This window comes from Muscardinus avellanarius, assembly GCF_963383645.1.
Source record: "Muscardinus avellanarius genome assembly, chromosome: 4".
Taxonomy (NCBI): domain Eukaryota; kingdom Metazoa; phylum Chordata; class Mammalia; order Rodentia; family Gliridae; genus Muscardinus; species Muscardinus avellanarius.
The window spans coordinates 66,599,288-66,743,466 of NC_137789.1; the positions used below are offsets into that span (position 1 = coordinate 66,599,288).

Genomic DNA, 144,179 nt, shown 5'->3' on the forward strand with positions numbered 1-144,179 from the left:
AGAGGATACCAGAAGAAAGGCAATGGGTGAATACAGCAAAGAAGTAGCCATATGCAACTCAAGTATAGAAAACCCACCAGAAACCAACCCTGCTGGCATCTTAATTTGGACTTCAGTCTCCATAACTGTGAAAAAATAAATTTTGGTTCTTTAATCCAATGAGTCTTTGGTATTCTGCCATGGCAACCAGAGTAGTTAATATACTATACTTTCTATTTAAAAAATTATTAATTTAAAAATCTGGAGGGGAGCCAGACATGGTGACTGAAAGGCTGAGGCCAGAATATCACAAATTTGAGGCCAGCCGGGGCAACATAGCAAGACCAAGCCTCAAAATAAAAATTTAAAAAGGGCTGGGGATGTAGCTCAGTGATAGAGTGCTACTGGTTTAATCCCCTGTACCGTAGGACTATTTTTTAAAATGAAGGTAAAAATGCTACTCAAACACACACACACAAAGCACAAAACTGGCTCACACCAGTAATCCTACTGCTTGAGAAGCTGAGACAGGAGGACTACTGCAGGTTAGCAACCAGCCTCAGCAACGTAGGGACGCCCTTCAGGACTCAGTGAGATCCTGTTTCAAAATAAAAAATAAAATAGAGCCAGTGGTATAGCTCAGAGGCAGAAATGTCCCCGTGGTTCATTGGGGATTTAGGTGAATTACCTCTAATGAGTCCAGTCTATCTGCCTCCAATGCTTGGTTCATAATAACAGTATACTATACTGTCTATGAAGGAAGAATAGAAAATATGAATTTTCTATTCTTCACTATGACACTTGGGCACAGCAGTCTACAGAACTGAGACAGACTTAAACTATGGTGTATTATTATTGGTGAAGGAATTTGGTCAGAATTGTAAAAGATATGATACTATACCTGTCCCTCTTTCCTTATTTTATTTGAAGTACTAGGGATTAAACCCCAGGATGCTTTTCCACTGAACTACATCCTCATCCCTTTTTATTGTTTCCTATTATAAGACAGAATCTTTCTACATTTCTACCAACTGGCCTCAAATGTTGGGTCCTCCTGCCTCAGCCTCTCAGATCCCTGGGATTACAGGTATGTGCCATTGCACCTGGGGGTGATGCTATACTTTTCTAAACAAAAAATTTTTACTTGTTTTTCAAACTCTTAGCAAAACTAGATCTACATGTTCAGAATAGTAAAACTTGACTAGTATGCAACAGGTGAGTTAAAATTTTACATAAATTGATTTCAAATGTAAACAACTTCTTTACAAAGCATAGGCTATTACAAGAACATGTAAGCAGTCTGCATGTGCATTCCCTCACTTTTCTATCCATAAACAGAACTTCTTTTATCCAGCATTAGTAAGTAAAACACTAGCAGTTTCACATCAAGTTGTACAAAACAGAATCATTTCTAAGAAACAGAAATTACATTATTGGCAGAACATTAAACTCAGTAGGTTGATATGGCAGTACCCATCAATATTCCAATTTACTGAGGCAGATCATAACTCCAACAGGAAGGAAATCTATACAACAAGCTAATAAATGTAGCAGCTTTCTAAAGACTGCCCACAGCTCTTTCGATAACCAAATATTTTTATAACCTGTATTAAGTATAGTTTATTTCTATCTCTATGGTTGATAACTATTCAAATACCACCTTAGGGGGGAAAAAACTATCACCTACAAAGTTAGGCTTCTAGGAGACTTATACTTACTGACTTAATAGGATAATTTCAATCCAATTTTATTCAAGTTCAGTCCAGCTATATGGCTACCTGGCTGCCAGCCAAAATACATAACCTTTGCCCTTGTACATGATCTCTCTGCATTAAAGCAGATAGTAGAAGAAATAAAAACTAGAAAAATTTCACTTATAGACCAAACAACACATAAAATATAGACTTACTTGTCAGGTATAAACAGCCTTCTTTAATTAAAAGTCACTTCTGGAAGATCTTGTGAATCGTTTTCTTCTTCTTCACTGAAAACAAGTATAATTAAAGAGCTCATAACCTTTATGCTTATACTAAAATGAAATGGAATACTAAAATGAAACTGAAATCTCCTGTTAGTCACATGTGGCATTTTCAATCTACTGATAAGAGTCAGAATCATTGTGAATACAGTATACCTCTTTATAACTATCTCATAGAGGGGAAGAAATATCATGGTTCCTTTTATAGGTTTACCAGATTCTTTCATTGATTTTGTTATTTACATATTAATATTATTTGCCTCATAGCATATCCAAGTGGATAAGAAACCATGCTTGTAAAGGAAAGAACGATTCTTAAATTTGAAATGCTATGATAAAGAGTTTACAAAGTATAATTAACTTAACCCTACCTACTTTTTTTTAATCCTATATATCTTTCAAAACCTGTGCCCAAAGAACACATAATTACTGGTCTCTATTCCTATGTTAATTTTCTGTCACTATAGCAAATACCTGAGATATATGACCTATAAAAAGAAAAGGGTTATTTTGGCTCATAGTTTTGGAGCTCCTGTTTCATGATTAGGTATACCCATTGCTTTTAGGTCACTTTTGTGGGAACAGAACATGACAAGGAGCATGCAGCAGAACAAAAACACTCATCTCATGGATGTAAAATGAAAGCAAGGAAGAGAGCAGGGTCTCACAAGGCCCTTCAAGGGCATGTTCCAAATGAATGAGGGCCTCCCTCTAGGCCCCACCTCCTTAAGGTTCACCACCTGCTAATAGTGCCACAGGCTAGCCACCAAGCCTTTACACATGGGCCTCTCAGGGACATTCCAGATCCAAACTATAACAATTACCAAAATAAACATGATTCTTCTCTTTCTAGGCCTTTGGTCAAGGCTTTTACTATATGAAATAACCACCATCTGATAAAGTCCTATCAATCCATTAATAATCAACTCAAAATACATCACCTTTAAGCTTTTGCAGGTCTTCCTAATAAATATGATTCTGTCCTCCTTGCAATCTCACTTTAGCTATATTACTAGGATTTATCCACATACATAAGTTCATGTATGTCTCCATGATTACGACCCTCCAGAAAGGAAAGACTATGTATTTTATTCATTTTAACACTCCCATGTTTACAATACTTTGCACACTATAGGCAGGTAATAAATGATTGCAAACATAACTGAACAAAATGTAAAATCTTTGGTCTTGTTTCTTAGAGAAGAACTTAAAACTTCCAAGTCACAATGTTAAACATACCCACAAAGATTCAATTCTGTAGTCTAGATCTCTCTTCTGAGTTAAATACATATATCCAACTGTCTATAGATTTCTTCATCTAGACACCTACAATCACCTTAACTTCAATTTGTCTAAACGGGGAGGCTGAGACAGGAGGATCGCACAGGTTCAAAACCAGCCTCAGCTACTTAAGCTCTCAGCAACTTAGTGAGACCCTGTTTCTAAATAAAGTATAAAATAGGTCTGGGAGTGTAGCCCGGAAGTAGAAAAGCCCCTGGGTTCCACCCCCAGTACCACAAAAGAAAAGAAAAATCTTCACTACCTATCCTGTTTGTGCTGTTCTACTACTGTCTCTTTGAATGACCCTATGCAAGTCACTTGAGTTTTAAGTTATTTATTGGGCTCATTTCTTAATCTGCCAAATAAGGAGCTTGAAAATGGATTAAATGAAGTCAAGGCAAAAGGCACAATATTTCAGTGTGTGTGTGTGTGTGTGTGTGTGTGTGTGTATGCCAGAGATTGAACCCAGGGGCATTCTACCTCCAACCCTGTTTTTTATTCTTTATTTTGAAACAGGATCTCACTAAGTTGTGGAGGACCTAAGTAGCTGAGGCTGTCCACGAACTGTGATCCTCCTGTCTCAGTCTCCCAAAAGTACTAGCAGTACAAGAGTGTGCCACCATGCCTGGCTATATTCCAATTTTTAAAAGAAGGGACAGAGAGGAGAAGTTACCCACAGGTTCAGAAAGGGCATTAATGTCCAAAAATTATTATTCCAAGACAGGTTTAGTGTCATACACCTATAAACCCAGCACCTTGGGGGGGGGGCTGAGACAGGAATATCACAGGTTCAAGGCTTAACCTTAGCAACTCCGTGAGACCCTGTTTCAAAATAAAAAATAAAAAGGGCTGGGAGTATAGCTCAGGGGACAAATGCCAGGAAAGGGGGGAGGGGAAGGGGGAAAGGAATTCCATCCTCTTCAGGTTTCACTGACTTTTCAACAGAATTCTTAAAGAGGGAGGATAGAGTAGCTTCCTGACTTAATAGCCATTAAATAAACATAGGCTATAAAGTATTGGAGGGATGAAAACTATTGACAAGATGTGTGTGTGTGTGTGTGTGTGTGTGTGTGTGTGTGTGTGTGTCACACTAGGGATTAAACCTAGAGGCATTCTACTTCTGAGCTATACCCTCCAGCTCTAGTTTACTTTTTTTTTTTTTTTTTTTGGAAATAGGGTCTCACTAGGTTGATGAGAGTCCTACTACTTGCTGAAACTGTCCTTGAACCTGAGATCCTCCTGTCTTAGCCTCCCAAGTACTGAGATTACAAGCATGTGCCACCATGCCCGGCTGACTTGACAAGATTTTGATGGTTATTCTAAGCATTTTTTGAAGGCATATTGTTTGCTTATCAATTTCACATAAGATGATATATAATTTACCACAAAATCAGCGCCTTTCATAGCCAGAAAACAACATCACCAGAGAAACAAAAAAATCACCAGGCTCCAGAGAGAAAGCGGACTGAGAACAGAGCTCAGAGCCACAGAGGAGATACACCAGCCTCACACCGAGAACGCGGCAGCAGCACCATACTGCCGGCGGCAGCGGCGAATTCACCAGACGGCTACAGCAAGCTGAGGTGAGCCGCTGCGGAACAGCCAGGCGGGATCTTTCGGCGAAGGGAGCATCTAAAGCTCCCAGTGGCTGAGCTCAGCACACGCTGCAGGGACTCAGAGTGGAACTCAAAACCAGAGAAGAAAAAATACACCAGTCTCACGGCCGAGGGCGTGGCAGCGGCGCCATATTGCCACCGGCGGCAGCAGCAGTGAATTCACCAAGTCCAGTACAGCTACATCTGCGTACTCAAGAACAGTGAGTCAAACTGCGGGACACAGAGGAGAAATCCCAGTACTGCAATCCCAGGGACTTGACCCAGTGGGGGAGTGGTGGTGGCAGAGATATCACACCATAGGAGAACGTGCAACCTGGCACCCCCCACAGTCTAAAGCAGCCTCTATCGACTCCCTGGGTCGGAGACTCTGTGATACAACCCAGTAAAGGAGTAGTGGGGTCAGAGATACTACAGACTCGAGATCCAGAGCACCTTAACTGAAGTCATAGTGACCCAAGGGAAGAACCCAGAGAAGGCACAAACTTCCGAAATCATGGGAAAGAGGAATAACACTGGAGCAATGAATGCCCACAACCCCACAACATCAGAACCCGATAAAACAGAAAATCAGAGATTTCTAGAAGATCAAATCAGGAAAATAACTGTAGATATAATAGAGGTGCTTCGAAAAGAATTCAGGGAGAGCCAAAAAGAGATAAAGGATGCAATTAATGAAGTCAAGGCCTCAATTCAAAGCATGAACAACCGATTAGACCACATGGAGAACAGAATCTCGCTCTTGGAAGATGATCATTCCAAAAATGAACGCATAGTTTCTAATCTAGAAAAAAATATCCGACAGCAAGAATCTGACATTGAAGAAATATGGGCCCATTTTAAGAGAGCTAACCTAAGAATAATTGGAATAGAGGAGGGAAAAGAAAGTGAAACCAAAGGGATCAACAATCTCTTCAAGGAAGTAATAGCAGAAAATTTTCCAAATATAGAGCAAGAGGTTGATACACAGATCCAGGAAACTTATAGAACTCCCTTTAGACAGGATCCGAGAAGAGGATCCCCACGCCATATAATTGTCAAAATGACCAATGTGGAAGCCAAGCAGAGAATCTTAAAGGCAACAAAAACAAAGGGCCAAGTGACATTCAGAGGCAAACCAATTAGAATCACTCCAGACTTCCCAAACCAAGTCATGAGAGCCAGAAGGGCTTGGAGTAACATATTCCAAACTCTGAAAGAAAACAACTTCCAGCCAAAAATTTCCTATCCAGCAAAACTTTCTATCAAATTAGATGGAGAAATAAGAAGCTTCCATGACAAACAGAAACTGAAGGAATTTATGTCTTCAAAACCAGCGCTAGAGAAAATACTCAAAGAGATTAACTACAAAGAAGAAATAGGTAACACACACCAGAACCAGAGAAACAAGATTTTCCATCCAACAGACAACTAAGATTGGTTATCTGTGGAGATTCATTTTTTATGTTAGTCTTTTACCTATCTCTAAATTGTATTGTTTGCCTTTATTGTTGTTAATTCTTAGGATTTCTAGTTGGAATATTAATATACCTTCAGATATAGCATTTGGAAATATTTTATCCCATTCTATTAGTAACTTTTAACTCTGTTTACACTGTCTTTGGATATACAATATTTTTTTTATTTTTTAGGGAGTTTGTATACTCTTCTGTTGCCTGTGCCATTGAAATCATATCCAAGAAATCACTGCCAATTTCAATGTTGTGAGGTTTTATGACCCAGATTTTCTTCTAAAAGTTTATAGTCTTAAGATTTATATTTAGGTCTTTTATCTATTTTGAGTTAATATTTGTATATGGGATTAGGTAAGGGTCCAATTTTATTCTTTTCCATGTAAGTATTATTTTTCAACAATATTTAGTTAAAAGATTATTATTTCCACCACCAAATGTTCGTGGAAACCTTGTCAAAAATAACTTAACAATATAGGGAAGAATTTAGCTCTAGGCTTTTATTTAACTCCAATGGTTTATATATCTGCCTTTAGAACAGTACTACACTGTTTCAATTATTATAGCTTTATATGGCTTGAAATCAGAAAATATATATCTTCTAGCTTTGTTCTTTTTCAAGATCATTTTGGGTATTTAGAGTCCATATTCCATATTAGGATCAATTTTTTTCTGAAAAATAAATATATAAATATATGATAGTTTCACCTAAAAAAAATAGAAAAAAATATTCTCTGGTAAGAAAGAAAGCAAAAAGAAATATTGAAATGTTTTCATGTAATTTTAATTTTTCAACATTATTTAGTTAAAAGATTATTATTTCCTCCACCAAATGTTCGTGGAAACCTTGTCAAATATAACTTGACAATATATGGAAGAATTTAGCTCTAGGCTTTTATTTAGCTCCAAGAGTTTATATATCTGCCTTTAGAACAGTACTACACTGTTTCAATTATTGTAGCTTTATATGGTTTGAAATCAGAAAATATACATCTCCTAACTTTGTTCTTTTTCGAGATCGTTTTGGGTATCTAGAATCCATATTCCATATTAGAATAGATTTTTTTCTGAAAAATGAATATATAAATATATGATAGTTTCACCTAAAAAAAAAGAAAAAAATATTCTCTGGTAAGAAAGAAAGCAAGAAGAAATATTGAAATGTTATCTTTATGTTATCAAAAGCTTGGTATCAGACAAATGACACTGTTATGTGAGATTATCATTATTAATTTTGGATAAATTGCTATAATACTAGATGTTAACCACTAAGCCAAGCATGGGAAGGAGGGATGGGTAGGGAATGGGGTGGGAATCGGGTGGGGGCTGACTGGGCGATGTGTGCATGTATGTCTACAAAAGTTTTCTTTGTATCCCACTATGATGTATGAATACAGTGCATCAATAAAAAATTTTAAAAAAGAATATAGGAGATACAAACAAGGGCATCAACTTTATCTAAGAATTTTTACCTCTAATGTAATATCCTGATGAAAATAAAACCATATCAGTAATAAAAAAAATAAAATAAAGTCTTAAATTTTAGAAGCATTCAACATGTCAATTACTTATTTCTAAGAGTAGACTGGGATAGTGGGTATGTTCTACATCTCTTTTGTGGTAGTAATTATATACAATTTCCCTAACTTGGTAAAACTGATCACAGAATCCATGGTTTTTCTTTTAGATAATTTATAATTCAATTTTTTAAAAAAGGAAGCAGTAGTTAGTACTAAGGTAGTTGGCACCCAATCAATCAGAGAAGACCTCTTTACAGAGAAACCAAATCCCTTGCAAAACTCCTACACAGACCAACCCATTTGCCTGGGACAGCAGTAACACAGGGAGGGAGAAGAAAGCTTAACCTCCACGGATGGGGATAAGTGTTGGTGCAAGCAGGTAGGAACAAAGCCCTAAGCACAATGTGGGGGTTCACGTACCTCTGTCACCTAGGCAAGGTTCCCAAACTCCGTTTTTCATTTGTAAAATGGAGACAAAAATAGTACTCACTTCTTCAAGTTGTCTTAAGGATTAAATGAGACGTTTGTAAAAGGCACTTGGCATGGCAGTAAGTGCTAACTAGGCAGTAGTTAATAATGTTATAAAAGATAAATAGGTTGTGGTGGTGGCCCAAGCCTATAATCCCAGCTACTCTTGAGGCTGAGAGAGGAGGATCACAAGAAGGCTAGCTTTGGAAACTCAGTGAGACCCTGCTTCATGACGCATGCTTGTAATCTCAGCATTTGGGAGGCTGAGACAGGAGTTTCCTGGTTCTCAGCCAACCTCAGTTACTTAGTGATGCCCTTTGCAACACAGTGAGACCCTGTTTCAAAATAAAGAATAAAAAATAGCCGGGCGTGGTGGCGCACGCTTGTAATCCCCGCGCTTGGGAGGCGAGACAGGAGGATCGCGCTGGTTCAGAGCCAGCCTCGCTGGCTTAAGAGACCCTGTTTCCAAATAAAAAATATAAAATAGGTCTGGGAGTGTAGCCCGGAGATAGAAGGGTTTCCAGGAACCCCAGTACCGCCAAAAAAAAAAAAAAAAAAAAAAAATAGGGCAGGGGGTGTAGCTCGGGGGTCGAATGACCCTGGGTTCCATCCTCAGTACCGCAATAAATAAGTATAAATAAGTATGTAGCTCAGTGGCATAACACCCTAGGTTCAACCCCTAGGGTTGCAAAATAATAATAATAATAATAATAATAATAATAATAATAATAATTGTTTTTTTAAAAAGATAAAGTGAGCCGGGCGTGGTGGTGCACGCTTGTAATCCCAGCATTCGGGAGGCTGAGACAGAAGGATCCAGGTTCGCGGACAGCCTCAGCTACTTATGCCCTTTGCAACTCAGTGAGAGCCTGTTTCAAAATAAAGAAAAAAACAGGGCTGGGGGTGTAGCTCGGAGGTAGAATGCCCCTGGGTTTCATCCCAGTACTAAAAAATGAGAGAGAGAGAGAGAGAGAGAGAGAGAGAGAGAGGGAGGGAGGGAGGGAGGGAGGGAGGGAGGAGAGAGAGAGAGAGAGAGAGAGAGAGAGAGAGAGAGAGAGAGAAATGGAAAGAAACTGGCTCCTCAGATGCACGCTCCCCACCTAATCCTGACTGACAATCCTTCCTGGGATTCAGAACTCAATTTCCCCAAAATTGCCTTTGCCCCATCACACGACTTCACCTTATGTCTCTCATTACTTGGATACACTCGCCTGCTTGAGCACAAAGTCCCGGGGACAAGAGGCTGTCGACCCAACCCGCACCCCGCCCAGCTCAGGCCACCTCGGGCCACTGGCTCCTCCCCGCCGCGGTCCCGGCCGCCCGCCCTCTGGCCCCGCCCACAGCTCGGCGTCGTCGCGTGGCTCGGCCCCGCCCATCCCGGTCGTCAAGCCCCGCCCACATATCGGCGTTGTCGCGTGGCTCGGCCCCGCCCCTGGCCCCGCCCCTGCCCTCTGCCTTTCCCCTGGCTCCGGCCCTGGTGCTGTCACGTGATCGGCGTCATGCCCAGCCGTTCTGCTAGTTGGTTCCTCGCTCGCATCGCCTTAAACACGACAAGCCAGAAGGCGTCTGGACCCGGGATGGCTGTCACGCTGCAGCGCATCGAGCGGCTGTCCAGCCGGGTAGTACGTGTGTTGGGCTGTAACCCGGGCCCCATGACCCTGCAAGGCACCAATACCTACCTGGTGGGGACCGGCTCCAGGTAAGCGTCCGGCGTCCCGCTCCCCGGCCGTGGACACTCGCCGCGGGCCCGCGGAGCTCGCCCGGCCCGGAGGCCGAGGCCGGGGCGTCCTGCCGCGCCCAGCAGCCCCACTTCGGGCCGCGATGGACCCCTGAGCTCTGCGGAATCACGACCACCCCTCCAACCCAGGGAGAAGCAGTGAGAGAGGAAACAAGCAAACACTGTCTGCTTTTGAAGTCCGACTTGATTTGCTTGGTGTTGAATGCCAGGGTGACCATGTTCAGTTGTGCTCGCCTGGAATTAAGAGACCAAAAAGCGTTTACAGTACTTGGTTCTCCCAACTTTAGTGTTTTGCTGGAGCCATTTCCCTAACTTGGCAGTAGAGGGCAGGATTTCTTGCTTCCAATTTACTAGAGTCTATAAAACCCTCTCTCGGGTGAGGAGGCGCTGACAGTAATTAATTTTGGTTTTGTTATAGTTATGTGACAAGTATAGCTCACTGAGTTTGCCTTTTAAGTATCTACTAATGCCGTTTTGTAAAATATATATATATATAATCTTTATAAGCAGAAGAATAGGAAGAATAATTGGAATTATGTTAAACCAGGTAGGTAAAAGGCTATGGCCAGAGTAAACAAGGTAGGTTAGGTAGATTTAAGACCTTTAAGCTGCCTCCAGCATCCAGAAAAAGAATTAAGCAGAGAAAACACTAGATCTCTATGGTGTCAAGCCTGTTTTAGCTGAGCCTACCTTAGCTCGTAAGCCCACCGGCATTTTTCTTTTCAGTGTCTTTTTTTTTTTCCTTTTTTTTTTTTTTTTGTACTAAAGATTGAACCCAGGGGCAGTCTACCACAAAATACACCCCTAGCCATACTTTTTTAAATTATTATTTCGAATCAGAGTCTCACTAAGTTGCTGAGGCTGCCTTTAAACTTGCAATCCTCCTGTCTTGTCCTCCCAACACCAAGCTTAGTGTGTCATCTTAAAATAGTTCTGATGTCAGTACCTAAGATGAAAATTGCATATAGTCAAAATTGTCCTAGAAAGTCTTATAGGAGAACAACATTTTGGAGATTAATGCAGAGGCTCAGTAAGTTCAACAAAACTTACTTTTCTTCCAGCATTAAAACACATAGCTAGTTCTGTTTGAAAGCCAGATGAAGAAACTGACCATTGGTGTATGAAACATATATATTATGTCTAAACACTGGAATCACACATAGCAAAGTGCTTATGCTAAAAGAGACTTAAAAAGACCTGAAACTGCAGGATGCAGTGACACACAACTGTAATCCCATCTACTCCGAATGCCGAGGAAGGAGAATTTCAAGTTTGAGACAAGCCTTCATAAGCTTGAGAAACTGTCTCCAAATTAAAAGTTCAGAAGGGGCTGATGGTGTAGCTCAGTGGTAGAGCTTGCCTAGCATGAGCAAGGACCGGGGTTTAAGCCTCAGTACTAGAAAAAAGAAAAACAACTAAAATTTATGGAAGAAAGATTCATGGTGTTTCATCTTATGCTACTTAATGTTTATTACATAAATCCATGAGTAAAATGGTCAGTGGAATCACACAGACTATGTTATGTATATAGTTGAACTAGAAAAGATTAATGTGCAGATGATGCTACTCTGAAGTATAAAGTGACTAGAAATGGGCCCAAGTCATATGTTTCAAGATTGGCATCCACCTGTTCCACTTCACAAAAATAGTTCTACATTACAGGTGGCCTCTGTATCACTGAACCCAGTGACATTTTGCTCTTCCTCCCATGTTTGAACTTCTCTTTCAATACCATTGACAACTCCCTCCTTAATTTGCCAACACCACATCCAGGTTACTCTTACGTCCCTAGATGCTCTTTCTCATTTTTCTTCATCTTTATCAAATCTTTAATTGAATTCCTCAAAATGCAATCCTAATCTCTCTTTTCTTTTTATACTATATTCTATAGGCAATCTTTTCTAATGCCTTGGCTTTACCTATTATCTGTTTATTTTTTTACTTATTTATTTATTTTGGTGGTACTGGGGTTCCTGGAAACCCTTCTACCTCCGGGCTACACTCCCAGACCTATTTTTATATTTTTATTTGGAAACAGGGTCTCTTAAGCCACTGCAGCTGGCTTTGAATCTGCGTAATCCTGTCTCTGCCTCCCAAGTGCGGGGATTACAAGCATGCACCACCATGCCTGGCTTATCTATTTATTTTTAACTCACAAATTTGTGGCTTCAATTTAGGCAAAAGCCAAACTTGATCTTCAAACTCAGCTGACTTTTTTTTTTAATCTCTACTTCCTTGACTCACAGCTACCTGAAACAAACAAACAAACAAACAAAAAAATACTCATGATCTTTCCTACTGAACCAGGCTCTCCTACAGTCATCCCTGTCCTGGTTAACAGAACCATCCCCATATTTGTTCAAGGGAAATGCGTAAGCACTCTCCCTGACATTTCCTTGCTTCACACTGCACATCCAAGCCATTATGAAAAACTCTTCAGGTCCACTGTAATAGGCCCCTGTAATCACCTCTTAACTGGCTTCTCTGCACATATACTTTTGTCCCTCTTTATGTCATTCTCCAATTTGTAGCCAGAGTTGTGTTTTATTGTATTTAGTGCCATGGATTGAACCCAGGAGTATTCTACCCCTGAACTACACCCCCAGCCATTTTTATTTTTGCTTTGGAAATAGGGTCTTGCTAGGTTGCCCAGGGTCTAAGTTGCTGAGACTACTCTAGAACCTGCTATCCTCCTGTCTCAGCCACAACCACTGGGATCACGGTGGTATTTTAAAGATGAAAATTGAAGCCCAGCATGGTGGAACATGCTTGTAATCCCAGTACTTGGGAGACTGAGACAGGAGGATCGCAGGTTCATGGCCAGCCTCAGCTACTTAGTGAAGCCCTCTGCAACTTAGTGAAACCCTGTTTCAAAATAAAGAATAAAAAACAGCTGGAGTTGTAGTTTGAAGGTAGAATGTCTCTGGGTTCAATCTCCAATATTGGGGAAAAAAAACAAAAATTGAAAAACTGTATGTATTCTTGCTCCTACCTCATCAGGCTTATCTCAGACTCTCCTTGCAGCCATGCAACCCTAAGGTGCCTCAGCAGAGCTGTATCATTTCTGCCTCAGGGCTTCTGTGCATGCTTTCTTCTCAGTCTCCCACTCATCCCTCCCTTTTCTATCTAGCTAACCTCACTCATCTTTTAGGGCTCATTTGAAATATTTTCTCATGGAGCCCTTCCTCATTCTCTCAGAGTATGTTAGGTCAATGCAATATACTATCTTAGCACTTGTTACTTTTCATCGCCTTTAACCCAACAATAATAAAATGATTTTTTGGTATGTAAGTTTACTACTTCCATGCCCCATTAGAACAAGTTCAATGAAGATACATTAATTCTATGAAGATATATTAATTACTACATCTCCAGCAGCTGGCACATAGCCTTGTTTAGTACAGTTAGTACAATAAATATTCGCTAAATGAATAAGCATTTTTTCATTTTCTCTTAATTTTCACTAGTTTGATTCTAGGACCACTGGATAACTGCAGTTTTAGCTAGTCCTCCTTCATTCTGATCCTCCCATGGATGCCAAATGAATTTCACTAAAGCACTAATAGACTTACTGTGATACTTAGTATGTAGGCTTAGTATGAGCTTTTTAAATTAACAAATTATTGCTCCATTTCCCAGAGTTTTTCCACACTTGAATCTCTTACAATTTCTCTGATAGCTGCAATGTTACCCTTTCTTGTCAAAATTGTACATGCCTTAAGGGTAGATATCATGTCTTATGATTGAAGAGGCAATCCAGCATATTAAAACTCCAGATTCTGGTTACTTAGATCAGAATCCTAGCTCCATTTACTAGCTGTGTGACTTTGAACAAGACAGTCTTCCTAAGCTCAGCATTACCTCTATGAGGATTATAAGTACCTACAAATACCTTCATGAGGTATTAGGAGGATTCAGTGAAACCTAAAAACATCATAAACACAACAAATTCTAGCATGTGGAAAGCATACAATGTTAGCTTTTATTTTTGTCACTACTCTTAGTATCAAGACACTACATTCATAATAGATGCTTAAAAAGTAGCTAATGCTTTTGTAAGAGTGACAGCTAATTGACAATGACCAGTTAATAGCTATCATAATATTGAAATACAATACCTATAAAGAAGTCAGTTCTGTTAACTTTCCACCAATTGAAGAATTTTTTCCCTCCATTTATGTATTGTGTCTATGTGCCAGGCATTGAGCTCTAGGGAATAGATCTGTCACAGACCTGTACAGGTTTTTTTATACTCTCCAGCCCTTTATCAGTATAACTTGCATTTGCAAAATGAACTCCTGACATAGGCATATCATCTGGACCGTGAACAAAGTCATCAACTGGCCCACATAAAGATGATCCTGTCTAATCATCTGCAATAACTATTCACAGGCATTACAGATAAAATAACTATTTGTTGAGGAGGAAAACAAAACTTTGTTTTCTAGTCTAGAACTGCAGTTTTATTTATGCCAAATAAATGAATCCAGGTGCTTGCCTAAGCAGTCCCCTTCAGCCAGAGAGGCAATAAGTGTCCTGAATGACAAAGTCATTGCACCTTGATTCTGAATATCAGTGCTTCCCTCTTGTTGACTGTAAGACTAGAGCAAATCACATAGCCTTTCCAGAGACCAGTTTCTTTTTTATAAAATAAGACAATAAAATAATACCTACCTAGAGTGGCTCTGAGGATCAAAATATAATACATATAAAAGTTCCAGACAGTTTTAGTTGCTATATCAATTATTATTTGTGTGACATTCTCAGTCTTTAGATTTTATATCATCCAGATATTGCTTCTGCATGCTAAATAGCAGGTTGCATTTATCCTAGGACTTGCAAAAGTCCTTTTATCCTAAATTTAAGTATCCTTCCTTTGCCAATTCCAATTTTGTTAGACCAAGATAGGACTGTTTGGATACCTAAAAAGGAGGCCTGGGAACCCTGTGTCATGTTGGAGGCCTGTAGTCATTTAGCTTTGACCTGCAAACAGGCAGCACAGCATTTAGAAAATATGTTTTCTTTGTTACTAGATTTTAATAAATCTGTAGCTCAGCTCTGTTCATTTTGTCAGCTTTTCAGCATAATATAATCTGGTCTTCAAGTCAAAATAGAGAAATTTAAATTCAGTTTTAGATTGCCAGAAATTTCAAAACAGAGTTTCTTGGGAGAAAGAAAAGATAGTGATTTTATTTATTTATTTATTTATTTATTTATTTATTTTGGTGGTACTGGGGATGGAACCCTTCTACCTCCGGGCTACACTCCCAGACCTATTTTATATTTTATTTGGAAACAGGGTCTCTTAAACCAGCGAGGCTGGCTTCGAACCTGCGAAGATCCTCCTGTCTCCGTCTCCCAAGCGCGGGATTTACAAGCGTGCACCACCACGCCCAGCAAAATTTTTTAAAAAAATAATAGTAAGGGGCCTTTGTGGTTTGAAAGAAATTGAGAAGTCTTGATATGAAACATAGTAGGTTCTTCTCAAGGGCCAGGAGACCCCAAGATAAAAAGTGATACTAGTCAGTGAGCAGTGAGAACTTGGGATAAATAGATACCAAATAACCCCAAATGCATAGAGGCAGCCCAAATCTAGGATTATGGACCTAGGGAGTATTATGTAGACATATCATAGTATTATATAGCTTTGTATATCTTTTGTGTGTGTGTGTGTGTGTGTGTGTGTGTGTGTGTGTGTGTGTGTAGTACTGAGGATGGAACCCAGGGACATTCTACCTCCAGACTACGCCCCAGCCCTTTTTTTTTTTTTTTTTTGGCTAGTCTGGAGATGGAACCCAGGGGCATTCAACCTTCAAGCTACACCCCCTGCCCTATTTTTTTATTCTTTATTTTGAAACAGGGTCTCACTAAGTTACGGAGAGCCTCACCGAATGCTGTGATTATAAGCGTGCGTCACCACGCCCAGCGACCCTATTTTTTATTCTTTATTTTGAAACAGGGTCTCGCTGAGTTGCAGAGGGCCTCACCAAGTAGCTGAGGCTCTCCGCAAACTGTGATCCTCCTGTCTCAGTGTAATACCAAATGTTGGTATTTCAAGTGTGCGCCACCATGCCTGGCTTGTATATCTTTAATTTAGTATAGCGAAAGGTTCACAGGGTCAAACATTGCACAATGTGTTGTAGATTTGCAAATAAATAAAAAATGGCTTGAATCAAATAGTCTAAGATTTCTGCCCTCGTATGGCTCACATTTTTTGAGTGGTAAAGCTTATGAAGATGGAAATAAACATGTAAATATATGCCATGCAATAATAACTGTCATAGGCCAGGCGTGGTGGCACACGCTTATAATCCCAGCACTTGGGAGGCCAAAACAGGAGGATCACACAGGTTCAAAGCCAGCTTCGGCTACATAGTGAGGCTCTCAGCAACTTAACCTTATTATAAAATAGGTCTGGGAGTATAGTCCGGAGGTAGAAAAGCCCCTGGGTTCCACCCCCAGTACCACAATAATAAAGAGGAAGAGGAGGAGGAGGAGGAGGAGGAGGAGGAGGAGGAGGAGGAGGAGGAGGAGGAGGAGGAGGAGGAGGAAAGAAGACAAACTGCCATAGAAAAAAAGCAAGGGAAGATAGCAAGGAAAGCCATCAAAGTTCACTGTGACCCAGATCAAACTTAGCCTCAGATTTGTTTCCTCCAGTGTCTTTATTAATGGCTCACCAGGCATTCCACGCAGAAACCACAGAATGATCCATTCTTTCCTTTCCGTTACCACATCTAGCTATGAAAAAGAAGCAGCAGCTGGTGTGGTGGCACACATCTGTAATCCCAGTACTTGGGAGGCTGAGACAGGAGGATCACAGGTCAACATCCAGCCTCTGCAACTTCATGAGGCTCTCAGCAACTTGGAGAAACCCTGTTTTCAATTTTTTAAAAATGGGTTGCAGATGTAGCTTGGAGGTAGAATGTTCCTGGGTTCAATTTGGATGGATGGATGGATGGATGGATGGATGGATGGACGGACGGACGGAGGGACGGAAGGATGGATGAAAATGAATAAATTGCCTCTTGATTGTGCCTTTCAAATGTTCTTAAACCATCTCCTCCTTACATTTTCACTCACTTGGGCCAGTGTGACCATCCTATCACCTGTCTCCAGGACAGACAGTTCACCGTCCTTCTGAAGTTGGTCCACTATACCACAGAACTTAGGGTATAAATAGAGGCCAGATGGCCATAAAGCCACTGCCTCCTCCTGCAATGAGAAACTTTTTAAAATTTATTTTAATCAGCGCATAAAAACATAAATATTGCGCATACTGAGGACACATCATGTAATGTTTTGCTACATGTATGTACTGCATTCTGTTTAAATCAGATTAAACATACTGTCTCCTCAAACATTCATCATTTTTATTATGAAAACTTTCAAAATCCTTTCTTCTAGTTGTGTTTGTGTGTGTGTGTGTGTGTGTGTGTCGGTGTGTGTGTGTGTGTCGGTGTGTGTGTGTGTCGATGTGTGTGTGTGTGTGTGTGTGTGTGTGTGTGTGTGTGTGTGTGTATTGAGCCCAAGGGCATTGTACCACCAAGCTACATGCCCAGCCAGCCCTATTTTTTTTTTTTAATTCTGAAACACATTCTCCCTAGGTTGATGAGAGTCTCACTACTTGCCGAGGCGTCCTCAAACCTGTGATCCTCCTGTCTCAGCCTCCCAAGTACTGGGATTATAGATATGCACCACCATGCCCAGCTTCTTCTAGCTTTTTAAGTATACAGTACATTATTATTATCAATACATTATTGTTGTCATTCCACCCGTGCAGGAGCACACCAGGACTTCTTGGCCCTATCTAACCAACTTTGTATAAGGCCAGTTTCTTTTTATTGGCTGTAGGTATGACGAACCTTACTCTTCCAATGTAAGCTCACCATACAGTTCCTATCTATCTATGCCCTATTTTAGTGCTCTGTAAAATGCTTTCTGTTATCTGTTACTTTCATTTTATGTTTTTGGTCAGACACAGCTTCTGCCTTCCCAGCAAGGTTGTTCATCTTACTGTCTAAGAAATCAGGGCATGGCACACAGTAGGTAATCTGTAAGCAATTACTAATGAAGTAATGAATGACTCATACTTTTCATCAAGACTAATCTTTTCTCAAAGAGCCTAAATTAGTATGGTGTTACTGTGAAACAGCATGAATTAAGAAATTCACAAATTGGTTCGTGAGAAAAATGTCACCCTCATTTTTTGTTGGGTAAAACATGAAAATGTCACTTCATAAAATAGGAATGAAAATGAAATATAAACAAGGCTCACAACTACAAAGTAAATGTGTATATATATTATAATATAAATAAGTGTGTATATATAATCTACATAATTAATGAGATTATCTAATGAAATAAAACAGCTTAGACTCTACCCCATTCTTTCCTCAACTCTTTTTTATGTGTAAGGGTACAAATGTAAAATTTCAGTGTTAGGTTAAGTATCTAGTGCACATGAGCAGGTTTCTTTAGGGACGCAGGTGAATCACTTTCCTATCTCTGATGCATCTGAGGAATCTGTAAAAGCTCTGGAAGGCAAAGTAGATAAGAGCACGTATTCTGGCATCAGAATACCTGGGTTTGAAAACTAAATCTCTCATTTATTGTGGATTAAGACTGGGCTAGTTACTTCTGAATATAATAATGAGCCAGGCACAGTGGTACACTCCTATAATCCCAGTACTTGGGAGGCTGAGTTAGGAAGGTCACAGGTTTGCAACCAGCCTGAGCAACTTAGCAAGTCCCTCAGCAACTTAATAAGATCCTGTTTCAAAATAAAAAAAATATAGGGATGGAGGTAGAATGCCCCTGTATTCAATACTCAGTACCACAAAAATAATAACAATATAATAATAATAAATACCTGCCTTAAAAAGTCATTAGAAGGAACAGTGCCAAAAAGTGTTTATTTTAATTATTATGTATTATGTGTTCAAGATTACTGCTGTTATTCCTAGTTCAGACTTCCATTTTTCTATAGTTTGTTTCAGAAAACTTTCTTACAGTGAGATTACTGCAGTTAAACTCAAGTACATACAGCTGTTTTCAGAGCATGTTGGAAGTAAAACAATGTATCTAGCTTCTTAAGTTTATATTAGTTATTTGTGTGATAAATATGCTAATATTTGTATTTTAATTGTGTGATTATCTTCCACTTAATTTTTAGGAGAATCCTCATTGACACGGGAGAACCATCAATTCCAGAATATATCAACTGTTTAAAGCAAGCTCTAGCTTCATTTAAGACAGTAATCCAGGAAATCATAGTGACTCATTGGCATCAGGATCATTCTGGAGGCATAGTTGATATTTGTAAAAACATCAATAATGGTAAACAGAAAACACTTAAGCTCTTTGAATAAAGCTATGTTTGCAAACTAATCTATAATTAATCTGTAAACCATATGCTAAATATCTTTCCTTTAAATGTTACTTTTTTTTCTTTGTAGTACTGGCGGGGATTGAGCCCAAGGGCATTCTACCTCTAAGCTATTCTCTCAACTCTAATTTTTTTGTTTTATTTTGAAACAGGGTCTCACTAAATTGCAGAGAACCTCCCTAAATTGCTCAGGCTGGCCACGAACCTGTGATCCTCTTTCTTCTTTTCTTTTTTTTTTTGCGGGTCTGGGGATGGAACCCAGGGGCATTTGATCTCTGTGCTACACTCCCTGCCCTATTTTTTATTCTTTATTTTGAAACAGGGTCTCACTGAGTTGCAGAGGCCTCACTAAGTAGCTGAGGCTGTTTGTGAACCTCAAGCCTCCAGTCTCAGCCTCCCAAATGCAGGATTACAAGCATGTGCCACCACACTCAGCAATATGATCCTCTTTATGTCAGCTTTCCAAGTATTTCAGGCGTGTGCCACCACACCTAGCTCCAGTAGAGAATAGGAGTGACTAGAAAAAATCACAAAAGGCTTTTATATAGACCTAGAGGGGCCCAAGAGAATAAAAAGCTCTTTCCCTGAGATAGATGAAATAATTCTCCAGAGATAAGCTGCTATAATCAGTCCTTACTTCTGTTATCTTATTGTATCATATGCTGTCATTCCCAGGTGTTCACCGTATTAACTTGATCTCTTTAAAGGCTGAATCATTTAAAGTGTGATTTAATGTATTTATATGTTTTATCACTAGACACTACCTATTGTATTAAAAAACTCCCTCGAAATCCTCACAAAGAAGAGATTATAGGACATGGAGAGCTACAGTATGTTTACCTGAAAGATGGAGATGTGATTAAGACTGAGGGGGCCACTCTAAGGTAAGAGTTCCATGTCCCGTATTTAGGAAACGTGAGGATCTATGTATGTGTTATGGGGGGCAGCATATTTAGGCTTACTGGTTTGCATGTTTGAAAAATGCCTCAGGAAACATACAGAAATCACTGGATAACAAACATCAAGTGCTATGGGGAGGAAAAAAATGCTCGCTTAAGAAACTAGAACAGGAAGCCGGGCGTGGTGGCGCACGCTTGTAATCCCCGCGCTTGGGAGGCTGAGACAGGAGGATCGCACAGGTTCGAAGCCAGTCTCAGATACTTAGTGAGGCTCTCAGCAACTTAGTGAGACCCTGTTTCCAAATAAAATAGAAAATAGGTCTGGGAGTATAGCCCGGAGGTAGAAAGCCTCTGGGTTCCACCCCAATACCACCAAAAAAAAAAAAAAAAAAGAAACCAGAACAGGGATATGGGAGGGAATGGGGTGGAAATTGGGGAAGGACTACATGAGTAATGTATGCATGTATGCCTCTACTATCTTGCACTCTATTAAAATGTATGACTGCATTGCAGCAATAAAAAATTAAAATAAAAACAGAACAGGAAGGCTTTTTTCATTCTGTATACCCTTTTTAATTGAATGCTACTATTTTTCTTTATATAAATAAAATTCAAATTTATAAATTAGCATTTCCTCCTAAGGAGGTTTAGGGATCTGCCTATACTTCAGTTTAGGGCTCTCCTAAAAAATTGACCATACTCACAATAAATACATTTTAGGCCATACCATAATCCTTTATGACCTGTTTGAGGGATTCAGAAGGGTATTTCAAACTAAGTAATTTTAAAACTGAACTAATTATGGTTCTTCTCATTCTCCAAAATTTGTATTGGCTCTCTGATCTCGGAACATCTACTTTGCTCTGCACTTAGGACTTTACGCCTTCTAAAATAGACACTTGAGAAATACATTTAGCCCTTTACCATTCTCCCTCTGCCACCCACCCATCACATCTAATCAAGCCAGTTTTTTTCTCAAAAATATTTGTCAAGCTGGGCATGTTGACACATGCCTTTGTAATCCCAGTACTTGGGAGGCTGAGACAAGAATTGCAGGTTCAAGGCCAGCCTCAGCAACTTAGCAAGGCCCTCAGCAACTTATGTCCTTTTCCAGAATAAAAAATACGATAGGGTAGAGGTGTAGCCCAGAGGTAGAATTCCCTAGGTTCTATCCCCAGTAACATATATATAGCACATGAAATATATATTTTTGTCAGTCATATATATATCATATACTATATGATATATATTTGTCAGGTATGACAGGTATTTGTCATATATATATATACATACACACACATATATGTTTTATATATATGCTATCCCTTTTTCCTGTCTACCTCTAATACTTCGTGCTCACTCTTCCTGTCTCTAGGATCTCGCCTTTACAGTCCTTCCCTTGTACAGTCTGTCACTTGATGACTTGATGACAGTCTTGATGACTGACTGCCTCCCAAGATAATGTTTATTCTCCTTGCTCTGCCTCAGTATGGACCCAAACCCCGTTTCTGGTCTTTCCTCCCACTACTCCTCTCGCAAACACAGTTAGGAATATGCAAATGCTCCTGTGCATATGATGTTTGATCTTACCTCTCTTTATATCTTTTTTCTTTTCTGGGCACTTCCCTTTTCCCAATACTTGTCTCCCTGGTAAGTCTTTATTCTTCTTTGGAGCCCAGTTCACATGTTAACTTACTTTGAGAATACTTTTTAGGCAGAATTAACAGTTCAGTTTTTTACATAACCTTTATTATTTGATTGTAGCACTTATTAAATTGTATTATAGTTTGTGGGGGGGTAGGTATCTCCTTAAAAGGTAATCAGCTTCTAAGCTGTCAATAATAGTTAATGCCAGTTACCATAGCAAACCAACCCGGAAATGTACAATGGCTCTAACACAAAATAAGTTTATTTCTCAGTCATATAAAGTCCAAATAAGGTTCCTATGAACAAGTGGCCCTCAAGAAGTTTATCAGGGAAATGACGCAGGTTCTGTCCATCTTGTGATGCCACCCTCCTCCGCACTTGACTTCTAAGGCTGCCATGCGCACTTCAGTCAGTCCAGCACATGAGAGAGCATGGAGGCACACTGCAGGGCAGATTATCATGGACCTCACCTTCTGTTGCATTGGCTGCAAATTCAGTCTGTGGAACCCCTAACTGCTGGGAAGGTGGCAAATTTAGTTTAACTTCATGCCCAGGAAAAAGAAGAGATGGGCGTAGTGATTAGTTAGCCATTTCATTCTCTGGCTGGCTCTGGCAGATTCTAGGTTCCTCTTCATATCCTCAGTTCCTAGCACCTAGAAGGCACTGAATTTTTAGCCTACATATAATAAATATCTATGAAGAGGCAAATATATTGACAGGTGAATAAGAAAAAGAAACTGAAGTAATGAGTAGCCCTATCCTCCTTCAAACCAGTACCCCCTTTTTTCTATTATGCCAGGAATTTATAAAACCATTGGCATAAAGTATTCAGCAATGAATTTTTGTGTAATTTTCTTAAAATTCTCTTACAATTTTCAAATTTTCTTGAAATTCAAAAATATGGTTGTATCTCATATAATTTCCTCATGAAGGAAAATGAACATTGCATTGCTGCTTCTTGAAAAAGTGTTCTTGACAGTACTGAATTTCCTCCATACCATACCACCTATTCTAGTTTAGGCTTGGGGTTTAGGTTTGGGGTATCCCCCAAAGTGTCGTGTGTTGAAAGCCTGGTCCCCAGTGCACCAAAGAGGCAGGGCATGGCTGTAGAAGGTGAGTCACTGGGGCATGGCCTTGAGAACTGCTTCTCTCCCTGGACACTGCTGTCTCTCTGTTCCTAGCACCATGAGTTGAACAGCTGTCTGCCAGGCCCTGCCAACATGGTATGTTTATGCTTTGAGGTGGGCTGACTATAGACTGAAACTCTTAAAACCGAGAGCCCAAATAAACCTTTCTTCCTCTGAGGGTGTGTGTGTGTTCGTTCTACACCCCCTCCCCAGCCCTTTTTTTGTGTGTGGTACTGGAGATAGAACCCAGGGACTTTCTACCCCACCGTGCTACACTCTCAGACCTATTTTATATTTTATTTGGAAACAGGGTCTCACTAAGTTGCTGAGAGCCTCACTAAGTAGCTGAGGCTAGCTTCGAACTTGTGTAATGCTCCTGTCTCAGCCTCCCAAGTGCTGGAATTATAAGCTGTGCCACCATGCTCAGCCATCCTTTTTTTTTTTTTTTAAATCATTAAGTTACTGACATTGGCCTCAAAACTGCAACAATCTCTTGTGTTAGCCCTCAAGCACTGGGATTGCAGGTGTTCATTACCACTTCTAACCCTCTAAGTTGTTCCTGCCAGGTATTTTGGCCATAGTAATGAAAAAAGCTGATTGAAATACCAGCCGTAGGCAGAGTTAATGACAGTGAAAGGTAATGACAGCAAGTGATTCATTGATTCTTCAGTCTCAAAGATTTGGGAATCACATTACTGGTGTATCATACTTGTCATATAATTAGGGATATTTGATCTATACCTAATCTTACAGATTAAGACTATTCATCCCTTGCAAATTCACAACCAAAAAAAGTGAGCAGGTCTAAATTTTTAACTCATTTAAAGTATAATATGCAAACAGTATGGTGGCGCACACCTGCAATCCTAGCACTTGGGAGGCTGAGACAGGAGGATCAGAGGTTCAAGATCAGCCTCAGCAACTTAGTAAGACTCTGTTTCCAAATAAAAAATAAAATAGGGCTGAGAGTGTACCCCATAGGTAGAAGGCCCCTGGGTTCCACCCCCAGTACCACAAAAAGAAAAAAGTATAATATATAAACAGAAAAGTGCACATCCCATCAGTGAGCAGCCGGACAAGTTGTCACAGACTGAACCAGCAATATACACAACCCTCAACTGAAGAGAAGGTCCAGCTGTCAGCCCCAAGAGCCCACCATGCCAGCTCCCATCACCACCTCCCCCAAGTCAAATAGTGCCTTGGATTTATGGAGTAAGTTGATAACAAGGATCTCAATATTAGCTGAATTCAGTTTAATATTTATTTTGCTGCATTCAGTTAGGACAAATTTAATATGAAAATTTATTTTAAGATTGAAGGGGAGGTCGGGTGTGATGGCACCCGCTCGTAATCCCAGCATTCGGGAGGCAGAGACTGGAGACCGGAGAATCACCCTTCGCAGGCAGCCTCAGCTACTTAGAAAGGCCCTTGGAACTCAGTGAGACCCTGTTTCAAAAATAAAAAAGACTAAAAAACAGGACTGGGGGTGTAGCTCAGAGGTACAATGTCCCCTGGGTTCCATGCCCTATACCACACCAAAAAAAAAAAAAAAAAAAGATTGAAGGGAAACTAATAAAATAAAAAATTAAAAGTAGACACACACACACAAAAAAAAGTAGACATTCGTTAAAAATGACTATTGGTAAATCTTAAAATATGATTTCTAGCCGGGCGTGGTGGCGCATGCTTGTAATCCCTGCGCTTAAGAGGCAGGGACTGGAGGATCACACAGGTTCGAAGCCAGCCTCAGCTACTTAGTGAGGCTCTCAGCAACTTAGTGAGATGCTGTTTCCAAATAATAAATATAAAAGTAGGTCTGGAAGTATAGCCCTGAGGTAGAAAGCCTCTGGGTTCCACCCCCAGTACCACCAAAAAAAAAAAAAGGTAGAAAGCTATTAAGGTCTTTTGGTAGGAACTTGATTCTGGACATCACCCTCAAGGGTTTTCTAGACAACTTCTTTTAAAAAAAAAAAAAACTCAATATGATAGCTTTTTTTGACTGTCCTGAATTATCTGAAAGCAACATCTTTATAAAGTCTACTTTGTACAAGGAAGACCACAGCTGCCTTTCCTCTCATTTTAGCAGAGCACCTCTGATGCCATTTCCTCTTCTTCCCCTGCCCCAGTGAGTTGAATTTTAACACAGCTTTATGTAAATTGAAGCATTAGGTGACTAGAGAATTGGAATTTCCAGTCTAGTATAAGTTATCTTAATAACTTCATGATAAGTAAAATAAAAAATTATGCGAGTAAATTAAAAAATAATGTGAGTACGGCGGAGTGTGAAAAACACGAGAGAGGTCCGGTACACATGACATGTAAAGTTTTAATGGCACGGCTCTCCCGGGGATCAGGGCGAGGCACTGTGGGACCCGCGCGCCTGTCCGAAGCTTGAGGACGCGGGCTCTCCTTTTCAAGGTATGCATCTTGCGAGATGGGGGTTTACTCGCGAGAACGCCCAGTTCTCGCGGGGGTTTCAGCCCCTCCCTTGCCCTGCAGAGGTCATGTGACACAAAGTCACAGGAGTGCAGGACCCAATTTATCATCCCGGCCTTTTGATTGTAGGGATTAAGGATGACGATTGGACCCTCTAGCTTCTTCCTGCTGTCAAGGGGCGTTGTCAGGGGCCCCAGGCCGGGAGGAGTCGGGAATCCAGTCCCCCAGAAGGGGGTGCAGGTGGGTGCATAGCTGCAGTGCGAATTGGAGGTTACCCTGGACAGCTTAGTGATGTGCACTTGAGGAGGCTTGAACAGGCAAGGGCTATTAAAGAAAAAAACAAATCATGAGATTGAGCAGGCGACCAAAAAGGAGACTGGCTTACTCAGGATGTGGAGAGCTACGCTGAGCTGGCAAAGAGGATGGAGGTTGAGGGATCCAGGAGCCGTCAGTCTTCAGCCAGGCTGAGTAGGGCCAGCAGTGGGGCCTGGTCTGGAAAGGTGCTCCCCCTATGTTGAGGCACCTGGGGCTCATCCTTTTCCAAGGGCACTGTTCCAGTGGCCCTCCTGGCCACACGCCGGGCACAGTCTGATTGGTGGGCGTGGCTTTGCCCCACTTCAGGCAGGCTCCTGGAGGTAGTTGTCGTTGCAGTCCTCCACACCTAGGTGGCACTCCAGAGGGCTGAGCCGCCACCGCCAGCAGAAGGGCAACTACCAGGGATCTGTTTTTTGGCAAAGTCGGAGTGTACGCTCCATCTCCGCCTGTTTCTCTCTGGAATTAAAACTTTAGATGCCATGTTAAGGTTCTGGCAGCTGCGACGGACCTACACTCACACACAAAGAGCGCGTCCCGGGGCGGGTGTCCGGCGAGAATGGCAACGCAGACTCCCCATGGGCAGAGGGTGTTGCCCCAGCCCCAGCCTGGCCCCTGTGTTTCCCGCAGCACCTAGGGCGTGCCCAAGTGAGCCGGAAAGGGAGCCAGAAGCCGAGCGCATTTAGGACCGTGCAAGTGGCCGGGCAGCTGCCCAACAAAATTGCAGTCTGGTGAGGCCAAGATGGTGACTGTGACGTCACCAGGCAACAACTGCGCGCCATCACAAAATGGCAGCTGGCGGGAAAATAAATGGAAGCTGATGGGGGAGAGCATTTGGAGGGATACCAGACCACTTATAAAAGTTCCTAACTATTCCTGGGCCACCACAACCCATTTCCCAACTCGTATCAAGGCAGACAGGCTCTCAGGGCATCTGCTAGTATAAAGGTTCGACTTCCCGTAATTGGTTCGTGGGCGGAAACGAAGAACAGGAAATGGGCGTCCCCAGTTTCCCTGCTCAATCGTTCGGAAACGGAGGTTAAGAGATAGAGAACGTCTTCATCCCTTCTCCAAACCAGAGGATGACCTGGTCATCCGGAGGGTGGTCCCAGTGGACCGGGGGACAATGGGTCACCAAGCGCTTGGATTTTGGCATCCCAGTGGACCGGAAGACCCAAGTCCGGAACCCACTAACCAAGGGAAGGAGGCAGTTTACCGGAGTGAAGCGTTGCCGGCCAGCGCTGGCTGCGACAGAAGCGCTGAGAAGCTGCTGGGGGCGCGGTGGAGCTGGGGCGCGTGGATGCCGGTGGCTGGTATGGACGGCACTGGCGGCTGGCGCAGGTGGGATCAAATGGTGGCACGCAGGCAGCGTGGCTTGCCGGGTTTGCGGCGTGGAGACAAAATGGCTTCCAGGCGCACGGCAGACGCTGAGGCTGGGCCCCGAGGAGCACCGCCAGTGAGCCTGGCTTGGGCGGGCGGAATGGAGCAGCCACAGCGAGTAGAGCTACTCCTGGTGCGGGTGACTGCGGCAGACGCCGAGGCCGGCTGTGCACCGCCCAATGAGCCTGGCTCGGGGCGGGCGGGGCAAACCGGCCAGAGGTCCCAGCGGTGACCGGAGTGCCGAGCTGGAACGGTGGTTTTAGGAGGTCCAAGCAGCAGGCAGAGGTCCTGGCCCGCGCAGGCAGTCGGCGGGCAGAGCAGGTGCCAGCATCACCCAAGGAGCCTGGCTCGGGGAGGGTGGAACTGGCAGCCTGGCAGCCGGCGGAGCCTGCACGCCCCGGTGGTGGTGGCCGCGGCCGTGGTAGCAGTGGAAGATGGCCGCCGGCACTCCGGAAGAGAGCACGTGGGTAGGAAAAGATGGCCACCGGCTCTCAGCAGAGCGCAGGGCCGGAAAGATGGCTGCAGACTCTCAGCAGACCGTGGGATCAGAAAGATGGTCACCGGCTCTCAGCAGAGCTCGGGGCCGGAAAGATGGCCACCGGCTCTCAGCAGAGCGCAGGGTCGAAAAGAAGGCCTCGAGCTCTCAGCAGAGCTCGGGGCTGGAAAGATGGCCGCGGACTCTCAGCAGAGCCCGGGGTGGGAAGAAGGCCGCCGGCTCTCCCGGAGAGCGCGGGGCTGGGGAAGAAGGCTTACGTCCAGGCAGGCATGGGGCGGCAGCGGCGGCAGCGGTGGGAGCAACGCCTGCAAGTGGAGCACTGGTGTCGGACCTTGCAGTCGAGCTGCTGGCAGGTCGGAGAGTCCGGGGCTCAAAAAGAGAGTAAAAAGAAAAAGAAAAAAAGAAAAAAAAAGAAAAAAAGGAGGAGGGACCCAAGAGTTCTCCCGGGTTTCGGCACCAAATGATAAGTAAAATAAAAAATTATGCGAGTAAAATAAAAAATAATGTGAGTATGGCGGAGTGTGAAAAACACAAGAGAGGTCCAGTACACATGGCATGTAAAGTTTTAATGGCACGGCTCTCCCGGGGATCAGGGCGAGGCACCATGTGGCCCGCGCGCCTGTCGGACGCGGGCTCTCCTTTTCAAGGTATGCATCTCGCGAGATGGGGGTTTACTCATGGGAACGCCCAATTCTCGCGGGGGTTTCAGCCCCTCCCTTGCCCTGCAGAGGTCATGTGACACAAAGTCACAGGAGTGCAGGACCCAACTTATCACTTCAGCCTAGCAAGTAGCAATGAAAAACCATTACGGAATTCAGTTGTGGCGGAGGAGTGGGGATAATAAAAGGGATGTTGCACACATGTTAACAGATAAGACAGTTTGCAGACTGCAAAAGACTGCTCTTCAAATGAGTTTTAGTTTGGTTTGATTTTGGTACTGGGGGTTGAACTCATGGCCATTCTGCCTCCAAGCTACACCCCCAGCCCATTTTGTTGTTGTTTTTCTGACCAAGTCTCATTGCATGGCTGAAGCTGTCCTTGAACTTGAACTTGGAATCTTCCTGTCTCAGCCTCTCAAGTACTGGGATTACTGTGCCACCACACCCAGCTTCCAAATGAGTTTGAGGATTTTTTTGTTTTTTGGTGGTACTGGGGGTAGAACCCAGAGGCTTTCTACCTCTGAGTTACACTCCTAGACTTATTTTTCATACTTTATTTGGAGACACAGGGTCTCACTAAGTAGCTGAGGCTGGCTTCGAACCTACGTGATCCTCCTGTCTCAGCCTCTCAAGTGCTGGGATTACAAGCGTGCATCACCACTCTCTGTCCCAAATGAGTTTTTATAGATTAAAAAAAAAAAAAGATTGGAGTTCTCTTTGTTAGTATAGTCTATGTGTTCAAATACTGTCCATAATAAATGATACACACCCACACACAGGCTGGAAAAATACCTCTTGGGATTATTTTCACATAACATTGAATATTTTTATTAACAGGTTACTTCAGGCTTGATCAGACAAATTTCTTTACACAGCTTTGTAATACCTCAACATTGAAGCAACTATCATAGAGTAATTGTAATTGTTTGCACTTGGAAACCATAAAAGCATAATAGTTCTTTTTTTGGAGGGGGGTGGTATTGGGAATGGAACCCAGGGGCCTTCTACCTCCGGGCTACACTCCCAGATCTATTTTATACTTTTTTATTTTTGGAAAAAGGGTCTCTTAAGCCAGCATGGCTGGCTTCGAACCTGCACACTCCTCCTGTCTCTGCCTCCCAAGCGCAGGGATTACAAACATGCACCACCATACCCAGATATTTTCTATTTTATTTGGAAACAAGGTCTCTTAAGCCAGCTAAGGCTGGCTTCGAAAACCTGCGTGATCCTCCTGTAAGCGCAGGGATTACAAGCATGCACTACCATGCCCGGCTAAAAACATAATAGTTCTTAATATCAGGCATTAGACTTTCAAAAATAATTGCTTCCAATTACACTAATATTTTATGTTCTTATACTTAATCTATATAAGGTTTTAGCAGATTTTTAAGACTTCACATTTTAATATTTAATATTTAAAATTTTGTTAATTTTTATAAATTTCTAATATTAAAAATTTGAGTGTTGAGAAGCATCTTGAAAATCTACCTGTATTCAAGTAATCCTTCTTTTAATATATTTTCAGTATCTCCATCAATGCTGTTTTACACTTCTCTTGTGTGTGGGCGGGGGGGGGGGGCTACTGGGGATTGAACTCAAAGGCATTCTACCTGTGAGCTACACTCCCAGCCTGATTTTCTTATTTGAAAACAGGGTCTTGCTAGGTTGATTTACTCCTTGCTGAGGCTATCCTCAAACCTGCGATCCTCCTGTGTCACCCTCCCAAGTACGGGGATGACAGACATTTGCCACTACACCTCTTCAAATATTAAATCTTCAGTCTTTTCTTATAATGGAACTGGGACACCTGTTAAATTGATCAGTGCAAGGAGGAAATCTGAAGATCTTCCTACCTCAGCTTACCAAGTAGCTAAGATTACAGGCATATACCACCATGCTAGCAAAAAATTCTGTTCTTAAATAACAGAAGTAATATTTCTGAACAATGGAAATTATTGCTGATTCTGTCCTTCTTGAAGTACTTACTTTTCTGTTTTCCAAATTTGTTAGAACCTGCACTTATTACTTGTAAAATAAGAAAAAAAGGTGAGAAAAGTATTAAATTTGCACTTCAGAGTTAGAAATATGATTTAAAGGAGAAAATTATCTGATGATAATTTTCATTGGCCATAAGAAAAAAATGATATCCATCATGTATTTATGTCTTGCCTAAAGATGATAGAATAATTTAAAGATGACAGAAAATAATTCTCAATGTTTCTTCTAAGCTTAAGAGGTCATACTTGTTATTATTTTATTATTTCTTATTTCTTTTTTCAACCAGAGTAATATACACACCTGGCCACACTGATGATCATATGGCTCTACTTTTAGAAGAGGAAAATGCCCTCTTTTCTGGGGATTGTATCCTAGGAGAAGGAACAACTGTATTTGAAGACCTCTATGATTATATGAAGTCTCTAAAAGAGTTATTGAAAATCAAAGCTGATATTATATATCCAGGTGGGTAAATTTTTAATATCACATACCATCTTGTCAAATAATGAGGAAGGTTTATTTTGGCCTTATAATTCAGCCTTGAAGAAATACATGTAAACTACTTCTTTAAATTGCATACTTATATATTACTGAACCATATAATTTAAAGAGAAAACCAAGAGTCATATTGATAACTTTTTATAAAGATGTAAGAGTTGTTTTTCAACATCTATACAGCTGTTGATAAAAACTGTTGAAGGAAAATAAATTTACATGAAAACAGGAAAAAAATTTTATTCCATAATTAACTGTCATTTATTTTGTTAACTTGATTTCTATTATGAACCACATTTTAGTCATGCAACCTTGAGTAACATTTAACCTCTGAACTTTATTTAGTTTCTTTATTTTTAAGGGAACATAAGAGGTTTATTTATAGAAGTAGGGGTACAATTTAAAAGAAGACCTTGATAAAAGGGTTACATTCCAGAGAAAGATCTGGAACGGTCCACTTCTCAGAGTGGAAAACAGCCTTAACTTCAGTTTCTTAACTCACAATATTGAAATATCAATAGTTTTCATAGCAACTGTAAAATAGTATATTTATTTCCATTCTCCAGGAAAATAAACTTACTGGTATCTCCGATGTCACTTCACTACTCTACAATAGAAATCTCTCCTCCATCCTAAAAGCCAAAGAGAGACAAAACCCAACAAGAATTCCCAAGAAGGATAAAGGGTCTGGGTTACTTTGTTTTCAAAGTCCATCAAATTTGCTCCTAACCTAACAGCTGCAGAAGAATCTGTCAGCACAGTGTCTTCAGCATGCTTACATTCTCCCTCTAATTTCTACTGCTGAGGGAATAGGAAACATACAGTGGAGCCAGGCATGGTGGTGCAGGTCTATAATACTGGTACTTGGGAGCCTGAAATAGGATCACAGATCCAAGGCCAGCCTTAGCAACACAGTAATGCTCTCAGCAACTTAGTGAGACCCTGTTTCAAAAACAAAAACTAGAAAGGGCTGAGGGTGTAGCTTGGAGGTAGAATACCTGACTTCATTCTCAATAACCACACACACACACACACACACACACACACACACACACACACAGCAGATTATGAAAAGAAAAGATTCTGATAGCTTTCTCCACCCCACCCCACCCCGGGACTAAGGATTGAACCCAGGGATTTTTTCCTCTGAGCTACACTCCAGGCCTGATTTTTTATTCTTTATTTTGAAACAAGATCTCACTAAGGTACAGAGGGCCTCGACTAAGTAGTCAAGGCTGGCTGCAAACCTGTGATGCTCCTTTCTCAGCCTCCCAAGTACTGAGATTACAAGTGTGTGCCACCACACCCAGCTTCTGATAGCTATTTTTTAAGAGATGAGAATAAACGTATGATATATTCAAGCTAGATCTGTAAGAGGCTGCTTACAAAAGTTCTTAGTGTTTGCTTTAGTAAACCCAGTGAACTGTCTTATTTAGCATAGCAGTTATTTATGTGTAAATTGTGTTTTGTAGCCATAGCTACATAACTCAAACCTTGCTACCCCTCAGGGCCTCTGCAGAGCCTTTTACAGCTGTTCTGCTCACAAAAACTCAGAGAAGTAGGTGTATGCAGAGGCTTCCTCACAGCCACACAACTAATAACCAGTAGTCTCCATCCAGCTGGAGCCCCATGATCTTTACATGAGAGCAGATTAGACTGATCCTGGATAATTCATTCTCAAATATATAAAACATCCCCCTTTCAGACTTATATAGTAATTGTATTATCTTAAATCAGAAGTAAATTTCAGCATGATATAATTTGGGTTATCAAATTTTCTGGTACTAGCCTAGATACAGGTCCTTCTGGGTCTTAGGAATTTTTAGATCTTGTTTACTTACATGAAGCCACTTTTCCAGCCTTCCTTTTCAGTTTTTTATAAGTAAGCTCACCAAAGTGGTTAAGAATACAGAGTGGTTAAAAACTGCCAAGTCAGAATCCCAGCTCCACCCTCTCTCAGCTGGGTAACTGAGCAGGTTACCTGCCCTCCCTCCCTGTGCCTCAGTGTCTGGTGTAAAAAGGGACAATAGTAAGCCTACCTCATGAGATCCTTATTGGAATAGCATATATCAAGCATGTGGAGCTGTGCCTGGCACATAGTGAGCACTCCAAAGACACTACCTATTTTTATTATTGTGATTGCTGTTTTTGCTGCTATATTTTGCTATTAAAACCTGTTGCAGCAGGGCATGGTGGCACATGCTTGTAATCCCCGCGCTTGGGAGGTGGAGGCAGGAGGATCATGCAGATTCGAAGCCAACCTTGCTGGTTTAAGAAACCCTGTTTTCAAATAAAATATAAAAATAGGTCTGAGAGTGTAGCCCGGAGGTAAAAGGGTTCCATCCCCAGGACCAAAAACCTGTTGCATTTTTAATTTACACAGTAGCATTTCATATAAATTTTATATAATTATCTTAGTATATTAGTTTTTAAATTTCTTATACCTGTATAGCTTTCAAAATAATGTATATTTATGTATTGAGTATGATTTTCCAATGCATCAGATGAATTATGTTTAAATAGAGTAAATTAACTTTAATCATATATAACTTTAATATTTTTTATCTGGCTGAAGTAATTTGTATGATTATTTTAATTCAGGACATGGCCCAGTAATCCATAATGCTGAAGATAAAATTCTACAATATATTTCTCACAGAAATATCCGAGAAGAACAAATTCTTTCATTAATTCGTGAGAATTTTGAAAAATCATTTACAGTAATGGAGCTTGTAAAAATTATTTACAAGGTAATTTTTATTTATCTTATTAGTACATAGCTACAAATTTATTAGAATAAATAACTTTTTAAACTATATAGGCCTGGAGGTAGCTTAGTGGTAGAACCCTCGCCTCACATATGTGAGGGTTCAATCCCCAGCACAGCAATAGATAAAAATAAAAATAAAAAGCACGATAAATATATATATAGAGAGAGAGTAAACTTTCCATATACCACATTAGAACAAGTCTATTAGTTTTAGAGTTAATACTACTTCTAAAACATTGAAGTTAAATAAAAGAAAACTGGTCATGGAGAACATAAATAGCTCTCCAAGTCATGATTAAACCTTCGGTACTTTACTGAGCAGAGAAAACTGCTATGAACAGTTCTATAGTGACATATATTATTCTAGGCATTTTGATCATCAGTGCCCTAGTCTGCATCAAAGGTAACCTTGAAAGGTAACCAGGGGCCAATTAAAATCAGTAATGCCCCATAGGCTTATATCACCAAGAAATAGTTAAATCATACTCAGAGTGCATCTTTTTAAAAGAGGAATGAGCTGGGCACAGTGGTGTATACCTGTAATCCCAGCAGCTACTCAGAAGGCTGAGATAGGAAGATTGAAAGATCAAGGCTAGCCAGTACAACTTAGTGAGATCCTGTCTCAAAATAAAAAATAAAAAGAGCTGAGAATATAGTTCATTGGTAGAGTACCCCAGGGTTCAATCCCCAGTACCACATACACAAAAGGAAAATTAAAATAAATGAAAAAGGTGAATGAATGATGAAAACATCTAAAGATAAAGAATATTATCGTCTGGATCTGGGGTGTAGCTCACTGTAAAGCATTTGCCTAGCATGCTCAAGACCCTGGGTTCCATCCCCACCTCTGAAAAAAGTCATTGGGTGTGGTGGTACACGCTTGTAATCCCAGCATTCGGGAGGCTGAAACCGGAGGATCACAGTTCGCGGACGGCCTCAGCTACTTAGTGAGGCCCTCTGCAACTCAGTGAGACCCGGTTTCAAAATAAAGAATAAAAAATAGGGCAGGGGCTGTAGCTCGGAGGTAAAATGTCCCTGGGTTCCATCCCCAGACCCGCAAAAAAAAAAAAAAAAAAAAAGACTAAGGTAAGGCCGGGCATGGTGGTAGTTCGAAGCCGGCCTCACTGGCTTAAGAGACCCTGTTTCTAAATGAAAATAAAATAAAAAATGTAAAAATAGATCTGGGAGTGTAGCTCAGAGGTAGAAGGGTTTCCAGGAACCCTAGTACCACCAAAAAAGAAAAAAAAAATGGAATAGACTAAGGTAAATATTTGAATTGTGTAAATCAGTTCATTTCCTCATAACTAAAGATGGCCTTTAGACTATACATTAGTGCACTGAGGTTTTTGTTTTTTCTAACCTTAATACAGAGAGCAAAACTCTGTAATGAACCCTCGCAGATGAGTCATCAAGTAAGTGCCCAGGCCCATACAGATGCTGCCTCTGCATTCCGAAGTGTGTTCACCATGCAAGGATGGGGAACACCTAATGTAGATAGGATGGCTTTAGGTGTTCTAGAGTTATTTATTTATTCACCATTTACTGAGGGGTTTTTTTTGTGTGCATCATACTGAAGTTGGTGGGAAGATACAAAGATGACTCCAGATCCTTGCCTTCAAGGGATTCATAGTTCAGTGAAGATGGGCATGTTTAACATACATACTTGTAATACTATCAAATACATGACTTCTATCATACTCATGTCCATGTATCAAGCACTTCACTGCATGCTAGTTACTATCCTAAATGGTTTAATATAGATGGAGCATCTCTAATAAAAAATGCTCCAAAATATGAAATGTTTTGAGTGCTGACACTCATAAGATTTAAGATTTTAGAGCATTTTGAATCCTCAAATCTCGTGAGGTTTTTTCTACAGCAGACTGCCTTCAAATCCTATACTCATTTTGTCACAGCACAAAAAGAGAAATCACTTCTACCTAGTGAAGATGCAGAGGATTGAGGCTTGTCAGGAAAGTCTTCAGAAATGTATTTGCTGAACTGAATCTTGAAGAAGAAGCAAACATTTTCTAGGCCAGAGTAGAGGAGAAAGGAAGTAACTGTAGGCAGAGGGAAGGTTGAGTTCAAACACTGGAAGTTATTAAAAGTATTGCATGTTTGAAAATCCACACATTACTGGAGCAGATTGTATAGGTAGATGGACAGGAAGAGAGCCACAGAAAGTAAGGAAGGAAAAGTGGGCGTGATAAGATCACAGAAAGCCTTCATTGCCATCTGAAATATTTGGGCTTTAGCCACTAATCTGGGAATGATCACTTAAGGCTCTTAGGGAACTCATATAAAGAAATCTAAAAAATCTCACAGGTGAATATATAGTATACAGCACTGGAGCTTATGGGAGAGTTAGAAGTTGGAAGTGAAGATATGGGAATCATCAATGCCCACTATTGCTATGGTGAGTTGGTAAGTCAAAAAAAAGAGAGAGAACCAATGATACAACTCATTGTTAAGCATCAGTGTTATTTTGTTTTTGTAGTACTTGAAATTGAATCCAAGTCCATTCTACTTTTGAGCTACACCCTCAGCCCTATTTTTTTTTTTTTTTTTACTCTATTTTGAAACAGGTTCTCACAAAGTTGCAGAGAGCCTCACTAAGTAGATGAGGCTGACCACAAACCTGCGATCCTCCTATCTCATCCTCCCAAGTACTGGGAATCACAAGCATGCACCAGAAGCCCAGCTAGCATCAATGTTTAAGAGTTGTCTAAGGAAGAATGTGCAGGTAGGATAAAAAAGGGGGCGAGAAAAACAAGGAGAGAGATCTTCGAAAAGGGGGAAACTAGCCAGTTGATTCCAGGTACAATTGAGACTGAAAGGAATCCATTGCATTTTGACTAGAGGTAATTTGATAATCTTGGCAAAATAATTTTAGGGAGTTGATAAACAGGCAGCAAATTTAGACAAAAAACTTGGCCTCTGAGCTGTTATCCTTATTATTTAAAGAAAAAAGAAATATTTGCTTTGTTTTTCACTCAGATAACAATTGTCATTACATTATTTTAGCAAAAGTAAAGGAAGATTGTCATAAGATATAAAAATATTATCCTGTAACCTAATAAACCATAAGGCCAACTGTCTAAAAACTAAGAATAATTTTTACATTTACTTATTTTCTCATTCATTAAATGTTAATGAGTTCCTACTGTGTGCCATTATGCTAAACACTGGGGATTCAGTAGTGAACAAAATAGATGCTGCTACTATTATAGCACTGTGTCTACTTTATCTATAGGAATATATGGGAAATACAAATATATAGGAATAAATTATAAATCTCCTAAAGCAAGACATTTACAAAGTGAAAACTTTTGTTATATTTTGTCTTCCTTTAGCAAGTTCAAACACTTATATTTAAAAAAAAACAAAAAGAATTTCTTTTGCCCTTGTTCTTTTAGAATGTTCCTGAGCATTTACATAAAATGGCTGCACGTAATACCTTGCTTCATTTGAAAAAACTAGAAAAAGAAGGAAAAATATGTAAGTATACTTCCAAATTTTGTTTTTTTACTACCAGCATTTAAAATATTTTTACAGATGTACTACTTTCTTCTTAGAAAAACCCATTAGGGTTTTCCCTATGTTAAGGTTGAGAGACAGGCACTAGGGAGGTTAGCAGTACAAGACCACAATAGGGCCACAAATCAGAGACAAATGCTCCCACAGAAATTAGAATCTCTAATAGTGTTCCAGTCTGTACCCACTCAACGGAGTACTTCTGGAGGGTAGTTTCTTTTATTTCAAGACACCAAGACCATGAGATTTTTTTTTCTTTTTCTTTTTCTTTTTTTTTTTTTTTTTTTTTTTTTGGTGGTACTGGGGTTCCTGGAAACCCTTCTACTTCCAGGCTACACTCCCAGACATATTTTTATACATTTTTATTTGGAAACAGGGTCTCTTAAGTCAGTGCGGCTGACTTCGAACCTGCGCAATCCTCCTGTCTCCCCCTCCCGAGCTCAGGGATTACAAGCGTGCACCACCATGCCCGGAAACCATGAGAATTTTATACATGGAAGACTTGGGAATAGGCAAAGGTTTTAAGCAGTAGTAAAGGTACTAAAGGTGTTAAAGTAATAACTTATTTAGTAGTGTTAGGTTAATTTGCCAAATGAATCATCTTAATAGAAGTTTAACCATAAAATCAAGAAGTTCTTTAAAACTTAAATTTGATGTAGAAGCCTAAGCAATATGTCTACATGTGCAAAAATATATATATATATGACAATGAAATTATTTTAAGAATGAGTGCTTTTGCTAGCCACAAGATAACTTAAAATCCAGTGGATTTATTTACCTATTATTAAATTCTTAACTTTGATTTTCTTTTAACAGTTAGCAACACGGATCCTGAGAAGAAATGGAGAGCTTCACTTTAGTTTCAGACTAATGACAGCTTTGTTTTGTTTTACTTTTAGAGGATGATATGTTTTCTTAAAGATGGGTTGTTTAGAGAAAATATAAAATATAAAAACATTTCTTTAAGATGTACCATGTAAATCTGAACATATCCTGTCAGTAAAATGTAGAACTTTGAAAAAAAAATCCTAGATACTCTTCAAAAAAAATGTTATATTTGTTCTAAAATATAGAAGTTAAACTATACACCTGCAGAATAGTTTACTTACCTAAACTTAGCCTTAAAACACTTGGTCTTATAACATTTTACCAAAATTCAGAAGCTAATATTCTGTCAATTTTCTATGGACTAAGTAAAATTATTAATTTAAAAATAATAAAATTGAGCTGGGTATTGTTGTACACACTTGTAATCCCAGTACTTGGGTGGCTGAGACAGAGGATCATGAAGGTTCAAAGCCAGCCTCAGCTACTTAGTGAGCCTCTCAGCAACTTAGTGAGACCCTGTTTCCAAATAAAATATTTTTTAAAAAGGTCAGAAGTATAACCCAGAGATAGAAGGCCTCTGGGTTCCATCCCCAGTACCACAATAAATAAATAAATAAATAAATAAATAAATAAATAAATAAATAAATAATAGCCAAGCGTGATGGCACACACTTGTAATTCCAGAATTTGGGAGGCTGAGACAGGAAGATCGTGGTTCGCGGACAGCCTCAGCTACTTATTGAGGCCCTTTGCAACCCAATGAGACCCTGTTTCAAAATAAAGAATAAAAAGCCAGGCGTGGTGGCACACACTTGTAATCCCAACACTTGGGAGGCTGAGAAAGGAGGATCGCACAGGTTCGAGGCCAGCCTCTGCTACTTAGTGAGGCCCTCCACAACTTAGTGAGACCCTGTTTCCAAATAAATTATAAAATAGGGCTGGAGTATAGCCTGGAGGTAGAATGCCCCTGGGTTCCATCCCCAGCACTGAAAAAATTAATAATAATAATAATAATAATAATAATAATAATATTGTGTAACTTAAACAAGATATTACTCTTGGAGATTAGTTATATTACTAGTGATCGGTAATACTGTTTTCTCTACTTCAGTGAAGAGCACAGATTACAATGTATTCTTTCCTTTTCATCAATGTTTGTCTATATGCGTAAATAACAGCTTTTTTTCATGTTTCTATCAGTTATATTATAAGTAAGAATTGGTTCTATAGCTCTATATCATGTATTTTCTTGTAGTGATGCCCCACAAAGGATTCATATAAATCAATCTGGGGTAATTGAAAAATAATAAATTTCTGATTAAAAGTATTATGTAATGAATATTTTTGTAATCTATTAATGCAAATAACATTAATTTTCAAGGTATAGGTATTAGTACAGAAAGTCATCAACTTACATATGAATTATATATCAAAAAGGTTTATTTATAAATTAGAGGATTATAAGATTCTTTTTTAATATAAGTAGTGTTCTTAAGTAGTGGTTACATTCAAAGGGTAGCTCACCAGAGCTTACTTAATCTTATAAGATTGCCAGACTTCAGTAAGCTCAGAATTCTAATCCTTTGTTTACTCTTCCCTAAAGAGAAGACCTCAGTTTTTTGTTTTATTTTGTAAACATACTCACCTCCTTTTGCCTCTTTTTCCAAGATCTCTAGCATTTTCATACCATTCTAATATTCACATTTTCATGCCATGGAAACATCTTATATAACTGTTTCTCTATTACAAAATAAATTCACTGAGCTGGGCATGGTGGCACACACTTGTAATTCCAGCATTTGGGAGGCTGAGACAGGAGGATCGCAGTTGTGGACAGTCTCAGCTACTTTTTGAGGCCCTTTGCAACTCAGTGAAACCCTGTTTCAAAATAAAGAATAAAAAATAGGGCTGTGATCCAGGCATGGTGGCTCACACTTGTAATCCCAGCATTTGGGAGGCTAAGACTGGAGGATCGCGGTTCGCGGACAGCCTCAGCTACTTAGTGAGGCCCTCTGCAACTCAGTGAGACCTGATTTCAAAATAAGGAATAAAAAATAGGGCAGGGGTTATAGCTCGGAGGTTGAATGCCTCTGGGTTCCATCCCCAGACCTGCAAAAAAAAAAAAAAAAATAGGGCTGTGGGTGTAGCTCGGAGGTAGAATGCCCTGGGTTCCATCCCCAGTGCCACAAAATAAATAAATAAACAAACTCGACGAAAAACAACCCAGTTCATAAATGGGCAAAGAACTTGAGTAGACATTTCTCCAAAGAAGGTATGCAGATGGCCAATAATCACATGAAAAGTTGTTTAGCATCACCAATCATTACAGAAATGCAAATCAAAACCACATAATGCTTCGTGCCCATTAGGTGGCTATTCTTTTTTTTTTTTTAAGTAGATGAAAAAGAACAAACATGGTGGAGAGTACACGGAAAAATTGGAACCCTTGTGTGCTAAGGTGGGACTGTAAAATGATGTCACGACTGTGGAAAACACTGTGGTGCTTCCTCAGAATTACTGCAGGATCTGCCAAGTCAACTTCTGAGTATATACCCAAAAAATTTCAAGAAAAAGGACTTGAACAGATCTGTACACTCATGTTCACAGCAGCATATCACAGTAGCCAAAATGTAGAAGCAATGCACGTGTCCATGGCCAGATGAAGGGATAAGTAAAATGCGATGTATACATACGATGGAATATTATTATTCCACCCTCAAAAGGAAAGAATGCTGCATCATGAGTGGACCTGAAGAACACTGTGCTCAGTTAAATAAGCCAGTCAGAAAAGGACAAATACTGTACTATTCCACTTATATGAGGTACCTATAAAATCAGATTCATAAAAGCAGAACACGATGATGGATACAGAAACCAGGGAAGAGGAAAGTGGGGCGTTACTGCTGAGCAAGTAAATTTCAGTTCAGGGAAATGAAAACTTCTGGAGACAGATGGTTGTGGTGACTGCAGAACAATGTGAATGTACTTAACACCACCAAATGGCGCCTTAAAATGGTTAAAATGATAAGTAATTTTTAAGTGCTCTACTACCACCACTAAAATTTTTTTAAAATATTGTCTACACAGCAACAAAATTTAGACAAGAAATCTGATTTTATGAGTATGTGATGATTGGTTTTACCTCTTTATTTGCCCTTCCATTCTTTCCTATCTATTTTAATAATCCCAGTAACATTCTTTTTGTGGTGCTAGGGATAGCTATACCCCTATCCCTATCTTATTTTTTATTTGGAAACAGGGTCTCGCTAAGCAGCTGAGAGCCTTGCTAAGTTGCTGAGGCTGGCTTTGAACGTGCAATCCTCCTGTCTCAGCCTCCCAAATACTGGGATTATAGGCATGTGCCACCATGCCCAGTTTCAGTAGTCATTCTTTATTTGCCTCCCTCCCTCATCTCATATCCAGATCCTCACTTGCCTGCTCCAAAATCCATCACTACCTATACCTCCACCAGTACTCCTAGTCTAGGCCATCATGCTCTGGCTGAACTCATGCGATCACTAACTCTGGGCTCTCTACTTCCATTCTCAGAGGAGGTTGGAGGACTGACATAAAATCCAGGAAATCATTGTGCTTTTACAGTACCATGGCACACTTCAGACAGTGCACACTGCAAGTGGACCTTTTCAAAGAGTGATGAGGATGAAAAGCAACTAAGTTTATTAGCTATTGAGAATCTAGCAGCAGAGCTAGAGCTAAATTGTTTTTGCTGGGAACTGGGCAAGACTCTGGGAAGACAATGGTGAATAAAACAGCAATTGTGCTCTCAACAGAATCTCATATTCTAGTTGTAGAAGCATGCAACTACATTGTGTAACTGCCATTGTGTTTATTCGTAGTAAAGGAAAATATCTAACATGGCTGTGTTATAAAAGGGTACTTAGAGAAGCCTAGCCTTAGTCTGAAAGCCATAGTTAAGTAGTAGCCAAAGTTAGGAGTATTTGTTTGGAAGATGGAAGTTCCAGTTGGAAGGAATTGTATGTATGCATATACACAGATATGGCAGAGCATCCTCTAGTTGGGGAACTAGTTTCTATGACCAGAACATATAGTGTTGGTGTTTGAAGTCATAGAAATAAACAAGAGTCTCATGGGAACACAGACATCACACAGGAGTCGATGTATTGCCATCCATTCGTGCTTCACACAGTCTGGCTGGAGTATATTTGTCCCCACCTATCCATAGGGGATACATTCCAAGGCCCCCAGTGAAAGCCTGAAACTGTAGATAGAATCAAATCCTATCAGTACCACCAAAAAAAAAAAAGAATAAAATCCTATCTACATGATGTTTTTCCTATATATACATACCGTAATAAAGTCTGATTTCCAAATTTGGCACAGCAAGAGATTGGATCAGTGGGCATTCCTACAGCCATAATCTAAAGACCTGACTACGTAGCTTCGAGGAAGGAAGACTGATTTTCTTATTATTTTCAGCCCATGTGAGGCTGGGGACCAAGGATCTTAGGGAATGGCAGCTGGAGGCGGACAGAGGGAAAGCACATGGGTCATGCTCCTCACTTTATAGAGGCCAGAAGCAAAAGAGAGAGCATCATGAGGAACCATATGTATTATCCCTAAGGCACAACCCAAGGACTACCATTATCAGGCTACAGGTTACAATGGGTTTATCCACTGCTGGGATTACAACCCTCAAGACTCAATTACATCAACTCCAAACAATAAATGAGCTCTTTATGGGACATTTTATATCTAACTATAACAGATTAACAAAAATATCTAATAATACAATGGAACAACTATACCAGTGGTCTGTATTAAAGTTATATGAAGCCAGGCATGATGATGCTTGCCTGGTACTTGGGAGACTGAGACAGAAGGATCACAGGTTCAAGGAGAGTGAGAACCTGATTCAAAATAACAAGGGCTAGGAGTGTAGCATGGAGGTAGAATGTCCCTGGATTCAAGCACCAGTACCCAAAAATAAATAAAATAGGCTGGGTGTGGTGGTTCACACTTGTAATCCCAGTATTTTGGGAGGCTGAGACAGGAGGACACAGGTTCGCACTAGGCTCAGCAACTTAGGCCCTCCACAACTTGGACCCTGTTTCAAAAAGATAAAGTAGGGTTGGGGGTCTATCTCAGAGGTAGAATAGCCCTGGGCTCAATCTCCAGCACCCGTATATAAAAGTTATATGACTGTGCTTGCTAAATATCATACTTTCGCCTTTTTATTTAAAGGAAACTCTTTACAGCCTCTCTTTAGCATATCCAAATTGCCATTGTCACTGCTCTTGTGTTTTGTGACTATTATTAAGTAAAATAAATATACTATAGATAGGAATTTGAAGTACTCAGGAACACCAGGGGAGATACCTAGGTTGCAATTAGATTATGGAAGTGGGACAAAATAGGTAGGATATAGTCTGTTGCAGGTGACATAACCTTCACCTAGCTTAAGCAAAAGGAGAAGTGGGTTGATGCCTGTAACCAGCCTGGGGAGGATGCGCAGAGCCAGGCTTGTGGACAAGAACCTCTCTCTTCCATTTCTTTTTTGTAGGTAAGAGACCTGAGTCTACTGACCTCATCACATGGTGAGGGGATGACTCTGGGCAGCTCTGTGTGCATATCTTAACCACTCCATAGCAACCAGGAAATGCTGGTTCTTCTAGCCACAGTATGAAACAGTCCTAGGGGAAGTACTTTCGATCCTGGCTCACCACCCATTCCATTGGCCCATCCCAGTGACCAAGGAAACAGGAAGTGCTATAGTTGGCCAGTTTGGTCTCATGCCTTCCTCTTGGTCTCATGCCTACTGCTGTGGCTCAAGTGGATGAGATTTGTTCCCAAGAGAAGAGTGTCATGGGAAGATTCTGGGCCAATAGTGTTTCCTTACTGAATGGCTTTCCCTTCTTTCCAGTGTACGGGAAATATATAATAAATGAGAGGTCTCTGCAGTAGCTCACAGAATGGCTGGGTCAAGTATGTGCAAACTTAATGTTATCTGTGTGTTTCTTGAGACTCTTAGTAGTTTTATTTATGAATACTTTCATCTCTCCAGATTGTCATTTCAAGAATGTGGCTGGAGCCAGGCATAGTGGCTCACACCTGTAATCCCAGTACTTTGGAGGTGGAGACAGGAGATTCACAGGTTCAAGAACAGCCTTAACAACTTAGCAAGACTCTTATTTCAAAATAAACAGTAAAATAGGTCTAGGGGTATAGCTGAGGTAGGATGCCCCTGGGTTCAATCCCCAGTAAATGAAAAAAGAGGGAGGGAAGAAGGGAAAGAAAGAGGGATAAAGGGAGGGGAGAGGAAGGAAAAGAGAAGTGAGAAAAAAGTAGCTGGGAACAGGGGAGCTAGAATCCTGGAGAAAATGAGAAAAGATTGAAGTACAAAAGTTCTTAATTCCACCGATGTCATATATCACTGTCCCCTCCCTTATAAGTCTCTGTGCTTATCAAAGCAACAGATCAGGAAGAGACGTGTTTCTAATTTCTAGGCAATGTTGGAACAGAAACACCCCGTTATTAGCCCCCCCCCATTCTGTTTTTAGGAAAAGCTACTTTGTTTTGGTAAGGCAAAATTTTCACTATTTGAAATATTGACTGAAAGTCTTGGTTCCAGCTACAAAAGGTACTGAGCCTTTTGAAACAAATTTGGAATGAAGTAGAGAGTGGGGAGCCACATATAGAAGTGTGTTAGCTTGCACATGCATGAAGTATCTTTGGGAAAACACCAAAAACATTTTTTTTAACCAACAACGATAGCTGAGCATGGTGGCGCACGCTTGTAATCCCAGCATTTCAAAGGCTGAGACTGGAGAATCGTGGTTTGTGGCCAGCCTCAGCTACTACTTAGGTTTACAACTCAGTGAGACTCTGTTTCAAAATAAAGAATAAAAAAATAAGGCTGGGGGTGTAGCTTGGAGGTAGAATGCCCCTGTTTTCTATCCCCAGTACCAAAAAAAATTAAACTAAATAAAAATAAAACCAACAACATTATATCCCAGCAGGAAAACTTATGCATGACTAAAGGACAAGGGATAGGACTGGAAGCTTTGCATTGCCCCTTATTAGCTTCCAAATTTTGATTCTTTGAATGCATTATCTTTTCAAAATATAAATAATATAGCATTTTAAATTAAAAGGCCCAATCCTGTTTCACAAAATCTAATGAGGTCGTCTCCCAAAACAGTGAGGAAGTACAAAATCAGCAGGAAAATGGCAGCCTGAGCAGCCACCGCAGGCCACTGAGGAGCTCACAAAAGAGGTCTAAATTGGAGAGGAAGATTGGGAATTGCTTTTAGGCCTGCAACAAGACAGGACGTCTTGGTGGGAGCACATGACAGAGAAACGGCTTGCCTCGTGGCAGCTAAGAGACAAAAAGAGAAGGGAAAGGCCTGGGGTCCCAGCATCCCCTTCAGGTGCATGTTCCTGTGACCTAACTTCTTCCCACCAGTCCCTGCTTCTCAAAGCCTCCACTGCCTCCCAAGAGGCTGGGCACAATGCCTTTATAACAGGGGGATGCCTCAGATTCCAACTATAGCAACCAGCAAAGGCAAAATACAAGCAGAGACTGTAGAGATTCTAACCAAGTTTTGGACAGCAGCTAGAATTAGAGCAATGATAAAACCATAGCCTGACATTCCTGCAAGAGGGAAGAGAGTCAATCTATCCTACAAATGCCTGGGAAGTTTAGGACTAGGAGATAACAGACACTGCAGATGATTCTGTGCTAAAAATATGTGCAACATACCCCAGTGTCCGCTCCCCAGTGCTACATAGCTAGACAACCATCACTTTCAGCCAAACAAACAAATGGCCAACGTTTATTCTTAGAGGTAAAGACGAGGGAAAATATGCAGAAATTATGTGGAAGCATAAAATGAGCTTTAAAGCAAAGCAACAATGCAGAATTTTTAAATTATTAGTATTTGTGTGTGTGTGTAGTACTGGGGGTGGAACCCAGGGGCTTATCTACCTCTGGGCTATACTCCCAGACCTATTTTATATTTTTTATTTGGCAACAGGATCTCACTAAGTTGCTGAGAGCCTCACTAAGTAGCTGAGCCTGGCTTCAAACCTGTGTGATGCTCCTGTCTCAGCCTCCCAAGCACTGGGATTAAAAGTGTGAGCCACCACGCCCGGCTAATTATTAGTATCTTTAATAAGGTAAGGAAAGGCATTATAATTCATAAAACATATACACTAAAAAAAAAACATGCAAAAGCTTTGGGAAGCAAAAATATAGACCCAAAATGAAAAGAAATTTGGAAAACAGAGTTGAGAAAGTTTTCAAAAAATAGAACAGGAACAACAACACAAAACATAGAAAATAAAAGAGGAGGAAACCAGGAAATACAACATCAAAGTAATAGAAGTTTCAAAATACACCAGAAAATAGGTGGAAATTTTCAAAGTATAAGAAAATTTCCTAGAACAGGAAGACAATAAAACGTGAAAGGATCTAAGCAGTGCCTAACAAGGTAAGAAGATAAAATAATCCATACCAAGCCATAGCATTCCAAAATTTTAAGACATTGAGAATAAAGAGAAGCTTTTTCTGAGTTGTGGGTATAGTGGTAGAATTATGAGTTTGTAATCGTTTAAAAGGGAACATGAATCAAAATGGCACTTTTACTTTTTTCACTTTAATAGTGGGTGTGATCATATATATTCTTCAAAATTCTAAGGAAATTATTTGCATATGAGAACTTTATAGCCAATCAATTAGTCTTGTATGAAGAGAAGACTCAAAAGGTCGATCTGCCATGCACTTCTCGTTAGACAATCGCTGGACAATGTGCTCCAGAAAAATAAGAAAAAGAACACAAAATAGTAATTACAACACAGAAAAATGTCAAAAGGAAGTCCTAAGACAAAGGAGTGTGTGTTAGCTTTCCATCTGTGACAAAATACCTGAGATAATCAACTTAGAAGAAGAGATTTATTTTGGCTCATGGTTTTGAAGGTTTCAGTTCATGGTTGCTTCTGCACTTATGGCCAGCTGACACATCATGGTGGAAATGCATGATAAGAAAACCTGGCTACCTCCTGGTGGCAGGGAAGCAGAGAGAGAGACAGAGAGACAGAGAGAGAGAGAGAGGAGAAAAGGGCCCAGTGTCACAATATCCCCTTCCAGGGGTTAGTAAGACCAGCAGCTTAGTAAGACCCTGCTTCAAAGTTTTAAAAATAGAAGGGCTGAGGATATAGCTCAGAGGTAGAATGACCTGAGTTTAATCCTCAGTACCATATAAAAAATTTTTTTCTCTTATTGAGACCCGAATTGAAATTAGGATTTCATCACTAGCCAATGAAGAAGAAAAAGGACTCCGCCACTAGCTCTCAAACTTTTTCCTCTGAGTTTGATTAGGTTACCCACTAAAAAACCTGCAAGAATGCTGACACTTACTCAGTAGATTCCCTTACTCGTTTTTGTATTTTAAAGAAGTTCAGAATAACTGATGACCACTCCTTTGAAGAAGAAAAAAAAATTTCTTCTGTATTTATAAATGAAACCCTATTTGAAAAAAATATGTGTTGCTACAAATCAGATATTTCCAAATATAACTTGGATTGCAGCAATTCAGTGTGCACGTGTATGACCATATATGATGCAGTTTGATACCTAAGTGCTTTTAGTAAAGTGCATCTCTACCAAAAGACTAGTGTGTCCACTTTTCATTGCTGCAACAAATACCTGAGACAATCACCTTAGAAGGGGAAAGGGTTATTTTGGGCCACCATTGTGGAGGCTTCAGCCCAGGGTCAGTTGGACTGGTTGCTTTGGGCCAATCGTGAAGCAGCTCTTCACAGCCTGGAGCACAGGCAGAGCAGAACCAGTCACTCCACGGCCAGGAGCAAAAGACAGGAAAAGGAAAAGGTCCCACAATTACCTTAAAAAGCATGCCCTCAGTGAGCAAAACCTTCCCACTGGACCTCACCTCCCAGTAGGGCCAAGTAGGAAACCAAGCATTTAACTCATGGGCTTTGGGGCCATTCTGGATCCAACCTATGACAACTTGCCAATTAGTTGTCCCATGTCTTTTCCCATGATTCTAAAAGATTTTAATCCACTGAGTATCAATTTCTTTCTTCTTAGGGTGAGACTAAAATCTATACTAGTAGCAAATGAAACAACTTCTTCTCTTAATAGTTTCCCAAGAGCCAAGTGTGGTGGTGCACACATGTAATCCCAGTACTTGGGAGGAGGATCTTACAGGTTCATGGCCAGCCTCAGCTACTTAGTGAGGCCCTCCACAACTTAGTGAGACTCTGTTTCAAAATAAAGAACAAAAAAATAGGGCTGGGGGTGTAGCTCAAAGGTAGAATGCCTCTGGGTTCAATGCTCAGCACCACAAAAAAAAAAAAAAAAAAAAAAGTTTCCCAAAAGTTGAAGAAAACTTTTCACTAGAAGGAGCTCTGTAGTAGTTTTTTATAAGAGAAGTCTTCCATGTGAACAGGAAGTCATTTGTGAAGGGAGATTTATCCTGTTTTGCTCCTATGCTTCAGTTTCAAAACTGGTGAAAATGTCTATTAGATATGATATATCTCAAAATTTGATATCTAAGCTAGAAATGTTAAGGAATATTGTTAACTATCTGTTCTCTCATTGAAAAAAAAAATGTAAATGTGGTCCTGGACCACTTGGATCATTACCAACCAGGGTGTTAAAAATGTAAATTTCTGGGGCCGCCCCAGATTTCTTAAAAGGACAAAGGAATATAATTATTTCATTTTACCTAGATGATTCTTTTCTTACAGCAGCATAATTATTATGTAGTATTAGATTATTTTTTTTATTTTATCAAGGCTCAATGTGAGACATAGACATATAAAATCTATACCTGGTCTTTTTACTTTCGTTTCTTAATGTGATTGGGGCATCTTCTATTTTATTATGCCATATAATTCAATGTCTGAAGAACAAAATCAGATATTAAATGTAGAGAGTTTTTTTCCCCTCCTGTGACATGGTATGCTTTCTTTATTATACAAGTATTTGTCAAATTAGACTAATTATCAGAATCACCTAGGGAACTCTTAAAACTACCAGAGTCCCAACTGCAAGACCTTTCCATTCATTAGTCTCCAGATGAACATCTGATGTGCTAACTGATAACCATGTTACAGAAACTTTGTATGAGAAAATATCTATTTAATTCACCATGTTCAATTTTGTCTTGGCTTCCTGGGAGTTAGTCCTATAGCATTCTTTCTTGGAAATGTGTTCTTTAATACAATTATTCTCTCTTCTCCCATTTCATTACTTAGCTCATTTAATATGATTTAAATAAATTTTAGCTTTAGAGGAAATAACTCGTAATAACACTGTCCTTTGGACAAGCACATTCCTTCCAATAATGTTTGAGCCTAAAATAAATCAGTGCTTAGGATTATAGAGTGAAAGAATTCTGTGGGCTTTAAAAAGTTTCACCATTCAGGCTTATGGAGATTTTGTGGGAAACTATTATTTGCAAAGCACCCTGAAAATAATTCCAATTAAAATGCCATATACATGATTAAGCTCCTGAGGCCCCTTCAGCCTGTTTGATATTGGCACCCCAGACTAAATGCTTTGATCTTCTTTCCTTCCTTTATCACCTCAAAGAACTAATCCACTGGGCGTAATTCCAGTATTTCAGAGGCTGAGATAGGAGGATCAGGTGTGGGGTCAGCCTCAGCAACTTAGACCCTGTTTCAAAATAAAAAAAATAAATAAAATAGGGCTGCAGGTGTAGCTCAGAGGCAGAATGCCCCTGAATTCAATCCTTTCTCTCTCTCTCTCTCTCTCTCTCTCTCTCTCTCTCTCTCTCTCTCTCACACACACACACACACACACACACACACACACACACACACACACACAAAGAACTAATCCATTTTAGTGGTGTTAATCATTACTACCATACCAATTAATTACCAAATGTGTGCTTGAGCTTGAATCTTTCACCAGAGCCCCTGACTGCAGGGACGCTTCATTTGGCTGTCTCCCAAAGTCAGGCAGAATGTGAAGAAACACAATACATCTAAAGCTGACCCCTTTGGCTTACTCCACCGCGGCACACTCCTGACTACCTGCCTCTCCACTCACCATTTGGGTGATAGCACCACCATTCTCCCATATCCTGAGCTGAATTAGTTCTCAGTCACTCATGTTTCTTAACTGGGCAATATTTGCTGTAATTTGAGGATATAATTAGAAGGCAGTTTGACAACCCAAGAAAGTGCTGGTGGGTATAAGTGATATGCAGAAGCAGTGACAAATTGCCTACAAAATGAAAATGTTTTGCTTCACAGCAACAAAACTTATTTGTCTTAGCCTTGAAGATCTTTCTCTTATCTTCCCCAGTTTAATGTCCATTTCCTAATTAATATAAACTACAACTATCCTAATCTCTAGTTGAGGTTTTGCCTTCTATGGTTTCAAATGCCCAAGGCCCACCACAGTTTGAAAATACTAAATGAAGAATTCTAGAAATAAACAACTTATAAGTTGTTGTTTGTTGTTTGTTTGTTTGTTTGTTGTTTTGTTTTGTTTTTTGCAGGCCTGGGGGTGGAACCCAGGGGCATTCAACCTCCAAGCTACACTCCCTGCCCTATTTTTTATTCTCTATTTTGAAACCGGATCTCACTGAGTTGCAGAGGGCCTCACTAAGTAGCTGAGGCTGTCCACAAACCACGATCCTCTGGTCTCAGCCTCCCGAATGCTGGGATTACAAGCATGCGCCACCACGCACGGCTACCAACAACTTATAAGTTTTAAATGTCATGCTATTCTGAGTTGCATGATTGATCTTGTACCATTTTCCACCATCCCAACCAGACTGTGATTCATCTTTGTCCAGTGTTTCCATGCTGTATATGCTACCCACTCATTAATCAGATAGCAGTCTCAGTTATGAGATTAACAACACTTGTGTTCAAATAACCCTCATTTTACTTTCTACTGACTCCAATATGTATGAGTAGTGCTACTAAAATATATGCATGTGCCTAAGAAAAGCAAAAAAGTACAATGGTCAATTAGGAAAATGAAACTTATGCTAGTTTTGCTGTACTTACCTCAAACTGCAAAAACTACAGCTGTCATGTGTGATAATTGCTTAGTTAAAAAGACACTAAATTATAGCAATTGGTACCATCCATAGTTTCAGGCATCCCCTGGGTTTTTTTTTTTAACACATTTTCCAAGGATAAATGATGTTACTGTAATAGATTTCCCCATATACAACCTATCCTGTTTCTGTTCATCATGGTGGTGGTAATAACAGTTTAGAAACAATATTTGTTGCAGGCATTGTGGCCCACACTTGTAATCTCACTACAAGTGAGATTCTGCGAGGCTGTGACAGAGGAATTGCAGATTCAAAGCCAGTCTCAACAACTTAATGAAACTGTCAGCAACTTACTGAGACCCTGTTTCCAAATAAAATAAAATAGGTTTGGGGGTATAGCCCAGAGGAAAATGGCTGACAGGTTCCATCCCCAGTACCACACACCACACACACACACACAAAAAAATAGTATTTGTCCAATCAATTCCTCATTTGTACAAAAGTAGTAATAGTACCTACCGTAATGAGTTATTGCCAGTATTAAATGAATAGTTTGTCATGTTTAGCACATGGGGTTGGAACCCAGCAAGTATTAGTTGCTTACATTTTGTTGTTGCTGTTAACAGTACATTTGTATTTTTCCTTAAGATTATTTCATTTTGACTTAAAACCAGTAAGTGCTACAACATACCCTATTTACTCTTTACTCAAATCTTACCATAACTTTAGAAGATAAAATTCACATTCTTCATCCTTAGAAGTAAAACTTAATATGGTAGCTGTCAAATCTTAAATGAATGATGTCAATGGACCTCCATTTCCTTATTTGAAATAGGGATAACATGGCCAGGTGTGGTGGCACACACTTGTAATCCCAATACTTGGAAGACTGAGACAGGAGATTTACAGGTGTGAGGACAGCTTCCACAAGTAGTGAGACCTGTTTCAAAACAAAAATAAAGTAGGGCTGCAGGTGTAACTCAGAGAAAGAATGCCACCAGGTTCAATCCCCAGTAACACACACACACACACACACGGTAACATTATGTGACTGGGTCAATTACTGTGATCTGTCCTAGACACATGCTTTTCCTTGTGGGTAAAGCGAGTACGTTAACAAAGTATAGGAAGAGATGTTGGGAAAAGAAGAACATGAACCACCCCAGGTGTCCCAGAGAACATGATAAAAAGATCTGGAGGTAGAGGGACAGTGATGCTTGCATCGGAAGAGATAGACCCAATGTAACATGAACATGCATGAACATAATGTATGAAATAATGTATATTTGAGGGAATGACCAAGGGCTATTGAGATGTATAGTAGGGTGGATTTCAGTTGTCACAAATAGAGAAATGGTCTTAGTTTGAAATTGTTTTCCTTTCAAGAGAACCCTAGTTCTCATGAAAATGGTGGTAGGTACTTGTTTCCTGGGAAGGTTGGAATGTACTGGAGACAGTGGCAGCTTTAAAGGATGTTTCATAAGGTAACTGAGCACTTACATCTGCCAGTGAGGCTGCCCAGATCACTTTCACCTGAGAACTAAACATGGCAAGCATCATTCTGTCCAAAATATTTTCCTAAACTGCATCTAAAATTAGAAGAACTTGTGCCTCTGGGAATTTGTGGCTGGTTTAACTGAGTATACCTCTTGTAGCCATCAAAAAACTGAATATGGCTCAGTGCCTAGTAGAACCAAGGTCTTGGGAGGATGGCCAAGGGTTCTTTAGAGCTCTTTCCTTGTTTGCATCAGCCTGTGTGCTCTAAGACAAAGCTTACAGCACAGATGAAATCAAATAAAATATATACACTTCTTTGCAATTTTATTATACATAATTAATTTTAACCTCATGCCAACCTAGAACATAATATCCCTATTTAAAATGAAGAAACAAGGTTAGAAAAATAACTTGCTTAAGGTTTGACAACTACTAGATTAGATTTTAGCTTCCAGGATAAAGAATGTGAATTTTATCTTATAAAGTTATGATAAAATCTTACTAAAGAGTAAATATGGTATGTTGTAGCACTTAATGAGTATAAGTCAAAGCAAAATACTCATAAGGGAATATATGAATGTGCTGTTAATAACAACAACAAAATACAAGCAAGTAAGATTTGTCAGGTGCCAACTCCCGCACTAAACACTACACACTACTCATTTAATTCTAACAACTCATTGGGTGAGGTGCTGCCATTCTTTTTCTAAAGATGAGGAATTGGCTGTACAAGCATTATTATTATCACTACTATGATAAATGGAAACAGGAACAGGCTACATACAGGGAAATCAATTTGTAGTAGCTTATTTTAGTTGGGAAATGAGCACTAGGCAAGGAAAGAAAAGCGGGAGAGATTAGTCCATTTTCTATTGCCAGTAACACAATTGGACAGACTGGGAGAGTCACAGAGCAAGAGGCTTGTTTGGGCTCACAGTTCTGGAGGTGCTGGTCTGGGGTGGCATCTGGTGATGGCCTTCTTGCTGGCAGAGTGACAAGGCAGTGCAGCTCATTGCCTGGCAAGACACAGAGACAAGGAGCATCTGTGCAATTCCCTCTTAATTCCTATAAAGCTTCCAGGAATTCGTCTTGGGGCTCCACCCTGATCATTTTATCTAATCCTAATCACCTCCTACACCTGTAAAGGCCACAGCTCTACGCACCATATCCAGCTTGTCTCCACCTTCTGAATACTTCATATGAAGATTAAATGTCAGTCCATGAACAACTGGAGGACCTTTATTTATTTATTTATTTTGCAATTCTGGGGATGGAACCCAGGGGTATTTTATCTCCGAGCTACACCCCCTGCCCTATTTTTTATTCTTTATTTTGAAACCGGGTCTCACTGAGTTGCCGAGGGCCTCACTAAGTAGCTGAGGCTGTCTGCAAACCGCGATCCAACGGTCTCAGCCTCCCAAATGCTGGGATTAAAGCATGCGCCACCACGCCTTGCTGGGGGACCTTTAAACTATTTCCAAGCCTCAAAAGGAATAAATCCTCAAGGCTAAGACAAATAATATATTCTGTTACTGTGAAGCAAGACACTTCCATGTCTTAAGCAACTTGTCACTCCTTCTGCGCATCACTCATACCCACCAGCACTTTCCTGAGTCCTCAAACTGCCTTCTTGTTATATCCTCAAATTACAACTAATATAGCCCAGTTAAGTAGTTTGGACTTACAAGAAACACGAGTGACTGAGAACTAATTCAGCTCAGGATATGGGAGAATGGTGGTGCTATCACCCAAATGGTGAGTGGAGAGGCAGGTAGCCAGCCAGGAGTGTGCAGCGGTGGAGTAAGCTGAAGGGGTCAGCTTTAGATGTATTGTGTTTCTTCACATTCTGCCTGACTTTGGGAGACAGCCAAATGAAGCGTCCCTGCAGTCAGGGGCTCTGGTGAAAGATTCAAGCTCAAGCACACATTTGGTAATTAATTGGTATGGTAGTAATGGTTAACACCACTAAAATGGATTAGTTCTTTGATGTGGTGAATAAAAGGAAAAAAGAAAAAATGAATTTAGTCTGGGGGTGCCAATATCCAACAGGCCGAAGGGGCCTCAGGAGCTTAATCATGTATATGGCATGGCATTTTAATTGGAATTATTTTCAGGGTGCTTTGCAAACAATAGTTTCCCACAAACTCTCCATAAGCCTGAATGGTGAAACTTTGTAAAGCCCATAGAATTCTTTCATTCTATAATCCTAAGCACTGATTTATTTTAGGCTCAAACATTATTGGAAGGAATGTGCTTGTCCAAAGGACAGTGTTATTACAAGTTATTTCCTCTGAAGCTGAAATTTATTTAAATCATATTAAATGAGTTAAGTAATAAAATGGGAGAAGAAAGAGAGAATAATTGCATTAAAGAACTGAATTCCAAGAAAGGACTAGCTTCCAGAAAGCCTAGGCAGAAGTGCGGGTGAAATAGATATTGTTCAGACTGATCATGCAACCCAAGTCAGCTATTCTAGGTGACTTCCTTGAAATTGTTCCAATGAAATTTGCAAGTGGTCATGTTTTTGTTTTTGACATGTAAAAAAATGAGAGAAAAAGCCGGGCATGGTGGCACACGCTTGTAATCCCAGCATTCGGGAGGCTGAGACCAGAGGATCACGGTTCGTGGACAGCCTCAGCTACTTAGTGAGGCCCTCCGCAACTCAGTGACACCCTGTTTCAAAATAAAGAATAAAAATAGGGTAGGGGGTGTAGCTCAGAGGTCGAATGCCCCTGAGTTCCATCCCCAGGCCCACCAAAAACAGAAAAAAAATTGAGAGGGGGGAGGGGGAGGGGAGGGGAGGGGAGGGGAGAAGATAATGTGCACACTGAATGAGTTCAACTGCTTGGCTCTGGCTCCTAAGAACCACAACCCATTCTGTTTGCTGCAGCTTTTCTTTTGACTCTCTTAACTACTCTTGGTCCAGTAGATTCCCTCTTAGTCACTTGCAACTGAGGGCATTAGAACTAATATAATACATTTCGTGATGAATAAACTCTCCTATATACTCTACCAGTGCTATAAACAGTCTCTCTGACCTGTCGCTTTAACTGTGTCCTGGTCCTCTTCTCAAAACACCAATTTCCTTCAGTACTCTTGAGATCAGAGGTGGCACTGACAATCTCCTTCTCAAAACCATTCCAATACCTCCCTACTGATAAACGCCTGTTCCTCCAGCCATCTTTCCTTCACCCTTATGGCTATGACCCCTCTCTTGTTCCTAACATTAAAATAGTTAGTTGAGTCGGACATGGTGGCTCACGCTTGTAATCCCCGCGCTTGGGAGGCGGAGACAGGAGGATCGCACAGGTTCGAAGCCAGACTCTCTGGTTTAAGAGACCCTGTTTCCAAATAAAATAAAAAATAGGTCTGGGAAGCCGGGTGTGGTGGTGCACACTTGTTATCCCAGCATTTGGGAGGCTGAGACTAGAGGATCGCGGTTCGCGGACAGCCTCAGCTACTTAGTGAGGCCCTCTGCAATTCAGTGAGACCTGGTTTCAAAATAATGAATAAGCCAGGCGTGGTAGCGCACACTTATAATCCCCGCACTTCGGAGGCGGAGACAGGAGGATCGCGCTGGTTCAAAGCCAGCCTCACTGGCTTGAGACCCTGTTTCCACATTTTAAAAAAGTTAAAAAATATGTCTGGGAGTGTAGCCCGTGGGAGTGTATCCCGGAGGTAGAAGGGCTTCCAGGAACTCCAGTACCACCAAAAAAACAAAACAAAAAAACAAAAAAACAAAACAAAACAAAAAAAGAATAAAAAAATATATATAGGGCAGGGGGTGTAGCTCTGAGGTCAAATGCCCCTGGGTTCCATCCCCAGACCCGAAAAAAAAAAAAATAGTTCTGGGAGTGTAGCCTGGAGGTAGAATGGTTTCATCCCCAGTACTACTCATAATAATAATAATAATAATAACAACAACAACAATTAGTTGAGAGGTCAATAGGCGAGATGGGTCTAACTATGTAAGTGATCTGAAATTCAATTCAATATAAACAGTAAAATGCAACTTAAGCTTAACCAATCCATAACTGCCGAGTAACAGCAACTTCCCATTACATCATACCCAAATGAGGCAAATGCCTTGCTGTGGCCAATCAAGGAACTTATTTACTTTGCTTCCCCTTTCAACATTTAAAAGCCAGCTGCTCAGGCTTACAGTAGCGAAGCTCCATTCATAAATCTTTTAATGATCAAATAACTTTTTTAAACTCATTGTTTCCCTTCCTCCTCTCTTCACAATGAAGAGGTATCCCTTTATGAAAAGCCAATCATCTACCTATGCTCTGGTGGGTCCCAGAGTTTAGAGACCTCAGCCCATCCATTTTCCCACCTCACTCCCAGGTCTTGGGCCTCTCCCTTCCTCCCCTCCTTCTCAACCTCTGAATGTCAAAACCTGCCTGACTCTTACTCTTCTTTAATTATGCACCAACTCCCTCCTCTTCCAAGTGAACTTTCTAGAAAGCACTGTTTCCTCTTCCTGGTTTCATTTCTTTATTTTGAATTGATCACTTTCTGAGACTGATCTTTCATGAGAGGAACATTAACTTGACCCTGATGTGCTTCAGTTTAGGAAGGTGAGAAACTCCTTCTGTGGCTCCTGGAGCTTCACAGATCACAGGCAGGATCACATTTTCCCCTCAGGTGGTCTGGGTGGTCGTCGGCTTCATAATCATAATCAGCCAGCTCTCTCTCAGCTGTCAGAGCCACCTCTGAGTTTGGCATGCCATCTCCCACCAGTCTATCTACTGGCAATGATACAACACAAAGCTGCATTGTACATGTGTCTTATGATTTCCATAGCAGTGAAAGCTATACTCTAAGAAGTTATATAATTTATAGATATTAATGGAGTGGTTTTCCTTCTTGCTTCCTCATAGAAATACAATTTCCTCCCAACAAGATGAGCTTGATTTTTGTACTATGTATGGGTTGGGGGTAGAGTTACTGGGGATTGAACCCTAGGCTGCCCCACCACTGAGGTATAACCCTCGTCCCTTGTATTTGATTTGGGTCTCATTCCAGGGCTGGACTGGAACTTGTAATCCTCCTGCCTCAGCGTCCTGAGTAGCTGAGATACAGGCATATGCCACCATGTCCAGCCATAAATGTACTGCTGGGAATTAAACCCAGGGCCTTGTACATGGAAGGCAAGTGCTCTACCACTGAAGTTTGTCCTCAGACCCCATCCAACTCTCTGAATGTGTTCTTCACCCTCTTACTCAGAAATCTGGCTACAGCTCTAATTGAAAACTGAAACCTACTCTCCCCAGAATCTTCTCAAGAGGTGCCTATATTTCCTTCCCACACCCCACATATCACAGAGCCTGGGGGCAGAGCAGGTGTCTTTCATGGCCCTCATTGCTGCTGACAGTCCCCCTCCCTTGCTCAAAAACCCCAGCTTTTCTGGGAGCCCACGCCCTCACACTGTACACCCACTCACCCCATGACTATCATCTGCCAGGCTGGCAGGCTCGCTGCACCCTTTCCATCTTACTCCTTCAGTCATTCTTGGTTATGTGTCCTGTAAGATACGTGCCACACCCTCCCCCATTGCCTAGACACCTCCCTTCCAATGATTTCCTCCTCTCTCTAGTTCAGCCACCCACTCCCACCGCTCCACCTGGCCTTCTCATTGCCAAAGACTGCACTCTAATTTCTGACTACTCCCCGCTCAACCAACCACACCCCAACAGTTCTTCAACCCATAGGCACCTTCAAATCAAGGGTCCCAGCATTATTTCTCTATCTTCTTTCAGGGAACTGACAAGGGTTTGGGTTTCAGGAGGGCCTATGCATAGAGATGGGCAGGTCAAGGGCACTAACAAGACACAGTGAAGTGCCCAGAGACCGCAACCAGGGAAGCCATTATCACCCACAATCTAAAGGGGCTGGGGAGAGGAGATCAATGGGGCCCAGTAACAGCTGGAACAGAGAGGGAGGGGATACCCAACAAGACCATGGCCTCAGTAGAACACAGCCAGCACAGGAAACATGGTAGGGCAAGAGGGGTCAAGGGAGAAAACATCCCAGACTCTAAGTTTTGCCATCCACTGGCTTCTAGCTCTACTCCAATGGGAACCAAGGGCCAAGAAGCCCTGGAGATCAGTCTGCACGTGTCTATCCTTCCAAACAGAAAAGAGAGTCTGATAGGCGTGACGGCCCCTCAGAACCTCTGCTTCCCCACCCTGCCCTTACTTGCACACTCAACGCCCTTGACCCCTGTCATGCCAGCATGGCAAAATCCCACTCTGCTCCTCCACACCTGGACCCGAGCAGAAAGACATAACTGCAGAACAGCATGCAAATCTGCTCACTAGGTCACTTTGTGTCCAAAACTCACAGGTAGGCTCAGCTGTCAGAGTACAGTTCTTCCTCACTCTCAGACACCAACTCACTCTCCCTACTCCTGATTATTATTATTATTATTATTATTATTATTATTATTATTATTTTGGTGGTACTGGGGTTCCTGGAAGCCCTTCTACCTCCAGTATACACTCCCACGGGCTACACTCCCAGACCTATTTTTTAACATTTTTATGTGGAAACAGAGTCTCTTAAGCCAGCGAGGCTGGCTCCGAACCATCGCGATCCTCCTGTCTCCGCCTCCCAAGCGTGGGGATTACAAGCATGCGCCACCACGCCCGACCTGATTATTTTATTTTATATTTTACTGAGAAAAATAGAAGTGATTGGAAAAGGACAGTGTCATCCGGGCATGGTGGCACACGCTTGTAATCCCAGCATTCGGGAGGCTGAGACCGGAGGATCGTGGTTCGTGGACAGCCTCAGCTACTTAGTGAGGCCCTCTGCAACTCAGTGAGACCCTGTTTCAAAATAAAGAGTAAAAATTAGCTCGGATGTCGAATGCCCCTGGGTTCCATCCCAGACCCGCAAAAAAAAAAAAAAAAAAAAGGAAAGGATAGTGTCTTCTTGCCTCTATCCACTGTGCTCTCCCTCTGGGGGCTGTGGGTGAGTGCCCTGTCCTCATCACTGAGGATGTAAGGTTGTGCACTAGAAGCCATCACCTCTGACCTACCCATGGCATTTACTTCTACAGTAGTTCCTGCAGTCAGTCTCTCTCTCTCTCTCTCTCTCTCTCTCTCTCTCTCTCTCTCTCTCTCTCTCACACACACACACACACACACACACACACACACACACACCTGTCTATATGCTCTCATGTTATAACACATCTACCTCATTCCCAAAGCAGAAGCTTCCTTAGACCCCTCTCCTGCTACTTGCCCACTGCTCTGCCTCTTCTGACAGCAATGCCCCTCCAAAGCGTTCTTGTTCTCAGGCTTCATTGTGCCACTTCCTTTCTCTCTGAGCCCATGCCAATCGCCATTGAAAAAAAAAAAAAAAAAAAAAACTATCAGTCAGGATCCAGGCAGGAGCAGGGAACACATTCAAATCATGGAATTGGGGCAAATTTTCATGAAAGGACATTTCACAAGTGTTGGTGGGCTGTAAAGAACCCACAGAGAAGCCAAGCATGGTGGTGCACACTTGTAATCCCAGTGCTTGGGAGGCTGGGACAGGAGGATCACAGGTTCGCAACTAGCCTAAGCTACTTAGTAGTGAAGCCCTTTGCAACTTAGTGAGGCCTTGTTTCAAAATAAAAAAATAAAATAGCTGTGGGTGTGGCTTAGAGGTAGACTGACCCTGGGTTCAATCCCCAGTGCCACAAAATAATACTGATAATAATAAGAATTATAATTATTACTATAATTATAATAATAGAGTAAAAAATATATTTTAAGGTCTGAAAGGGTCAACTTCAGTTTAAAAACTGATGTGAGCTGGGAATGGTGGCTCACGCTTGTAATCTCCATGCTTGGGAGGCTGAGACAGGAGGATCACACAGATCAGCTGGCTTAAGAGACCCTGTTTCCAAATAAAATATAAAATAGATCTGGGAGTGTAGCCCGGAGATAGAGGGCCCCTGGATTCCATCCCCAATACCAAAAAAAAAAAAAAAAAAAAAAAAAAACTGATGTGAATGGAATAACTCATTTCCACATGATCTAAACACTTCATTGTAACTGATGCTGGCCCTTCCATATTTTCTTTTTTATTTGTGTGTGTGTGTGTGTGTGTGTGTGTGTGTGTGTGTGTGTATTAGTTACTGAGGATTGAGCCCAGAGGCATTCTTCCTCCGAGCTACACTCCCAGCCCTGTTTTATCTTTTATTTATTTATTTATTTATTTATTTTTGTGGGTCTGGGGATGAAACCCAGAGGCATTTGACCTCCGAGCTACACCCTCTGCCCTATTTTTTATTCTTTATTTTGAAACAGGGTCTCACTAAGTTGCGGAGGGCCCCACTAAGTAGCTGGGGCTGTCCGCAAACCGTGATCCTCTGGTCTCAGCCTCCCGAATGCTGGGATTACAAGCGTGCGGCTTGAAACAGGATCTTACTAGGATGCTGAGAGTCTGGCTATGTTGCAAAGGCTGTCTTGAACCTGCAATGTTCCTGTCTCTGCCTCCCAAGTACTTGGGTTATAGGTGGCCTTTTCTTTCTTTTTTGTATTGGGGATTGAACCCAGGGATCACTCTACCACTGAGCTACATCCTGGGCCCTTTATTTTGAGATAAGGTCTCCCTACATTGTGCAGGCTGGCCTTGATTCACAATCCTCCTGCCCTAGCCTCCTGAGCTGCTGGAATTACAGGTGCGCATCACTGGCCCTGCATTGGCTCTTTGAAAATACTCATCAATTAGTAATTATTTGTTTATTGTCTGTCTTCCAATCCATGTATGAACTTCAAGAATAAAAATTTAAGACTGTCTTATTCATAATTATATCTCTAGTACCCAGAACTTGCTTGGTGCCTAACAAGTCCTCTTAAGTACCTTTAAGATGGGTATATTAGTAGAGCCATCTCTTCTTCTCTCTCTCCCCCCCCTCTCTCTCCCTCCCTCCCTCCCTCTCTCTCTATCTCTCTGCAGTACTAGGGATGATGAAACCCAGAGGAATTCTATTCCAAACTACACCCCCAGCCTTATTTTTTTTTATTCTTTATTTTGAAACAGAGCCTCACTGAGTTGCAAAGGGCCTTGCTAAGTAGCTGAGGCTGTCCTTGAACCGCGATCCTCCTGTCTCAGCCTCCCAAATGCTGAGATTACAAGCATGTGCCACCACCGACTTGTGTAGAGCTATATTTCAATTCATTTTTATATTTGTCTCTTGGGTAGACTGTCTTAACGTTTCATTCTATTCTATGTCCAGTCTTTTTCAATAAATATGAAATTTCAATACATTTCAGTAACAATACAGTGCCAAGAAGTAGAAAATGCAAAGATGAAGATTTTATTTCCCAAGGAGCACCAGTCTAGTGGGAAGGCACAAGCAATTAGAGTACAGTATAATGCTTGATGAAATGATGTACAAAATACAACTGAATCATCATATACCTAAACGTAAAAAGCTAAAACTATAAAACTCTCAGAAGAAAACATAGGAATAAATCTTTGTCCTATCCAGATAAGCAATAATGTCTTGCAAAATAAGACACCAAAAGCAAGTGGTTAAAAAATAGATAAGTTGAACTTCATTAAAATTAAAAACTTTTGAGCCAGGCATAGTGGCGCACACTTGTAATCCCAGCATTCGGGAGGCTGAGACAGGAGGATCGTAGTTCGCAGACAGCCTCAGCTACTTAGTGAGACCCTGTTTCAAAATAAAGAATAAAAAATAGGGCAGGGGGTGTAGCTCAGAGGTCGAATGCCCCTGAATTCCATCCCCAGACCCGCAAAAAAAAAAAAAATTAAAAACTTTTGTGTTTTAAAGGATATCATCAAGTTGGGTGCAGTGGTGTACACCCATAATCCTAGTAGGGAGGCTGAGATAGGAGAATTTTAAGTTTGAGACCAGCCTCAGCAACTTAGTAAGACCCTCAGCAACTGAGCAAGATCAAAATAAAATATAAAATAGGTCTAGGGTACAGCTCGAATACAGAATGCATCTGGGTTCAGTCTCAACTATGCCCGTACAAAATACGACACCATCAAGAAGGCAAAAAGATAGCCTGTGAACTAGGAAAAATTACTTTCAAATCACATATTTTATAAGAAATTTGTATCTGGAATACTACTTTATTTGTGTGTGTGTGTGGTACTGGGGATTGAGCCCAGGGGAATTCTACCTCCAAGCTACACCCTCAACCCTCTTTTTTATTATTTACTTTGAAACAAGCTCTCACTAAGTTGCCGAGGGCCTCACTAAGTAGCTAAGGCTGGCCATGAACCTGCAATCCTCTTGTTTCAGTCTCCCAGGTACTGGGATTACAGGCATGCACCACCATTCCTGGCTAAAAATATTATCTTAATGAAAGAAGTCAGTCACAAAAGACAATAATATACTGATAAAATGTCCCAAATAGGCAAATAGAAACAGAAAGTAGGTGGTTGCTAAGGGCTGCTAAGAGCTGCCAAGACAACACCGGGAAATGGAAAGGAACTGGTAATGTGTACAAGGTTTATTTGGGAAATGACAAAAATATGCTAAAGTTAGGTTATAGTGATAGTTGCATGACTATGTAAATATACTCAAAACCATCAAATTACACTCTGTAAATATACTCAAAAACTATCAGATTACACTTTTTAAATAGGTGAAGCCTATAATATTAAAATTATATCTCAATAAATATGTTTAAAATAAAATTGAGTCATAAAAGAGACAGTTTAGGTCAATCATAGAATCAGTGAAGGTTTCAAGGCCATCACACATCAATGAGACCTGAAGGAACAGTAGGAGTCTGCTGAGGAGAAGAGATGAGGGGATATAGCTGACCCAGAGATTGGGGAGAGCCTGGGAGGACAGCATGCTATGGAGCCCCACAGCAAGAGTAGTCAGCAGTACAAAGAGGGAGGAAAGACCTAAGGAGGCAGGCCAGGCCTATTTGGGTATGCAGGACCAAATTATGAAGGGCTATTTAGTCATGCTAACTTTCCATGAAAGGAAAAGGAAAAACCACCAAAAAATGTTAAGAAACATTGTTCGAGAACAAAAATTGAAAGGTGATTTGAAGTTAAGTGAAACTCGTGATTACCCAGAAAGGAGGAAAATAGTAATGGCCAATTGAGTCATCTCATGTAACCGCTAAAGTGGGTACCACAGTGTTTTCATATTGTGGCTGGGCTCCAGGTGGCTTGCTCCCGCGTCTCCTCAGGTCTTCAGGCAAATCAACGTTTGCATTCTTCACCTACTTCTCCTGGCTCCACAACTCAATTTAACATATGTTTCACTTTTTTTTTTTTTTTTTTTGCTGGTACTGGGATTCCTGGAAGCGCTTGGCTTCGAACCTGCATGATCCTCCTGTCTCTGCCTCCCAAGCGCGGGGATTACAAGCGTGCGCCACCACGCCCGGCACATACGTTTCACTTTCAAAATCTTATTTAAAGAGCCTCTTCCTGGGCCCCATGAAAATAGGTTAATTCAGTGCCCAGTGTGACAGCACCGGCATCTAATCCCAGATACTCAGGAGACTGACACTGGAGGAACATGTGCTGGCACCCAAGACTTCACCTCAAAAAAGAAAACAGCTGGGCATGGTGGTACATGCCTATAATCCCAGTACTTGGGAGACTGAGACAGAATGGTTGCAGGCTCCTGTCAGCTTCAGTGGCTTAATGAGTTCCTCTACAACTTAGACTGTTTCAAAGTAAAAAAATAAAATGGACTGAGGGAGTAGCTCAGAGATAAAATGCCCCTAGGTTCAATCCTCAGTACCATGATAAATAAATAAATAAATAAATAAATAAATAAATAGGTTTAATTAGTGTTTTCATGCGTTCTGAATCTCCAGTGTTTGGTACATGGTCAACACTCAATACATATTTTTTTAAATAAATGAATATATAAATCAACGAGAAAATAAAAATGGAGGTTTAGTAACTTGTCTGTGATCATACAGGTAATAAACTGCAGAGTACTGATTCAGTGACCTACGTTCTTAAACCACTACCTCATCCCACCACAGATGTCATATGGTAGACAAGTCCCCCCAGGGGCTGTGGCAGTGGGGAGAGGAAAAGGTATGGGGCGCCTAGACTTGGCGATGGATTGACTGGACGTAGCAGGACGCTGAAAGGGCTCAATTTAAGATGATATTGGTTTCTAGATCTGGGAAATGGGTAAACGGTGCAACCCTTCAGGAAAACTAATCTGAAGGACTCTTGGCCTGGGTAGAATGGTGAAAGAGAAAGATATGTCTAATCCAATGTAGCTTTTTGGGGTTTTGTTTTGTTTTGTTTTGTTTACTATCTCTCCAGATTACGGAGAAGCCTTGTGAAAAACACATATAAGTAAACCCAAACTGACCACACCGTCCTCAGTCTGAGGCCCAGTGGGGGACGGGGTGGAGATGGATAGCAGGATCCCTAAGTAGGAAAACTCTATTGAAGTCTTTAACTGGGAGGTTAATGTTCAAAGCAGATGCTAAAACTGGAGGACGTGCGGTCGCCTAGCGTGCTTCCAGCTCTGGACGGTGGCAGTCACTCCTCCAACCCGCCTCCGGGGCGTGTGGGGCGCAGGCAGCCGCGGGGCGGCCGGGCGGGCAGCTCGCGCCCCAACGCTCCCACCCGGCGGGCGGCGCTCGGCCCCCCACCCCGCGCGCGCCCGGCCGCCGCGGCCTCCGGCCCCCAGGGGGCGCTGTGGGCGGCGGCCTCTCCTGGTGCGCATGCTCGCCCCCGCTGCGGCTCGCTTTTTTTTTTTTTTTTTTTTTTTTTTTTTTTTTTTTTCCGGGCGGCCCCGGCGGCTGCGTACTGGCTGTGGGATGGGAAGTGAAGCCCCAGCGAGCGGCGGCGGCGGCGGCGGCGGGGCGGTGAGCGGCGGCCAGGGGGCGGCGGCGGCGGCGCGGCGGTGAGCGGCGGCGGAGCGCGGAGCCGGCGGAGCACCTGCGGGCGCGGGCGGCGGCCCCACCATGGCGATTCGCAAGAAGAGCAGCAAGAGCCCCCCGGTCCTGAGCCACGAATTCGTCCTGCAGAATCACGCGGACATCGTCTCCTGCGTGGCGATGGTCTTCCTGCTGGGGCTCATGTTCGAGGTGAGCCCGAGCCCAACCGCCCCGGGCCGGGCCCGGGGTCCAGGGGCCGGGGTCCATGGGGCTGGACGGCCGGGGGTCCAGGGGCAGGGGGTCCAGGGGCCGGGGTCCATGGGGCTGGACGGCCGGGGGTCCAGGGGCCGAGGACTATGGGGCTGGACGGCCGGGGGTCCAGGGGGCTGGGGGCAGGGGGTCCAGGGGCCGGGGTCCAGGGGGCTGGACGGCCGGGGTCCGCGGCCAGGCCTCGCTCCAGCGCCGCCCCCCGCCCGCCCCGCCGCGCAGTTCCTGGTTCCCGCGAAGGCGACGTGGCAGCCGGCGAGGGGCCGGGCGGCGGGCGGGGGCGGCCTGTGCGCCGGGCGGGCGGGAGCCGGAGCCGGGAGGCCGCCCCCAGCCGGGGCCGGCCGGACCCGCCGCCCGCGCAGCCTCAGCTCCATTGATCCAACTTTTTGCGCAGACGCTGGCCTTCGCCTCCCCAAGACGGACGCCGGCCCCCTCGCGCGAGCGTCGGGCCCCCAGGGGCTGTGCCAGAGTCAGTCGAGTGGCTTTTTTTTTTCCCCCGTTTCTTGAAGCAGAAGCGGCAGAGAATGTCAGGAGTGTGTAAATTCTCATCCCACATGTCTAGTATTTGATGACTTATTTAACAGCTGTTGAATGTGGGTAATAAACTTTGCTAGGTGAACGTGGAACATCCTACGGGTTTTTATCCTCGCTCCCCATACACACGCCCATTCCTTTTCTTTCCCTCTCCTCCCCCCAGCTCCCTCCCCCCGGAGCTGCTGTGTCTCATCAGACGTACTGATTATTTGACTTACTGTTTTGCCTCCTCTTGGCGTGTAACTTTAATGAGATCAGAGATTCCCCTATTTATTTATTTTTGGTCTTGAGGGTTGAATACAGGACTTTGAGTGTTCTGGGCAGGCACTCTACGGTTGTGCTGCATCTCTGTCTTTTCTTATTTTATTTTGAAACAGAGTCCTACTAAATTGCCTGAGCTGCCCTCGAAGTCACTATACTTCTGTCTTAGCCTCCCAAGTACCTAGGATTTACAGGTGTGTACCACCACACCCAGCCTTATTTATTTTTACTAGTCTATTTCCATTGCCTACAATAGTGCTTTAATTTTTTCTTTTTCTTTTTTTTTTTTTTTTTCTTTCTCTGTGTGTTTGTGTGTGGTTCTGGAAATTGAACCCAGAGGCATTCTACCTCTGAGCTACACCCTCAGCCCTATTTTACTTTTTATTTTGAAACAGGGTCTCACTAAGTTGTAGAGGGCCTCACAAGTTGCCGAGGCTGGCTGTGAGCCTCTGATCCTCCTGACTCAGTCTCCCAAGTACTGGGATTACAAGAATGTGCCACCACACCCGGCTTGAAAATTTTAATAAAATTAAGAATCATTGAAAAACAGTGGATTAAGAAACTGTCAGTTACCAAAAGATGAATACATTTTTTAATTGGAGCCCAATTGGGTTTATTTTTAAATGTTATTAGATAACTTAGCATTGTATGTTTTTGCCTCCCTTCAGGCCTTTCTTGATCTAGATATAGATTCATTTCTATTTCTGAAAGTGTCATGTATGGTTGAAATCACTGCTAAAGACTAGCCGGTATAGTTGAAGGGAAAGTAGAAAGGGAACTAACATATGCCGTAACCTTACTGAGTAAACCAAATCTTAGACTCAATTTTTCTGCTCTTTATAAGGAAATAAAAATCACCAGGACTAGTCTCAACGATTGAACTGAAAGGGCATCTGATAGTTTACAAAGTATTATATGAATGTACAATATAAAAAGTACAGGCTGATTGCGTAGCTTAATGGTAGAGGGCTTGCTTTAGTATGTTAGAGGCTGAGTTGAATCACCAGCACCACACAAATAATAAAACACTAAACACTAAACGTTTGTACCCTCCAAATTGGATATTTATATATATATTCTGCTTTGATATTAAAAATAAAGCTTTCAGCCAGGCCTTGTGGCGCATTCCCAGTACTTGGGAGGCTGAGGCCAGAGAACCGCAGAATCACGGCCAACTTCAGCAACTTGGGGAGACCCCGTTTCAAAGAGAAAAACTGAGGGCAAGGGAATACAACTCTGAGGTAGAACACCCCTGGGTTCAATCTCCAGTACAAAAGAAAGGTAATTTTGTCATATATGCAATATAGTCAACAATTTTGTGTAACTTCTCATAACTCATTTCCACATGGTAAGAATCCCTGACTTTAAAAACATATTTTGGAGTACTATGAAAAGTATTTTTCCAATGTAATTTTCCAGTAATTTGAATGAAATTAAATATAAATCAGAAATTCTAACACCTAGAAATACTCTAGCTTTGCTTTTATGTAACCTATTTCACATTCTGTGTGTATGTGTGATGTTTTTACTGGGGAATGAACCCAGAAGCATTCTATCTTAAGTTACACCCCCAACCTTTTTTTTTTTAACCCTTTGTTTCAAAACAGGGTCTCCCTAGGTTCCTCAGAGTCTCACTAAGTTGCTGAAGCTGTCCTCAAACATCTGCTCCTGTCTCAGCCATCCAAGCAATAGACTTAAAGCATATGCCACACCTGGCTGTATTTCACATTCTATTTATTTATTTATTTATTTTGTACTGGGGATTTAATCCAGGGGTGTTCTACCTCTGAGCTATACCCCTAACCCTGGTTTTTATTCTTTATTTTGAAACAAGGTCTCACTGAGTTACAAAGGGCCTCACTAAGAAGCTGAGGCTGTCTGTGAACCCTGAACCTCCTGTCTCAGCCTCCAAAATACTAGGGTTACAAAGCACGCACCACCACACCCAGCTATTCACATTCTTTTACCACAATTTCTAGGGAAATTTACCGCCCATACCTTATGTCTCACCACATTTTCTAGGGAAATTGACTGCCCATACCTTATGTCTCATGTTAATTAATGTTTCACAGTGAGTGGATTTTCATCTTTGTTAATCATTCTAAATAGACAAAGCATTTTTTTTTTTCTTGCAGTAACGAGGATTGAACCCAGGCACATTTTACCTCCGAGCTACACCCTAGTCCTATTTTTTATTTAGAAACAGGGTCTCACGAAGTTGCCAAGGGCTTCACTAAGTAGCTGAGGCTGGCTCAGAATCTCCGATCTTCCTGTCTCAGCCTCCCAAGTATTGGGATTGCAGACGTGCACCACCACACCTGGCCTAGACACAAAAATACTAAGTAGGTCTGGGGTTATAGCTCAGTGGTAAAGCGTGTGCCTAGCATGCACAAGGCCCTAACAAGCACCACAAAAACAAAAAACATACCTGGATATAAATTTTTAAAGTCATTTCAGAAAGGAGCGTTGCCAGTTTTGTGGTGGTGATTCATGCCTGTAATCCCAGTACTAGGGAGCCTAAGACCAGAGGGTCTCAGATTTAAGCACAGCTTTAGTAAATTAGCAAAATTCTCAGCAGCCTTGGGAGACCATGTTTCAAAACAAAAAGCTGGAGGTATGGTTTGGAGGTACAATGCCCTCAGATTCAATCACCAGTACCACTACCAAAAAAAGAGTATACAGAAGAGGAAAATCTGTACAAGTCATTCATTTTTCTTACCATGTGTTAAAGTTTTAAGTTTTGTTTTTGTTTGTTTGGTTTGGTGGTACTGGGGGTGGAGCCCAGAGACTTTCTACCTCCTCCTGGCTATACTCCCAGACTTTTTTTTTTTTTTTTTTTTAATATTTTATTTGGAAACAGGGTCTCACTAAGTTACTGGAAGCCTCACTAAGTAGCTGAGGCTGGTTTCGAACCCGTGCGATCCTCCTGTCTCAGCCTTCCAAGCTTGGGGATTACAAGCATGCGCCACCACACCCGGCTTTGTTTGTTTTTGTTTGGTTTGGTTTGGTTTTGTTTGGTGGTACTGGGTATGGAACCCTTCTACTTCCGGGCTACACCCCCAGGCCTATTTTATATTTATTTGGAAACAGGGTCTCAAGCCAGGGCAGCTGGCTTCAAACCTTCGCCATCCACCTGTCTCTGCCTCCCAAGCGCGGGGATTACAAGCTTCGCCACCACGCCTGGCAAAGTTTTAGGTTTTGAAAGCATGTTATCTACATATGGGAAAATATTGACTAGATTAGTTTTGCCACTTTTTTGTGTATGTGTAGTACCCGGGGTTGAACCCAGGGGCATTCTACCTCGGAGCTACACCCTTAGTCCTTTTTTTCATTCTTTATTTTGAAATAGGGTCTCACTAAGTTATAGAGGGCCTAAGTAGTTGGGGCTGGCCACCAACCTGCAATCCTCCTGCCCTAGCCTCCCAAGTTCTGGGATAAAAAGTGTGCGCCACCATGCCTGGCTTAGTATTGCTACTTAGCTTAAAATTGTTGTTCAACCTCAAAGTTAATATAGTTATAATATTATAGTGCTTATGCTGAAATCTTAGAGAAGTTGGTGCTTCTGCAGAACTTAAGCCTTTTATGTAAGTATATTGAGGAAATTTCAGAGGATTTATGGTGAAATAAGCAAATAACATACTGTATTACTAGCCAAAGAAGCAATGTAAATATACTATAAAAATATTGATTCTGAAGCTAAAGATATCCATGTTCAAGTTAGAACATCTCAGAACTTAAGTTTCTTATCTGTAAAATGGGTTCATTGGGTTACTCAAAGAATTAAAATTATATATAATACTTAGGTTCATGATCAGCTGTTGCCAGAGGGTAGGTATTAGTATTACTTGAAAATTCCTCAAAATTGGCAGATAAGTGACAAAGTTTTTATGAAAGATCCAACAGGTAGCATTTAGAGAGATCAGATATACTGAAAAGGTTGATAAAGAAGTAATCTGAGAAAAATGTACGTCTGATTTCCAGAAACTTTGTTATGAAAAATTGCTTGTGAATTTTTAAAGCATGATGTTTTTACAGCCAGTATCTGTCCATATACACTTTAGTTAATGGCTTCACTTTTATTTTATTTTATTTTATTTGTGGTACTGGAGTGGAACCCAGGGGCTTTTCTGCCTTTGGGCTATACCCCCAGCCCTATTTTATATTTTAATTGGAAACAGGGTCTTACTCAGTTGCTGAGAGCCTCATTAAGTAGCTGAGGCTGGCTTCAAACCTGTGCTATCATCCTGTCTCAACCTCCCAAGTGCTGGGATTACAAGTGTGCACCACTATACCTGGCTAATGGCTTAACATTTAAAGTAGGAAAAATTGAAGAGTTAAAAAAGTAAGGATATTTGGAGCTTTCTGAAAGGAGTATAGAAGCGGAGTAAAGAGTTATAGAAAGACAGTGGCTTTCCAGATGGATATTTTCATGATCTATAGGTTGTGCCTCACAGATTTGAGGGACATTTATAATTACAGTGGTCTTGGGGCAATTTAGAAGGCTTGTTTTATTTTAAAGCATGGTTTGTCTGAATGACAACATTTTTTTTCTTTTTCTTTCTAAGAACTTAATTTTATGTAAGCTGGTAGAAAGTAGGGCTTGCTGTTCAAAAATTAACTTTACCTTTCAAGAATTCAGTTTGTAGTAATCACACCTTCTAGCAAATGAAAAATTATATAATATATGTGGTACTGGGGTTCCTGGAAACCCTTCTATCTTTGGGCTACACTCCCAGACCTATTTTTTATATTTTTATTCGGAAACAGGGTCTCTTAAGCCTAAACCTGCGCGATCATCCTGTCTCCACCTCCCAAGCGTGGGGATTACAAGCGTGTGTCACCACGCCTGGCTTAATATCTTAATATAGCAAGAAAAGACACCATGCTCCAACTTGTAACCACTTAATTAAAACAAAAATCCACTTAATTAAAATGAAAATATTCTGAGCCAGACGTGGTGGCACTTGTAATCCCAGCATTTGAGAAGCTGAGACAGGAGGATTCAGGTTCGCCGCCAGCCTCAGCTATTTAATGAGTTCCTCCACAACTTCATGAGAACCTGTTTCAAAATAAAAAATAATAGGGTTGGGAGTGTAGCTCGGAGGTAGAATGCCTCTGGGTTCCATCCCCAGTACCCCTCCCCCCAAAAAGTAAATAAATAATAAATAAAATGAAAATATTCTGATAGTCATGACTTTGCATATAACACAGAATTGGATAATTCATTAGTTTGTGGTAACCTCCTTAAGATGGATTTGAATAAATCTCATTTTTCTTGGTATAAATATCCAAAATTGTCATAAACTGTATTTTTACTTTTTAATGCAATATAAATTTCTCTCTCTCTCTTTCTTTTTCTTTTGGAGAACTAGGAATTAAACCCAAGGCATTGAACCTCCAAGCTACACCCCCAGCCCTATTTTTTATTTTGAAATAGTGTCTCACTAAGTAGCTGAGGCTGGCTGTAAACCTGCAGTCCTGCTGTCTCAGCCTCTCAAGTACTGGGATTACAAGCGTGCACCACCATACCCAGCTCAATATGTATTTCTTTAGCAAGTTTTTATTCTAAGCAAACATGCCCTCTTGTGTGTGTGTGTGTGTGTGTGTGTGTGTGTGTGTGTGTGTGTGTGTGTGTGTTGCTAGGGCTTAAACTCAGGGGCGTTCTACTGAATTATATCACCATACCTATTTTCTTTTTTTTTTTTAAGTTATTTGTGTGGGAGGGAGAATACTGGGAATTGAACCCAAAGACATCCTAACTGATTACACCTGAGCTACACCCCCAACCCTTTTTCATTTTTCGAAGCAGGGTCTTGCTAAGCTGCTGAGAGCCTAAATTGCTGAGGCTGACTTTGAAACTGCAGGACTCCTCTCTCAGCCCCCTAGTGCTGGGATTGCAGGCATGCACCTCCATGCCTGGTTGGTTGGTTTGTTTTTAAACAGCATCTCACTAAATTGCTAAAGCTGGCTTGGAACCTGGGATCTTCCTGTCTCAGTTTCCCAGGTACTGGGATTACAGGTGTGTGCTACAGGGCCTGGCTTACACAAGTTTATCTTACATTAACTAATTGTGATATTAGTTTAACTAAAACAATTTTGCCCAGGTTTGCAACCTGGAAAACACTAGGAATGATTTCTAGTTTAATTTTTCTGTAAACTTTTTGGGGCTTGTAGTTTGTGTTTTCCTTTTCTCATTCTGCTTAATGTCACATGCTGAACCAGCTGGAGGCCAGACTTTAATTTTATTTAGAAGCCTAGCATAAAAGGCTAATCTAATTTTTGTTGCATCTAGAATTTGATACTAAATTTGTCTATGAAGAATTTCATTTGTTGTTTGTAAAGGACTCTTTAACACAAATTTTTTTTAGCTGTGATAATAGTAACCTCATATTACACAGTGGAAACAGGGATAAAGAGAGATTATTGATTGATTATACGAAGTCTAAACAGAGATGAAAAAACCTAAATGGAGTTCAGGGGTGGGTGTGTGTGTGTGTCTGTGTGTGTGTGTGTGTGTGTGTGTGTGTGTGTGTGTGTGTGTGTGTGTGTTGCTAGGGATTGAACCCAGAGGCATTCTAACTCCAAGCTACACCTCAGCCCAATTTTCTTTCTTACTTGGAGACAGAGTTTCACTAAATTGCTGAGAGCCTCCCTAAGTTGCTAAAGCTGGTTGCAAACCTGTGATCCTCCTGTCTCAGCCTTGGTACCTTAGTTCCTTTTCTTTCTTCAAGTATATTTGCCCGCTCATTGCTCTTTTCCGTATCCTTTACTCTGCTATAGTAGCACCTCTTATCCACAGGGGATAGGTTATAGGACTCCCGGTGAAATGTCCGAATCCACAGATAGTACCAAACCTATGTATACTATGTTTCTTCCTATACATACATGTCTTTGATAAAATTTTTAGAATTTTGCACAGTAAGATTAATAACTAACAAAATAAACAATTATAACAATATATTGCAGTAAGGGTGCTGTAAATGTGGTCTCTCAAAATGCTTATGGTATTATGCTGATAGGTGGTAGGTGATGGGGTGGAGTGAAGAGAGTGATGCAAGCTTTGGGCTACAGTGTAGAGTCCCTGGAATACAGAGCCTGTCTTGGCAGTTGATCTGCCAATCGACAGCTGTGAGCAGGCTGGGATCATATATATACAGCTGGGCACGCTGGATAGAGATGATTTCTGTCCTGGCCTACATGGAGTGAGACGGTGCAAGATTTCATCGCCCTGCTCAGAACGCTACATGATTTAACACAGTTATATTTGGAGTTTTCTATTTAATGTTTTCACATGGCTGTTGACCATGGATAACAGAAAGCACAGGAAGTGAGACTATGGACTACTGTTTCTGCCTTTTCTTCTCTTGCTTCATAAATTGTTGAGGGTAACTAGAAAAAAAACCATACATGTATGCTGATAGATAATATTACAAATCAGGTTGCTAATCTCAGAACATGAATAGCATCCAGTGAGCTTTTTACATTTCTTACCAGCTTCTTTCCCTAGGGAAAATGTACTCATCATTCAGGTCCCCATTGCTTAATACATGACATTGCTTTTCCGTCCCACCCCACACCCGCCCGGGGGTGAAAAAGAGTTTATTAGGTATAAATTTCCTGATTTTTGAACTTACCTGTCTTATCTGTTTTGTCTATTACATGTTTAATATCCCTATGGCCAAATTCAAATCACTACAAAACCCAGGACTTTGCACACCAACACGCATCAAGTGGAAAATTCCATACCTGGCCATATGACAGATCATAGTTAAAAGACAAATCCACTGTCTTTTAACTATGTCAAATTTGCCTTTTTATGCATATGAGGTGTATGTGAAATATAAATGAAATTTGTGTTTAGACTTGAGTCTCATCCCTAGGAAATCTTATGCATATACAGATATTCCAAAATCCTTTTAAAAAATTGAAATCTAAAATGCTTCTAAGCATATTGACTTTGAGGTCAGCATTTTGTTACTGGGATAAATACCTGAGATGATCAACTTATAAGAGAAAAGGTTTGCTTTGGAGGTGTGAGTCCGTGGTCAGCCCTAGTGCTTTGGTCCTATTGTAAGGCAGCACACCATTACAGAGCACGCATAGTGGCAAAAGCCACCTCATGGCAGGGACCGGCAAGAGAAGCCCCAGCATCCAAAGTTATTGGCCACACCCCCAGCAACCAGAAGACCTCCCACTAGTTTGCACCTCTACCAGCTAAAGCCGGGCCGGTGGTACACACTTGTAATCCCAGCATTCAGGAGGCTGAGGCCAGAGGATTGAGGTTTGGGGACAGCCTCAGCTACTTAGTGAGGCCCTCTGTAACTTAGTAAGACACGGTTTAAAAATAAAGAATAAAAATAGTGCAGGGGGTGTCGCTCGGAGGTCAAATGCCCCTGGGTTTCATCCCCAGACCTGCAAAAAAAAAAAAAAAAAAAAAAGTTACCAGCTGGGCATGGTGGCACATTCATGTAAGCCTAGTACTTGGGAGGCTGAGACAAGGTCAAAACCAGCCTCAGCAACTTAGCAAGACCATGTTTCAATCTAAAAGAATTAAAGGGCTCTGGTATAGCTCAGAAGTAGAACACACCTAAATTCAATCCCAAGTACCCCCGTACCTGAAAAGGTTCTACCACCTCCTAGTAGCACCACAGTCTGGGGAGCAAGTCTTAAGCATATGGGTCTTTGGGTAGCACATTCAATTAAACCCTATTAAGCTTTGGCTTTTTCTCCGTACTCTCCATAGGTCTGATGTGGTCTTACTTCTTTACAAATACTGTATACTTTATAAATGATTTACATACTCCACAGCCTCAGCTTTTGTCTGTAAATTGGAACTCACAAATCTTTTATTTGAGCCAAGTTCTCCCTACTGAATTAGTCTAGCTTTCTTCACCTGTATATCACAGAAATTTCAGTTTTTCTAAAACTCAGTTTCTTCTGTCTTGCTCTAAACCTTCTGTTCCACATTTTTATTGATAGTAGTTCAAGCTGTTAGTATCAATATTTTGTTGTTATAGTACTGGGGATTGAACCTACGAGCATTCTACCCCTAAGCTATACCCCCAGCCTTCTTTTATTTTTTAGATTGGAACAGGGTCTCGCTAAATTGCTGAGGCAGGCTTTGAACTTGTGATTCTCCTTTCTAAGCCTCCCAAGTACTGGGATTACAGGTGTGTACCACCTGCCTGGCATCAGTAATTTTTTTCCAAGATCAGACGAGATCGGGCGCGTTCAGGGTGGTATGGCCGTAGACCAATAATTTTTTTTTACTCTTTCTCTTCCTTACCAAGCATTATTCTGTCTCATAAGTACCTCCTCTATCCCACTAACACTGCCTTAGTTCAGGACTTATCTTTCATTATTGTATCGGATATTTATTCATTAATTATGATTAGTTGCCTCTTATGTAGCAAGCACCATACTAGGTCTCCAAACATACCATGACAAGCAGAAACAGGTCCCAGCTCCTGAAGCGCTTGCTTTGTAATATTACCCAGAGTATTTATTTTGAAGAAAAGGAACATCATTCTCTTAGGTAATCTGACAAAATGCTGTGCTGTAGGGAGACGGGGAGGCTTCTGGGAAAAGATTAATTGAACTAAAAACAAAAATCTAAGAGGGAAAGGTTTCCAGCATTGCAAGGTCCTGTTGGAGGGAGGAGCTATAGAGGGGGCCAGGGATTAGGAAGAGATTTGATTGAGGAGTCAGACCCTGGAGAGTTGTATAGGCCATATTCTTGAAAGGTAGGAGTCTAGTGAAAGATTTTTAGCAGTTAGGGTAAGGAATATAATAACATGATTGGAAGATCATTCTGGTGAGGTGTAGACTGGGTCAGAGGGCTTCAGAACCACTTTGTAAGCCACAGAGTCTAAAAGCCATGCATGAGCATCCCCCTCCTTCAGATTATTCAGTCATGCTAAAAAGAAAAATTAAACTACTTAGCTCAACAAACAAGGTGCTTTCTAGCACTTGATAATGTTTCTAAGCGTTCTTTCAACCTCTCTAAGATGTATGTGTTGTGCCTGGCCTTGTCTTGGCTCCTGTTTTACCTTGTTTCTTCTACTTGTACTTCCTTCTCCATGCCCAGCCCCTGTGAGTGCCTAGGGAACTTCTGCTTCCCAACAAGCCACAGCTCCAGCACATCTGAGAAGCCTTTCCAAAACAGCTTCATCCCTACCCAGGGAAGAACCAAGTTTGTTGTTTATCCTGAGTGCCCAAGGCAAACACTCTTGGTACTGGTTCTACAGTATTACAACCCTTTGTTTGCTTGTTCTCCAGACACAACTGAATTTGTCAGGGTTATTTCATTCCTCTTGGTTTTCTGCTCTCTTGTCTAGTGCTGTGCCTGGTGCCTGTGAGTGTTTAGTCCATTTTTCTGTCCTGACCACTTTTTACTTTTAGCATTAGTCAAGTCAATTAAACATTTATTGACCACCTACACATGCCAGGTGTGTAGGAGATTAACACATAGACCCTGTGTTTGATCCATTTTTCTCATACTGTGTTTCATTTTATTAATTTATACTTAAAATTTTTCTGGATAGAAACTGTGTTTGTTGTATAAGTCTAGAGTAGAGAATCATTTGTGAAAGCACTGTTTACTGAAACTGCAGACATGTCACTTTGGAAATCTTAATGTTAGGGATGAATTACGTAAACTGATCTCAATTGCAGAAGAATATGTTGATGAGTTACTGCACCTCCCAGACTCAACCCTGGTGATCAGGAATACGGTGCTCTTGGTTCTTAGGTTTGGGGACAGAATTTGTAATATTTTTATCTCTGGTATGTTTATTTGAGGAAAAGCCAGAGATTGAGTTGATTTGCTTTTTTTTTCTTTCTAGATAACAGCAAAAGCTGCTATCATTTTTGTTACTCTTCAGTACAATGTTACCCTCCCTGCAACAGGTAGGTGGTTTTTGTTAAGAATTTCCTACTTAAATAGAAGTTCAGTTAAACAAACCTGAAAATACTATTGAATACTAGATTCTACATTAGTCTTCACAAATCTCTGCTATAATGTTCATAAAATATTTTAATTATTTTGTAACATAAGATATGCTTTTGGTTGACTTCATTCTACACATTATTTGAAAGTCAGTTGTATGTGTTTAATATTTATTATACATTTTTTAATGAGCTTGAAATTCCATCAAAGAGCTTTTAATATTGCCATTTCTGCTATCTCATCTTTTCATAAAGAAATTCTAAGAATATTTGCCTAGTAGCATCATTCAGTCAAGGCTTCTACAGGCACAAGGTTCAGGTTGGTTTGGTTTTTTATGTTGTTTTTTTGTTTTTTTACTTATGCGTCATATTTTGGACCTGGAATAACAGTACCTTTAAACTTATTTTCATTTTTGTTGTTGTTGTTCTCTACATCTAGCAATTAGTTTGATTAGAGAGAATGTTAGTAAACTCCAGGAATTATGGGTAATAGCATACTTGGGGTTTTTTTTAAGTGTTATTTCTAAATTATGCTATATGAAAGTCAGGTTGATACAGGAAGTTGATTGCAGTTGAATACTATAATGTAATTTACTGGTATGACTAAGGGATGGGATATATGGTTAATGAAATATGAACATGTTTGGTAAGCCTGTCCTGAAATTTTCTATTTAGAACATAAAGTCAAATATTCAACATTGTACTGGGTTTTTATTCACTTATATATAGTTTTGTAAATATTGGATTTAATGCTTAAATACCAGGTTACTTAAAACAGCAGAATTGTTTTGAAATTTGAATGTCAGAGAAAAGTAAAACTTTTACCTAAGTGGTTTCCCCAAACATAAAACTTGAGAACAAATAGCAGCAATTCACCAGTATTTGATTAAGAGTTTAGAAAATTGCAAGGATTAAAAACAATCTTTAGTGGTTGTTGTCTCTATCTCTACTGCATATAGATAAAAACTAAATCATTTTCCATTAGAATCATAAAGTAGTGTCTAGTTTGAAAGAAGAGATATAGGTAGTTTTAAAAGTTCTTTAGAAAGACAAATAGCTCAGGTTTATCTTTTATCAACATGATCTGCACCCCTGAGATAATACCAGTTTATTGAGTGTGGCCTCCCCTCTCCTGTTTTTTGGTCTTTGATGGCTGTAACTAACATGTGTCAAGTCTTTGTAAGTAATTTTTGAAGCTTTGGGCTTCTAGGTAGTCTCAGTTTTCACGGCCCTCTAAGACTAAAGATGTCTAAGAGCAAATCGTCTATGATGTTTCTATAGAACTTTTTTTTTTAATCGAGTTAGTCTTTTTTTGTTTGTTTCCATAACTATGTTGTACTTAGTGCTGTTTTTATAATCTCATGTATATTTTTGTGTATGTGTGTCCTTTTTGACCTTCAGAAGAACAAGCTACTGAATCAGCATCCCTTTATTACTATGGTATCAAAGATTTGGCTACAGTTTTCTTCTACATGCTAGTGGCGATAATAATTCATGCCATAATTCAGGAGTATGTGTTGGATGTAAGTATACAATCTTAGAAATCTATACTTTGTAAAGCACTAGCTCTCTATACTATAATAGTCATATATTAAGTATATTTTGTAATTTATTCTTAATTACTAATAGCTGTTTTTATTTTTAGAAAATTAACAGGCGGATGCACTTCTCCAAAACAAAACACAGCAAGTTTAATGAATCTGGTCAGCTTAGTGCATTCTACCTCTTTGCTTGTGTTTGGGGCACATTCATTCTAATCTCTGTAAGTATGTCCATTGTTTTCTTTTTCATCTAAGAGTAGGAACTCTGCTAATAATCATGTATAAATTAAGAGTTTCAGTGATAAATTTTCTCTCTTGGCTAGTTTTTATATAGCAAACATTTATCTCACTTAAATTCACTGTTTCAGAAAGCCTTACATGTTTTTAGTCACTCTAGACATTTTTATATCTTTTGTTTCTTATTTTTATATCTTTTTATTTCATTATTTTTATATCTTATAGCATTCGCAGGTATCTCTGTATTAGTAAAAAGCATGTCAGTCATGGTCTTATTAGGTTACATGAGTCAGAATGTTTCCAGTCTTTTCCTTCCTTAAAAACAGTTCACTTGTATTCCAAACAGCTTAAAATGTGTAACTTCAAATAAGGTTGTCAAAACCTACAGCTGTATCGCTCTAACCAGTGGTGAGGGGAGACATTATTAACTTTGATATTAGTTATAACATCCGTTTTAATGAATATATACACCATAATTTACATAGAGTTTGTTGAACAGTTGTTTTGTTTTTTTTTAAATACCTTAGCCGGATGTGATGGCGCACGCTTGTAATCCCAGTGCTTGGGAGGCTGAGACAGGAGGATCACATAGGTTCGAAGCCAGCCTCGGCTACTTAGTGAGGCTCTCAGCAACTTAGTGAGACCCTGTTTCCAAATAAAATATAAAATAGGTCTGGGAGTATAGCCCTGAGGCAGAAAAGCCCCTGGGTTCCACCCCCAGTACCATCAAAAAAAAGTATTGGAAGTTAAATCTACAGGCATTCTTTCTCCTAACTATACCCTCAAGCCCTTTTTGTTTTTTGTTTTGAAACCAGGTCTTGCTAGGTTGCTGAGAATCTCACTAAATTTCTGAGGCTAGCCTCAAACCTATGATTCTTTGAAGTATTCAGCCTCCCTAGTACCGAGATTCCGGATGTGCACCACCATGCCCAGCTTACATAATTTTCTTAATCACCATGTTAGACATAAATAACAGGCAAAGTGAATTTTTCAGGATACAGTACTTAATTTTGGAGATAGATTAAAACTCAATTTTTCAGGCCACTGTTCATTCCATTATACTCTTCTGTCTTAATAATACCTAATATATGTATATAAATTTCCGTTTAAAATCTATTTTACAAATGGGAGTATAGGGCTATGAAAGTTTATTTTAAACCAAAGAAAATAAGGAATAGAGAGAAAAGCTCCCCACTCAGTGGAAAGGAGCTCCTGAAAGAGAGTGACCTATTGAACAATTTATTTTAAAAACATAAAAGAGTTAAATTTACAAGGAAATATGTTCTTGTTAAAAGTTAATCAATTTAGAGCTGGGTGTGGTGGTGCACACTTGTAATCCCAGCCCTTGGGAGGCTGAGACAGGAGGACCGCACGGGTTTGAAGCCAGCCTCAGCTACTTAGTGAGGCTCTCAGCAACTTAGTGAGACCCTGTTTCCAAATAAAGTATAAAATAGGTCTGGGAGTATAGCCCAGAGGTAGAAAAGCTCCTGGGTTCCACCCCAAGTACCACCAAAAGAAAAAAAGTTAATCAATTTAGGTTTGGGGAGAGTTTGGGTTTCTTTTTTGACATATGCAATAATTTTTACTGAATGCATCTAGTTATGTAAGAAAAAGATTTGGTTAGTATGTTATGGGCATAATTCCACAAAGCTTAGCAGCATTGAAATCCTCCATCTCTTGTCAGGAGCTCTCATCTTTTTCTGCAACCCCAAACAAAATTCATCTCTCCCATAGCGTTACGCCACTGTTACATACAATTATTATTTATTGCTTTAAACATATTGTTTGTATACATGTAGTTTTGATTACCAGATTGAAAGATTTTTGAAGGTTAGGAATTATGTCTTGTTCAACTTTTTATCTGTCATATAAACTTTGTTAGAGTAAGCAATTCAAATTCTATTGAAAAATACATTAAAAAGCTTGGCTTGAATGAGTTGTCTGGAACCTGATACAGGGAGCTGTAAATGCTTGCCTGATACTCACATGCTCACTTTCCTGTCTCCTTCTCAGGAAAACTACATCTCAGATCCAACGATCTTGTGGAGGGCTTATCCCCATAACCTCATGACGTAAGTTGTTTTTAACAGGGTTTGTTTTTGTTTTGTTTTTTGTAATTAAAGACCATGGTCATATCACCAGTAAGCAGGACTTACTATCCTTATCCTTTTTGGACCTTGGGCAGATTCATAAAATTAGATGAAAATATGTCATGGCAGTCATCCTGCCATTAAAAGAAAAGATTCCCATGTATCCTTTTCATGTATATAACCTTTCCAACAGCCTGGTTACCTAGAGGCAGCTGATTCTGACCATCTTAATTTGGTACACTCTTCTTTGACCTTTTTCTCCCTGATCCTTTCACCTCTTTATAGGTGCGCCCCTTCTTTCTATACATGTGCCCCTTCCCAATCTTTTTATTCCTTCTTTTCTTGCTCTCTCTGCCTAAGCTTCTTGAAGTTAGAGATTCTTTTTCTCTTTCTAGTCCCCAAGGTTTTTGTATAGTGCTTACAGGCGATAAGTGTTTACAGTTTTAGCTAAGTTGCTCCTCCTTCAAGCCTAGCTCTAGTAAGACAATTCCACAGTGATGTTCCTTCCTACTTTAGCTGACATTGGTCTTCTGCGTCCCCAAATTTGTCGTTTTTGTTTATATTTTATGCACTGTTGTCTTGATCTATAGTCATATCATTTGTGTAAGTCTTGTAACCATACAGACCAAGACTGTATTTACCTTAACAGCAGTGGGAATTATCTCTTGGTATTATTTTATGTCCTTCATTTTTCCAGGTATATTGTAGGTGCTTGTCGTCTGCATAGGACTCACTAAATACATTTGATGTAAGAACTGGAGAAAAAGATATAAAGGAAAGAAGGGAATAAATAACCATACATGTCTTTGTTGTAAGCCCAGCAGTAATACCTAAATCATTCTCTGATTTTAAAAAATTATATTAATTCAGCTGGGCATAGTGGTGCACACCTATAATCCCTGACCTTGGGAGGCTGAAACTGGAGGATCACAGGTTCAAGGCCAGCCTCAGAACTTAGAAAGACCCTGTTCCAAAAAAATAAATAAAAAGAGTTGATGGCGTCACTCAAAGATAGAATACCCATGGATTCAATTCCCAGTACAATATATACATACTATATATATATATATATATATATATATATATATATTAGTTCAATGAACTTTTACAAAGCAAGGTTATAAATTTTATACTTATATAGGACTATATTTTTCCCCTGAGAAATTACTTCAAGTTGGCTTTGTATTTCCTGTTTTGGATTTCTGGAGGAGAGGGAAAGGGTAAATAAAGAGGACTCAGTAGGGATAGGGGGGTACAATATAAAGTAAAAACTTGATTCTAGACTGATGAGGATATATCTCCTAGGGAACCATGCAATCAATACCTTATTCCATATTCCTTTTCCTTTAACTCTGGCTCTGACTCTCTTTATTTGAGCATCTCTCCATGTTCTAACGAAGTAGAATTACCATATTTCCTTTAGGGAAAAAAATCAGGATATTTAAAATGGGGATTATCCATATTTCAGGTGCCTGTTACCCATGCACCGTCACATTTATGCCAGTCTTTCTGCCCTCATTGTTTCCTTTTTAGTGAAACCTTATAGATCTGTGGGTTGATCACGTTCCTTGAATTTTCAGTAGATGAGACGACCTCCTTCAGTATTAATTAAGTCAGGGGGTGTGGCTCCTCCCAGCTAGTTTGTGTGTTAACAGCCTTCTGCAGATGATGTTGACCAACTGGTAGGAATGTCCTAGGGAAACTGGGGAAAGTGGCTGCTGAAGAGTTAACAATACACAGAGATTATATGAAATAACACAAAGGTAGCTGCTTGGTATATCCTGATTTCCAGTATTTGTTTATTTTTTAAATATTATGCTTTAAAAGATCCTTTTTGCTTTCTTGTGTTGTGCAGATTTCAAATGAAGTTTTTCTACATATCACAGTTGGCTTACTGGTTGCATGCTTTCCCCGAACTCTACTTCCAGAAAACCAAAAAAGTAAGCTGGGATTTTGTAGTTTTAAAACTTGTCTTGTCATTTTTTTCTTATTTTAAAAAGTCTTTCTAAAATTAAATACTTTCTTACGTCTCTGCCCTCCCTGAACTCTTCCCCTGCCATTCTCCCACCTCTCCCATTTCCACAAAGACTAAAATCCTCAACAATTTCTTGAAGAAAACTTTAGTCATTATTTTAACTTACAGGGGGATCTTTGACATTCTAATTGCTCATTTTAAAATTAGTGGTAATTTAAGTTAAAATTTAAGCAAAGTTTTAAAATACAATATTAGTTTCATCTTATTGATAGTCTTAGCAATTTATTGCACAAATGAGACAAAAGGGATTAATCAAGTTATTCTACAACTAACCGCCCAGTGCCACGCAGACTTCAAATGAAGTTTTTCTACACATCACAGTTGGCTTACTGGTTTCATGCTTACCTCAAACTAATTCCAGAATGGTTCCAAAGAAAGCAGGCCCAGAGTAAGTCCCAAAGAAAAACTCAATATTGAAAAACAAAGTAAAGCATGGTTAAATATTCACCAGAGAAGCCTTTCCTGAAATGGGTGGAGCATTCCTTTTTTAGCATGTGGGGAGATGTTTGTTTAAACTACTGGAGCACTGCATTATCCTCCGTTCTAGTTCTCCCCTCCACTTCTGAAGCCAGGCTCCCATGGTGTCCTATGAGCCAGCTTTGCTTAACTCTTCTCCTCTGAAGCCTGTGCTAGCTCTTGCTGCTGTAAAGGAAAGAGAAGCTGCTTCCCTGCGCTCTGAGGTCTCTGCCATCCGTGCATCTCCTCCCTGGTCTCTCTTCCTTTTGTTCTCTCCTTGAGCTCTGTCATTTTATAACCCCAACATATCAGTTCTTTTTCCTGGAATACCTTTTCCCTCTGATAAATTTTATCAAGCACCTTTGTTCAGTTTTTGCCCTAGAAAGTGATTTTTTAAAATTTCCATATATAACCAACCATGTGAGATTTACTTCAAAATATTTTAAGATGAGGGTAAGGGGATAGGGATATAGGTGAAATAAGTTCAATCATTTGTTAATAACTGTTGAGGCTGGGTTATGGATATGTGCAGATTGATTTTATTCCCTGCTAGTTTGTGTTCTCGTTCTCTCTCTCTCTCTCTCTCTCTCTCTCTCTCTCTCTCTCTCCATATATATATATATATATATATATATATATATATATATATATACATACATACATACATACACACACACACACACATTTTTACTATATATATATTGTAGTACTGGGGATGGAACCCAGGGGCTTTCTACCTCCAGGCTACACCCCTAGATCTATTTTTATACTTTATTTGGAAACAGGGTCTCACTAAGTTGCCGAGAGCCTCACTAAGTAGCTGAGGATGGCTTCGAACCGGTGTGATCCTCCTGTCTCAGCCTGCCAAGCACTGGGATTACAAGCGTGTGCCACCATGCCCAACTACATTTATAATTTTTTTAACCCCCTTACTTTGAGAATTTTTCTAAGTGCGACATCCTATCCAGTGACCATTTTATGTCTACCCTTCCAAAAGCCACAAATATTTTTATATGTGCTATAGATAGCTTGCTTGCTTATGGTATAGGCACTTGATTTGTCTGTGTTTTATGTGTCCTGTGTGTCATCATTGATATTGCTAGGATTAGAAAACACCAAATTAGTGCCCTGTACAATGACACAGTTCTTTTCATGTTTATTTATTTTATAAAATAGAATTTTTAATGAATAACTTTTTAATCATAAGTATTAGGATAACAACAATTCTTGTTTGTTTTTAAACATTTGTCTTCAAACTGTTTTAAGAAAAAATTATTAGACTCATAGCTTCCAGTAGCCTTTCCAAATTTAGTAAGCTTCTGGTATGAATAATAGGTATTCTAGATCTGTACTGTCCAAAATAGTAGCCACTAGTCACATCTAAATAATTAAAAGTAAATAAAAGTACAATTAGCTTTTTTAGTCACACTATCCATATTTCAAGTGCCCTTTAGTCGTGTGTGGCTAGTATCTGCCATTTTGGATAGGGAACATTTCTATGTTATAAAAAGCTATTTTGGGAAGTTCTCTTGATGTCTTAGTACCATGGCTTAAATAGTTCAAGCTTTCTTTAGGTATTTGTATAACCATGGACATACTATCTCCAGGTTTCATTATTAATCCATGTTTATATCTGATTCACTGATATGGTAAGAGGGACATTTCAGATTAATTGTTCATTTTAGTTCCTAAAGCTTTTTTCTTATCAGTTCCTGCCAGATGGCATTTCTCCAGAAATGCAATCTAATTTTTATGGGATAATTTGCATAACTTAAAACCTAACCAAACTATTTTTAACACCTACATGTGACAGTTGAAAGTAACTGTTTCAAGTAATTAACATAATTTGAAAGTAACAGCTGCATATGTGTTAAACAGATTCTTAAAATTTACTCTATGAAAAATATTTTTGGAAGAACTCTTCATTGGAAGAAACTAGTACAGTAATTGTTTTGAACCAATACTACAGACAAATGAAGAAAGAAAGGAATGCTGTTAGTAGCAGTTCGAGAAGTGTTTAAGTCATATATGCTGTGTACACTTTAATATTATAAACAATTCTCCTTTTGTCCATAGAAGATGTGTGCAAGTTGGCACACATCTATAGTCTCCACTACTCAGGAGTCTGGAACAGGAGGCTCACTTGAATTTAATAGTTCAGATTCAACAGGAACAACATGATGAGGCCATCTCTCAAAAAAAAAAAAAAATCATTTCTTAGCCAACTTGAATATTTGAATTTCTAGGGAAGTCATGAAATAACCAAAAAAAATTTTTGTTTTTGTTTTGGTGCTGGGGTTTGTTTGCTTGCTTGCTTGTTTTTGTGCTAATGGGGGTTGAAGCCAGAGGCTTTATACATCACAACCCCTTTTGTTTTTTGTTTTGAAACAAGGTCTTTCTAGGTTGTCGAGAGTCTTGCTAACTTGCTGAAGCTGGTCTTGAATCTGCGATCCTCCAGTCTCAGTCTCAGCTTCCTAAGTGTTGGGATTGCAGGTGTGCGCCACCATGCCCAGCTGGTACTAGGGATTGAACCTAAGGGCATTCTTTCGCTAAGACATACCCTCAGACCTTTTTTATATTTTATTTTGAAACAGGGTCTCACTAAGTTACTACATGCTGACCTCCAAACTGTGGTCCTCCTGTCTCAATTTCCCAAGTACTGAGATCACAGGCATGCGCCTTGTGACCAGCCTTTTTTTTTTTTTTTTTTTTTTCAGTACTAGGGATGGAACCCAGGGGCGTTCTACCTCCGAGCTATACTCCTAGCTCTGTTTTTCCTTTTTTTTTAAGTCACACTGAGTTGTGAAGGGCCTCACTAAGTAGCTGAGGCTATCAGGGAAACACAATCCTCCAGTCTCCACCTCCCGAATACTGGGATTGCAAGCATGTACCACCACATCTAGCTCAAATGTTTTATTTCTAATATTCAGTTTTTCTTTGGTTATATGTACATATAATTGTAGAACATATAAAATATCAAGTTATAAAGTTTTTTCCCTACCCAGGAGCATTCTACCTCCGAGCTACACCCCCTGCTTTTATATACTTTATTGTGAAACAAGGTCTCACTAAGTAGCTGAGGCTGGCCACGAACCCACAGTCCTTCAGACTCCCAAGTACTGGGATTACAAGCTGCACCACCACACCAGCTCTGTGAGCTTTCCTGTTGGTGTCTGCCCTTCCTTATTGGAGCCACTTTTTCAATCATCTAACAAAGACTTCAGAGTCCATCAGCTTTACATGTGTTGCAGGTTCCTCAATAGGCCTCAGTAATTGTTTAAAAATGATACTAAAGTCTACAAGGCTTGTATGTCTTACCCAAATATTTTCTTTAAAAAAATAGAAATTTGCCAGGCATGGTGGTGCACGTTTGTAATCCCAGCATTTAGGAGGCTGAGACAGGAGGGTCATGGTTCGTGGCCAGCCTCAGCTACTTAGTGAGGCCCTCTGCAACTCAGTGAGACCCTGTTTCAAAAAAGTAAAGAATATAAAAAATAGGGCTGGGGGTGTAGCTCGGAGGTAGAAAGCCCCTGGGTTCCATCCCCAATACCGAAAAAATAAAAATAGAAATTTACTAAGTATATGGTTATCCATTTGATAACAACTAAAAATATCTCTTGAAGTAATGTTAGAATTTATGATTTGTGTACTACCCTGTTAGGTTTTCCATGAAAAATGTGATTATTCAGTGTGTGTGGGGAGTACTGAGCTGACTACTAAAACAGGTGGGGCTAAGACGCAAAGTTTAATCAGAATTTAGGAAAGAAGGACTTTGGGTTTTTTATTAGCACAATCCTGTCTCACCTAATCAGGTTGGGATTTGTTATTTATTTATTTGTTTATTTGTTTGCTTATTTTGGGGTGTGTGGTACGTATTGGTGATTGAACCCAGAGGTTTTCTACCTCTGAGCTACACCCTCAACCCGATTTTATTTATTTGGAAACAGGGTCTTGCTAGGTTGGTGGGCGTCTCACTACTTGCTGAAGCTGTCCTCAATGAACCCCAGGGCATTCTACTTCTGAGCCACACCCCCAGCCCTTTTTATTTTTATTTTGAAATGGTCTCGGTCTCGCTAGGTTGATGAGTGCCTCACTCCTTGCTGAGGCTGTCCTTGAGCCTGCAATCCTCCCATCTCAGCCTCCCAAATACTGGGATTACAGGCTTGTGCCACCATGCCTGGCAAGATTATTCAAGTTATTTCATGATTTCATCTTGTTTTTCTGTGGTACTTGGGATTGAATTCAGGGGCATTCTACCTCTTAGTTATACCACCCCATCCCAATTTTATTTATTTGGAAACAGCGACTCACTAGTTTGCTGAGAGCTGTGCTAAATTGTTGAGGCTGGCTTTGAACTTGCAATCCTCCTGTCTCAGCCTCCCAAGTACTGGGATTACAAACGTGTACCGCCTATGCCCAGCTAATGATTTCATCTTTGTGTAAGCTGCTTGAACATTATAATTAGGAATATATTAAGAACTTGGGAAAACTACTCGAGTATTTTATTTTCATTGTATACATTTTTCCATTCACATATTTCTTAAAATTTCATTCTGGCTGTTAGTAGAAAAGGTTATTTTACATAACAAGATCATAAAATAACATGAAAATGTGTTGAGAAACCAAAATAGTTCTTGTCAGTCACTTTTATATTCATCTAGACTAGTTTCTAGAGCAGCGAGGAGCCACCATTGGAGGGCCTGCTGGCTCCCTAATTGAAATCTGATGCAACCAGCAGCCTGCTTTAACCAGCTCTCTGAGAGGGGCAGACTGTCCAGCCTCCTCGGTTTCTTCCCCACACTCACACTCCACCTGAACATGTAGACCCAGAGACCATGGTGTAGTTTCAGAAATGTGATCACACAGTTGCAGATACATAGCTCCTTGGAGATTGGAGAGTTTGGGGGGAGTTCGGCCTAGGTCATTGATGCTAAGAACAGGCATTTTCTAGGTAAAAATTCCTCACTTTAAAAAAAATCACGGTTAGCCGGGCATGGTGGCACACACTTGTAATCCCAGCATTCGGGAGGCTGAGCCAGGAGGATCGCGGTTCGCAGACAGCCTCAGCTACTTAGGCCCTCCGCAACTTAGTGAGACCCTGTTTCAAAATAAAGAATAAAAAATAGGGCAGAGGGTGTAGCTCGGAAGTCGAATGCCCCTGGGTTCCATCCCCAGACCCGCAAAAAAAAAAAAAAAGAATGGTTATACCACCTTCACCACAGTTGTATTTTCTTAATCGTACAAGAATGTTTATCCAGGGTGTGGGTTCTCCACTTAGCCACAGTTCCCCCCACTCTTTGTGATATTATACTGAAAATTATCCCTCTTTTTTTTTTTTTTTCCCAGTACTGGGAATGGAACCCAGGGGCATTCAACTCTGAGCTATACCCCAGCCCTATATTTTTTTTTTTCAGCCTCCCAAATGCTGGAATTACAAGTATGCGCCACCATGCCCAGATTGTCAGTCATTTTTTTTATTCTTTTGGTATTATTGTGCAGAAACAAGCTCCAGCTTACCCCAAACCATGCAGTTAGTGATTGACAGAACTACTTTAATAAGTGGCAGAACTTAACGATTTTCTTGTTGATTTTTTTTTTTTTTTCTGTGATAGGCTTTGAGTGTGTACACATTGCTTGAGAAACACTCGGCAGTTTGTATATTGAAGGGACTGTTCCTTGAGAAAAGGATTTTTGATAGGTCTGCTTTTGCAAGCTGTAGATGCTATTTTAAAAGCTTGGGCATTTGGTGGCGTGATGGCATTTCCCCTCTGTCTTTATTGACTCGATTCTCAGTCCCCTCTGCGGGGAAAGGGATGTGTGGGGAGGGAGCAAGGGAAAGCCCACCAAGTGCCGTGTGCATTTGTGCCGCTATCACTGTGAACTGGATCATGGTGTGCGTGTATAAAAGTATATTTAAATCTTTAAAAAGCTTAGGCATACAACAATTGTAAGGGTAGAAACTGAGGATGGCATAAACCCTCTGTCTTTATTTACTGAGCTGACTACTAAAACGGGTGGGACTAAGACGCAAAGTTTAATCAGAATTTAGGAAAGAAGGACTTTGGGTTTTTTATTAGCACAATCCTGTCCCACTTAATCAGGTTGGGATTTTTTGTTTATTTATTTGTTTGCTTGTTTTGGGGTGTGTGGTACGTATTGGTGATTGAACCCAGAGGTTTTCTACCTCTGAGCTATACCCCCAACCCGATTTTTTTTATTTGGAAACAGGGTCTTGCTAGGTTGATGGGCATCTCACTACTTACTGAAGCTGTCCTCAAACCTGTGATCCTCTATCTCAGCCTCCCAAGTGTAGGAATTACAGGTATGCGCCACCACACCTGACTCAGACTGAAATTTAAAGATAAAATGGAATGGCTTTTTGCAATGTTGTTTGTAATTTATAATTGTGCTATTAGATTTGTCAAAGAACAAAAATGAGCAGCTTAGTCTTCTCTACCACATGGCTAGCATGTATTTTTAAAATTTGGGTTTCTTTAGAATTAAAATTTTTTAAATCCTCTTTACAGATATAAAATAGCATATCTAGCAGTTTAGTTTTTTGAATTGACTTACACAAGGCATTTTGTTTGCATTTTGAGGGAGGGGTTTGCTGGTGATTGAACCCAGAGGCATTCTACCACTGAGTTACACTCTCAGCCTTATTTTATCTCGATACCCTTATATACCTTATCGGGATCCAGAGTTTCTGTGTCTGTTCTCTCTTCAGAAACCTGAAGCACTAATTAGTTGTTTACATGCCTCCATCCTGTTTTATAATACGTACTTACTCGTTCCTATTTTTACTATATCTTCACTCATGCAATACTACTCATGGCTTTTTTTTTTTTTTTTTTTTTTGTAGTGGTGGTACTGGGGTTCCTGGAAACCCTTCTACCCCTCCGGACTACACTCCCAGACACCTATTTTTTTATATTTTTTATTTGGAAACAGGATCTTTTAAGCCAGTGCAGCTGGCTTCGAACCTTCACGATCCTCCAGTCTCCACCTCCCAAGCGTGGGGATTACAACCGTGCGTCACCACGCCCAGCGCAACATATTAATTTTAAGGTATATTAAATTAAATAACCTAGCCAGGCATGGTAGCGCACGCCTGTAATCCCTGCGCTTGGGAGGTGGAGACAGGAGGATCGTGCTGGCTTAAGAGACCCTGTTTCCAAATTTAAAAAAATATATAAAAAATAGATCTGGGAATAGCCCGGAGGTAGAAGGGTTTCCAGGAACCCCAGTACCACCATTAATCAATTAATTAATTAATAACTTAGCCAGGCGTGGTGGCGCATGCTTGTAATTTCACCATTTGGGAGGCTGAGACAGGAGGATTGTGGTTTGCGGACAGCCTTAGCTACTATTTAATGAAGCCCTTTGCAACTCAGTGAGACCCTGTTTCAAAGTAAAGAATACAAAATAGGGCTGGGGGTGTAGCTCGGAGGTAGAATGCCCCTGGGTTCCATTCCCAGTACTGCAAAAATAAATAAATGAATAAATAAATAGCCTAAAATACTGTATTTGAAATTACAAAGTTAAGCCAGGCAGTGTCACACACCTCTAATTCCAGTACTTGGGAGACTGAGACAGGAAGATCATAGTGGTTCAAGGCCTGCCCTGGCAACTTAGACTCCATTTCAAAATAAAAAATAAAAGCCAGGCGTTGTGGTGCACACCTTTAATCCCAGCATTTGGAGGCTGAGACAGGAGAATCAGGGTTTATGGACAGCCTCAGCTACTCAGGCCCTTTACAACTCAGTGAGACTCTCTTTTAAAATAAAGAATAAAAAATAGGGCTGGAAGTATAGCTCAGAGGTAGAATGCCCATGGGTCTCATCCTCAGTACCGCAAAAAATAAAAAATAAAAAGGGCTGAGGGTGTTGCTCAGAGGTAGAACACCCTGGGTACAATCCCCAGTACCACAAAAATATATAATAAATTAAAGTCATAAAGTTAGAGTGTTTCATTGTGTCCTCTCTAAAATCATTTTGTACCATACCAATAATAAACACACTGCACTTTGGGAAACACTAGTATATCATAAATATAGGCAGCTTTATATCCCTAACACATCAAATGGTATTGATAGTACTTGAAGTGTCATATTCTGAGAGTTTTCTAACAGGAGAAAAAAGAGGTTCCAATGTGGTTGAACTTTAGCATATTATCTCTACTCGCTTTCTTTCTCTTTCTCTTTCATTTCACAAGAAGAAATATGTCAAGAGAAGTATGAAAATTATGTGGAGAGGATCTTAAAACCACTTATTTTCAGAGACTTTTCTCTGTGGTTGAACAACCACTGTAAACTTGGTGCCCTGCCCTAGGAATTTCCCTGAGAGTCCCCAAATGCAGTGCTGTGTGTAGTACTGTTGAGGCTGTTTTCCTCCTGGTGGTGGGTAGAACTCGGGGCCTTGCACGTGCTGGGCAAGCGCTCTGCCATTGCGTATGTGCATCCCAAGCCTTGTGTTCTACCAAACACTGATCTTTGTGCCATCCTTATCAGAGGAGTTTTAAGTTTTAAAACTGTACTTTGTCAGAAGCTTTGGTAAAGGGGAAATTAGAGAACCATTAGATATGGGAGATGGTTGAATGAGGTTCTAGAAAAATACAGTTCTGTCAGCCCACCGTGTTAATCATTGTAATTAGTAGCCGTAGTACTACTTAACTGTCTTTTTTTTTTTTTTTTTTTTTTTTTTTTTCCCCAGTCCTGGGGATGGAACCCACTAAGTAGCTGAGGCTGGCTGAGAACCTGTATGATCCTCCTGTCTCAGCCTCCCAAGCCCAGGGATTACAAGCATGCGCCACCATGCCCGGCTTTTATTCTTTATTTTGAAATAGGGTCTCACTGAGTTGCAAAGGACCTCACTAAGTAGCTGAGGCTGGCAGAGAACTATGATCCTCCTATCTCAGCCTCCCAAATGCTGGGATTATAAGTGTGCATCACCACGCCGGCTTCTTACCGGATAGTATAAGCACTATATATCAGCTAATACCAAGGAGAGTAAAAACGAGGTAAAATAAGATTTTACCTCAAAATTCAGTATGTACATTGTACAAATTTTTTAATTGTCATAATACAATGTGCTGTATATCCTGGCTTTTCTAAAATTTCTTGTTTTACTTCATAATTTCAAAGGATGTTTATATGACTTCTTAAATTGGTTTCATGACCCAGAAGTCTTGAGGCGTGTGTGTGTGTGTGTGTGTGTGTGTGTGTGTGTGTGTGTGTGTAACTAGGAATGAACCCAGGGGCCTTTCACAGGCTAGATTAGCACTACACCCCCAGCCATTTTTATCTCATTATTTTGAGACAAGGTTTCCACTAAGTTTCTCAGACTGGGCTTGAACTTGCAGTTCTTCTGCCTCAGCCTCCCAAGCAGCTGGGTTAACTTATGTTTTTTAAAAACACTTTCTGAGATAACAAAGAATACAAAGTCAGCTTGGAACCTGGAAGGGAAAAAAAGCAAAAGTAGGTTCAATAGTCTTACAGAGTACTGAGGAGGAAAAAATACTGAATTAGGTGATAAAAATGTAAAGGTAAATTTTAGCCTTTGGTTTTAACAACTGTGAAAATGAAGAGAATAAAGAATAAGTTAAGCCAGGCGTGGTGGCACACACTTATAATCCCCGCACTTGGGAGGCGGAGACAGGAGGATCACGCAGGTTAAGAGAGCCTGTTTCCAAATAAAAGAAGTATAAAAATAGGTCTGGGAGTGTAACCCGGAGGTAGAAGGGTTTCCAGGAACGCCAGTACCACCAAAAAAAAAAAAGAATAAGTTGAAAGTATGACTATTTCAGGTAAAGGAAAATATCTTACCACTAATAAATGTAGGTCTTTAATATGAGAGGTCCATGGAATTGCCAACATGTAACTGGTTATTAATATTGTGACTGTTAGTAGATGTTTATTTTTAAAAAGAATCATAGATCTTAGCACAAAAGGGAGTTTGAACTCACCTGACAAGCAAACTCAAGTGTCCACATTTTATATATGAGATAGTTAACCCAAGAAAGGTTAAATGACATAGTACTGCCAGGTTAGGCTAAGTGGGGGTGAGAGCTTTGGAGTAAGGAGTGGGAGGACTTAGCCTGGAGGTATCCAACTTCCATTCTTCACTCTGTTGCACTGCTCTTAAAGAATGAAAGTGTTTCCGCATGTTTCAGTCTCCTACAATGTGTTTTTCTGTTCACAGGAGGATATTCCCCGACAGCTTGTCTACATTGGTCTTTACCTCTTTCACATTGTTGGAGCTTATCTTTTGAAGTGAGTTGGGATTTTTCTGGATGCGGGAAGATAGTATGGTACTTTGTCTTAATTCATAATCTTTCCATTTACATGTGTTCTTTCAACAGCTTGAATCATCTAGGACTTGTTCTTCTGGTGCTGCATTATTTTGTTGAATTTCTTTTTCACATTTCCCGCCTGTTTTATTTTAGTGATGAAAAGTATCAGAAGGGGTAAGTTATGAAGCCATTCTTTTTCTTATGTAGCAAGTATTTAAAGTCAGTGCCTAGATTGAGGAGGTCCATATCCGTGAAGATTATCTATTACTTTTTAAACTGTTAAGAGCAAATTTAAATAAAATGAAACTATTTAGCAATATTCATACTTCATATTTTAATCTCTAAAGTGAATTCTTAGCTTTTGTTTTAAAACGTGGCATTTTCAAGAATTTTAGGTTTAAATATGTGTGTATATATGTGTGTGTGTGTATATATATATATGTATATATATATATATATAACTTGTATTTTATTTCATGTTTTTATTTGGAAAAAGGAGTGGTAGAAAAGTAGCTTTCAGAAAAAAATTAGAGTATATAATATAGCCTTATAGAAAATACTGAAAGAGTAGATAATGTAACCTAAACAGTACTCAAAATCACTAAAATATTTTGTTGGAAAATGAACTGAAAGCAAAATAAGAGATAACTTAAAAAAATATAAAGCCACTAGAAAAAAATGATTATGACTAAGTGAATGAGACCTCCTCATCTTTACAGCACAGCTTTCTGTTCTGTTTTGTCCGTTTTTCAAAAATGTTCTGTAAGTAATAGTTCTAAGGAACGTTAATAGTACTTCAACAAAAAGAGATGAGCAAAAAGAAATTTAAACAGATTTCTTTACTGGAACTCTTGAACCTTAAAATAGGCGAATAATATGGGTTGTGTTTCCCTAGCCATTGTGATAACATGTATTTCCCAGGCATTTGACTTCAGAAATCTTTCTTACATAATAATAAAAAATGTCATTTTAAAATCCATTTATTTAGTAGGAATCTCTTTCTGGTAGAATCTTTTCTTGCCCTGAAATTTTATGAATTTGACTTTAAGACATTTTTCTTACAGATTTTCTCTGTGGGCAGTTCTGTTTGTTTTGGGAAGACTTCTGACTTTAATTCTTTCAGTACTTACTGTTGGTTTTGGCCTTGCAAGAGCAGAGAATCAGAAGCTAGATTTCAGTACTGGAAACTTCAATGTGTTGGCTGTTAGGTATAATCACTTTAACATTTTTACTACTTACTGTATAACCCATGCTATGTGTTTCTATGATGTGAATCATCTAAAAAGTAAGGGGACTAATGTAAGTGTTGGAGAAAATACTCATTTGATTTTGTTTCATACTGCATGTAGGTTTAAATAATAAAGCCTTTAACCTTGAGAATAAATTATTAATGAAATGAATTTTTATTTATTTATTGTGGTACTGGGGGTTGAACTCAGGGAGCATTCTACCTTCAGACTGCACCCTCGGGCCATTTATTTATTTATCTTTTTATTTACTAAGAATTGAACCCAGAGGCATCCTACCTCCAAGCTATACTGCTAACCCAATTTTATTTTATTTTGAAACAGGATCTCACTAGGTTGCTGAGAGCCTCACTAAATTCCTGAGGCTGTCTTCGAACCTGTGATCCTTTTGTCTCAGCCTCCCAAGTACTAGGATTACAAATGTGTGCCATCACACCCAGCTTTTTATTTTTATTTTGAAACAGAGTTTTACTAGGTTGCTGAGAAGCCTCACTACTTGCTGAGGCTGTTCTCGAACCTTTGATCTTCCTGTCTCAGCTTCCCAAGTACAGGGATTATGAGCATGCACCACCATACCCAGTTGGAATGATTGGTTATTAACACAATCCTCAGTGAAAATTTTAGCAGCGGGTTATTACTGTCAAAGCAGGTTAGAATACTTTTATTCACTAGTATTATTTTCATATCCTCTAATTTTTTTTTTTCTAATGCTTTTCAGAATTGCCGTTCTGGCATCTATCTGCATTACCCAAGCTTTCATGATGTGGAAATTCATTAATTTTCAGCTTCGGAGGTGGAGGGAACACTCTACTTTTCAGGCACCACCCGTGAGGAAGAAACCAACAGTGACTAAGGGCAGGTCTTCTAGAAAAGGAACAGGTTTGTATTGAATAAACAAAGAAAACATTTTAAAAACCTTACAATCCCTCCTTCTCATCTGCCTTTTCATCCCAAGTGAAACTACTTTGTTTTTTAAATCAGTAGCTATTTTATTTACTTTTATAATTTTATCAGTACATTGTAATTATACAACATGATGCAATTCAAAGTGATACACTCATACATGCATACATCATTGGTGCATGTCCCTCAGCATCCTACCCTGGTTTTTTCTTCCCAGCACATGTGAGTGGGGTTGGTAGTGATACCTTCATACATGGAAGTAAAATTATTTGAACTGTTCCCTTCCTCAAGCCTCATTCCCACCTTCTTACTCCCTCCTCCAGACGACTTCCATTATTCCACTTGTTTCTTTCCTCATTTAACTGAAGGCTCTTTGTTGCCTTTTTTCATTTGTTTATTTATTTATTTATATGTGGAACATATTGAAAATGCCATACATTCAGACTGTGCTTGGTGCCCCCTCCCCACTTCCCCTTACCCCTCTCCCAACAATGAGTGTCCAGGTTAAACATGCTATATTCATACACATATTCAGATGTAGCTTCTCCATTTTATTTTTTTTTTATAACTTAAAATTGCTTTGATTTGGAAGTGTAACATAGGGAGTTCCAGTTTGAAAAATATATCAACTCCTTGTAAATTTTGATAGCTGATCATATATGTTCTCCGGGTTTGTTCCAGTAAGTCATGGCCTTTGCACTTAGTTTCTTTAAAAAAAAAATTGCTGAGATATTAGATTAAAATTATATCAAATCTATAAATCAACTTAGGGGATAGAAATTGAGTATTTTAGACCATGACCACAGTATATGCCTCCATTAACTTATTTTTAATTTCTCTCAGTAACTGTGTGTGTGTGTGTGTGTGTGTGTGTGTGTGTGTGTGTGTGTGGTACTGGGGATGGAACCCAGGGGCTTTCTAAACCTTTGGGCTATACTCCCAGACCTATTTTATATTTTATTTAGAAACAGGGTCTCACTAAGTTGCTGAGAGCCTCTCTAAATAGGTGAGGCTGGCTTCGAACTTATGTGACTCCTGTCTCAGCCTCCCAAGTACTTGGATTACAAGCGTGCTCTACCATGCCAGACCCAGTAATATATTCTAATATTAGCTTATTGGTATAATTCCAACATTAAAAGTCACCTTTTAAGCTGAGCATGGTGGCCCATTGTTGTAAGCCCAGTACTTGGAAGGCTGAGATAGGAGGATCGCAGGTTCGTGGCCAACCTGAGCTACTTAGTGAGGCCCTCCACAACTTTGTGAGACCCTGTTTCAAAATAATGAATAAGTCGGGTGTGGTGGCGCACGCTTGTAATCCTCGCGCTTGGGAGGTGAAGACAGGAGGATCACGCAGGTTCGAAGCCAGCTGCGCTGGCTTAAGAGACCCTGTTTCCAAATAAAAATATAAAAATAGGTCTGGGAATATATCCCGGAGGTAGAAGGGCTTCCAGGAATCCCAGTACCACCAAAAAAAAAAATAATAATAATGATTAAAAAATAGGGCTGGGGTTGTAGCTTGAAGGTAGAATTCCCCTGTATTCAGTCCCCAGTACTGCAAAAAAAAAGTCGTTCGTGTGTGTGTGTGTGTGTGTGTGTGTGTGTGTGTGTGTGTGTGAGTGATTGAACAACTATTTTTAAGTATATTCACCAAGTTCTTTGAACCACTGTTTAGTTCTTGAACCCTTACCACCCTAAAAAAAGGAAACCGTATGCCCATCAGCAGTTACCTTTCATTCCTTTTTCCATTCCCTGGTAGCCACTAATGTGTCTTTATCTCTATGGATTGGTCTTTTCTGAAATTTCATAGAAATAGATGGAACCATACAATATGTGGTTTTTGTGACTGACTTCCTTAGCACATCTTTGAGGTTGATCTATGTTGTAGCACATATCCATACTTCATTCCTTTGTATGGCCAAATACTCCATTGTGTAATTAAACCATATTTTGTTTATCCATTCATGAGTTAATGGACATTCAGGTTTTTAACATTCTTCCGCTATCGTAAATAATACGAACATTAATGTACAGGTTTCTATTTGCACACTTGTTTTTAGTTTCTTGGGTGTGACTGAGGTATGCTGGGTCATACCATAACTGCATGTTTTAACATTTGGTAGAAACTGCCAACCTGTTTCCAAAGTGGCTGCACCATTTTACATACCTAGTTTTACAGGTTAATACCCAGCTGTTGGAAAGACTAACATGTCAGAAATCATGCAGTAAGAGTTTAGTTCTGGACCTTGATTCTGTTTTTTCATTTCATGTTTGTTCTTATACCAGTACCATGCTGTCTTGATTATGGCAGCTTCCTAAGTTTTGAAATCAAAAAGCCTGAGTACTCCAGTTTTGTTATTTTTTTATGTTTTGATTATTCTGGGTGTCTTGCATATGAGTTTTAGGATCAGATTTTCAATTTCTGCAGTTTTGATGTAGATTACCTTTAATATGTAGATTACCTTGGGGAATATAAACATGGATGTCTTCTATTTATTTTAATCTTTATTTTCTTTCAATTAAATTTATAGTTATTAATATATGCATTTTATACTTTCCTTAATTTATTCCCTTTTTTGGTGGAACTGGGGATTGAGCCGAGGAGTATTCTACCTCCAACCTACACCCCAGCCCTATTTTTTTTATTCTTTATTTTGAAACACAGTCTCACTAAGTTGCAGAGGGCCTCTAAGTCTCGGAGGCTGGCAGTAAGCCTGCAGTCCTCCTATCTCAGTCTCCTAAGTGCTGGGATTATACACATGTGCCACCACTCCTGGCTTAGAATCATCTTAATTTCATTTTCAGATCGTTCATTGCCAGTATATAGAAATACTCTTAATGTTTATATATTGATCTGATATCCTGCAAACTTGATGAAGTTACTTATCCTAATAGTATTTTGGTATGTGTGGATTCCTGTGGATTTTCATTATACAGGGATCATCAGTAAATAAAAAGATTTTACTTTCTCCTACCCGATCTGGATACTTGCATTTTCTTGCAGATTTCCCTGATTAAAGCCTCCTAGACAATACTGAGCAGAAAGAGCAAGCGCAGCCCCTTGTCGTGCTCCTGATCTTAGGGAGTAGGCGTCTCTTCTTAAACTCCTCTACGTATCATGTTAGCTGTGTTGTTAATCAGGATGAGGGACGTTCCCATCTACTCATTGTTTGAAGGGGCAGGTTGTTTGGGTTTTGTTGGGGGCAGGTTGGGTTTTTTATGTGTTTTATAGTGCTGGGGAGCGAGCCAGGGCCTCATGTGTGCCAGGCAGGTGCTCTGTCATTGAGCTGCTCTCCCAGCCCTGTTTGTGTTTTTATCATTAAAGGATATTTTATCAATTGATTCTTTTTTCCTGTATCTTCTCAGTCTTACAGTTTTTGTCCTTTTTTTCTGTTGATATTGAAATGCTTTTTCTGCAACTATTTAGATAGCATACAAAGTTTCTTATCTTTTTTCTTATTATCTTAATGTAAATTAGATTGATTTTAAAATGTAAAACTAATCTTGCATTACTAACATACACCTAAGTTGGTAATGATAATAATATCACTCAGGCTTTTAAATATTTTGTTATCTGTACTCATATGAAAGATTGCCCTGTGATTTCCCTACCATGACCCTCATTTGTTTTTATGAGGTTTTTTTGTAATATCCTTGTCAGGCTTTGCTATCAAAATTATTCTGGCCTTATAAAAAACATTAGGCAGATTGTCCTTTGTGCAGTATCAATATTACTTCCTATTTAAATGTTTGGAAGAAGTCGAGTGTGGCGGCGCATACTTGTAATCCCAACACTTGGGAGGTTGAGGCAAGAGGACCGCAGGTTTGTTGCCAGCCTCAGCTACTTACTGAGGCACTCCACAACTTAGTGAGACCCTGTTTCACAAATAAAGAAAAAATAGGGCTGGGGTGTAGCTTGGAAGAAGAATCCCCCTACGTTTCAACCCCAGTACCACAAAAATAAATAAGTAAATAAATAACTCTGCCCAGCTTTGGGCAGCGTTAACTACAGAGTGCACTCCTCAAAAGAAAATAGTGGCACACACTTTGGAGGCTAAGACAGGAGGATTGCAGGTTCATGGCCAGCGTTGGCAATTGAGTGAGGTCCTCCACAACTTAGACCCTGTTTCTAAATAAAAAATTAAATAGGAGTCAGGTGAGGTGGCACACATTTGTAATCTCAGCATTTGGGAGGCTGAGATGGGGATCGTGGTTCGCTACTTAGGCCCTTTGCAACTCAGTAAGACCCTATTTCAAAAATAAAGAATATATAGGGCTAGCGGTGTGGCTTGGAGGTCAAATGTCCCTGGGTTCCATCCCCAGCACCGCAAAAAATAAAATAGGGCAAGGATGTAGCTCAGAGGTAAAATGCCCCTGGGTTCAATCCCTAGTACCACACATAAATAAAAGGTAATAGGATTTTTCACATTTTTTACTTCTTGTCTCTTTTGGCAAATTGTATTTTTCATAGAATTTATCTATTTCATATAAACCCATAAACCTTCTGGCATAAAATTATTCATAGTAGCCTCTTGTTATCTTATGAATACCTATATTTTAGCATTGATTTCCATTTTCATTTTCAATGTTAGTTAATTTTTATATATTTTTTTCTCCCACCAATCAAAACCAACACTTGAGGGCAGGGGTATAGCCCGATGGTAGGGCAGCTGCCTAGCACTTGTGAGGCCCTGGGTTCCATCTCCAGCACCATACATACACAAAAAGTCTTTTGTTGTTGATTTTCTTAGTTGTATTTTTCTACATCGTTGATTTCTGTTATGTATTTATTAATTTGGATTTAGTATACTGTTTTATTGTTTGTGGTTTACCTTTCTGGGTTGAAATGATCATTGATTGTCATCTTCTTTGTGAATAACATTCAAATAAAGGCAGACTTTCAACACTGCTTTGACCATATTTCACAAATTGTATATCTGCATTATCATTCAGTACAAAGTTTAATTCCATTGTCATTTCTTCTTTGAACTGTGAATTATTTGTGAGTGCATTGTTTAACTTATAAATATTTGATTATTTTCTACTTCTCTCTTTGCTGTTGATTTCTAAGTTAATTATTTTATTAAAGAACATCCTTCAGATGATTTCAGTTCTTTAAAATTTGTTGAGATTTTCATTATAGTTCAGCCTGTATCTAGTTTTGGTAAATGTTTCTTTTGGACTTCAAAAAGATATGCATTCTGCATGTGTTGGGTGTCAGGTCACAAATTTTTAAATGTATCCAGTTTGGTTTTTTTTTTTTTTTTTATCTTTACCGATTTGGTGGGAAGAATTCTGCTTGTTCTGTCACAGCAAATTTTTGTTAAGATCTCACTGTGATTATAAAGTTGACCATTTCCCTTTGTAGTTTATTTTTGCTTCACATGTTTTGAGTACATGTTATTAGGTAAGCAGCAGGTTATTAGATTTTATTTTTTTATCCAGTCCTATCATTGTCTTTGCTTTTTAGCAGTTTAATAAGATACTAATGACAAATAGTATATAATTATACTAAGATGTGCCCGGGTGTGGTTATTTTGTTTTTATACTTGTCCTACTGTGCATTGAATAGAGCTTTCTGAATCTTGGCTTGATTTCTCTTTCCATGATTGGAAAACTTTTTGGCCATTATTTCTTTAAATGTTGATTCAGCCCCTTTCTCGTCTTCCCAGTTATACTCTTTTACCATATCCCTTATATATTTTTTTTACATTTTGTGCACTTTTTTATGCTACCCAGCTTCCAATCCTTTTTCTCCAACTTATTTATCTCTTCTATTGTGGTTAATCTATGAGATTTTTTTTTTTTTTTTTTTTTTTTTTTTTTTTTTTTTTTTTTGCAGGTCCGAGGATGGAACCCAGAGGCATTCTACTCCGAGCTACAGCCCCTGCCCTATTTTTTATTCTTTATTTTGAAACAGGGTCTCACTGAGTTGCAGAGGGCCTCACTAAGTAGCTGAGGCTGTCCGTGAACTGCGATCCTCCTGTCTCAGCCTCCCAAATGCTGGGATTACAAGCGTGCGCCACCACGCCCGGCTCAAGAGTTCTTTATTAAATGTATGCTTCAGGTGACTGTTTTCCATTTCTATCCTTTCATGTGTGTGCGTACACGTGAACGAACCCAGGAGCATTTTTACCTCTGAGCTACATTTTTAGCCCTGTTTTATTTTTTGTTTTAAAGCAGGGTCTTGAGCCAGGCAAGGTGATGCACACCTGTAATTTCAGTACTGGGAGGCTGAGACAAGAGGATTGCAGTTTTGTGGCTGGCTTCAGCAACTTAGGTACTTGGCAACTTAGTGAGACCCTGTTTCCAAATTTAAAAAAAATAAATTAAGGCTGGGGGTATAGCCCAGTAAAAAAAAAATAATAATAATAATAAATTAGGGCTGGGGGTATAGCCCGGTGGTTAAAAAAAAAAAAAAAAAAAAAAAAGCCCCGGGGTTCTATGCCCAGTACCACAAAAAATAAACAGGTTCTCGCCGGGCGTGGTGGCGCACGCTTGTAATCCCCGCGCTTGGGAGGCGGAGACAGGAGGATCGCGCAGGTTCAAAGCCAGCCGTGCTGGCGTTAAGAGACCCTGTTTCAAAAATATAAAATAGGTCTGGGAGTGTAGCCCGGAGGAAGAAGGGCTTCTAGGAACCCCAGTACCACCAAAAAATAAAAATAAAAAATAAACAGGTTCTCACTAAATTACTGAGGCTGCCCATGAACCTATGGTCTTGTCTCAGCTAAGTACTGAGATTATAAGCATACACCACTGCATCCATCTTATGTTTTCCGTTTCTTAGGCTAAAGATTTCAGTCCTCTGGTAATTCCCATCTTTTCATTTATTTTCTTTTTTCTTTTTGGTAGTGGGTGGATTGAACCCAGAAACATTCTACCTCCAAGCTGCATCCCTAGCCTGATTTTATTTTTTATTTGGAAACAGGGTCTTGATAAGCTGCTGAGAGCCTCACTAAGTTTTAGAGGCCACTTCTCCCTGCGGTCTTCTGGTCTTAGCCTCCCAAGTACCGGGATTATAAGCATGTGCCGCAACACCTGGCTTTTCATTTATTGTTTTGAATATTAATCATTGTACTTTAAAATGTTCCTTTATGATATCTCCTGATCTGAAACATCTGGGGGTCTATTTCTGACTTTTTGCCTTTGGTTTTCAGTTACTTGGTCTTTTAATAGCTCTGGTAATGTTTTTTATCTTTTGTGTGTTTGTGTATGTATATATGCAGTACTGGGGATTGAACCCAGGAGCATTCTACCTCTGAGCCACACACACACACACACCCAGCCGAATTTTATTTTATTTCTTTATTTTAGGGTCTTAGTAAGTTGCTGAGTCATTAAGTAGCTGAGGCTGGCCATGAACCTACAATCTGGCCATGAACCTACAATCCTCCTGTCTCAGCCTCCCAAGTACACCATACTTGGCCCTTAACTTATCTTTTATGTAAAAAATGTGTGGATGCTCTGCATTGTATATTGGTGGATCAATCCCTCTTAGTTTGCCCTCATTCCCAGGGTATCAACATACTAGGCTTCTGTAAGAGATTTCTTCCCTGAAAGGCTCTGAAATCAGGTTTTTGTCTTCCTATCAGTGTGAGATTTCCTATTCTCTGTCTAGCTTTGTAGTCTCTTTTAAGAGTTGCTTTCTGTGTGATTTTGGTGTCTTCTTCAAATGCCTAGGAGAAATGCTTATAAAATATTGATTCTTCTTAAAGTTCTTTTTCATCATGATTTCTGCTGAGTATTGGCTGCTTAGTGTCCCAAAAGTCGGTTTCAAGCTATTTCTTTACTGTTTTCTTTGCCTCAGCGCCTGAATCTGCAATTCAGATTCCTTGTCTTTGGGTAGTCTAGGAGGAATAACAGTTACTGCAGTCACCTCGGTTGACATCCTTTCTCCTCAGAGCCTTGGCATATCAAGTCCTATCTGCCATGTTTTCCAGGGCCTTGAAACACCCATCTTTATAATCAGCTTTTATGGGTATTTCTGGAGGGATGGGTAAATCAGTTATCAGTTGCTCTCTCATAGCTTCATGAAATATGTGATACACTCTCAAATATACTTATCCTAACCAGCAACTTTTTATATGTTGTTGTAAAGACATATTTCCAAGAACGTTGCTATGAAATGTGAAAAGTTTATTTCAGCCAAAACTACTACTCTTGCATATTTTTAAATTCTCATGGCTTTTATAGTGTCCTGTCTTAGTGGTTTTTTTCTGCTTCCCATAGTGACTTCCTTTTCATTTGTTGCTTCCAGTCCATTGTGTTCACATTCTACAGGTTTTATGGCTGGTTAAATTCTAGTAAAGATTAAGCACTAGTAAATAAGTTTCACCTGCATGTATATTGGACTTTACATTTTAAGGTAGCTTTATGAATAAAGAATATTACTTGCATTTACTTATAAAAGAGAGTAACGCTAATATTTTTCTCTTTTCAGAAAACGGTGTAAATGGAACAGTAACATCAAATGGAGCAGACTCCCCCCGTAATAGAAAAGATAAATCTTCATAATGAATATAAACTAATTGATCGATATCCCCAAAGAAATCTGCTTTTTACTATCTTTGAGCACTATAGAGTTTTTCTGTTCTTGAAAATACAGTTTGTGCTTTGATCCTTGCTATTGTACTGTTTCATGCATTTTTTAAAAGGGCATTTGAGGGGAGGATGATTATAAGTGAAAAAATATTTTAGCTTAGACTAAGCTACCTGCCTTCAAAATAGTTTAGGGACCACTACATTTTTTTTTAATCTTTGACATTTTTCTAATTATTTGGGGAGAAAACTATTTGCAAAAAATCCTGCATATCAGTGATACTATTTCTTGCACTCACCTATTTTTTTATAAAATCAGCAAGATGACCTCTTCCAACAAGGTCATATTTTTTAAGTTAACTTTCAGGGTAAAATGGAAATACTATAAAGATGTCAAACTTTAATATGTTCTCAGTGTTCTCTAATTTTTAGTAATTTTTGTAGCCTTTGCACCTGGAAAAAACAATTTGTAAAATCACCAAAATAATTGTGTGCTTTATTTTATAGGAAGCAGCTGTTAGTGTTACATCCCCATTTAAAAAATAATACTAACGGTTACAACATGTGGAGATTCATTGCCATATATTGGATCAAAATATCTTATTAACATAAAAGTACTTGTGAAATAAAATCTTTCTTGTGCATTTTCAACACTTATAATAAACTGGTAATCAGGAAATATTTACTATGAAGAGGAAAATCCAACTTAGCCCTTTTTGATATGTTTATTAATAATGATTCTTAACAGGGCTCGTCATAAGTTTGATATGCACAGCATCTTAGAAAAACACTGTTTAACCTACAAACCCTTTTGAAAATAATGCCACTTGATTTATATCTATAAAAAGATGTCAGGTAATTATATTTGGAGAACTAAATGCACTAACTTTAAAGAAATTGAAAATTCAGGTGGATACATAGTTTTACAAAAGACAGTGCTTTATGTTATAACTATAGCTTTGGTCCCATCTTTAATTGAGAAACACTTATCTGTATAAAACATATTTTTGGATAAATATATATATATATATTTGTATCTCTACAGAATGGCTCTAAAAAGCATTTGAGTAAAATATTTGGTTCCCTTTTCTATGATTGTCCTTTAAATCCTTGTAGATATGTTTGGGTTGTTTGCCGTCTTACAGGACACGCAGCGCTCCTTTGGGTGTCTTCGTCTTGTTCCCACTCCTCACTCATTGTCACCAGCTCAATGTTTGTGCCATTTTGGTGTAAAAGTTGCAGGCCGCCAGGTCTGTGGTTTAAGTTGCCATGCTGCTAGAAAGTTGTGCTTTCTCTTTCCAGCTGTTTACCTACTTCCTGGAAAAAGTAGTAGCTCTCTGTAGCATTATGGAGTTTCAGCGGAACCAAATTTTTGCCATTAAAAACTGGCATTATATTGAACTATACATTCAGAAATCAATAAAAATAAAATTTTTACTTTCACAAGCTGTTTCCTAGATGATTCTTTCATTGCTAATATTTATACTCGTCTAGCATATAATCTCATTTAAATATATTACTAAAAAAGAATAGTCCATAGAATTTTTTTTTTTTTTTTTTTTGGTGGTACTGGGGTTCCTGGAAGCCCTTCTATCTCCGGGCTACACTCCCAGACCTATTTTTACATTTTTATTTGGAAACAGGGTCTCCTAAGCCAGCGCGCGCGGCTAGCTTCGAACCTGCGCGATCCTCCTGTCTCTGCCTCCCAAGCGCGGGGATTACAAGCGTGCGCCACCACGCCCGGCATCCATAGAATATTTATGAGGGCTACTGGGAGGGTGGTTTATAATATTTTAGGAACCATTGTGTTCAGATGTTTCTTTACTGCAAAGCTCTTCGATACTTAATATGCGAATAGGCTTTCTAGTATCCAAAGAATGTTGGCAGTGGGAATAATAAGCAGTGTTTCTCACTTTTTATGGAGTGTGTGTGTGTGTGTGTGTGTGTTACTGGGGATGGGACCCAGGGGCATTCTACCTCCGAGCTACACCCCTAGCCCTATTTTTATTCCTTATTTTGAAACAGGGCCTCACTAAGTAGCTGAGGTTGTCTGTGAACTGCAATCCTCCTGTCTCAGCCTCCCATATGCTGGGATTACAAGCGTGCACCACCACACCTGGCTTTATGGAATCTTTTTGTTGAATTCCTTCCGGTACCTGTTTTCCACAGCATGGAGAGACTATAAGTTTGGGGAAAGCTTTTGGCATGTGGTTAGTTTTATTGTTGTTGTTGTTTTTTAAGTACTGGGGATTGAACCCAGGGCAAGTCTACCTCTGAGCTATACCCCCTAGCCCTTCTTATTTTTATTTTTTTCTTGAAACCAGGTCTCATAAAAGTCGCTGAGGTGGGCCTCAAACCTGTGATACTCCTGTCTCAGCCTCTCAAGTACTGGACTTACAGGCATGAGCTGCAGTGTCCAGCCTATAGTTAGAACTTTCAGAGACTCAAATATAACTGTAAGTGATAAGCCCTGCTTGGACCCATGCTTCCCAAATCCACAGGGAAAGTATTTCCTTCCTGGCTCCAGCTCCTGTAGAGGGCATCACTACCACTTGGACTCAGGCTGGAGTGGAACCCAGGGGCTTTCTACCTCCGGGCTGTACTCTCAGACCTATTTTATACTTTATTTGGAAACAGGGTCTCACTAAGGTGCCGAGAGCCTCACTAAGTAGCTGAGGCTGGCTTCGAGCCTCTGAGATCCTCCTGTCTCAGCCTCCCAAGCGCGGGGATTACAAGCATGCGCCACCATGGCCGGCTCAGGCTGAACTTTGAATCCTGGATGGGAAACACCTAAGACCAAACTAGTAATCACTGCTGTCTGCTCGTAACTGAGTAGCTTTGCGTTACATTCTGTAGTTTGCTCTTTCCCTCTAAAATGTTTGCTTACCTTTGTTTTAGGACATAACATGATCCAGGTGGACATTCTAAAATGCATTAATTCACCATATTTTTCTAAAATTGGGGTCCATGACATAATCTCATTTGTGAATAATAGTGACTTGACCCTAAGTTGAAGAAAAAAATTTTGAAGACCCAAACTGATTTCATCTATCATTTAATAGTTACATGGTGTTAAGATTAGCTAATGTGAATTCAAATATTGACTTCATAGTTAGCTCTGTGCAAATATTTAGGCTCCTGTTTCCTATGACTGGAGATGGTCTCTGACTTAAAGGTTTTTCAACTTTACTATGGCCCAAAGGCCATACATAGGAAGGTGACTTTGGACCCATACAACCATTCTGTAATCACTCAGCACAGTAGTCAATAAATTACATGAGACATTCAACCCTTTATTATCAAATAGGCCTTGTATTCAATGATTTTTACCAACCGTAGACTTAAGTGTTCTGAGTACATTTAGGGGAAGGCCAGGCAGCTGGCATGGTGGCGCAGCTTTGTAATCCAGTACTTGGGAGACTGAGACAGGAGGACCACAGGTTTGAGACCAGCTTTGGCAATTTAGGAATTCTTTCAGCAGCTTAGCAAGACTGTTTCAAAATTATAAAAAAGGCTGAAGGTGTAGCTCAGAAGTAGAATGCCCCTGGGTTCAATCCCTAATATTATATAAAAGAGGGGGGGGGCTAAGCTAATATTTTTGTTGTTTTGTTTTTTGGGGGTTGTGTGTGTGTGTGTGTGTGTGTGTGTGTGTGTGTGTGTGTGTGGTACTGAGGGTGGAACCCAGGAGCTTTTTCTACTTCTGGGCTATACTCCCAGACCTTTTTTATACTTTATTTTTTATACTCTTTTATACTTTATTTGAAAACAGGGTCTCACTAAGTTGCTGAGAGCCTCACTAAGCAGCTGAGGCTGGCTTCAAACCTGTGCGATCCTCCTGTCTCAACCTCCCAAGTGCTGGGATTACAAGCATGCACCATGTATGTATGTATGTATGTATGATATATTTTTTACATATTTGCAACTTTAAATGGGTTCTTGAGATGTGACCATATTGTCAATTGGGCATCTGTAATAGCATGTACCTGACAAATTAACAGACTGCTGAGACAATGTACATAAACTGCATAGCTGCGTGTCTGGGGTTTATTAAATGCTAGTTGTTATGGGGTTGTGATGGACAACAGAAATCGTCAGTTGTTACTACTTTCCCTGTTTGGGTTGAAGTTTCACTACTTGGTTGAGCATTCATGCTTTACGATGCAAGTCCAGTATTCTGTGTTTGCCACCCTCAAGCGGGTAGGCTGGTAAAGTTGCATGAACAGCTTGAGCCAGCATTACAGCCAGCAACATTACACTAACTCACTGGAAGACCACAGGCTTGCTTCCGCAGCATCAAATCAAGCATAAGTGATAAATTTATAAATCATAAATCAAGCATCTGAACCTGGTCTGACTCTTTTACACTTATATGACATGATAATCACAAAAGTAAATCCCCTACATAGTCTCTAAGGAATTATACTTCTGCATCAGGCATGTGACTAATGAAGCCACATGTCCATTTAGTGTATATAACTTCTCAATTTTTAGCTGTATAAAGTTGCTATATCTTATAGTGGGAAGAGTCAAACTAGGAAAGTAAGGACATTACATGATAATGTTTATCAAGAAATTTGAACTGATCCCATAAAATGTCCCAGAAATTACATTTCTGCACGTGGGCTGGAAGGCTCGGATACAACAGCATGTGTGAGATACAAGCCTGTGGGTCATGGGAGAAACAGAATTAAACCTTTTTTGTTTTGCAGCACTAGGGATGAAATCTAGGGGGATTCTACCTCTGAGCTATACCCCCAGCCCTATTTTTTTTTTTATTATTCTTTATTTTGAGACAGGGTCTCACTAAATTGCAGAGAACCTCACTAAGTAGCTGAGGCTGTCCGCGAACCGCAATCCTCCAGTCTCAGCCTCCCAAATGCTGGGATTACAAGCGTGCGCCACTACGCCTGGTCAGAATAAAATCTTAAAACTACGATCCTCGCTTGGTTGTATGCTTCCTACACTAACCTTAACCCCCACCACCAAATATGAGAAACTAAATATAGAGCTTACTTTTTCAAAAAATGCAATTTAATCAAACTAATTTAGGTCACTAGTGAGCTCATGAACAAGTAAAGTGTCCTTTCTCTTTCTTGCTGGCTTGACTCATGACAGAAGAAGAGAGGTTTGTAACTTGGGTCAGAAGGCAAAATGTTTACACTGTCTATACTAAGAATAGAAAAATGCAAAATCAAGTGTGGCCTCTAAATAGTGAATTCACTTTTAGGATTAAGGTCTAGAAGAACACCAGGAATATACTAGAACAATTAGTGGTTTGACTATATCATAATACTTTTAGGAAGTGTCAGAAAATTCAAAAGAATACAGAGACTGGGTTCAACTTCATCTTCAAAGAAAATTCCCTTAACTGCAATCAACAACCGTTGTCTGTGACTAGAAAGCCCAGATGTAAAGTCTTTGTTGATACGGCATGGCGGGTCAACTCTGTCTCCATGCAGAAACACTGGTACAAAGGAATGAGACAAAGATGGGGAGCTTATCACTTAAGAGGAGAAAGTGTCCTGCAGTAGGAAACATCCTGCAGTGATTTCACTGACATTCAGAGACCCCATCTCTAAGTACTGGCCATTATTCATGAATGCAGACTACTGCATTCTCCTATTATATAGCATCCTAATTTTGCATGGCTCATGGATTTGGTGGGGTTTTTTATTTTGTTTTGTTTGACTGAACATTAAAACAATAGAGTTTAAAAAGCAAAGCCTTCTTGCGGCTGTAGCTTCAGGTCTAAGTAATCACTGTTCTTGTTTTGCTGTGCTTTGATGAACACCAGCACTCTAATTACAGTCCGGCATCTCTTGTTTAGCGGGTGATGCCAATCACCGCCCATTATATACTGCTGCGGAGAGAGTGTCCATGAGGGGAGCTGCAGTCACCACCCCATCCTCCACTCCCGCTCTCCATCCACCTTGTTTTTTTCTAATGTCACATATTCTCTACTTTGGGCCTGTGATTTTTTTTTAATTGATTACTTCAGCTGTTTCTTATGCAGACTCTGCACTTTCATCTAAAATGATGCTCTTGTATTCACACTGAGATTCAGCGTTCCAAAGAGAAGACATGGATACCACGATAGAACCGCCAGGGTGGAGAGCCAAGGTGAAAGTAGGTCCGGAACTGCACCCACTGACCCAAAAGTTTGGCTTTAAAAGCACCTGACAAGGTGGGCGTGGTGGCGCACGCTTGTAATCCCTGCACTTGGGAGGCTGAGACAGGAGGATCGCACAGGTTCGAAACCAGCCTCAGCTACTTAGTGAGGCTCTCAGCAACTTAGTAAGACCCTGTTTCCAAATAAAATATAAAAAAATAGGTCTGGAAGTATAGCCCAGAGGTAGAAAGCCTCTGGTTTCCAACCCCAGTACCACCAAAAAAAAAAGCACTTGACAGCCAGGCATGGTAGCCCAGAGTTGTGGTCCCAATACTTAGGAGGCTGAGTCAGGAGGATCGCAAGTTTGCGGCCAGCCTCAGCTACTTAGTGAGGCCCTCCACAACTTAATTTGAGACTGTTTCAAAATAAAGAATAAAAAATAGAGCTGGGGTGTAGCTCAAAGGTAGAATGTCGTGGGCTTAATCCCCAGTACTGCAAAATAAATAAATAAAGCAGCCAGCCACCTCAACACCACCACCTGGAGGGATTCCAACACATGAAATTGGGGAGGAAGGAGGTACATGCTTTAACCACCATGTTAGTAATACTGTATTTTACTGATTCTAAAATATGCTCCCCTTATACTTTAGCATCTCTGAAACAAGAACATCTGTTTGAATCATGGCATGTTTGTTTTTTAAAAGCAGCTGGGCATGGTGGCATATGCCTGTAATCACAGTACTTGGAGGCTGAGACAGGAGAATCGCGGGTCCGAGAATGGACTCAGCCATTTAGCAAGACTCTCAGGAACCTAGCAAAGACCATGTCTCAAAACAAAAAAAAAATTTTTTTTTTTTTTTTTTTTTTTTTTTTTGCGGGTCTGGGGATGAAACCCAGGGGCATTCGACCTCCAAGCAACATCCCCCTCCCTATTTTTTATTCTTTATTTTGAAACAGGGTCTCACTGAGTTGCAGAGGGCCTCACTAAATAGCTGAGGCTGTCCACGAACCGCAATCCTCCAGGTCTCAGCCTCCTGAATGCTGGGATTACAAGCGTGTGTGCCACCATGCCCAGCTCAAAACAATTAGAGGGATGTGAGTATAGCTTGGAGGTAGAGTGCCCTGGGTTCAATCCCTAGTACCAAAAAGAAGGGAAGGAGGGAGGGAGGGCGGAGGAGGGGGGTGGTGGAGGACATGGAAGAAGCCTGAGGAAACAAAGGTTCCAAAAGAGTTAAAGCAGTTTGATGAAAGGTCAAGCTTTCCAAGACTCTGGGTGACTTCTGGTCTTTCCAGAATTTCATGCCCCCAGCCCACCAGTGCGAGCGGGAACTGGCTGCAATCACACTTTTAATAATCTTTAACCAGGCCTCTTTGTTCCCCCTTGGTCTTGTAATTTCCCTTTAATAACTGTATTTTGTAAGCACATGACATATGTTCTATATCAGTCATTCTGTATTGTACTTTGATGCTTTCTTTCTCATGAAGTCATGATTTTAGCATAGCTGAAAAAAGGTATAAAAACTTAGACCTAAAAAATAAAATTGTCAGTTGTCCAAGAGACAATTGTCCATGCCTTCATTTCAGGTCTCTCTCTCCCAAGTCCCGGAGAGGAATCTCCACAGAGGGGTTGCTATGGCTTGAATGATTTGGTTTTTTTCTGGGACTTGGGATTGAACTCCAAGGCATTCTACCTCCAAGCTACACTCCCGACCCTTTCTACTTTTTCTGAGTGTTTAATTCTCCTTAGGCTGAAATTTAATTGTCACTGTATTAAGAGGTGAAACCTTCAAGAGGTGATGGCTCTGTCCTCATGAATGGATTGGTGTTAATGCCACAGCAAAGATGAGTTTGACATGTCCCTCTCCTGACCCCATCCTCTTCCTCCCTAACTCTACCCCCTTTACCCTTCTGCCATGGGATTACACAGCAAGAAACCACTTACCAGATGCCAACCCTTGGACCTTGAACTTCCCAGCCTCCCAAAAGATGATGTCTGTTCCTTGTAAGTCATTCAGTCTGTGGGATTCTGCTACAACCACACAATACAAGACATTGATGAATTCTTTGATCAGATAAAATTTGGTAAAATTTCTAGCATTTATGGAGGGCTTACCAAGCTTCAGTTAGTATTTTACATGCTAGAGCCCCTCGTTGATATATCCACAAGAACCCGGTGGAGAGAGACAGACTCTTCTCAGCTCTGGTGTTCAGGAAATGGCCCTCAGTGGGGTGAAGTGGCTGGGGCAAAGCCAGGCTTCGAGCACAGATGTGTCTGATGGAGCCACCTGCTTCCCAAGCCTCCACTTCATAAATTATAAGTGCTGTAAGAGGAAGGCAGGGTGCTCACCAGACAGAAGGACTCAGGGCAGGGTGGGGGAGGGCGCACCTGTGCTCGATGCCTGGGCGCAGGCCGCGTAAGCCATGGACAGGTGCAGAGGCCGGCAGACATGTGTTAGCACAACCTCCCAGGATGAAAGCTCAGAGTTTCATGTCTGTTGAGTCTAATAAAAAGAACTGAAGCCAGGTGCAGTGGTACACACCTATTACCCCAGTACTTGAAAGGCTGAGTCAGAAAAATCACAGGTTCAAGGCTGGCCTCAGACACTTAAAGAGTACCAGAAAAGAAGAAAGGCAGATTATCAGCAACTGAGGAAACCCTATTTCAAAATGAGAATAAAAAGGCTAAGGGTAGCCGGGCGTGGTGGCACATGCTTGTAATCCCCACACTTGGGAGGCGGAGACAGGAGGATCGCGCAGGTTCGAAGCCAGCCACGCTGGCGTAAGAGACCCTGTTTCAAAAATATAAAATAGGTCTGGGAGTGTGGCCCAGAGGTAGAAGGGCTTTCAGGAACCCCAGTACCACCACCACCAAAAAAAAAAAAAAAAAAAAAGGCTAAGGGTATAGCTTGAAGGTAGAATGCCCCTGGATTCAATTTCCAGTACAAAGCAGAAACAAACAATTGAGCTTGTGTTTTACATTTCTCTTTTTCCCCCCTCTGAAAATAGATTTTTTAATATGTTGACAATGGATTTTAGGCAAAATAATTCTTCCCCTAGACACTTGAGAGGCATTTTTCTGAGCCACTATGTGGCATTACACAGCACTCTGCCCCAGAACTGGCAGTTAGACCCAACAGCTTCCAGAAAGACCTGGAAATACTCACACTGAGTCAGAAGTTAGCCTGGTTCCACCTGCAGACATTCTCATGCAAAAGCAGCCTCTTGCCTCGATTCTTTATATATATACTTTATTTGGAAACAGGGTCTCACTAAGTTGCTGAGAGCCTCACTCAGCAGTCAAGGCTGGCTTCGAACCTGCGCGATCCTCCTTTCTCTGCCTCCCAAGCGTGGGGATTACAAGCGTGTGCCACCATGCCCGGCCTCTTGTGCTTTTAAATAATCCAAGGATCCAATAAGAATGACCATAGAGAGCTGGGCATGGTGGCGCACACTTGGAATCCCAGCATTTGGGAGGTGGAGACCAGAGGATGGCAATTGGCAGAGTCTCAACTACTTAGTGAGGAGGCCCTTCGCAACTCAACTGAGAACCTGTTTCAAAAATTTAAAAAGACTAAAAACTAGGGCCGAGGGTGTAGCTCAGAGGTAGAATGCCCCTGGGTTCCATCCCTAGTACTGCACACACACAAAAAAAACTACAATAGAAGAGCCAGTGTGGTGGCACACACCTGTCATCCCAGTATGTGGGAGTCTAAGACAGGAAGATCCCAGGTTCAAGGCCAGCCTCAGCAACATAGGGAGACTCTCAACAAGCTAGTGAGAGCCTGTTTCAAAATAAAAAATATTTTAAAATATGGGGGCTCAGAGATAGAATGCCCCTAGGTTCAATCCCCAGTACCAAAAAAAAAAAAAAAAAAAACCCTAAAACCACAAAATATTTAGAACCCTTCCTTGTGCTGGGTGTTTCCAGTCCCACTGGCACCCCACTCTCCTGCCATCCCAGCATGCTCCTGGGCAGAATGACACCTGCCTGTGCCACCGCCTCCCAGCATCTTCCGTCTGTGACGGTCTCTGTTTGGTTTTGTTCTGCAACACTGCCTCGGCCGCTCTCTGGGATTCCTCGTATCCAAATTCTGTTTTCTAGAAGATCCTTCTCCACTGTGCGCAGGAGCATCTGCAGCAGGCTGCTCCGACTTGGCGCGGGCAGGAGGTACTCACATACTAGATGTCTACGCCTTTTTTTTTTTTTTTTTTTTTTTTAGTTTGGCAGAACTAAGGAGTGTTCTACCTTCAAGTCATACCCCAGCCTTCTTTTGTTTTTTACTTTGAGACAAGGTCTCACTGAGTTGTTAAGGGGCTCACCATGTTGCTGAGACTGGCCTCAAACCTGTGACCCTCCTGTTTTAGCCTTCCAAGTACTGGGATTACAGGAATGCGGACCAAACCTAACTGTGTCTAAATATTTTAAAGTTGTAAATCAAACCAATTAGCTGTTAATTTATGTTCTAGACCACTGTCTTGCCTTCTATTTTGATTTATTTATTTTTTTTGAAATTTAAAGAAATTTATTGAAGATCTGAAAAACCATTCTAGAAGACTGACTTTTCCAGAAAACTGTAGCTACACAATGCATTGCGTCTATAATGTTAAAACGTGCATAAGACACAAATACAAAATCCATGAAACAAGCCGCCATTCTTCAACAATTTGAGCAAAGATAAAATGCCTAAGGACAACATGGAGGACTTGCAGAGGATGGGCTCTTTACTTTAAGCACCATTAAAAAAAAGGGGGAGCACAAATGGATGAGTGTGTTCAGTTATATACACTGAATTGAACCTTTGGCACTAGGAATCAGAGCATTTTGTCCTATAGCATTAACACATGTTATAAAAGTGCGTAGTGTCAAAGGAATAGAACCACCAGCTTTCAAAAGCAGCTTTGTCAACTAGGCAATAAAACACTCTACCGCATGTCTCTGTTGTTGATCATTGAATACACTGGCAGCAACTCTGAAATGAAAAAAGTAAGAAAAAAAAGGAGCAGTGACCCCTTTTATTTTGTTTAAAATCAAACAGAAAACAAACATCAACTGTTGTACACTAACATCTTCAAAGTACACCATTTGTACAAGAGAAGGACTAAGAACAAAATGTGTTTACAGAGATCTCAACACAAGCGGGTGAGGACACCCCTTACACGGCTTTCCGGTGATACTCAGGAGGGGCCACCTCATAGTCGCTGGCACTAAACAAAGTTGCAGAATTCTTCGGCAGGTACTTGAGAAAATCGTGAAGATAATTTAGTAATAAAGCAAGGCTCTTCTCATCCAGAGGTGTATAGGCCAACATTGCTCCAACTCGTACAAATAATCTCAGTAGACGTGGTGCTCCATGCACCGGAGACATGGGCGCATCAGGGTGATCCGCGAGGATTTCAGCATACTCTGGTCTTTCAAATTTGTAGAGCAGCTGAGTGCCCAACATGACATTGAAGTATTCTTTTATCCCGGCCACAACTTCATTAACAGCATATTCTTTGTTATCTGTGTTTCCACGTGACTTCTTATAATTTGCATAATCCTCTAGAATGGAATCCACATTCTTCTTGGCAGGAAGATAAAAGAGCTGTTTCTGTCTAGTAATTAAATCCCAGTCATCAACAAGCCAAGGTTTTAGCTCCTCGGGAATCTTTACTTTAACTTCAACTCTGTTCATAAATGTTTCTTCATTTTCAACAGTAGCGGTCTACCCGTGCCCTTTTCTTCCGAGGAGGCGGAGGTGTCTCACTGGTACTACCACCATCTCCATTTCCAGGTGTTTTTTGCTTGTTCTTTTTTGTTTTCACTTCAACATTTTTCTGCTGCAGACCAGATATCTTCTTTCCTGGAGCAGCCCCTCTCATCTTCCCTTCTGCATACTGCTCCTGGTTGGCTTTTTGGAGTTCTCACTGTTTCTGCAGATTGGTGTCCACATATTAGAGTACTCTGTTCTCCGGAACCCATTCATCCCAATTTTTATTCCAACCGCTGTAATGTATAAAGTATTTCACTTGCTTGTCCTTTATGGCAACCTTTACACACTTTGCTTCATAAAGAGGAGGTCCATGAAAGCACAACACTCGCTCACCCTCCTGGAATTTCGACTTCGGGTCCTGTTTGGGCGCTGTTTGTAAGTGATTCGCCGCCTCCCCCAACTACTGCCCCCTACTCTCTACCCCACCCAACTCCTCCATCAGCCGCAGCCGGCTCTACATCCCGGACCCTGCCTTCTATTTTTAAATGACAACCTAAACGACCAGAATTGTACTCAGAATGCTTGGGAACCTTGGCATTCTCTACTTGAAGCAGGTGGGGAGGGAAAGCCAACTCCAAGCATGGGCCCAGCCCGCCCTCTTCTCTTCCCACGCTGACCCCGCCCTGTGCCAGAACCTCCCTCCTCCTTCCCAGCCCATCTGTCCAAGCTCCATCCACGCCACTGGAAACAGCCTCTTGGCCAGACCTTCGTCCTAAGGCCCATACCTACAGAAGAGCCCACCTCTGCCACAAGACCTACTATAGAGGCCACCTACTCCCTGGACATGATCTTGGGATAATTTAGCAGGAAATTCAAGAGGCCTCAATACCCACTGGGTGGGCATTTCTTTGGCCAGATGGACTCTGTTTGTGGCCAGAATAGGTTAAGAGTGGGGCCCAGGGAAAGGCCCCTCTGGTCTCTGGAAAGAGCAGAGACGGGTGTGTGCAATCCATCTTGGCTAAAGCCTGACATGGTTATTATGGTGCTGGATTGTCACCATCATCATCGTCATCATCACCATCTGTAAGTATACCTAGGCAACCTTCAACTATTTCCCTATCATTGATGTGATAATCTTCAAGCCACAGAAACCAAATACCTACTATGCACCGTATTATATTTTATAGGGTTGAGCTTTTGAATAAATATAACTAATAAGACACTTTTCAAATGGTTTATTTGGGCTTTAATTGAACCTGCAACCTAATTAATTATGATTTTTCACCTATTGCCTCTTATAACAAAGTTTTGTTCCCATCATAAATAAGGAGAAAAGGAAATGAACAAGCCTGGCCTGGTGGCACACACCTATAATCCCAGTACTTAGAAGGCTGAGACTGGAAGATCACAAGTTTGAGGACAGCCTCAGCAACTTAGTGAGACTCTCAGCAATCTAGCAAGACCTGTTTCATTTTTTTCCTTCTTTTTTTTTTTTTGTGGGCTATACTCCCAGACCTATTTTATATTTTATTTGGAAACACGGTCTCATTAAGTTGCTGAGAGCCTCACTAAGAAGCTGAGGCTGGCTTCAAACCTGTATAATCCTCCTGTCTCAGCCTCCCAAGAGCTGGGATTACAAGCGTGCGCCACCACGCCCGGCTCAAGACCCTGTTTCAAAACAAAAAAATAAAAAGGGCTGGGATGGTGGCTCAGAGGCAGAATGCTCCTGGGATCATTTTCTAATACACCCCCCCAAAAAAGAAATGAACAGTGTTGCTAACACTAAAAAGTATTCCCTATCTACTTAAAGCAAGACCAGTGATGTTTGAGGGTTGTTGAAAAGCATATCAAAGAAAGTAACAACTAACCAGAGGCTTGCACATTTCAGTGATAAATTTTATGGAACAAGAAGGAAAAGTTCCTACTCTGCCCATCCAGTCTCCCTCCCACAGAAAACCACTGGCCCCATTCTACATCTCTCCCAAAGTTGTTCCCTCCTGTGCCATTTGCCCTACATGCAGCTCCTTTTGGAGGTCAAGAGGGTGGTTACCAAAACTTGGGCCATATCAGCATATTTGCTTTTATTTGTTTAGTAATATATTGTGGGTATCTTTTCAGGTGAATATATTTTCAGGTAAGCAGAACTACCTTTTCTTTCCTCTCTCTCTCTCTCTATCTCTATCTCTATCTCTATCTCTATCTCTCTCTGGGGATGGAACCCAGCCTTGCTAAGTTGTCAAGGCTGGCTTCAAACCTGAGATCTTCCTGTCACAGCCTCCCAAGTACCGGGGTTACAAGTGTGTGCCACCACACCTGACTTATTTTTTTATTTTGAAACAGATTCTCAATAAATTGCGGAGGGTCTCACTGAATTGCTGAAGCTGGACTTGAATCTGTGACCCACATGTCTCTGCTTCCCATGTACATTACAGGCATGTATCCCATTTCCAGCTTTATCTTTTAAATTTTTGCCTGTCTGAGAGATTAAAATTTTTCTTTTTCAAGCCAGGCGTGGTGGCACACGATTGTAATCCTCGTGCTTGGGAGACTGAGACAGCAGGATCACACGGGTTCAAAACCAGCCTCAGCTACTTAGTGAGGCTTTCAGCAACTTAGTGAGACCCTGTTCTAAATATATATATATTTATATATATATTTATATTTACATATAAATATATATATAAATATATATATATACTCTCAGACCTACTTTATACTTTATTTGGAAACAGGGTCTCACTAAGTTGCTGAGAGGCTCACTAAGTAGCCTAGGCTGGCTTTGAACCTGTGTGATCCTCTATATAGCTGAGGCTATATATATAGCCTCAGCTATATATATATATATATATATATATATATATATATAAACATATAAATATATATATATAAATATATATTTTTATATATTTATAAATATATAAATATATCACGCACGTATCAAGTGCTACGGTTAGCCCCTCTCTGAGAAGGCTAAATTTGGGGCCATAGAACTTAAGGCACAACATTAATTTTATGAAGACAGGAGTCAGGGAAGGGAGCAAAAGTAAAAGCACCTCAGTCTTTGCCCTTCTTAAGAAGTGAGTCCAAGTCGTTATTTTTTTATTATAACTTTGATAATTAAACAGACTTAAGAAGTTATTGTGAATTGCCTTATAGTGACTATTAGTAAAATTAAAAACAGATTTTTCCATTCCAAATTATTACAAAATTCAAGAGAAAACAAAGTTGTGCTTATACCGAAAAGAGAATTTGATTTAAAAGAAATTAAGGAAAGCAAAAGCAAAACCACAAAATAATATGACAATGCTCAGAACAATTAAAAAGTCTTATGAGGCCGGGCGTGGTGGCGCACGCTTGTAATCCCCGCGCTTGGGAGGCGGAGACAGGAGGATCGCGCAGGTTCGAAGCCAGACGCGCTGGCTTAGGAGACCCTGTTTCTCAATAAAAATATAAAATAGGTCTGGGAGTGTAACCCAGAGGTAAAAGGGCTTCCAGGAACCCCAGTACCACCAAAAAATAAAAAAATAATAAATAAATAAAAAGTCTTATGAAAGGGCAAGGTTTGTGGGAGTATCCATTGGTACAGCCACTTTGTAAAACTGAAAGCAGAGTCTTTAAACCTAAAAATATGTACATCCTGTGGCCCCTCAATTCCACCTCAAGGTATAGGCCAAACAAAAAATACACATATTAGTTTACCAAAATGCATGCAAAAGAATGTAGCAGCTCTATTTAAGAATGCCTTAAGCCAGGCATGGTGACGTACACTTGTAATTCCAGTACTTGGAGCTATGACAGGAGGATTGCAGTTCACTGCCAGCCTCAGCAACTTAGTGAAGCCCTCCACAACTTAGTGAGACCTTGTTTCAAAAATAAAATAAAATAGGGCTGAGAGTGTGCCCATGGGTTCAATCCCCAGTACCACAAAATAACATTTTTAAAAAGGATAGCTTTGCCAGGCATGGAGGAGCACGCTTGTAATCCCAGTACTTGGTAGGCTGAGACAGGAGGATCTCAGTTTGCAGACAGCCTCAGCTACTTAGTGAGGCCCTCTGCAACTCAGTGAGACCCTGTTTTAAAATAAAGAATAAATAAGCCAGGCGTGGTGGTGCATGATTGTAATCTCAGCATTCAGGAGGCTGAGACCTGAAGATCGCGTTTTGCAGACAGCCTCAGCTACTTAGTGAGGCCCTCTGCAACTCAGTGAGACCCTGTTTCAAAATAAAGAATAAAAAACAGGGCAGGGGGTATAGCTCAAAGGTCAAATGTCACTGGGTTCCATCCCCAGACTCACACACACACAAAAAAAAAAAAGAATAAATAAGCCGGGTGTGGTGGCACACACTTGTAATCCCCATGCTTGGTAGGCTGAGACAGGAGGATCACACAGGTTCAAAGCCAGCCTAGGCTACTTAGTGATCCTCTCAGCAACTTAGTGAGACCCTGTTTCCAAATAAAGTATAAAGTAGGTCTGAGAGTATAGCCTAGAGGTAGAAAAGCCCCTGGGTTTCGCCCCAGTACCACAATAAATAAACAAACAAACAGCTTCACTACCACCAAAGAAGGACGTACCTCAGGAAGCACACGGGGACGTAAGCCTTCCCCTCGTCCCAGTGTGTGCACCGCACCACGCAAGCTCAACCTGGAGCTCACCTGGGCACACAGGACACCCCCACGGTCTGGGAGACATGGGCCCCAGGTGCGATGCGCAGGCGTAACCTGGATGCACCTTGACAACTAACATCACCTCCTTACGACCCAAGGACTCTGGCTCTCACACCTGCAGACCCTTGAGCAGCGTCGACCGTCAGGGAGCAGCGCCATTCCCACCACCAATAGAGAGGCTTAATATTGACGTGGCCAGCTGGACCGGCCCCTTGGGCAACTCCTCCCTTTTGGGCAACTCCTCCCTTTCTGTTCTGATGAAAACCACCTGCTGATCCTCGTGGCGTGGTAAGCTCTAACTAGCCAAAGCTGAGGATTTGGTTCTGGTCTCTTACGGCGTCCTGCTCACCATCCAACGACATTAGTGGTGTCTGGACTCAGAAGCAAAAGGTCCACGCGGTCCCACGACCAACAGACTGCACGACTGCTTTTCAGGTTGTATTAACTAACCTCAACTTCTCAGTCCTCGTCCTGTCTTCTCCCCTCTCTCAGCCCTAGCAAGTAGGCGAGGCTACAATGATTTCCCAGCCATTATGTTGTGTGACATATTAATGAATAGAGTCAGATGCCCTGGTTACAATTGCAAAAAAAAATGTTCTCGAAATGACTGCGACCATATTTTGGCTGTTTCTACAATATATGTCTGCTGAGAACACAAATCAACTAAGCAAAAATTAGGAAGGTCTTGGAAATTTGAGCCTTATATTCTTTTTTTCCTTTTAATTATATATATATATATATATATATATATATATATATATATATATATATATATATATTGCGGTACTGGGGATGAAACCCAAGGGCATTCTACCTCCCAGCTATACCCCCAGCCCTATTTTATATTCTTTATTTTGAAACAGGGTCTCACTGAGTTACAAAAAACCTCACTAAGTAGCTGAGGCTGTCCTCAAGCCGCAATCCTCCTGTTTCAGCCTCCCAAATGCTGGAATTACAAGTGTGCACCACCACACCTGGCTCTATAAATAATTTTGCTAGTAAAATGTCTGGCACATGATAACAACCATACACATGAGATTATACAACATGGACACAAAACAACAAAGGACAGTATGAACAGATGCCACGAGGGCATCAAGGTTTAGAGTTTTCATACAGATTTTTATTTTGTAGTGGTACTGGGGATGGAACCCAGAGGCATTCTACCTTCAAGCCATACCCCTAAACCTATTTTAATGCTTTTATTTGAAAATAGAGTCTCACTAAATTGCAGATGGCCTAAGTTGCTGAGACTGGCTTTGAACCTGCGATCCTCATGTCTCAGCCTCCCAAGTGCTGGTATTACAAGTACTGGTATCACTATGCCTGGCTCGGACAGATTTTAAGATAACTATCTTCAAAGAGATTAAAAGGCAAGATTGAAATTTTGGGAGCCGGGCGTGGTGGTGCACACTTGTAATCTCAGAATTCGGGAGGCTGAGACCAGAGGATTGCAATTCACAGACAGCCACAGCTACTTAGTGAGGCCCTCCACAACTTAGTGAGACCCTGTTTCAAAATAAGGAATAAAAAATAGGGCAGGGGTGTAGCTCAGAGGTAGAATTCCCCTGGGTTCCATCCCCAGACCCGAAAAAAAAAAAAAAAATTGGGGGCAGAAAAAATGGAAGCCTTTTATAAAATGGAAATTATAGAACTCAAAATTTTAAAAACTGAAATTAAGGACTTAATGGATCAAGTTTAATAACAAATAAAATAAAATTTAGCCTGGAAGTTAGATTAGGAGAAAATTCCAGATTGAGGCACAGAGGGGAAAAAAAAAAAAGAGGAAAACATAGGTGAGAGGGAAAGAGAGAGAGAATTCAACAAAGACTAACATGTTATCAAAGTTCTAAAAGAGAAAATAAGGAAGGGGGAGGGGCAGAAACATTATTTAAAGAGATAATTGTTTAGCCAGGCATGGTAGTGCACACCTGTAATCCCAGTAGCTGGGAGGCTGAGACAAGAGGATCCCAGGTTCAAGGCCAGCCTCAGCAACTTAGTGACACCCTCAGCAACTGAGTGAGTCCCTGTTTTAAAATAAAAAAATAAGCCGGGCGTGGTGGCGCACGCTTGCAATCCCTGCGCTTGGGAGGCAGAGACAGGGGGGTCGTGCTGGTTCGGAGTCAGCCTTGCTGGCTTAAGAGACCCTGTTTCCAAATAAAAATATAAAATAGGTCTGGGAGTGTAGCCCAGAGGTAGAAGGGCTTCCAGGAACCCCAGTACCACCATAAAATAAAATAAAATAAAATAATAAAATAGAACTGGAGATATAGATCAGAAGCCAAATACCCCTGGTTCAATCTGAGGGGGGGGGGAATTTTTAAAAACACAAATGGTAGATAGATTCAAAGACCTTTAAAAGTTCAAAGTGGATTTTTTTTCTTTTTTTTTTTTTGGCAGTAATGGGGATTGAACCAAGGGGCATTCTACCTCTGAACTACATCCCAGCCATATATATTTATTTTTTATTATTCTTTATTTTGAAACAGGGTCTCACTAAGTCACAGAGGACCTCACAAGTTGCTGAGGCTGGCTGTGAATTGGCAATCCTCCTTGTCTTAGCCCCCCAAGTATTTGGATTACAAGTGTGCGCCACCACACCCAACTCGAAGTGTTTTTTTGTTTTTGTTTTTTGTTTTTTAAGAAACGAGGGAGCCAGGTGTGGTAGCGCACACTTGTAATCCCAGCATTTGGGAGGCTGAGACAGGAGGATCACAGTTCACGGACAGCCTCAGCTACTTAGTGAGGCCCTTCGCAACTCAGTGAGACCCTGTTTCAAAATAAAGAATAAAATACAGGGCTAGGGGTATACCTTGGAGGTAGAATGCCCTTGGGTTCCCTCTCCAGTACCGAAAAAAGTAAAAAATAAATAGGAAAAAAAATAGGCCTGGGGGTGTGGCTTGGAGGTACAATGTTCCTGGGTTCCATCCCCAGTACTGCAAAAAAAAAAAAGAAAGAAAGAAAAAGAAAAAAAAAGAAAAGAAAAGAAAAAGAATAAAGGTCAAACAAGGAAATTTTTATTTATTTATTTATTTATTCATTCATTCATTCATTCATTCATTGTGGTACTGGGGTTCCTGGAAGCCCTTCTACCTCCAGGCTACACTCCCAGACCTATTTTTACATTTTTATTTGGAGACAGGGTCTCCTAAGCCAGCGCGCACGGCTGGCTTTGAACCTGAGTGATCCTCCTGTCTCCGCCTCCCAAGCGCGGGGATTACAAGCGTGCACCACCATGCCCGACTTAAACAAGGAAATTTTTAAATAAACTGAAGTAATTTTATCACTAGAAGCCCATGACTAGTGAAAATCCTGAGGGTTCTTAGGGAAGGACAGACGATGAAAAGTTGGAGACTGGAGAAGGGATAAGGGATGATGGAGATAGCAGCTCTATGGGTGAACCTAAATGAACATCAATACAGAGAGCAATAGACCTTTAGGGCTTAAATACATTTTAAAAATCCCTAACAACAATAGCAAAAGGTTAGGCGATAGAGGAAATAGAAATAAGGTATTCTAAGGTCCTTGGCCTGCCCGAAAAGAGGTCAAAGTACCAATTCATATTAGACTTTGAAAAGTAAAAGTGGATGCTGTTCTTATTAGGATAATGACCTAGGGACTCCAGGACACCACAAAAAAATGCACAATTAAATGTACATAATTTCCAAGCTAATGGAGGGATAAATGGAATAATGAAAAATCTTGTCAATCTAAGAAATGGACAAAAAAGGAACATAAAACAGGCTGAAGAAAGAGAATGTACTTAATAAGAAGGTATATCTAGGATTTCCGGGAAGATGGCGACCGAGAAAAGCGGGGCTTAAGAGCCCCACTAACAACCAATCTTCATTACCACAAAATCAGTGCCTTTCATAGCCAGAAAACACCATCACCAGAGAAACAAAAAAAATCACCAGGCTCCAGAGAGAAAGAGGACTGAGAACAGAGCTCAGAGCCACAGAGGAGATACACCGGCCTCACGCCCGAGGATGCAGCAGCAGCGCCATACTGCCAGCGGCAGCGGCAAATTCACCGGGCGGCTACAGCAAGCCGAGGTGAGCCGTTGCGGAACAGCCAGGCGGGATTTCTCGCCGCAGGTAAAATCTAAAGCTCTCAGTGGCTGAGCTCAGCACACGCCGCAGGGATTCAGAGTGGAAATCAAAACCAAGAAGAAATACGCCAGCCTCATGGCCGAGGGCATAGCAGCGGCGCCATATTGCCACCGGCGGCAGCAGCAGAGAATTCACCGAATCCAGTACAGCTACATCTGCGTACTCAAGAACAGTGAGTCAAATTGCGGGCCACAGAGGAGAAATCCCAGTACTGTACTCCCTGGGACTTGACCCAGTGGGGGAGGGGCGGTGGCAGAGATATCACACCATAGGAGAACGTGCAACCTGGCACCCCCCACAGTCTAAAGCAGCCTCTATGGACTCTCTGGGTCGGAGACTCTGTGATACAACCCAGTAAAGGAGTAGTGGGGTCTGAGATACTACTGACTTGAGATCCAGAACACCTTAAGTGAAGTCATAGTGACCCAAGGGAAGAACCCAGAGAAGGCACAAACTTCCGAATTCATGGGAAAGAGGAATAACACTGGAGCAATGAATGCCCACAACCCCACAACATCAGAACCCGATAAAACAGAAAATCAGAGATTTCTAGAAGATCAAATCAGGAAAATAACTGTAGATATAATAGAGGTGCTTCGAAAAGAACTCAGAGAGAGCCAAAAAGAGATAAAGGATGCAATTAATGAAGTAAAGGCCTCAATTCAAAGCACAAACAACCAATTAGACCACATGGAGAACAGAATCTCGCTCTTAGAAGATGAGCAATCCAAAAATGAACGCATAGTTTCTAATCTAGGAAAAAATATCCGACAGCAGGAATCTGATATTGAAGAAATATGGGCCCATTTTAAGAGAGCTAACCTAAGAATAATTGGAATAGAGGAGGGAAAAGAAAGTGAAACCAAAGGGATCAACAATCTCTTCAAGGAAGTAATAGCAGAAAATTTTCCAAACATAGAGCAAGAGGTTGATACACAGGTCCAGGAAACTTATAGAACTCCCTTTAGACAGGATCGGAGAAGAGGATCCCCACGCCACATAATTGTCAAAATGACCAATGTGGAAGCCAAGCAGAGAATCTTAAAGGCAACAAAAACAAAGGGCCAAGTGACATTCAGAGGCAAACCAATTAGAATCACTCCAGACTTCCCAAACCAAGTCATGAGAGCCAGAAGGGCTTGGAGTAACACATTCCAAACTCTGAAAGAAAACAACTTCCAGCCAAAAATTTCCTACCCAGCAAAACTTTCTATCAAATTAGATGGAGAAATAAGAAGCTTCCATGACAAACAGAAACTGAAGGAATTTATGTCTTCAAAACCAGCACTAGAGAAAATACTCAAAGAGATTAACTACAAAGAAGAAATAGGTAACACACACCAGAACCAGAGAAACAAGAGTTTCCATCCAACAGACAACTAAGATTGGTTATCTGTGGAGATTCATTACTTATGTTAGTCTTTTACCTATCTCTAAATGGTATTGTTTGCCTTTATTGTTGTTAATTTTTAGGACTTCTAGTTGGAATATTAATATACCTTCAGATATAGCATTTGGAAATATTTTATCCCATTCTATTAGTAACTGTTAACTCTGTTTACATTGTCTTTGGATATACAATATCTTTTTTAATTTTTAGGGAGTTTGTATACTCTTCTGTTGCCTGTGCCATTGAAATCATATCCAAGAAATCACTGCCAATTTCAATGTTGTGAGGTTTTATGACCCAGATTTTCTCCTAAAAGTTTATAGTCTTAAGATTTATATTTAGGTCTTTTATCTATTTTGAGTTAATATTTGTATATGGTGTTAGGTAAGGGTCCAACTTTATTCTTCTCCATGTAATTATTATGTTTCAACAATATTTAGTTAAAAGATTATTATTTCCACCACCAAATGTTCGTGGAAACCTTGTCAAAAATAACTTGACAATATAGGGAAGAATTTAGCTCTAGGCTTTATTTAACTCCAATGGTTTATATATCTGACTTTAGAATAGTACTATACTGTTTCAATTATTGTAGCTTTATATGGTTTGAAATCAGAAAATATATGTCTTCTAGCTTTGTTCTTTTTCAAGATTGTTTTGGGTATCTAGAGTCCATATTCCATATTAGGATAGATTTTTTTTCTGAAAAATAAATATATAAATATATGATAGTTTCACCTAAAAAAATAGAAAAAAAATATTCTCTGGTAAGAAAGAAAGTAAAAAGAAATATTGAAATGTTATCTTTAAGTCATCAAAAGCTTGGTATCAGACAAATGAAACTGTTATGTGAGATTATCATTTTTAATTTTGGATAAATTGCTATAATACTAGATGTCAACCACTAAGCCAAGCATGGGAGGGAGGGATGGGGAGAGAATGGGGTGGGGATCGGGTGGGGGCTGACTGGGCGATGTGTGCATGTATGTCTACAAAAGTTTGTATCCCACTATGATGTATGAATACAGTGCACCAATAAAATAAAAAAATAAATAAATTTAAAAAAATAAGAAGGTATATCTAAACCTCAAAATATTAATAATTAAATTTAAATGGACAAAATACCATGATAAAGACAGATTGTTAGACTGAATATATTAACATTTCTTCTTTGCCTAATTTGATTCTGTGTTATTGGGTATTATGTCTTTACAGCATAAAGATACAGAAACATATAAAAGTAAAAGAATGTGAAAAACCAATTCTCTAGGTATTTTCTTATAGAGAATTGGTAATTCTCGTGTGTGTGTGTGTGTGTGTGTGTGTGTGTGTGTGTGTGTGTGTGTGTTTTACTGGGGATTGAACCCAGGATGTTCAACCTTGGAGCTACACCCTCAACCCTATTTTATTTTTAATTTGAAACAAGGTTTGGCTAAATTGCTGGGGGTCTCACTAAGTTGCTGAGGCTGGCCACAAACCTGTTACACTCCTGTCTCAGCCTCCAAGTATTGGAATTATAGGCATACATCACTGCACCGGCTGAAGATGATTTTTTTTATTAGTGCATTGTAATCATACATCTTAATAGGGTATAAAATCATGGATGTACACATCACTTATTTAGCCCTTACCCAATTCCTACCTCATTCCCTCCTCCCATCCCCCCTCAGGTCGCCTTATTTGCTCATCTATGGTTTCTCCTTCCTTGTCTAGAGTTCCTCCGATGACCTTTCTCTCTAGCTTCCACATATTAGGGAGAGGAAGATGGGTTTTTTTCATTAGTGTGCAGAATTTTTTTTTTTTTTCGGGTCTGGGGATGGAACCGAGGAGCATTCAACCTCTATATCCCCAGCCCTGTTTTTTTATTTTTTTATTATATAGGGTCTCACTAAGTTGCAGATGGCCTCACTAAGTAGCTGAGGCTGTCCATGAACCGTGATCCTCTGGTCTCAGCCTCCCAAATGCTGGGATAACAAGTGTGCGGCCCCAAGCCCGGTTAGTGTGCAGAATTTAACACGTGTGTGTGTGTGTGTGTGTGTGTGTGTGTGTGTGTGTGTGTGTTACTGGGGATTTAACTCAAGGGCATTCTACCTCTGAGCTATACCCCCAGCTCTGTTTTTTTTAATTTTTTATTATCTCATTAAGTTGCAGAGGCCCTTACTAAGTAGCTGCGTCTGGCTGCACACTTCCGATCTTCCTGTTTTAGCCTCCCAAGTACTGGGATTACAAGCATGTGCCACCACGCCGGGCTTAAGATGATTTTTCAAAGCCAGATAAGACACGGATTTCCAGTGTTAAGAGTGAAATGGGGAACAGTGAATGTCTGAAAGATAGGAGGTCTCGCTCCGAGCATGGTGCCTGGCTGCAGGGTTACACAGGGGTGGCAGTTAATGCAGTGATACATTTCTGCCCATAGCTAGATATGAAGTCTCAGGGCTGAGGTGGCGTGGAGGGTGTGGCCCGGGGGCAGGAGGGGAGGGGAGGGGCGACAGCCTTGGGGCTTTCCAGGGAGCCTCCGCCAGCAGTCAAATCAGCAGGCCTTTAGCTTATTCGTTTTCCTAGTGCAATCTGGGCTTGTCGCAGCCTGCATTTTGTTGCTCTCTTCTGTCTGCTCGTGGAGTAGTGTGTGAAACTCCTTCAGCAGTTCTGGACTGGCCAGCAGCAGAGCTCCAGGCTCCTCTGGCTCAGCACCAGTGTGCTGCTTGCCGAGAGGAGACTAGGTTGAAACAGCCAGTTAGACTCGGTTCTACCAGCTGCGCTGCTCTCAGCTGGAGCCACTGGTGCGCGGTAGCCCCAGTGTTTTCAGACTTTTCATGGTTGAAGGAGCCAGAGCCGCCTCTGCCTGTGTCCACCCAGTGAGCCTGTCCCCACTCCTGGCCGTGAGGACCACAGGGGGCCGGGAAACCCACAGGCAGGACTGCAGCTTCCTGATGCTGCATGAGCTATGTGTCAGCTGGAGCAAGGATTTAAACACAAATGAGAACCTAAGATGTTCTTAATAATCATAGAACTTGGGAAGGTCTTTAGAAGTTTTTTTGAAAAATCAAAAGACAAGCCAGACATGGTGGCACATGCCTGTAATTCCAGTACCGGATGGCAGGTTCATCACCAGTCTCAGCAACTCAGTGATGTCCTCAGCACCTTAATGACATTCTATCTTGAAAATTTTTTAGCCGGGCATAGTGGCGCACGCTTGTAATCCCCGCACTTGGGAGGCTTAGACAGGAGGATCGCACGGGTTCGAAGCCAGCCTCAGCTACTCAGTGAGGCTCTCAGCAACTTAGTGAGACCCTGTTTCCAAATAAAATATAAAAAAGGTCTGGGAGTATAGCCTGGAGGTAGAAAGCCTCTGGGTTCCACCCCCAGTACCACCAAAAAAAAAAAAAAATTTTTTTTTTAAATGAAATAGAATCTCATTAAAGTGCACCTGATGTGTAGCTCAGAGGTAGAATACCCCTGGGTTCCATCCCCAGAACCACACACACACATACACGCACACACACACACACACACACACACACACACGCACACACACACACAAGCACATGGGTTGAAGGTGTAACTCAGTGGTAAAATGCAGTGCTTAGCATGTGAATAGGCCTTGGGTTCAATCCCCAGCATAAGAAAAAAAACCACCCAAATATATATTTTAAAAATATGAGCCAGAGCCAGGAGTGGTGGCGCACGCTTGTAATCCCCATGCTTGGGAGGCAGAGACAGGGAGGATCGCTCAGGTTTGAAGCCAGCCATGTGCGCTGGCTTAGGAGACCCTGTTTCCAAATAAAAATGTAAAAATAGGTCTGGGAGTGTAGCCCGGAGGTATAAGGGCTTCCAGGAACCCCAGTACCACCAAAAAAAATAAATTAAAAAAATATATATGAGCCAGGCGTGGTGGCGCACGCTTGTAATCCCTGCGCTTGGGAGGCGGAGACAGGAGGATTGCGCAGATTCAAAGCCAGCCGCGCTGGTTTAAGAGACCCTGTTTCCAAAATAAATAAATAAATAAATTTAAATATATATATATATACACATATATATGTATATACATACATATATGTGTGTGTATATGTGTATGTGCATATATATATATATTAGGTCTGGGAGTGTAGCCCGGAGGTAAAGGGTTTCCAGGAACCCCAGTACCACCAGTAATAATAATAATAATAATAATAATAATAATAATAATAATAATAAATCTAAACTGGGCATGGTGGTGCATGCTTGTAATTCCAGCATTTGGTAGACTGAGACAGGAGAATCATTGTTCAAGGCCAGCCTCAGCTACTTAATGAGGCCCTTGGCAACTCAGTGAGAACCTGTTTCAAAATAAAGAATAAAGCCAGGCGTGGTGGCACATGCTTGTAATCCCAGCATTTGTAAGGCTGAGACAGGAAGATTGCAGGTTTGAGGCCAGCCTCAGCTACTTAGGTGAAGCTGTTTGCAACTTAGTGAGACCCTGTTTCAAAATAAAGAATAATAAAAAAAAAAAAAGGACTGGGGTTTTAGCTCAGAGGTAGAATGCCCCTGGGTTCCATCCCCAGTACCTCAAAAATAAATACATAAATAAAATAAAGAATCTAAAAATGACAATAAGAAAGAAAGGCAAATCAAACATCCTTTTCAGTCATCTATCCCACGAGAGAGGCACGGCTTTCTATCTTGCCTGATGCTGACCTATCATGAAAGCAGATGGTGTGAGAAATGCTTGAGGTGTTTTGGTTGCGTTTCATGTCCCTGCGCCTTTAACATCGCCCTGCTGAGCCTTCTGCACAGGATGCCCTCAACCCTTCGTCTCTGTAGCTCTACATCTAACCCCATCTCATCCTTCAGAACGCAGCTCGGCTCACCTTCCCCAGGAGGCCTTCCTCATCCTCCTCCTCCACCCTAGTTGAACTACTCCCTCTTTCTGTGCAGTCTTTTTTACACTACTATTATTATTTGATGGTATTCTTATCTTGTTGATTTCAGTCATTGATTTACTTGTTCCTCTCCCCAGCCACTCTGAGTGAACACCAGGTCTAATTTGATTCTGTGTTCCCAAGGCCTAACTCACTGGAAGCACTCAAAGATTCTTTGTTGGACAGATGAATGGAGAACTTGTTACTTTGCCGGGAGACTATTTAGTTGATTTAGGGACGTTGGGGTGTGTGCCCAGCACTGTCCACTGGGAGGCAGTGTTGTGCAGTGAAAAGATGTCAGTTTCAAACCAGAAAGCCAGGGCTACCCACTCCAGTCCTGCCCCTCTCCCTGGGCCCCACACCACCTCTTGAGATGCTGGCAAAATGGGAGAACTGAGAAGATTTTTGTTACAAGAGTATCATGAGGATCTGAGATCATTGATATACGTTTAGGTAAAGTATTCAGCATAATAATACATGTGTTTATCATAAAAAAGCTCTTATATAAAGACCCTTTTCAAATGAGTGCTTTTCATAGTCACACTGTAGGTGACTCTTGCCCTCCAGCGCTCAGCCTGGTTCTTACCTCCTTCACAGGCCTGGGTTGGCCACCGGAGGTTCAATGATTCTCTGAGCTCCCTGGGATTGTGGAGTTCCACTGGAGCTCAGGCGAGTCAAGGGCTTGAGGAACTATCATTGCCAGGCCCTGACTCAGCTGCATGTGCATTAAACAGATTTTTGTGCACTGGCCTGGGAAGCCAGCCACCATCTATAATTCCGTTTCTATGGGAAAGTGCTTTCTGTGTTCCAAACAGCCAACTTACTAATGAACTCCTGGAACCCAACCTGTTTGTTGGTGAGGACGGGCTGACTCGGTTTACATGGCTGAGCCGGCCATCCCAGTGACTGCACAGTGTTGATCTAATCATAATAAGCTCTACGAGTGACTAATCTAGCTGCGGTCACCACAATTGAAGTGGAATTTTGAAAAACTTGGAGAGGGTTCTGCAAAAAGAACCACAAAGATGATTAAAGGACCAGAGGGGAAAAAAAATCTAGTCTCTACAGTTTGAAGAGTGTTGTAGAAACTACCCATTTAATAACCACTCTGAAATGAAAATAAAGGTCTTTGATTCTGTCCAGGTCCGGTACAATGCCAACTTACTATGAGGCTGCACAGAAGGGAACCTCTCCCAGGGCATGGGACATACCACAGCCATTTACATACAATAAAACTCTATCCTCACAGCCACCCTGCCAGACAGGTATAATTGTCTCTGTTTTACAGCTGAGAAAAATGAGATGAATTAATTTGTTGAAAATATGAAAACTAATCATATCGCCCATAGATTCAAACTCAGGCTAGATGAATTTCAAAGCCCCTCTCATCAATTTTCCACACTGACATTCAGAAGCATTCCACCTGTTAACTTTCTTTCCCTGGGTACACTGGTCCCACGGTCCCACTGTGCTGCCAGGAGGAGATACAGGAGCTTGTTGACGTGGCTGTTGTGGCTCCGAGTGTGCTGGCCTCCTGGCTGGCTTTGTCTCCTGCACCAGGCCAGTCACTCGGCCCTAGTGCTGCATTCAAATATCTTTCTATCTCTGGATTCCTCCGGAGCTTCCAGCCTCCACGCCCTTGTGGCGCCGCAGCCTGGCCACCCACCTCTTCTGTTCCTCCTGTGCATCTTGGCTTGGGCACTCTTTCCAAGTGCAGGTGGCTCGGCCCTTCTCCACATGCTCAGAACATGTCAACTTTCCCATAAAATCACCTTTATTGTGGGGGTTCATAACTGCATGTTGATTTACTTATAGAACTCCCAACACACACACACACACCACTCAATAATTATTTGTCCTATAAATGTTAAATGATCATATCATACATCGTTTTTACAAACAATAATTTAAAAGACTAGCATGATTGACATTTACAAAACATTTACCGTTGTTTATTTATTTATTTTTATTTTTTTGGTGGTACTGGGATTCCTGGAAGGCTCCGGGCTACACTCCCAGACCTACTTTATACTTTTTTATATTTGGAAACAGGGTCTCTTAAGCCAGCGCAGCTGATTTCAAACTTGTGCAATCCTCCTGTCTCCGCCTCCCAAGCATGGGGATTACAAGCGTGCGCCACCACGCCCGGCTTTACCATTGTTGTTGTTGTTGTTGTTGTTGTTGTTGTTTTTAAAGATGATTTGAGGTTTTCCTGATCACCATATGGCTCTTATTTTCAGATATACTTCATTTTTTTAAATAATCTTTTTTTTTTTTTTGGTGGTACTACGGGTGGAACCCAGAGGCTTTCTACCACCGGGCTATACTCCCAGACCTATTTTATATTTTATTTGGAAACAGGGTCTCACTAAGTAGCCGAGGCTGGCTTCGAACCTGTGTGATCCTCCTGTTTCAGCCTCCCAAGGGCAAGGATTACAAACGTGCACGACCACGCCCGGCTCAGATATACTTCTTTACAAAGAAGTAAAGGAGCACGGTGCCAGCAGGATGCTGGGAGCTGTGCAAAGTGTTAGTGTCGCACACCCAGGGGGCACGTCCCACCATGGACATCACCCACCATCCAAGTGATAGCAGGAAAGACTAAGGACCTTCTATCCCTCAGCACCAGCACCAGGAGGGAGCCAGGAACCCACTACATTCAAGGAAACACTGTTTTCTGTAAACTCCTCCAGAGAGAAACTCCCTTGTCTGGTGTCAGCAACCCTAGGAGTCAGGAAACTCCCTTTTATTTAAACTTAATAAACCCATTCTATTTGTGTCCTCGGTCACAGAGGGAAAACGCCATCCTCCTCCACACAGTGGCTCTTCTAAAGTTGAAGCCCAATGCCAAGCTTCCTAGATCATCCCTGGCGCTGCTGCTCCTGCGCCCTCTAATCCCAGGTCTCCTCACCCTTGTTTGCAGGTCACTGAATGACTGTTCAGCTTTTTGCTCTGAACTCTCCACATTCTCTCAATTGCCGCCGAGCAAGGGAGCCTGCAGCCAGCCCCAGCTCTCTGCTCAGAGCTCTGGTCAGTGCAGAGAGCGATGTAACAATTACCTCATGATACAGACATGCTTTTCATTTGCCACAGTTCTCCGCTAGCATTTTTTTCAATCAACAGAACTGCAGGGTTGTGACAATCCCTCCCGGTCAACTGGCCATCCGCTAAAGCTGTACTTTCAATTTTCCAGCCAACTGCCTTTGAGTGCTTGGCACCTTGCCTTTAAATGTGTTCGCTTTTCAACTCCAGGAGCATAGCCACGAGTTCTTCTACTGAAACTTTCTACTGAGCGAACTCTATCCAGTCTGTCTGTTGTGCCAGGGATCAGCGCGGCCTTCTAGTCCTCTGAGCTCTTCCCTTTCATAACACCTCGGGGCTTGTATTATTAGCTGCAGGCCTCCTTCTATTGCCTGGTGTGCTAGTCAGATGAAGTTAAACCCTGCTGCAATAAACAATTAATTACTCTCAAACCTCAATGGATTAAAATAGCTTCGGAAGCCAGGCATGGCGACGCACTCCTGAAATCTCATTACTTGGGAGGCTGAGACAAGAGGATCGCAGATATTGAGGATAGCCTCAGTAAGTAGTGAGACTCTCATCAGCCTTGCAAAACAGTTTCAAAATAAAAATAAAAAATAGGCAGGACTAGGAACATAACTCAGAGGTAGAATGCCTCTGAGTTCAATCCCTAGTACCCAAAGAAAAAATGTCCCTGGATTCAATCCCCCAGTACTACAGACATACATGCATTCTCACATATATATACACATACAAAAATAATGACTGGCAGCAAGGTGGGCGTGCCAGGGGTCTAAGCAGAAAAAAGAAGGCATGGGCAGTCAGGAACAGGGAAGGGCAGATTGACAGGAGCTGGGGTACCACACCGAAAAAACACTGTCTGGATCCTAGCTCTGTCCAGGCACTCCTTAGGGCCCAAGTCATGTCAGATGATCAAGCCAGAAGCAAGTGGTCAGAAAATGAAAATCTACTCCACTGAAAGCTGATTACTAGCATGATTTCATAAACACAAACACTACTCAAAGCATTAATATTTATTATTATTAAATATTTATTATTTTTTTATTTTTATTTGAAAGGGACTGGGGATTGAACCCAGGGACATTCTACTTCTAAGCTACAACCCTAGTCCTATTTTTTATTTTTTATTTTAAAGCCTACGATCTATGTCTCAGCCTCCCATGTAATGGGATTACAAGCATGTGCCACCACACCCGGCAGTTTCCTTATCTTTTTTTTTTTTTTGTTGTTGTTGTTGTTGTTGTTGTTGTTTTTTGTGGTACTGGGGTTCCTGGAAGCCCTTCTACCTCTGGGATACACTCCCACGGGCTACACTCCCAGACCTATTTTTTTTTACTTTTTTATGTGGAAACAGGGTCTCTTAAACCAGCGAGGCTGGCTCCGAACCAGCGCGATCCTCCTGTCTCCGCCTCCCAAGCGCGGGGATCACAAGCGCGCGCCATCACGCCTGGCTCATTTTATGTTGTTAATTCAGTTTGTGTTTTTAGCTGAAAACATAAAAATTGCCCAAATTCTGGAAGCAAATCAGTTTCTTTTCCAACTGCTTTTCTCCGACCCTCTGCTCAAGTAGTGACATGCATGGAGTCTGACAAAGCTGAAACACTCCTTAAAAAAAAAAAAAAAAAGATGAAGACTGTCTGAAGTGAAGGAACCTGGGTGTTGTTGCTCCCCTGGAGGAAAACTCCATCGACGGGCTCCTTCATGCTCCTACCCTGACCGTAGCTCCAATACACGTCCTCTGTGGCCAAGGCCATGATTTCCATGAAAAATGGCCCTCTTTGACTACATTTCTTATTTAAACAAACCTTGGAGAAATGTATGGTGCCGGATTCTTAGAACCGTTGTACAATGAATTTTTTTTTTCTGGAATGTTTATGCTGCTCAGCCTGTAGAATTTAAACTTAACAAAGAACATTTAGTATACGGTAGAAATGTGGATGAATAGTTTTTTGTGTGCTTACTAAAAACAGAGACTCTGAAGAACACATCAAAAACCCACTAGGAATAACTCTGCTTTCCCCAGTGATGGACAGAGATCATTCAGGGAAAGGGGAGGAAGTTATAAATACTGCATTCTAAAGGGCCAAAGGAGCCAAATGTCTCACAGAACTGTTAACTGAAAAACCAGTCAACGGTTTGGCTATAGAGCAAACTCTTTTAGACTTGACACTTAAACTTTCCAGTATTTAGAGAATGAAATTCTTAAGAAATAAGCCATAATAAGAATATCCTGGGCCCGGCGTGGTGGCGCACAATTGTAATCCCAGCATTCGGGAGGCTGAGACAGGAGGATCGCGGTTCGCGGACAGCCTCAGCTACTTAGGCCCTCTGCAACTCAGTGAGACCCTGTTTCAAAATAAAGAATAAAAAATAGGACTGAGAGTGTAGCTCTGAGGTACAATGCCCTGGGTTCCATCCCCAGAACCGCAAAAGAAAAAAAGGATGTCTCCTTTTTAAAGGTTTACCTTGGGTTAGGGCAATCCTTCTTTCTGGACACAAAAATGAGACTGAGTCCTCTCCCACAATGCTTTTCTCTATACCCACAGCTGCTTTCTGAACTCACAGCCCTTCTCATGTCACTTCCCATGCCTGCTCTTTATCCTACAACTCAAAACAAAGGTCTTCTAAGGCCTAGGCCCTAATGTAATCTGACAGCCTTCAGGCCTTCCTCTCATCTAATCTACTTCCTCTGCTCGCTGTCCTTCAGCCCAGTGGCTGTCCTTCAGTCCTTGCTGGTGCGGGGCTTCCCACCTCTTCAGGACCCGTCTAGTCCTTTGCCAGAAGCCCATCCTCTACCCCAACCCTCAGAATCCTGGCTCACCCTTCAGATTGCAACTTGAGCCTCTCTTCCTTAGAGAACCCAGGCCAGATCCACTCTTTGTTTTAGAGTCTCAGATCGCCTCATACCATGGTTTTATATCACTTTCATATTTCATCATGGTGTACTTATTTGTGTGGTTAATTAATGTCTTATTTCCTAACCCAGAATAGTAAACTCCACAAAAGTAGAAACCGTTTCTATTTGTGTGAATCATTATATCTCCGTGCCTAGCATGGTGCTTGGCACCTTGAAAGAATTCAGTGTATCTCTGTTAAATGAGTGAAGGAATAAACCAATCTAATAATGGGGAAAACAAAACTATATTCTCTTCTCATTCTCTTTCTCATGAACCTGAGGTACATTTATATACTTGTAATCAAAATTTAACAGACAAATTTTAAAGAAAAATGCAATCTAAGACAACTACGGTTTATTTTTATTTTTTATTGATGTCTTATGGTAATGGAATTTATTGTTACATATTTGTACACCATATTTGCTGATTTAATTCCCCAGTACCTCCTCTGATAATTATGGTTTCAAAGTACAATGAAAAATATTTAGTCACAGACTCTGCTCCTTTTTAGACTGAATCCAGTTCTAATCTAGCAGAAGAAAAGAAAATATTCCAAGACCCAAGGACCTTCATATATATATATGGTTTTATATCACTTTCATATTTCATCATGGTGTACTTATTTGTGTGGTTAATTAATGTCTTATTTCCTAACCCAGAATAGTAAACTCACAAAAGTAGAAACCATTTCTACTTTTTTTCTATTATATACATATACATATGTATATGTATATATACTTTACATATAAAATTATATATACATATATACATATAATATATACTATATCATTAATATGTATTTTCTATATAATATATATTATATATTATATATACTTTTTTTTGGTGCTACTGGGGGTGGAACCCAGAGGCATTCTACCTCTGGGCTATATTCCCAGACCTATTTTATACTTTACTTAGAAACAGGGTCTCGCTAAATTGCTGAAAGCCTAAGTAGCTGAGGCTGGCTTCGAAACTGTGTGATCCTTCTGTCTCAGCCTCCCAAGTACAGGGATTACAAGCGTGTGCCACCACGCCTAGCTTTCTATATTTTTTTAAGGTATGTATGACTGCTGAATTAAACTATTGTAGAACATGAGTTTTTCTAAGAAGAAAAACACAAGTACATGCTAAATAAAAACAGTACATTCCAAAGTTTTATTGGAGATTATCTTTACCATTTTCAATTCTGATCAACAACTTTTATTAGCATCATGTTAGGCTGATTGCACTCATTGCCCAGTTAGTGGTCTTCAGTGCCCATGAATCTTTACAAGGAGACTTTGTAGTTCAGGAGATGCAGTCTGCTCCTCTTCCCTGGAGTGTAGGCTGGTCTTGTTATTTACTTTGACCAACACAATGCTGTAGAAATGACATTGAGCCAATGACAAAACTATCCCTCAAGAAGCGATTGATCCTTCTCTCTTGGGCCTCTGCCATGGCACAAGAACACCTGGGGGAGGATGAGAGGTCCTGTGAGCAATGTTAAGTTGTCCCACACAAGGCCATGGGCCATCAGCCTCTTCAAGCAGAGATCAGCCAAAATTTGTGCAGATTTGCATGAATGATCTGCTGAGCTAACTAAATTGTGTGTTTTAAAGTTGTACATGGCTTAATACATGGCAATAACTAACTGAAACAACGTTTAAGGCAACACATGGAGGTCCTAAAATAAACTGTGACTACTCATACCTTCTTTGGTCCTACCTCCAAAGCACAAGCCTTTCAGATAGATATTGTATCCCCTCTCATTTATGGAAGCTAATTAATAATCTCATGTTCCTTATTTATAATACAAAGTTGAAAGCCAGGTGTGGTGGTGCATGCTTGTAATCCCATTAGTTGGAGGCTGATACAGAAGAATCACAGGTTTGCGAGGCCCTCCACAACTTATTGTGGACCTGCTCCCTGTTTCTTATCTCTTTCTTCTCTTTTGGCTCTGCAGCTAGTGACCAATTACAGCAAAAAATAGCTGGAGTCCCTGAAGGATTCTGTGGAGAACTCTGAAAGCAGCTTGTGAGTATCTACCTTTGAACATTTATGTGAGATAGTAAAATTCTCTGTTGTTTCAGTTATTATTTTGGGTTTCTGTTGCTTACAGTTGAACCTAATCCTAGTGTTACGGTTTGTGTTTGAAGTGTGCTCCAAAGACTCTTGTGTTCTGTGCCTGGTCTGCTGGTCCCCTGTGCCCCTCTGCATCCAGGTCGAGTGGGGCCTGGGGGTGGGGGTGATTGATCACTGGGGCTCTGACCTCATCAGTGGGTAGATCCATTGAGAGCTGAAGGGATGCTGGGAGGAGCTGGGGACCATGGGAGGCGAGGCCTAGTCAAGTGAGTGGGTCTGTGGGGATGTGTTCTTTGGGGACGATATCTTGTCTCTAGCTCTTTGCTTGCTCCTTCTCTTCTCTTCTCTTCTCTTCTCCTCTCTTCTCCTCTCCTCTCCTCTCCTCTCCTCTCCTCTCCTCTTCTTTCCCCTTCTCTCTCTCTCTCTCTCTCTCTCTCTCTCTCTCTCTCTCTCTCTGCTTCCCCTCCACCATGAGCTGAGCAGCTCACCTCCCTCCATCACACTTCTGCCATGCTGCTCTGCCTCACCACAGGCCCCAGGCAATGAAGCCAGCCGACCATGGAACCCCGAGCCAAAATCAACCTTTCCTCCTCACTGTGACCTAAAACTCTGTATGTTAGCTGACAGATCTAACTAATGTAAAAAGTATCCTTAAAGGTTTATTGTGAACTGGGTGCTAGGTGCCTGAATTACGTTGAGTACACAGTGTCAGTAAATGAATGCTGCTGTGTTCTTTAGTTGACAGCAACAGGGGAGGCAATGCCAACATGCCTCCCTGGCTCACACTGAGGTAAAACTGGCAATACTGTGGAAATCTGCTAAGGTTAGGGATCCCAGTCACAACATTTGCACAATAGCACAGACCTATAACATGTGTCTGTCGATAATCATAATTTAGAGAGCTTCCTTCTCAATTCATCCCTCACTAAAATAAAGGCTTTATCTTGATGAAATTAAGAAATCAGATGTAAAATAGCTATGCTAGTGGGGTATGCACTTTGTCACAACGTGCACTTTGTCACTTACCTAGTAAGCCCCTCGAGATATGGAAAAACATGAGAGATTTTTGAGCATGTTCTGTATAATTATCATTTCCTCATAAGCATTTCAAAACCCTCTATATATTGGTACTGGGGATTGAACCCAGGGACAGTATACCTCTGAGCTATACCCTCATCTCTTTTTATTTTTTGTTCAGAAATAAGGTCTTGCTAAGATGCTAAGGGTCTCACTACATTGCCAAATTTGGCCTTTAACCTGTAATCCTCCTGCGTCAGCCTCCCAAATACTGGAATTACAGGCACATATCACCATGCCAGTTTAAAACTATATTAAGAAAATGCAATCCTCACAAACATATGAAAAGCAGTATTACATATTTAAAATAATGTTCACTAAGTTTTCTTACTGAATATGGCTTCCTAACAAAAAATTATGCACCATCTTTGAAATATTTAAAAATACTTTATTTTAAATATTAAAAGAAGAAATTGCCATTAAGAGCTGTCCCCATTGTAACCTTGCCATTAGCTCCTTTGGTATTCCCTACTGTGAAGATCATTATTTTGAGACTTGGAATGTCAGCAAAAAGACATGCAGAACTTCTCCCAGAACTGAATCAATTTTTTAAGACAAATTTTCCCTCAGAAATATGGGGAAACACAGAGAAGTCATTCATAATGAGTTCCTCAAGCAAAAATTCTTTTTAATTATTCTGACACTAGAAAAAGAATTCACAGAGAAATACTGTTCATAGTAGATTCCACAAAGGATTTGATAGTTATGTGTCATGGTCAAAGTAACTAACTGCCGGTCCCTACTTAACTGGAAGGGAGCTTTTCCCATTAAGGTTGTGGTTGTTGTTGTTGTTGTTGTTGTTGCTGTTGTTGTTGTTGTTCTGGGGATGGAACCCAGGGGCATTCTACCTCAGAGCTACACCCACCACCCTGCCACCCTATTTATTTTTTATTCTTTATTTTGAAACAGGGTCTCACTGAGTTGCAAAGGGCCTCACTAAGTAGCTGAGGCTGTCCGCAAACTGTGATCCTCTGGTCTCAGCCTTCCTAATGCTGGGATGACAAGCGTGCGCCACCATGCCCACCCATTAAGGTGTTTTAAACTCTCTAAAGTTTTTATTTTTCTTTCATCTTTTTTTTTTGGCACTAGGGATTGAACCCAGGAGCATTATACTTCTGAGCTACACTCCCAAGCCTTTTTATGCTTTTCCATTTTGAAACAGAGTCTCAGTAAATTGCAAAGGCTGGCCACAAACCTGTGTGATCCTTATGTCTCAGTTTTCCAACTATGGGGATTATAGGCATGTATTATCATACCTGGCTTTTCTAAAGTTTTAAAAGTTAGTTAATTACAGAAGCCAATTATGAAGCCTTTTCTATAAGTCCTATGTTGTGGAGGTCAATAGAAAAAAAAATTTTTTTTTTTTTGGTGGTACTGGGGTTGGAACCCAGAGGCTTTCTACCTCCGGGCTATACTCCCCAGACCTATTTTATACTTTATTTGGAAACAGGATCTCACTAAGTTGCTGAGAGCCTCACTAAGTAGCTGAGGCTGGCTTTGAACCCGTGTGGTCCTCCTGTCTCAGCCTCCCAAGCACAGGGATTACAAGCGTGCGCCACCACGCCCGGCATCAATAGAAATATTTTTAAGTGACTATTAAAGGGAATTGTTAATATTATCTTAAGAAAACCTAAACTAATTAAATAAGAGAGTCTAAAGAGGATTTCAAGATATAAGTAGACATGTCTTTAGGGAGGAAAATCAGTCTGCTACACAAAGACACAAGAAGTGTAGGTCAAGGCACGTTGTGGATATAGGCTGTGGACAAGTAGAAGTAGCTTGGGCATACTAGGATATATTACTAGGAAAGCACACTACATAATGGTGTCTCTGATTCACTAGGTAATTGGTAACTGTTGAAGGATTTTGAACAGGAAGATGAAAAAGTCAGTTCTGGCTTCACTGGACAGAATCTACCAAACATTTACAGAATTGAATTTTTCATGAATTCTCCCAAAAATTGGAAAGTAAGGAAATACTTCTCAACACATTCTATAAGGCCAGTATTGCCAAGATACTAAAACCAAACAAAGATATCACAGGAAAAGAATATTATAGACAAGAATACTTTACTAAATATGTTCAAAATCTCTAACAAAGAATTAGCAAACTAAATCTAGCATTATATAAAAGGATCATACTCCATGGTGAGTTGGAACTTATTCCAGGAATGCAAGATTGGTTTATATTAAAAAGTCATGTAAAGTGAATTCATTCAAACCACCCCCTCATGCCACTCCTAAGTGGCATGGGGCTGTAACTGACTTCTGTATTTCTATCTTTTTAAAAGGCTCCTTTAAATCTTCAAAAAAACCAGGCGTGGTGGCGCACCCTTGTAATCCCTGTGCTTAGGAGGCTGAGACAGGAGGATCGCATGGGTTTGAAGCCAGCCTCAGCTACTTAGTGAGGCTTTCAGCAACTTAGTGAGACCCTGTTTCCAAATAAAATATACAAAAGGTCTGGGAGTATAGCCCGGAGGTAGAAAGCCTCTGGGTTCTACCCCCAGTACCACCAAAAAATAATAATAATAATAATAAATAAATAAATAAATAAATCTTAAAAAATGTAATATCTCCCTATCAATAGAAGACTAAAAACATAATCATATCAACAGACACAGAAAAAGCATCTGGAAAAACCAATGCTTTTTCATGACTAAAAAAGTCAACAAACTGAGAAGAGTAGAGAGCTTCCTGAACATAATAAAGACCATCTATAGAAGTCCCTTGGCTAATGTTGTATTTAATTTTTATGGTTTGGATATAGAATATTCCTTCATTCTTTTTTTTATTTTATTTTATTTTTTTGGTACTGGGGGTGGAACCCAGAGGCTTTCTACCTCCGGGCTATGCTCCCAGACCTTTTTTATATTTTATTTGGTAACAGGGTCTCACCAAGTTGCTGAAAGCCTCACTAAGTAGCTGAGGCTGGCTTTGAACCCGTGCGATCCTCCTGTCTCAGCCTCCCAAGTGCGGGGATTACAAGCATGCGCCACCACGCCCGGCTTAATATTCCTTCATTCTATATCCAAAAAAGCTCACGTATTGGCAATGCAAAAATGTTCAGAGGAGGTCAAGTAAAGTAATTGTGAAGCTTCTAATCTCATCAGTGGATAAGTACATTGATAGAATAAAAATTTTAATAGATATATTGGGTGGCAATGTAAGCAGGACGGGTGTGGCTGGAGGAGGCAGGTCACTGTTGCTGTGGCCTTGGAGACTAGACATGTCCCTCGTGCTCTCTCCTTGCTCCACAGATGTGACCTGTTCTAACATGGACTAAACCCTCTGAAACCTCCAAAACTGTGAGCCTCCAAATCTTTCTTTCTCTAAATAGTGCCAGTATTTAAATCAACTGGTGAGGATGCTGACTAAAACAATGGAGGAAGGTGCTTTGCTCCTAAACTCAAGACCAAGCAAGAGATACCAGCTTTCACCAGTTCTATTCAACATCATGTGGAGGTTCTAGTCACGGCAATTAGACAAGAAAAGGAAATAAAAGGCATTC

The 144,179-nt window shown here is 40.7% G+C and overlaps 2 protein-coding genes and 1 pseudogene across 3 annotated transcripts; 2 read left to right on the forward strand and 1 right to left on the reverse strand.

Annotated features, from left to right (window-relative positions):
• Window positions 1-9,867: 9,867 nt before the first annotated feature.
• Window positions 9,868-38,026, forward strand: LACTB2 (lactamase beta 2; the record flags this gene model as incomplete). The annotated part of the gene is made up of 7 exons (XM_080695248.1): window positions 9,868-9,989; window positions 19,201-19,364; window positions 20,171-20,297; window positions 30,654-30,832; window positions 33,464-33,612; window positions 37,049-37,130; window positions 37,983-38,026. 7 exons carry the CDS (start codon window positions 9,868-9,870, stop codon window positions 38,024-38,026), a joined length of 867 nt encoding a protein of 288 aa, XP_080551374.1.
• A 27,446-nt stretch (window positions 38,027-65,472) lies between these two features.
• On the forward strand, window positions 65,473-104,704 carry TRAM1 (translocation associated membrane protein 1; the record flags this gene model as incomplete). Its single annotated transcript, XM_080695223.1, has 11 exons — window positions 65,473-65,595; window positions 77,292-77,355; window positions 78,796-78,917; window positions 79,040-79,156; window positions 81,186-81,244; window positions 83,118-83,202; window positions 93,953-94,023; window positions 94,113-94,217; window positions 95,108-95,251; window positions 96,009-96,169; window positions 104,631-104,704. The coding sequence occupies 11 exons, from the start codon at window positions 65,473-65,475 to the stop codon at window positions 104,702-104,704; spliced, it is 1,125 nt and encodes a 374-aa protein (XP_080551349.1).
• Window positions 104,705-115,990: 11,286 nt separating this feature from the next.
• Window positions 115,991-116,760, reverse strand: LOC308262152 (mortality factor 4-like protein 1; annotated as a pseudogene). Its single transcript has one exon. The product of its transcript is annotated as a mortality factor 4-like protein 1 (transcript).
• Between the last annotated feature and the right edge of the window lie 27,419 nt (window positions 116,761-144,179).